The sequence below is a fragment of the Micrasema longulum genome, unplaced genomic scaffold, assembly GCF_059751315.1.
Source record: "Micrasema longulum isolate JH-2025_06_02 unplaced genomic scaffold, ASM5975131v1 h1tg000017l, whole genome shotgun sequence".
NCBI classification, from domain to species: domain Eukaryota; kingdom Metazoa; phylum Arthropoda; class Insecta; order Trichoptera; family Brachycentridae; genus Micrasema; species Micrasema longulum.
Window position 1 is genome coordinate 771,625 of NW_028277225.1, and position 126,945 is coordinate 898,569.

The 126,945-nt window shown below is 30.5% G+C and overlaps 1 protein-coding gene across 1 annotated transcript; it reads right to left on the minus strand.

Moving 5' to 3' along the window:
* Window positions 1-37,485: 37,485 nt before the first annotated feature.
* LOC148285651 (lachesin-like) lies at window positions 37,486-121,670 on the minus strand (the record flags this gene model as incomplete). Its single annotated transcript, XM_088242434.1, has 6 exons — window positions 37,486-37,619; window positions 40,434-40,496; window positions 42,296-42,444; window positions 78,202-78,340; window positions 85,323-85,451; window positions 121,497-121,670. Coding segments are annotated over 6 exons (788 nt in total), but the record flags the coding sequence as incomplete, so codon positions are not given.
* Window positions 121,671-126,945: the final 5,275 nt, after the last annotated feature.

A 126,945-nucleotide genomic window follows, 5' to 3' on the forward strand; every position in this document is an offset into this window, starting at 1 on the left:
AATGTTCCAGTCTAGGGAAGGTAGAGAGCTGTACGGAGGAAGAAAGTTTGTTCTGTTGGCACTGAACCGTTAGACCAAGGTGACATATTACCCACCACATGCCATTCCTTCTTCTTTCTACTTCCTGGTTTCCACCCCTCTACCTGCTTGCGGTGAGAAAGCGTAGAATCGTTACAAAAATTGCGAGTTCTCAATCACCCTTATGCCAATAAATATATTTGTCGCAGAGAAATAACACGGACCGATAATAACAACGGGACAGATGTTTCATATAAACAATACATATCGACATGTCACATAATATTACTTCTGGAACGTTTTATAATAAATAATAATAAATGTAATACATTATATTCTACTGAGCGTTTTGCTAAAAAATGTGAACTGATTTGAACCTGAGGTTCTATAAAAGAATCATAGTAGATTTAAACGACTATTGAAAAAATCAAGTACCGAAAAAAAAAAAAAAATATATTCTCCAGTAATAGTTGAGTATCATTAAAATACTTTATGATACTTTATTCATAAAAAAACAAATTAAGGGGAAAGAAAAAAATTGCCTACCAAAAAAAGGAAATTCATCTAAAATTACAAATGCCACAAATATAAATGGTTGAAAAAGTAATAAATAAAGTTAAGAAAAAGTAAAATATTGTATAACTGTATTATAAACTAACCAGTAGGTGGCCATGTTATTGTTTATTTTACATAAAAATGTCTACCTTGAAAGAGGTTATACTATGAATGAATACCTAATTATGAATGTCTAATTATATTTTTTTGTTAATAAATAATAATAATAATTATGGATAACTTATAAAGCGCCATTTTCGTAATAAAATACCTCAAGGGCGCTTTACATGGTGATTCTATTGTTAAGTTAATTTAATTGAAGCTTTTAAATTTGTAATTTAATTAAAATAAATTATTTTGTTGTCACGTGCTACGGATTTATTCAAATGATTTAGAGAACAAGTGGGTTTTAAGTTTTTTCCGAAACATCACTTCACTTTCACAGCCTCGCACTCGCAATAAACAATGATTATTATAATTATTATTATTATGCAAAGCTTTGCAGTTGTTTAGAAAGGCGTATTATTTTTATTTGATTTATTTATTACAATCAACAATACATACATAGAACAAAAAATAATTAGACCAATTACAAGTTTCAGATAAAAACAATATATAAAATAATAAATGGGAAAATCGGAAAGGAAGAGAGAATTACATTGCCATGCAAAATGCAAAGAAAATTGAATAATTTTATGCCAAAATGGTTTTTCAATTGCGGGGAAACAGCAATAATTTGTAAAATAATATAACCAAAACTGATTAAGCGCGGAAATTATAAAATATGACGGTGAAAATCAAATTGCCCGTATTACGGAAAAAAGACCATCAGGGTTATGTCGATGTTAAAAGAATTAAAAATATTTACTTACAGACAATTTTTTTTTACAATACCACGATATTTATGTGTAAAATTATTAACTCCTAAAAAAACACAGCATTTTAAAAATAAATTGATCAAAGCTAACAAGAACGTGATCATTATACCAGAGATAAAGAAAAAATCAGACCCATTTTAAAAAGTCACAAAATTCCATTTTATAAAACGTATTCAAAAATATTATGACTTAAGAAAAAACATTTACGCAGAAAATACAAAAAAAAATCGAACTCATGTTTAGTTAAAATGTACGAGTATGTATCAAACAATTAGTAATTAACAATATTTTGAGTTTATACAAATGTTTGTAGACAAAAGACTGGAATTAACCCCCTAAGGTGATTATTAAGATTAACAAACGACAACAGGGATAGAAAAAAATTTAGAGAAGGAAATGTGGATGTCAAGGCATTTACAGTATTCATTAAACAAGCCAATGACAAGTCATAAGCCTTGTGAATACCTAGCCTTCCATTTTGCCTTTTTTTATGTTATCTATCCGCGTTGTAATTTGTGAAGTTTACAAATTATTTATATAGATAAACAATATAATTATTAGAGCACTCATAAGAATACGTTTATGTTTGCTCTTTTTTAAGATTAAAAATAAAAGAAATGAAAAAAAAACATTATAAATGTTTTATGACGGCATGTCGGGAATCTCACCCGATATATCCGGCATTATAGACAAATACACAATCCAGTGTACCACCAGGCGGACTAAGCTTCACTCGATTGCCCTATTCGGGATTTTTATATAAGAGTAACTATCGAGTAATGAACACTCATCTAGGGTTTTCGATCCACTTTTAAAGGCTGTTTGTAAACACGTAACGTGTACGTAGACAATACGAAATAGTTTTGTCCTAGAACTCGACCATTGTCCGCGTGTAAACAGCCATTTGCAAGACGACAAAATGTCCTGAGATATCGCCACTGAGATAGACCGTAGAATAACAATTACCTCTTCCTCCACGCGCGCATTATCCACTTGTGAACATGTATGAACAAGACCTTGTGACAACAGCAATTTGCTTGACGTGAACGTGTCGCTCTAAAAACAAATCAAATTCAGTTAATTCTGTGAAATACGAGATCTTGCATTACATTAACATCGTCTCTACCATGGGGATATGAAAAACAAAGAAACGTGGCCTATAAAGAGACCACAAGACGTAGTCAACGCCCATTTTAGTCCAGTAAAGTTCAGTCAGTCAGTCACTCACTCTTTCCAGCATGTAGTTCAAGTGCAGTCTCTTCGACCCATCATCACCGCTACGCTCGTACCACACAACCGAGTGCTTCATTTTATTCGCCATGTAATAAATGCGCATTAAACAGCAACCTCGTGTCTTTTTTCAATCTCTAACTGGGGTAGAAGCTCTACCAACTCCCAGCAGCCTTATCCTACACATTAATCGAAAAAGAAACAAAAATCAGTTTTTAGTGGGCAACTTAAAAATGCTGGTTTTAAAGTTCCCTTGTTGTACTACTCGTAATTACCCCACGATGTAAAAACATGGTGAAGGTAATATTTAAACTGGTTTTTCAACATGCGTCCTTATCTTAAGAAAATAATAAATTTGAGCGTGTATATATTATTAGTTTCACTAGTAAAGATGGGCTTGTTCTCCTAAATTCACAAAGAAATAATTCAAAAAAACCTTAAAACTCCGTTCTGGGTAGAGCTAAGACCACCACTCACCTGTTTTCCACTTGTTTTCCAACCTATACTTACATATAATTTAATTTAAAAAAAAACACACTAAAAATATTTTTAATTCATGCTCTTTTTTTACTTTTCGGCTAATTAAAAGGTAACCAATAGAAAATTAAAGAAACTCGCGGAAATTCCATTTTAACCGGGAAATAAGGAAACAGTGGCGACAAAGTAAAGTTATTTATACTCAGTATGTAGCTACTGGAGAATGTTGCGGAACAGTCCGTAACAGTCCGTAGCATTTCGTAGCGCACTACCCCTAGGGACCCCAACCCTATAACTTTTATTTTAGTTTGATGACATTGAAGCATAAAAGAAGCATCTGCGGTGACTATTTAAACAACTTTATGTGAGAATCTGATACGATAGTAAAACGTTCCAGTATTTGAAGGCAGCTACAAACTGTTTACTGAATGTCTTCTAGAATTATAATGTCTAAGGATAAAAATACACGAAGTGTGGAATAACTAATTCATATTTCAATTACAACTTTAAGTAATACTTTGTCTTTATCGTAAGTATTCCCCTATCATCAAACAGTGGTGTATAGGGCATACAATAAAGTATTCCAGTCATCACACTCCCTCCACATATCTTAAAACCTTTACAAAGACCAAAGCTCTCCCTATTGTTTTTGTTCGTTACAAAAAATTTTTTTTTTTACCAATACTCGAGTAGCAAACCCAACTTTTATTTAAAATTTCAATTTCAAACCGAAAGTTCTACCAAGAAAAATCAGTAAAAAAATTAATGTTTTATAAGAGAACATTATTAAAAAATTTAATAGGTTAAGACAGGGGTCGTCATTAATATTTTCTTAATTAATAGGAACTAGCCTCAAAATTGGTCTACATATAAACATTTTTAAATAAGTAAATGAAATATGGCATATGACTTACTTTACTAACACAATAGTTTTTAGGTTTCATAATCATATTTTACTGAAGAAAACATATTGCATTTTCAATGTACTTTTAATTTTTTATAAGTAGGCTCATGACAATGGTCTTACTATAAATGAAAAAATAACTAAGTGCTTGTACATAAAGTCTCCTCATGCTAAAAAATATATGTGTCTAATATTTATTTATTAGTATAAATATTAAAAAAAAATAATAATTACGTATCTCTAACTCTATAAGGCCGAGAGCGTTGTGTTGTGTTGCATAAAATTTTGTATTAAATCGTAAGATTCAATATGTCCATGTACTTTTAATTTTCTCAAACTGAACGGTTTGGGTAAGTAGAAAGAAATTCCCTGAAGGCAATATGCCCGCCGTTATATGTATATATTATATTGTTTAGGAATACAAAGTGTTAAATAAATAAAATAAACATAATGGAAAGAAGTATTAGAGCACATTGCGCATTGTACAAACTGCTTACAAAATAAAATAATATCTAACCCATGTAATGAGAAAGTGCAACGGATTTTTAATTAAATTATATTTGTTAATAGACTATTAAACTAAGTCAATTTTTTTTATTTTTCAAAAACTTTGTATATATATATTTATGTTAAATTTTTCTCAATTTTAATTTGCCATATTTATATTTAGGACATAAGGTTTCCTCACTTTAATTTGTTATCTTTTATTTGTCATCTTATATTTGTATGTTTCTTTTTTACTTTTTTGCAGTTTTAAAAAAAAAATTTTTTTTACTAATTTGTTTAGTTTTAGTTATTTAGTTAAATTAAATAGTTATATTTCATTTTGTGTATTACATAATGAATTGTTCACTGTTGTGATTATTTTTGTAAAACTTTTTACTGTAAAAGGTTCCTTGAACCGTTGATATATAAATAAATAAATATCGTATTATCAGCGTTATCATTTTTTAATGTTTTGTTTGTCTGAAATTACTCCACGTGTGACGTCGCAAATTTACTTTCGCTTTATCTTGGTCAGTTCTGTCAATTGGTCCGTTGACATACCGTAAACCGGAAATCTTTCACAACTCTCTTCTCATTGGTTAATTCAAATAAACTAGTGACATCGTTCAAAGAAATACGTTTTTATTATTATACATAAAAATATATTTTGTACATTTTCAAGAAACTTTGCTGCACAATTTAATGCTCTAATTTTTACAGCGTTTAAGAATACATTTTTTATATCCAATTTCCCGTAAGAGTGAACTTCCTCACTGCGAACTTACAATGCATGTAGAGAAGCATAAGTATTAACCTTTTTATATTCATCATTATTTTTAATGGAATAGTAAAATCTTATAACTTTGTATTAGATTGTGGACTCTTGTGAGTACTTTTTATAAATTTAATAACTTAAGAAAAGATGCTATTTTAAAGATAGAGTTTATAATTTAAAAAATACTGAATATAGATTGTACCACATTTCAATGTTCAAAAACAAACTGCCAATGGTTATACCTGTTGGAAAGGTAACCTGTATGTTGAACAACATTACTTTGGACATTGATATTTTATTGACTTTTATTAGTATCTGAGATGTAATGTTTTGTAATGTACATTTATGTACATAAATGAAATTGAAACAATCACATCAATCTATAAAACGTATATATGTCAGAATAAATCTGAAAAAAAAGTAAGTTTCCAACCTTTTTCCATCTTTTTTGTTTTTGGCACTTTACCAATACTCGGTAGTGAAGATTTAAAGTGCAATTGTATCAATACTGGAAGTGTTCTTTTTTCCCTTCCCCCTTTTCAGGTTTAGAAGGGGACAAGTATATTTTGGCAAAGTTATCTGCGGTCACGGCGCGCAGTGTCTTGCTATCAAGTCGTATTTTATATATTGGCACTTGGCACCTTCTTTGTGTCACTCATTTATGAACTCTTCCTTGGTTCTTTTTATGAACACCGCCGAAAATATTTTTAAAAATAAATACAAACCATTTAACCCTCCCGGGCCAAAGGTAAGTTTTCAAGGTATTTTAACAGCAACTTTTTCGTTAATCTTAAAATTGCTTTCATTTTTTGCGTAATCCAACCCCATAATGTTAAAAATATATAAAAATTATCAAAATATTTTTTTGACGATTTTTTCAACATTTATGCACATTAGATTTTTCTAAGAGCAAATATTATAATAATTCATAGCTCCACAAATTAAGAATCTTTGATATACTGGTCAGTGTGCGCGTGTGCTTTTATCTATAAGGTCGCTTTTTTTCTAGCCATAACCACAAAAATCCGGATTTCATGCCATAGATTTTACATGTTTTCCCCTACTAATTCCTTGCTTTACCACTACGCCAACGGGTGGCACTGCATTAAATCAGTGCTGCTCAACATATTTACACATTATTTTATTTCAAACTATTTATTTTAATTCAGTGCAGTAGATAAACATAAAAAATATCAAAAATTATAAGTTTGTCAAAATGTTTATAGACAGGGGTTGGATCATACCTTTTAGAGAATTATAAGATAAATATATAATAGCAGATATGGATAACATTTAGAAGAAGGGAATATGAAAGTTAAGGCATTTACGGGGCTCATGAACTATCATTAGTTGGTCAAAGCTGCTGCTCAATAAATTGCTGCTCTTACTATATGTCATTAATTTTGAAGAAATTGTTTTTTAAATTGACATAAATTTATTTTCTTATTTAAAGATTCTTTGAAGATTTTTCTCATCGTTTCTTTGAATCCCTTAAAATATGTGTGTGTATATTCATGTTTTTCCTTTTTAAAAAAATGTTATTATTTTATTTTATTTTTACATCTAAGCATGTTTTTATTCTTTATTTCAATTCTGAACTTTAAATTACTTTTACAAATTTTCTTAATTTTTTTACTTTAATAAAAAATTTTAAACAACTTCTATTTATGTTTATTTTCCTTCTCTTTATTGTACTTAAATTAATAACCTTACATATAATTATAATATAATATGGAAACTTCACTGGTCTATTATAGTAAAGTCTAACTGTGTAAAATATAAAACAATGTAACTGTACTGTATGTTTCCTAAATAAAAGAAAAAAAAAAAAATAAAGTGGCTTTTTGTTTGGATTTAGTTGGATTTTTCTTTCCAGGTGGATTTTGAATACAGTTGCGTATGTAAAATAGAACCAGAACCTTTAAGATGTATTTTCAAATTTATGGCAACTTCCAGGTAAAAATCCTCTTAAAGAAAACCTAGTGAAGATTAATCCGCTTCGATGTATGGAGGTTGGCGCGTTTACCTACCATGATTTTGGTCAAACGTGAAACTAAAAAAAATATCACTGAACATTTTACTTCGACGTACCAAAAGTATTTTAGATGTACTACAATAAACAGTGCTCTATGTACCACGGAGTGTGGATACGGAACAAATCTTCATTTGATGGAATTTTTTTGATTAAATCACGTAAATTGGTTATATGAGTTTCCTTCCGAGCTCATTATGAGATCTCACTTTTGTCATCACTTGCTACTCAATAGATGTCGCTACGTGCCAGTCATAAAGATACGTAAGACTGAGCGGAGCTACGTGGAACGCGGCGACTGGCAACAGGCCGAAGGTAAATCACTCAGATAGCACTCAGATTCAGTGCTCCCTAGCGATAGGACGTATTTCTTTACTAAAACTCCATCTCTACAATCACCATCATTGTAAATCTGGCTCACTTTATAAAGAATGTTGGCTCAACCAAGTTTCAAGAATACGTAATTTTAATTATTTAATAATTTATTTATGTATAAGTATAAAAATTATCGAGTAAATCATGCTTTGCAAAGTAGGCGAGCGTGGTATATGGCCCATCCAATCGCATCGCCTCCGCTTAGTGACAGTTGTCACCGGAGTTATCTGCGCCCATGTTCTTATTACTCCATTCCTTACAAAGTTAAACCATCGCACACCCAAGATTATTCTGAGACACCTATTTAGAAAATCAGTATTTTGCTGATTTGGTCCTAGTGAGGTGCCACGATTTGCATCGGTAGAGGAGAATAGGTGTTATGCAGGCATTATACTAATTGTGTTAAAAAAGTAACAGAGTTTTTTATTTTTTTTAAATATATTTATTTATTCATCTACATCAATGTTATAGCCTTCAAAATAGTGCCCATTAGACATTATGCACTTTTGCCGGCGCTTCTTCTAATCCTCGAAATACTTCTTAAACTTGATCTTTGGAAAAGCCTGTAGGTCTTTCCGTGATGCGCTTTAATGTCATCATTAATGTAAAGTTATCTTTATTTTTGGAAGCAGAAAAAAGTCACATGGAGCCATGTTTGACAAATAAGGAGGCTGGAGTTACAGTATTGTTTTTAGCCAAAAATTCACGTACTAGCAATATAGTGTGAGCAGTTACATTATCATGGTGCAAAAGCCATGAATTTTTTTGCCACAAATCCGGACATTTTTTCGAATTGCTTCAATTGAACTCATGATGCACTAGCACTATACCACAACAAAAACCGCCGAGCGCATAAAAACACGTCTAACTTTAGCGTCTGCCAGAGACAAAGTAAACAATAAATGCAGCTGGAAATTTTAGCATACTTCAGGGGTGTGGCATAAATACCAACATAATAAAACAAATTTTGACGATCGGACTTTTCAAACCCGCGAAATTGAAAAATTTCTGTTATTTTCTGAACACACGTTGTATATAGGTGGCATTGGTTTTTACTGAGTATATTCAATCTTCAGAGACACATATATTTACATCCAGGTATCTGAAACTCTTAACCCTTTTGACGATTTGGTTTGACAGAGTCAGAAGATTTAATGCATCAAGACACGAAGTATTACACAGCACGTGGGTTTTTGCAATATTGATTTTTAAACCCATGTATGTGGAGTTTTTATTTAGACCGCCGACTGAATAGTCATTTACAACCGCATCATTGGCATATTTTCAATCACTGTATTTTTGAGAAGAAGAGATAAATATTTTTCAATCTAGTGGAATTTACTTTCTTCAGATGAAGTCTAAAAGGATTATGAAAAAAAAACGGTGAAAAGAGCAACCTCGATGAATCCCGGTGGTGATCTTAACTCTTTAAAGACTGTGGTAAATAATCCCTTTACGCGCGGTGATGTAACATCGTTTTACCACTAGTAAAAGACGGAATATTTTAAAGTTCCGACAACTGATGAAAAAAAAAACACAGAGACGTACTATTAAATAATTATTTTTCCAAAACGTATGCGAATAAACGAATAATTTAGTTCTGTTGTAGCAAAATAAATTTAAAATCATCAATACACCGCTCATATTACGCGCGTGCGTCCCCCATCACCGTCCTCAACCGACTGAAGACTGAATCTGTTTTACCCAACACCCGCCACAGAACAGGTTCTCTGTCTTCCTTGTTATAAGTGTTATCTTTGTGCTCTCTCTTATACAGATGTGTTGCTGAATTAGCGGACGTTCATTCTTCGCGTAGCAAGGATAAATATGTTTTGTATTAACATCCAGCAAAGTTATACAAATTTTACTTTCCAAATCCGGTGTGAAAATGTCCATTTGAAGATTACGAAAAATACGAGTTTATCATTCTAAAAAATAAGAGAGATATATCAAATCTTGTGTCCTGTGTCGACTAGTGTGACATCACAGCCACACAAGAGTTAAACCAATATGTGAAAAGATCGTTAATTCTGATTTGACATTCGGTATTTGAGAAAAGGCTTTGAAAAAAATCGGTTAGTTTAATAGGCATCATAAATGCTTCTAGTAGTTTTCAGAACGTATGTCTATGTGGAATATTAAACGCTTTTTTGTAATTTACGTAGCACATATTCAAGGAGTTATGAAGATTTTTATTCTCCTGTAGAATACAGCCTATCTCTACATCCCATCTCTACAAATGATATTTTTTTATAGAAAAGCGCACAATTAATTTGGTTCAAAGTAACAGTAATGATGTCTAAAAATACCGCTGCATTAGATTAACTCGTATTTGAATTTTAAACATCTTTAAAATTATTTAACTTGAACAAATGTTTACGCGAGCACAAATACACGGGGCACAGAAATAAAAACTTCCAGGGCAGAAAAAATAATATAAAGGGTTATTACAGCGAAATGAATTCAAGTCCGAAGCAGTGGCAGTAGAGGGTAAAGGCTCGAGGTAGTAGCGTAATGAAAGATAAAATAAAAATAAATTACAGACCTTTTATGTTTAACATTTTGACGGGTAAAGACAAAGGGCAGAGTACTGATGGTTTTAATTAATAAAAAAATACACAATAAAATCTACTGCAACGCTTTTTAAATGAAACAAAGCGGAATTAATTCCATATAATATATTTTAAACAAAGAAAGAGAAACAACGTCAATAGTTTTTTATTTTAATAAAGTTTTTTGCTAGCTTCAAAATTAAAATCAATTTTATGAGAAATAAAAACATTATATATATAGGATACAATACACATAACAAGGAATAAAAAAACGTAAAAAGGCATGGCATTCAACTAGAGTTTAATATGTACTATAATTATGATGGAATGATTTAAGAAATTAAAAAAAAACCGGTATAAGTTTTTTTTAAAATATTTATTTATTTATTTAACTTTTTGTACATAATGTTATTTGTACATTGGCGGGCTTATTGCCAAATGGCAATTTCTTCCAACCAAATAATATATAAAAGTTTTATTTTTATAATTCAAGTCTTAAAAATTCTGAATAAAAAAAAGAATAATCAAGAAACACCCACACAATGAGGAGGTATAGGGATGGAAAAATAAGGAAAATGACAAGGATCGGTAGAAGATGGATGAATGTGGCAGTGTCTATTTCTTCAATCATTATTTTCTTATCACAACGAGCGCATATGGCACTGCATTGGTGCTCCAAGCAGAGTTTCTTGATTAGGTTTACTTAATGAAATATAAATCTTACGCTTAAGTGATGAGGGAGAGGTACCTGAACTTTTTAAAAAGCAAAAGTGCCTGTCCGTAAATGCTATTTTATGGCTCACATTTGTTTCTAGGTATCGATTTGAAAGTACCCACAAAAAAAGGTATAAATTTAATAATCTGTAAGGGTTTATAAATACATTTTCAAATAAAAATTTTAAAAAAAAACATATCCATAATACAAGACTAATACAACGTCAAAGCTTGTCAGTACCGAGGGTTTTAAACAAGCATGGCCAAAGCACACTTCATTTTACAATTCCTGATTTTTCAATAAGATTCCTAAGTAAATCTCAAAAGAAAATATTGACAAAACTTTCAAGAAAAAAAAAATCAATGTTTAATTAAATGAATGAATGAGCTTATTATTATTTTATGTTACTAACTATAAAGATTTTTGTAAATATTTTTATTTTATTTATTTATTTTCACTTAATATACATATACAATAAATATACATACAAGGGCGGGCATATTGCCTTAAGGCAATTTCTTCCTACCTACCCAAACTGTTCAGTTTGAGAAAATTATAAATACATGGACAATTGACATATTGAATCTTACAATTTTATACAAAAATTAAGAGCAAAGATTAACAAAAATAAAAATATATAAAAAAAAAAAAATAACACTATACTTGAAGAGAGGAGAGGGGATGGGAAGGAAAGAAGAAGGATAAAAGAACAATTTAAATATTTAGATAGTGACATTTCAATCTTGACTTAAATGTAAATAATGAAGGGGCGTCTCTAACATTAGTGGGTAGATTATTCCACAATCGAGCGGCTACTACTGTGAAAGACTAATAAAGAAATACATTTTGTCCGATGTATGCATATTTTTCTTAATGATATTTGCATTACTTTTTAAATTACCCTTTTTTAACTTTTTTCTTTAATAACTTGCTGACAAGTAGGTTTCGCGGTTTAGTATTTCGCTTCTTCTAGATTCATATATCTTCTCATGCACGCGCGCCGATTATTCCGACTTTAAACTTTATCCATCTTCAAGTATTTGTTAGATTTGGTCATGCCATGTCTTTTTCGGTCTTCCTCTATTTCTGCATACATCAACATCGAGTTGTGGTCCCGTGGCTAGTGTTGCGGACTCACGGATCAGAGGTCCGAGGTTTGAGCCCCACTCTACCCCAACTTGATTTCCATTTTCTAATAGTGAGTTATTTACAACTTGTTGAAAATGGCAGCTAAAATTGAAATATTTGGGTAGAGTAAGAACGCTAAAATATTATTTTTTTCAAGAAAAAAAAAAAAAACATTTGCATAGTAAATATTTTTAGTCGTTTGCTCTACATGTCCAAACTAACGCAGAGAGCTCCTTTCGTGATTTTGTCGATAATTCTTATCTCAGCCTTGCATAATGTACGGATCTCAAAATTTGTGCATCTATCGTACATAATTTTACCACACATTCGCCTGAGAGATCGCACTTCACGGTTTAGTGGGTTTCATAACTTTTCTTTTCATATTTTCTGTTCATGTTTACCTTCTTAAATAAAAAAGGTGCCAGTCCAGAAACAATGAAATACTGCGGTAAAAAAATATCTCATATAACAATATTTTACGTTTACTCCGCCAGGAAGCGAACCCATGTCCTCAAGTATTGTAGGCGAACTCACTAGTCACTACACTCTGAGGTGGATTTGTTTTCACTAAATAAGGCAATAAATAAAAAAAAAATGTTCTTAACGAGAATAATATCGACAATTTGTCATACTAAGCCGATTTAACTCGAAACGAATAGCAATTTCGTAACAATTTCACGTTTTGAAATAAACTATTTTCGTTCATTGAGTAAATTATAAACAGGAAAATGCTTTTATCTCTAAAGAGCGAAATGTGAACTCGTCCAAGTTTGATTATAACTGCTTTTGTTTCTCTTAATGAGTTAATTAATAATCACGCCACTCGCCTCTCCATAAGGGTAGACAGAAGGAATAGAACGCCTTCCTTGTTCAAATACTTTTCTTTTTCTATATTGATGTGACTTAAGGTTTTATAATTTTACTCAATTATTTTTTATAAAAGAAAGTCAACAGAAAATCATTATTTAATCCTAATATATTAAGTATTTGAATAAATTCTCGGTGTTTTTCGATCGACGTCTCTCGGTTTTGATTTGTACGGCACCCAATTTCCTTGTTTTCATATCATTTCTAATGCTTTTAAACATTTGGCAAATGTTATGCAATCGACTTCTAATGATTCTACAAACTTGTTTTGTGTCTGACATTGGTCTTCATCAAGTAATGCTCCGAATTTTTTCGGTGCACCAGAGGATTTTTCATTTTCAATACCAAAATCATTGTTTTCAAAGCGTCAAAACCAATCTCTAAATATAAATTCCGCGGGAGCATGATCACCGTAAGTCTCCACAAAAATTTTAACTGCTTTAATATTAGATTTAAAAAAAAAGTAATGCAGTAAAATTCAATACGCAAACACCCATTTTTGGGCATAAAATTCAACATGTTTAACGCTATGAAAAAAATAAATTGTTTTCATTTCGGCGGAATAACTTATATTTTAATTTCAAGTCTAATAGTGGAGCTTCACTATGAAGTTGTCCGTAGTATTGCCATATATTAAAAAGCTTATATAACACCACAATATGTCGGAAAACAACGTGAACTTATTTGAGTCAAATTGTCACATAAATATATTTTTTTTTATTTATAAAATTCTTCTGTACGTGTGATGTCACTGAACTTCCCCTAAACGGCTAAACCGATTTATGTGCGGTTTTTAGCGAAATGTAGATCTTTGCGCTGCGCGTGTTTGTAGGAATTAAAATTTTCAATTGAATCTCTAAAAATATGTAAGAAACATAAATATTTTTTTCATTAACCTACCAGGGCCGCGATTATAAACGACTATCTTTATCGGTATAAACTGATATGGTATGAACTAATATCGATATTTATATATGAAAATGTGTATATTTATACAAAACATTTAAGTGTCTTCGTCGGTAACCGGTAATTGAAAATGTTACGAAAAAGAAATTGTAAACATTTTCTATTTTTCATACAGAAAACTTAATTTGACTTTGTAGATAAAATTGATGAAGGATGTTTTTTTTTTGTTTTTAATAAAAGTTTGTTTTTGAATGTTTATAAACAATATTCACTTTTTTTTTTTATTCGTTTTAATTTCTTCCCATTTATTTCTTTTTACTGAATTTTTAGTATTACTAAAATAATATTACTGACATCAAATACATTTTTGAAAATCGTATTCATTAATTAAGTGCACTCCTCATGTTGAGAATAGCCAAGTTTGACATTTGCTAAATGAATTCTATATTTGAAAATAAATTATTTTATGTTTTGGAATTCAACCAAAAATAAGTACCAAGGTATCAACTTTAATTCAATTTTTTAATATAAAAAAAAACAGTTTTGGAATTCAATCATGAACAAGTACCCAGGTACCTACTTATCAATGAAAAGTACCTACTTATCAAGTCAACGTTCGGGCAGGACAACGTCTGTTGGGTCTGCTAGTAATCATATGTAATGAAAAAAAAAGTAACGGTACCTATTCAAATTATAATATTATTCATAATCACTGTTTCTGTATCCACACACAGTGGCGCATAAAGCACGGCATCGGTAGTTCAATTGCAGCGCATCTGAATCAATAAACTATTAAATGAATGATAAGGTGATCAGTCATACGCCTCAGGTTTCAGTCCATGGACAGTGAAATATAGAATCTACTTTTGAATCAATATTTCACGTTTTGCCAGGAAATCAGCACAGAACTATTACGAGGCGGACCTATCTCTAAAAGGTACCTTCTTTCAGGATTTTTACCCGTGAGTAGGCATCGAGGTGAAAACACTTGTCCGTGGTTCTGGTTTTGTTTAAAATAGAACTGTAATTTTCATCCACCCAGATACAGAAAAAAATGTACACCTGAATACCGAACACCAATGTCAACGTTTTGTGTGCTCAAATTTTTTTAAATCATTCTTTTAAAATTATTCTTAAAAAAGTTCTGCCATAAAATAGATTTTCTCACAATAACAGTGGTTTTAACGATTGAAATATTTGAAAAATGACAATTATTTACAACACGTTGTTTTGGAACGAAAATAAAATAAGATTTGGCTGTTTAAAAAAAAACAAATTTTGATTAAAAGCAATGCTTAAAATTTATACGATCGTGGGTGAGTGAGTTTTTTTATTAATGAAGAAATTGATTTATGAAAATAATAAAGCAAGGCAGCCTGAAAATTTAAATGATCTTATATTTATAACACAAGGAGAACAGAGAATAGGGGGAGGATTGGTTAATAAGTAATAAGCCTTAAAAACTAATCATCGGATAAAATAAACCTTCGGCTTGAGCTTGAATCCATTACGTGGCTTATTTTACAGCGCCAGGCGATTTTAATGAATTTTACATTATATGACTTGAGAAAATTCCTTAAATTAATTAAATGGAATAATCGATTATATTTCAGAAAACCGCATCGCAAAAATGGTCATTAAAGTATTTCTTAAGCGTATTAAAAATAGTTGGAGCATTAAACGTTTTGATATTCATTTCTGATTTTGAAAATGTATTTTTAAAAATAATATATGTTTTTAAATATAAATTGACTTAATCATGAGTCATTCTTGGTTATTTTGTTAAAAGCTGTGAGTCTGTAACATTTAATAAATGTACGTTTTATGTTGTTAAGTATCACTGAAAAAGACATATTACGTTTATGATATGATATTTTCTATGTTTATTCTCACGTGTAAAAAAAGCATATTGTAAAGTGTCCTCGGCATGGGTTACTCAAGCAGAAAAATATATTTTTAAATGTTTAATAGGTACCTACGGTATGTAATGAAATTTGAAAAAAATGTGATCTTTATTTATTTGTGATAAGGGTAGATACTTTGTTAACCGTAAAACGGGGACTGCCAAAAATACTTACAAACATAATTATTTACAAATGTCATAATTGTACCATAGTAACGTACTGGAGTAATAAAAGGTTTCTTTCGCCATGATGAAGCTAAGTTTACCATGTAAGGGTTATCGCTAAAGCTCTCACTGGGCACTGCAGATTCAATAAACAACTTGCTAGAATGAATCTTGTTTAAACTTCTACATGTGTAGGTGATGTAACACATATATACATTTTATGTGAGTGTGATGGCTTTTCTGTGTATGACGAAATAAGCCGCATGTTAAGGGGACCATTGATTTACCCTACAATGCCTAATGTAAACGATCTGCTGCATTTCAATAATCAGTGTATGAAAGTGATTTTAAACATGTTTATCACTCAGCAACTAGTTTATATTGTATACATGCTAGTAATTGTAATTTATTTTAGAAAATTACCACCAGGGTAAATTTTTTCGATAAAATTTGAAACTAAAAGTCAAAATTGCACGTATTCTGTCAAAAGTGCAAATAAAAACACGTATTTAGTTTTATTCCACTTCCGGTTTTTATTATGTACATTCAAATAAAACTTAAATTCATACAATGCTTATTACTTTATAATTAGATTATTTAATTTAAACTCTTTTATTTCCATAATTATTAAAAATCATGGTTTTCAAACCCCTGCTTGTACTTGCATATAACATAAAAAATTGTTTAGTCTAACACAACTCTAACGGTGTCGGTTACGACAAAACTCGGTCACTGGTAAAAATTTATAAATAAAAGTGGAATAAAATTATTTACATATTTTTATTGTTGTAATTAAAATGCAGTTCCACCAAAAAATGTCAGTAGAAAAACTCAAAGGAAATTTCTTTGTGTTTTTTGAGATTTGAAGTTAGAATCGTTTCCGCAACTTTCATTGTTACATAAAAAGATGTTCATAAGAATCGTTATTTATTTTTTTTCTCACATTTTTATGCCCAATGTAGCTTATTGTCGACATAAACTAAAATATGAAATTAAAACTGATTTTAAAATATTTTTTCCCAGTATTTGTATGAAAAATATACATAAAAATATGTTTTCAGTTAGAATTAGAAAAAAATGGCGTTGAAGGGTTAACCTCCCCTTTCCAGTGATGTGTAGCTAGTACACCTTTCATCTAATAACTTTTATATCTTTTTTTTTCTCGACAAAGCACCCAAATGTGAGTGACACATGCCTTAATTTAACTAATGGGTATTGGAACTGCAATTTTTCATTTTCAGGAATCAGATATGGTATAATTTTCAAAAATTAAATTATGCATGAACAGGATTAGAATATAAGTGACTTTGGAAATTGCTCAAAAACGAATATAAAATTGAGTAATGACCTAGAGATGATTCTCCAGTAGAATGAATAGCAGTCGTTAATTCATCGAGCAAAAATGGCGAAGAAAGATAGTTTAAACATTGAATAACTGGAGGATCTTTTGGGAGTTCAGATTTATCCGGAGCGTACATAAGATGGTGCTAGCTTCCCAACAAAATCATATATCTAGGCTATGCATTTGGAAGTAGTTTACTCTCGGTGAATACGAACCTATAATCCTTCGAATTGAATCCCACACAGCCGTAAGAGATGTTTCGGATGACAGAATTACAATAGTTTTGTCAGCCTTCTCTCTTCTTTTTTCTAAGATGTTTCTTGATCTGGGCCAACCTTAATATATATACAGATTGGCATATTACAAAAGATATAATAAACATTTTAGAGATTGTAATATAGAAGTCTAGAAATCTACAGGGCATATGACCTGTCACTGGCTGGTTTAAGTGGCCAATTTACACACTGTGTAACACTCACCATTTTGCCCATATTTGAACTTCTATATTTCTTCGATTCTTTTATCTGTTGATGTTTGTGAAGTTAAACAATTTATAAATGAAATATATTTGCAATGTTATTATTAGAACACACATAACAATATGTATATGCGTGCCCTACTTTAAGATATAAATAAATAAAAAAAAAATATAAAAAAAACAGCTGAAACCTTTTTTAATGCCGGTTAGATAAATGTAATTAAATTTTTTCACCTACATACTACGCAACGCCTAAAAATGTTATTTTTTTCAATTTCTATATTTCTTAATAGACCAGATGAAAAATGATATTAACGAAATATGAATCTAAATGAATGAATGAATGATAATGAATTATGAATGATATGATAATGAAATATAGAAATCTCTTAAATGTTCTTCATGTCTTTTGTAATACGTTAATATTAACAGCTCCCATAGGAGTTGAATCTAGTTCTTGTCTACAAATATTTGGACAAACTCAAAATATTGTTGTTATATTAAACATATGTTATAAATAATGTTTTCAAATTTTTGGTGTTTCTCCGTTCTACATTTGCGTATCGGTTAAAATATTTTTTAATTTAATAATAATTACTTATTGAGTACAAAAATGTGTTTTATTAGAAATAGAAGATAAAACACCAAAAAAGGTTTACCGATGTGTCGCACATTACGCCATATAATGAAGTAAAATAATACTGAATATACGATTGTCTAACATATTCTTTACGTCTTACTCTTGATACTACTCGTACAAGTGAGAAATTTGGAAGAGAGCAAGACTATTTCACGCGTCACATACCAAATAGAAAAGTTGCCAAAACTAAGTAGCTCCAGTAGCTCTCCGAACTTGGAACGAAGGGTCACTGAGTTACAGATTTTTTGTATTTTTCGTTTTCAGTCATCGCTTATTATATTAGTTTTATATTTATTTTAACACTTTGTATCCCGGAGCCGTGTAAACACGTGATTATATAACCACGCAATGTGTCCTGGTCCCGTGTTTTCACGTGGTTTACCAGCTATCTAAAAGAATGCATTTTATTGACATCTAGTGATTTTTATTAGTATTTTTTCACAGCTGGTAAAGCACGTGAAAATACGGGACCGGGACACAACGCGTGGTTATTACAATCATGTGTTTACATGGCTCCAGTATACAAAGCACAATAAAAAAGTGAGACCCTGTATATGTGCAAAAATTGCAATTGGCTCTCCATAAAGGCCAATGTTAGCTTAACTATCATACAAAAATGACCAATTAAATTGAGTCAAATAAATATGAGAAATTTCGATTGATTTAACTCAGTATTTTCATAATTATGACACTTTAAGAAAGAAGCATAAAATTTCACAAAAATGGGCCGGGCACAGGGTTAATTCTATGTGTATTCGACCGGTACTCAAAGTGTTAATAAATATTTATTCCATACAAACTAGTGGAAATAGGATATGAGATCTAATGCATAGTAGTAGCTAAAAACAGTACTATAAAACTAAAATAAATAAATACAGTGGTACAAATGAAAGAATCCGTAGAGAAACCGTTTTTGTGTCTAGAATGATTTTATGGATTTTTAACTCATTTATTTATTAATGAAATCATACAGTCTTTATATAAAACAAGGTACGAAAGAACAATTAAAAAAGGTAAGACCAATTACAGATTTCACACTAATTAATTATTAATGCAGGAGGAGAGGGGAAAAATAATTGAATTCTAAAAAAGTAAAAATAAAAATATTAGATAAAAAGTTCATAAAAAGGAGAAGACATTGTATAGCTACTCTACTTTCCTCCCTCTCACTCTGCTTCCATGGACATTTAAATTTAATTATAAAAAATCACAATCAACAATAAATTACTAGATGCAGGTAATAGATGTAAGTTAGCATAAATTAAGAGTTGAAATCAAATGTTTACAATTAAAAGTAAAAGTGAAAATTAAAATGAAAAGTTTATAGTAACATTAAGTTGAAAGTTAAAATCAAGAATAAAAATTAAAAAGTTTAAATTGAAAGATAAAACTAAAAATCAAATTAAAAGTTAAAAGTCAAGCAGGAGATAAATTTAAAATGTCTTTAACAGATCTGATAAAAATATGGTATGTATAATGTAGTATGTCGATGTCACTAAAACTGTCATTATAGGTAATCTGTATTCTTCGTAGTGTTATTTTTCAATAATTGGTCATTGAGTTAGGAATGTCGAAGAGTATAGATTGACGAGTTCTACGGACAGGGACTCGATATGAAATGCCTCTAACAATTTCTGGGCTATCAATTACGTTATTATTAATTTTGTATAGAAAACGCATATCCAACATGGTACGCCGAGTTGCGAGATTTTGAACCTTGTAAAAATTAACGGACTCAGTCCTGCTTGAGAATGAAACATTATTTTTGAATTCTAATTGTCTAAGAAAATAGTTTTGAATATGTTCAATACGATTTTTGTAAGTATTATATTGACTAAGTAACTCATCCAAAAGTTTTGTTGTATGGGATGAGCGTGTATAATTAAAGGATTTTACTTATAATAAAGAGGTTACTTTATTGACTATAACAAAGGAAAATACAATAAAATGACGTGTTGCGTTGCTGCGTTGGCAAGCCTGGCACCAGGTGTTGTAATCGCTGCCAGTGTGTCAAGTGCCCATAGATCCAACAATGTCAGGATAAAAAATAAAACAAGCAATTTTCCAGTTGTATTTATTTTTATCATTACAACGATAAAATGCGCATTTTCAAATTAATGATTACATGTCACAAATAGTGTACATATCTTAAAAAATAACAAGTTAAAAATATTGATAAATAAACGAGATAAAAATTTCTATAATCGAGATTAACTACGTTTGGAGGGTACATAATCATTTTATTCATCATAACGAAGATTCATTTCAAAAATGATTAATCTTTTTTTATTATAAGATATTTTTTATATTATAATACTTACAGTTTACATTTTGATAAATTTGACCTGAGTCTAAATATTCAATCGTTTATACTCGAGGATGTACATTATTTGAATTTTATGTTAAAATGCAAATTTATGAAAAAACTAAAACAATAAGGATAAAATAAAAAATATAAGAACTACAGATGTACATGGATATTTACTTACCCTTTCAGACTCAGATAAATTCCGATAAATAAAAAAAAGTATTTTGTTTTCAGTGTGTAATTGGACAAATTTAAGCATTTTTAAAAATATTTTTTTTTTATTTTAAAAATGATTTATTTTTGTGAAATATTTTTTTATGAACGCTAGGTCTCAAAATTTATTGAATGCATGTAATAATCGCACAATACATATTTATTCACACAAATCTGTAAAATTCTAGTGAAATATCTTATAAACATTAAAGCCTTAAATATAATTAAGATTGATGAAGGAAATTTTCTCCAAAGCAAACAAATCACCCAGAAGTCAAATGTTTAACTAAAAACGATTTTTTTTGACATGCCAACTACCAAAATAATCATCAAAAATAGATACCTACTTTGAGATACCAGTTATCAATAAATATACTGGCAGCTTTTTTGGTATGGAAGATACGTAAGTAAATAAATCTTAAATTTCGAACACCGAGACTGAAAGGGTTAAAAGCTTAATAATACATGTTTTACTATTTACATTGCACGTTTATATATTTCATATTTATTTGGCACCATCATATTAAACATTTTTTAATATTTTATTTAAACATATACTAAAATTAAGCAAGATATCTTTAATATAAACACACAAGATAAATAAATACAAATAAAAACTTGTTTTCAAAATAGCCTATATTCACATTAGTCAAAAAAGTAAAAATGTATTGTTTATTAGGAAACATTATTGCTAAAACTAATCTTAAAATACTTTTGCTTTTCAATAGTTTATATACAAAATTGTGATACGTGTTTTTACAAATTTACAGTGATTATTATGTATATTTGTATATATATAACTTACAACGTACTAGTAAACTCAAAGATTACATATTTCAGTTATTAGGCTTTGCAAATCCAATTGTCCAAAAGCAATTTTAAAAATCATGCAAAGATTTCAAAATAAATCAATGACTGATTTGAGTGTACTTATTTAATTTATTTATTTAAAAATACCCAATGGGACTGAATAATTGTCGTGTTTAAATAATATTTGACTGAAATCAGTGTTTGGATTAATATAAAGAATCTTATAGTAAATAACACGAAGAGTATTTTATTAAAATATATTAGTTAGGTTAGTCAAAAGTTCGTTGATAATTATATTTATCCATTATGCTTGAGCTTATAAAAATAAATAGATAAAACAGCATAATAAATTACATGCTAAAAAAAAAAGTTTTTTTGCTCTGTGTCAGGGCGCATAAAAAGCATAGTTCTGTGAGTTAAATCTTGGACAAGTGTTTTTGAAGTCTTGAGTTTGATTTCTGACAGTGTGAACGTAAATTTTTTTTAAGGTGATTCTTTACCGAAATAATATATTTTTTCTGGGTTGGTATTTGATACGTTTGACTAATCACCTTTTTTTCGATGTAACAAACATGATCCAGACGCGCTGCAATTTAAGTACTAATGCTGTGTTCTATGCATCACTGTATTTAGACAAAGAAAATGCTGATGCTCAGTAATAATAGTATTAAAAGAAAAAGAAACAATATATAAATTTATTTTACGAAAGGGAAGGAAATTTATTACTCTTCTTGTAATATTTTGATATCAATATATTTAAAATATTCTTAGATGTAACTTATCAAAGGAAAAAGCTCAAATATTCTGAAATTATTTAATTTAATATACCATCATAAACTACTCGTTTCATCTTTTTCTGGGTAAAATGTACTGGTCCTCTATCAGTTGCGATAGTAAGCTACATCTCCTGTTTGACATTCGCTCCTAAGTGGAGCACGTGGTCATCATCAGACACCTCCAGAAAACCTTATCGCTAGCCAGCATTTCCACCTCCCATGTCAGTCCCGCATCCCTTAGTTCCATTGAATATCGAGCCCGAAGGTATGAGAAAGAGGCACTTGGTGTTAAGGCTCTCCTGAGGCATCCGCAGCACGAGTTCAAGCCAGCTGCTTATGATGAAAACCTTTGTCGGTTTATGTTTTAAGCGCAAAATTTCAAAATACGTACTTTTATTGAAGTTAAAATGCATCAGCTATCGGTAAAGCATTCTAAAAGGGTTATACTTAAAATACAGTATTAGCAAGTATAAAGTTTGCCTTGCAAAATACGTGATTAAAAAATTACGTATGATGAAATAATATTTTTGTGTATACTAGCGTAAGCACCACAGGGAGACTACTAATAGTGTGTTCGTCTCACTAGAGCTTTGTACACTGAGAGAAGTTAAATTTTGATTAAAGCCGAGTGTCCACAAAGCTTGGGAGCTTATATGAAGCATTGGATGCTGAACACAGGGTGACACACCGCTACATATTAGGGACGTACAAATATCAAATTCGCTAATGCTAATTATACTGACAATGAACACAGTATTTTTTGATTAATGAAAAATTAAACATATTTTTTTACAATAAAATAAGTAAAACCACTTTGTTTTTAACCACTAATTTTTTGTTCTACCTACCGGTTTCAAAGCTATACAAGTTATACACGCTTCAGTATGGTGCCTATAAAACTAATAAATCAAAATATTACAACAGAGATGAAGAACATTTAAGAGAAGGCAACATAGAAGTCTAGGCATCTACAGGGCTTATGACCTGTCATATGTTAATGTTAACATCTCCCCGGATCAAGTTTTTTTTGTCTTGAAAGGATGGTAATGTGAGATGAATACGTTCGAAACTAGACAGGAATGGACTAAAATAAATATTGTTTATTTGGTTAGTTATAAGTTTTTTCTTAGTATGAATCCCTTTTTCGATTTCTAAAATTTCCAAGTTGTCTAATTTTAATATTTTATTTCAAACATGAAAAACCTTAAATCCTGTATTTTTATTGAAATAATAACTATTTATATCATATGGTTTTGCAAAATCACAAAATATATTACAATAAAGGCACCATAGGTGTTCTTTTACTCTAATATTAAAGTTTCTTTTGGTTTTTCCAATGTAGATTGAATCGCAATCATTACAATTTAATATGTTTATGCCAGATTTATTATATTTATGGACTTTGTATTTGTTTGTTTTTTTTAAATATTCCTAGCTTTCAAACCAGTCGGTGGAAAAAAACGTAAAATTAGTGGTTTAAAACAAAGTTGTTTTACTTATTTTATCATACCACACAGTCAGCGCTTTGAACATAAAGCTTATATTTTTATACGGTTAAACATTGTAAAATGCCCTAGTCCGTGGTGTGAAAGTTAATTTTATTTAAATAGAGATGACTATTTGTGTCTCGCTTATTATTTGTACGTACGAAGATCATATTTACTGCAAAAGGTATGTTCCTTTCAGTTGCTTCAACTATAGTGTGAGGGTCTGTTGAAATAGTCCGCAGCAGTATGTTTAAGGAACTTGAAAGTAAAAACGTTTGCCTGAAATGCTTAAGGTTCCAGATTTGATTATCTTTGATATCCTAATAATTAAATCATCATCACTATGACAGCATATTCTGCAAGGCATGTGATGTAAATGACTTTATCTCCCTTAGTGGATTCACTCTTTTTTTTATATTCTTAAAATTTATTCTGCTTGTGTAGGAAAAGGTTTTAGGCGTTTATATTGCTGTTGTATATTTAGTTATAAAGGTGCTAAACTTGCTTCGTTTTTTCGTTGTTCTCAATATGTGTTATTTTCAAAATGTTAATATTATTTATGTCCCGAATTGAGTTATTGTAACTCCTAGAAAGGTAGTTTAATGTATTATACTTTGTGTTATATGATTTATAAATAAAAATAAATAAAATAAAAAATGTTTTTTTTAAGTCTGAGGCTGTTCGGTCTCTCGTGGTAAAAAATAAATGAAAATCACCAAATCGTAAGACGATTTTATTTAAAATGTATGACATTTAACCTCATTATATTTTCGAAATTAAAGCATTCATATATTGTTTCCCGTACATGACAGGAATGAATAAAGACCCACAGTTCTACAATATTTGAATTCGAACTAGAGTCCTGGATGTACGAATAACGATGGCTTTTTATGTAAAAATATTCAAAATAAAATCAAAAAAATATTAGCCCGTTTCATGATGTACAAAACATGTTTGTTTACCATACCGGAGGTACAAGATCCGATTTCCGTCGCGATAGATAAATTTATTTTTTTTAAATTATGGAGTTTTTACAGAAAGTTTTCAGTCTCTGGACTGGTGACTGATGCATGAGTCTGATGGTTTTTTTTTCAAGCAAATTAAAAATGATTTCTGATGCACTGCAATTGGAGTACTAATGCAGTTTTACCATAGCGAGGTTGTAAATAAGGAAATGATATTTGAAACCTGAAATGAACTTTATAAATGCAAGACTTCGAAATTTTCTTCTTGTTAAAGTTTATCTCTGTCAAAATATATCTAGAAAAACAAAACCAAATAATTTATTATTCAATTTCTATTTTATTTCTTGAAATTTCAAAATAATTAATCTCTCTGCTATTATAAAAAATAAAAATTAGTTAACTTATTCATTTGTGTTTGATGTAAGAGACAAAATAGGTTGGAAACGAATTGTACTTTTTTCTCTGTAAATTTTTGTATATTAAATTGATTGACGTTTGAAGGAGATTTTATGTATCCTATAAGAAAAACAAATCTAAGTTGAAATTAAACAATTGTTGATTAATTTTGTAGAAAAGAAATGCCTGTTTGCCACCCGTCCCTGGTATGTTTTTACTTATTATGTTCAGTACAGTCGCTTACCAAAGTGACATATTATCCGAAATAACACGGAGAAATTTCTCCAAATTATTGTCCAGAATTCGCTACAACACACATACGTATTATGATTCTGGATAATTGCTCGCATGAATGTCCTAATGGCGCAATAGCTATTCGGTCATTGAGAAACAACCTGGAATTACCAAGAGAATAGGATTAATGTTCTGGGCGCTTAAATTGCGTACTGCTGATGCATACATTATACCACCATGAAATATTGTTTAATGTTGAAATTAAAAACTACAATTTTTCCAACCCACGGACGAAATACGATATTTAATAAAACCAATTACCCCGTTTAGCTTTAAAAGAGTGGTCTGCAAATGTAAAAGAGATGATAGAGAAGTTTTGAAAAATACACCACAATACTTGTTTTTTCTCGCAACCGGCCAGAATCGAACCCCGCGACACCGGTACCACAATTGGCTTTCTAACCAACTGCGCTACGGTGCGTGTTGCACGATTAAAAAGACTTACTGCAAAAAGTTAAAGTTCTGAAATTTTATAATAATATTTACTAATTTTAATAAATAAGCATTTCATAATGGAGTTCTGGTGGCGACCCTTATGTACCCTTGTATGTGAGCGAAGACGGAATTATAAAAACGAGTATAAAAATAGACTGAATGTAGTCGAAATGCTATCTCTCAGACAAATATGCGGTAAAAGTGTGTACAGTGGGTGCACACATGCATCGAGATTTGTGTGTTATATAAGGCATTATCGAGATTATCACAATCGAAGTAAAAAGATGAGTTCTGAGTTAGTTAAAATATGTAGAATAAATAGACAGCAATAGAACGGCTAAATGGATTTACGATGCTGATGTTGATGGACGCAGAGTTCTAGGAATACAGAAAAAGACATGGCAAGACCGAATTCAGTAAATCCTCGAAGAACAACATGTCAAAAGTAGAAAGATGTATAGGAAGCGAGGTCTGTATGCAAAGCCAGGGTGACGTTGCGTTCTATCCCATTTGCCAACTGCTTTAAGTAAACGGCGTGATGGTTTTATTTGTTTGTAAAAACTTTATCTTATACGTAAGTGGTTAGGAGGTCCTAATATGAAAAAAAGCTTTATCCGCCCCGCGGTCTAATGGAATGTGTGTTTGCCTACCATGCGAGAGGTCTCGGTTTTGATTTCCGACATAGTTGATATGAAATATTGATGAGGTGTTTTTAAATTATCTGGACGTTAATAGTAAAGTACTTGAAGTGTAAGACTGACCATGTTACCTCCGTACGAAAAAAAATGATCGAGATATGCTACATCGGTGTACCGATGCAATGGCCAATGCACTATTAGGTGCGGATAAAATAATGATGTTGATTATAAAAATGTTTATCGAATTTTATCGTTTTCGCTTTGACACAAAATTATATTTTTGAAGCTAGATACGCGTTGTTTTAAATTGCTGAAAAATAAAAATTGTAACCTTAGTAAAACAAAGTTAACATTATTAAGTAGTATGTGTTGATTACTGAATTGATAAATTGGCATGTTTAGATTTTTTTGGATACTTTAATGTTGAAAAATTGCACTGATATTGTTTATCGTAAAAAATATGAACATGTTATTTTATCCTTGCGCTTAGTTAAAATCGTCTTCTCAAATATTTTTAATTTATATATATATATACATGTGTATGAAAATATATTAAAAATATTTGAGAAGAGGACGATTTTAATCCAGCGTTCGTATATTTATATATGATGGAGTAATTAACAACATTATAGAATAATATATTTTCTACCTTTGTCATCCCCGAAAGACGAACCTTTTAACACCATTGACCATTTTAATAATTAACAAAGTATCTTTATTGCATAATGTGTAAATAGGGACTAAGCAATTGTTCCAGAGAATGTGACTTTTAGGGATTGAAGTGTAAATCTCACATGGCAAAAGTAATTCATTAAATATAAGGGTCGGCCGTGCAAATAAAAATATTTAATCCATTACCCGAGTAAGGGCACGAGAAGCTACGGGATTATCGCGGAAGCGATGATTAAACATAAATTATTTATTTATTTACTCTCAAGATTATCCCAAATAAATTTTAAGCCACCAAAGAGATGAAAAACTTGACCAATTCAGGGCGTAAAATGGCGAATACCCGAAATTATTGCTGCCGGCGTTATCATTTTATGGTCACATCATACCATTATGGTTAATATCATTTCTTAATGACCACTTTTATCCCTTTTAAGCCATTATTCTGTTTATTTAGTCTCAACGTTTGCAGGAGCCGCTATAATTCTTATATAAACAGACTTTTTATACCAGGCAAGAAATTAATAGTTTAAATTAAACATGTACTTTGTTTTTGTTAGCGGTAAATTCAATGAGGAAGTACAGTGAATAAACATGTATTTTTATCTGTTTATATTATAAAATCTAAGGAAAAAAAACATTGTAAAAGACTGCTGCGAGACATTGCAGATATTTTATGTTATTAATTGTATTGTCTAGATGTTGTTTAAAGTTGGTTTTTATATAATAACTGTTATTTTTATATTCTTGAATAAGGTATTATGTATGCTTCCATTTTCTACTTTGCTGTATTCCAACTCAACACAGGGCTTTTGGCCTCTTGGTGTTAGGGATACACTATTATTTATTTATAACATGTACCTTTCTGTAAATAAATACATTAAAAAAATGACTGACTATTTTTATTTTCGAGAAACTTACAGTTAAGTGTTCAAAAATACGTATATATTATTATAAAATTTACAAATAAAAAAAAATCTTCCAATTTTACTACTTTTCTAAAGCATTAATTAAAATTTTACTAATTAATTAATTTTTAATTTGATCAATAATCAGTAGGGGTTTAAGCTGACAATTTGATCATTTAAAAATAGTTTTAAATCAGTATGAGAACTTTGTACACATGTAGATTAAATTTCACAGTATTCATTTATTATTGATCAATTTTACAGAAACAAACAGTCAATAACGATATTTAAAATAAGATTAAAAAGATTCGATTTAAAGATAGACCAGCGAAGTTTCTAAATAAAAATCATACATTTTAAATTGTGGTGCAACAAAAGGATGTGTTTATGAGTATTTGAATGAGAGGAAGTGTAGAGGTGTGTATGTGTGTGGGAGTAAGTGTTAAGGTGTGTGTAAGCGTGAGTATTTACGGTCGCATGCCCTATGGCATGGAATGCTCTCCCACCAGAGGTGCGAGGCTGTGAAAGTGAAGTGATGTTTCGGAAAAAACTTAAAACCCACTTGTTCTCTAAATCATTTGAATAAATCCGTAGCATGTGACAACAAAATAAATTATTTTAATTAAATTACAAATTTAAAAGAATCACTATGTAAAGCGCCCTTGAGGTATTTTGTTACGAAAATGGCACTTTATAAGTTATCCATAATAATAATCAGGCTAGCATCCCGTTACCCGGAAATAGGAATATGGTATTTCCATAAGTTTTTTATGACGCAAATTTTCACTTTTAGAATTTTGGGTTCGATTTTAAAGAATCAGTCTAGAGCAGTAGTTCCCTATTCAAACGATAAAATACGGTTTCTTGAATAATAAGAAAGATTGAATCATCTTTTAATCAAAAAACAAAGTTATGGAAAACAATATTTTTATCACATCAAATTTGCGAAGTGGATTTTCCAAAATAGCGACATGAAAACAAATGCCACGAACCGATTGAATTTGCATCAAGAACTAAGATGTGCATTGGCCGAAACTGCAACGAATATTAAACAAATTGTAAGAACTTAGCAATATCAACGGTCCATTTCCTAATATTGCTTCTGGATTTAGTAAAAAAAAATACAAAAAAGGATGTATTTTCTCTAATTAAACTTAGCCTTTTTGGAAGTATTTGTTAATATCTGTATGAGTTACCCGGATATGTATTCTCAGTGTCACCATCTACTACCGTTTTAAGTACGTGCATAAATGAAATCACACATTTCTTATTTGTAAACAATTAGTTATCAAAACATTATATTGACTATTATAATATATTATACGAGACAATGTAAAATCGCTGAGAAACACGAAATAAGTAGACGACCTCCGATTTTCATTGTGAAGTAAAATGAACACTGGACAATATATAAGTGATAAAATCCTCAGTTACAATATATACTTACCATATGCGGTTCATACAGTGAGTTTTATCATCCAGTAACTCAAATATAACGATGCCGCAGTAACTCTCTCTGTTAACCCATTTATTTAACATGTAATAAATACACTTCAACGCACAATATCACTCTCTTTTGTCACCTCCAACTAGGTAGGAGCTCCCACCCGTTCACATGTATTCAAATTCTACATATCTAATCCGGCTGAATTGTAATATTCTAAAAAAGGTTGGAAACCACTGGTCCAATGTAACGTCGTAACTAAATTAAGCACAAAACTGAAGATCTTCCTTATTTTAGATAAAAATCATTCAATGCATATTAGTACTGGTTGCAGTGATTTTTTTACCAAAAATAATGAAATAATAATAAATGATGAAGCAAACAACACCATAACATGTTTTGGAATATTATTTAAAAGTATAGGTGATGGGCATGTATTTGGGTACGCATTATAAAATGCATCTAAAGCGCACTATAAACATGTCAGAGTATAATTTAAATCAAAAAACTTTTTTACTCGTAAACTAACATGAACATATAAAGCAATGCATTATGATATTATACCCCCGAAAGCTTCTAGTGAATTATATTTAAATACACAGTTTGGAGTGGAAAAATATGTTCCCACGTATTAAAAGAGAGACCTTTGAATATTTTTGTTTTCATACTGTAGATGTAGACTCACTAAATGGGTCAGGTATATGTATTCTCGGAGGAAACTGTGCCGGTGAACGAAATATAATATGTATTAGAATGTTGCATCATCATACGTGTTTCCTGTAGAGAAAAACAGTATGAAATATTTTAAGTATTTTTGTGGATAAACACTGAAATATAACAGCTCAATAAATTAATAAGCGAATAAAACATACGAATAATTGTTCACCTAACACATTTTGTGACTAAATCAATCCACGTCTTCTCTGCAGTGGATCATTTGGTATCGATAAATCTTCTTAAGGCTTCTCCGTCGTGTATAATTAAGTCAGGTTTGCGTCCTGTAATTCAGACAAACAGTCAACTGTAGAGATCCAGGAACGCAAAAACCTCATGGCTTGTAAAAACGGCATTCTGTGAAATGATAACATAAACCAACCAGACAAATATTAAGCCCTGAAAACGGCTTAAATGAAATATTCTGATCTGAAAAAATAATACCTCAATGTCTGGGTAAAAACTGAACAAACATATTGTGCTGCCCTTTCCCATCAAAAATAAGAAGTGTAGCTTTTCTAATCCTTGGTTTTGTATTTTTTTTCAGGGTATTAACAACCCTTTACTGTAGTTGAATCGTAGTTTATAATAATTTTGAAATAATCGGTGTTGATTGCATGATCATGCAAAGGTCGTTTGAGATAAGTTATTTTCCAAAACAACGATAGTCATAATTTTAACTGATGCTTCTAATTAAAAAAAAAACAGATCAGAAAATGTTTTTTGTAACTGAATTGAATAAAAAAATAATTATTTGTAAAAAATAATGTAACAGTTCGTGTATGTAATTACGAAAAATGGCAATATCCGACAGAAGCTTTCCATAAAATTTGCCAAACTTAAAGTTATAGGGGCAAATTAGAGTCAAATTCAATCAAAATAGCGGTTTTTGAAATTAAAAATTTTTATGAGTAACTTGTTTACTAACAAAAAAAGTATCTTTTTAGTAAAAAGGATGACTTGCGGTCTTTAAAACGGTTTTCAAGCATGTGATAGGAGTGCTTTCACTGTTCTTAAATAATGTTAGACACGTTACGTCAATTTGAAAAAAAAACGACATCCAATATGAGTATTTTTTAAATCGACCTACTCGTCGGTTGGAAAATTGGTCTAAACTTACGTCGAACTAATTAGTTATTTCAAATAAAATAAACCGCTAATCCTGCGTTAATTCCCAATCCCCCAATAATGCTTTTAAATTGAATACGAATTTCCCTTCGTCACAAATTGGTTGCAGTTAAACCCGAGTTAAACCTGGTTCAGTATTTAGTGTCCGACCATTCGGCTTATAGACTAGATGATAATTTGTCAGCTTGGAATTTGATTAAACTGGTAATAGCTTCATTCATATCACTTGAGTTCAACACAATAATGCAGGAGAACGCAAACGGACTATGAATGTCTAGTACGTCCATTTCTTATACAATGAAAGACAAAACACGTATGGCTACGTGGTTCGTAGCGGGTGATAAAAAACCGATCTAAGTGTTCGAAAATTTAACTATACGTGCTAATCGCTTGTGATAACTGACGCAACATGCGGTTTAATATGTCTGGACAAAAAACAAAATTATTAAAAAAAAAAAAGAATTCTCGTCCTATAATAACTGACTCGGAAGATCTTATAAATTCACTATGACCATTCAATATATTATTCCGCCCGCATATTACACTTACTATTTTTATAAAATACATATTGGTTGCAAATTATGTGGGTATGCATGGGTCAAGTATTGTCACAACTTATACATTATTTTATCCACAACCACTGTTCACTTCCTTCCTTAGTATCCTTCGGTCGCCCGCCACATAAATTCCACATTTATTTAGTTAAATATGTGCCGCATTAAAAACATTGTTTTTACCAACCACCGATTGAAATTGTGGGCATTATATATGGGCATTGCCCATATATGATCCGATAGATCAATACAAAAATTTGCTTTTCACTTCGTCAGTTTGACCCATTCTCGCCATAACATGATAATAAACAATTTTGTAAATTTATGTACATGTTTGTGTTTTTGAAATAAATAAATAAACGGTATTTTGCTTACTATAGCCCTAAGACTTTTGTTATAACCGTCTTTATCTAATAAAGATGTTCAGTTGTTTATTTTTATTTTTTATCTGTGACAGTCAAATACATTTTAATGTATCGTATTTTCAGCGCCTCAATTTTTTTTACGTTTTGTTTTTTTGAAATTACACTGCACGTGCCGTCACAAGTTCTCTTTGTTAAATTCTGCTAATTGGTGAATTGACTTCCCGAAAATTAAAAACACATCACAATATTTTACTGTTGGTTGATTCGGAAGAACCAGTGACATCCTTCAAAGCAGTTTTTTTTATTTAAATCATATTTATTATTTTTATTATACATTTTGTAAAAATAATGCCGTAAAATCAAATGGTTTAACTTTTACCGCGCGTAAAAAAACATTTTTATTTAAAATTATATACATTTTAGATAAAGCCAGTCCAGGTTAACCATAAAATAAAGTTTTTAAAAAAAATGTGTTTTTTACTTTTCGGAAATTAAACCTGTAAATGCCAAGACTACGATATTTTCTACTCTTAAATGTTATCCATCTCAGTTGTTATATGGTATTCAAATTTAAATATGTATATTAATTAAAACGTGTGTTTTTAAAAATGTTTTTCTCAAATGTTTGTAAACATCGCTGGATTTTTTTTCCGTGGAATTTGTGAAGAGAATATGGAATTATTGTGCATTTACAAGGCTAACAACCGGTCATCTTCCATCAGCTGTTTTTTTTGCACTACAATTGACCAGGAAGACCAATTACGGTGAATGTCACATTAAAGATGTTTTATTATTTTTCTACTGTTTTTCTGGAAAGTAATTGTCGTGAACGTTATGTTAGTCTGAGTACAAATTAATATAGAACAAACTTTTGTATGTGTATAAATTTTGATGTATGGGATTATTATTGCGTGGTGTGGGGAGATAGTAAAGTACCCTTAATATATGGACAGTACTTCATATCGTTATGGTTTATAACATGCTTGGTAATAAACGAACCAGCAGAATGCCATAAACAGAGACACGACGATCTGTTTTGGGTATTCATTAAAGATTCATTACATTATTATGTTATTTCAAACGGTTTCTTCCAGTTATTCGGAATTCATAAACAAAATAAATAAATTGTCGTACTATAAATTTGAGACATGTGAACAAATTATTTTAAGCGAATAGGTGAAAATAACAGATAACGATACGAAAATTAATTCTACACCAATAAATCTCAGAAATAAATTACAAGTTTGAAAGACATGTGAAGAAATGGCGACCATGAAGTTATGGTGTTCAAGTTTGACAGGCGCCGTGGCGCAGTCGGTTAGACGGCCAGAAACTAGCGTCGCGGGTTCGATTTTCGCCAGTTGCAAGAAAAGAATCCAAGAAATAATATTTGCTCTATCAGTCTGGGTATTGAGGTGTATTTTCATAACCTTCTTTCATATCCCCTCTTTCCCATCTGCAGACAAGTCTCTAAAATAGAGGCCTAGCGGGTTATTCCTTAAAAAACTGATCCTGAATTCTGGGTTGATTTCTAGCAAAATCTAAACAAATAAATGTAGTTTTTCTTACACCTGCGTATTTTGTGCTGTTTGCAACGCTTTTATGAGGAATTTCAGTGATATGGGATGTTGAGTATAAAGAATGTTTTCTTACACACGGTAAAAAAATATTGCATGTCATAGGAAAATATCACTATTTTGTTACAGTTTTAAATTAATAAGGGTCTATGAAATACTGCAGTGTTAAAAAATTTTTTCACACTTAGTAGAATTTTTTTTAAAATCGTAATTTTAAATTCCCGCGAAAATGTTGATTGCATTTGCCACGCCCCTAAAACGTCACGATTTGGTAAATTTTTAACATAGCTTAAGACCTTTTAAATTTAAATAAAAAAAACTATCCAATTCTGTCATAATTGCAAAGGCCAAAAATGTCGCGTACTTGTAACGACACTCGTTTTTACTGTTTCATTTTTATAATTATGTATGAAAACATTTCTCTACAGAATCTATATTGACTTTGAAAATAAAATATTTTTCATCTATGTAATATTATATCCTCATCCTCATAATTCCCTTTCTGCACCTATTGATGCATCGGGCGCTGCATTGGTACACAAGTTGCAGCGTATTTTGATCATACTTTTTGTTACGTGAAGGTAATATGATCAGTCTCACGCTTCAGTTACCAGTCCAGGGACAAAGAAATATTCTAGTTAGAAAAAAACCCTTTAAATAAATATTTCAAATCAACCATGCCAGGAATCGAGCCCGAGACCTCTTGCATCGTGAGCAATCGCGTTGACCATTACACCACGAGGCCGAGTATATGATATTTATATTATATAATACATTTTACATGTTTTGTCGGTATTTGTAATATGTGATATTTTCCTATTGCACTGTAAAGTTTTTCAAATATGCACGAAAAAAATAATGAAAATGAAGAACTTTGAACAACGTAACTAATTCCCAAAAGTCAACCAATGACAGAGTGTTGTGATAGATTTTCGGTAATACGATACATAAAAATGCTATCCGAAATGTTTGGCTTATTTTAATAGTCTATTAACAAATAAAAAATAGATAAAAAACCTCTATACTTCCTTATTTGGCATTCAGTCTGCTGTCGTGAAGAAAACAAACTAAAAAAATTTTAGTTAAAATGACGTTTAATACACGTTTTCAAATTTGTAAAATATACTATTTTTTTTATTTCCTTTCTGCACGTAATGACGCATGGCGTATACTGATTATTTTTGTTACTCAATTCCCGTGTAAATACACCATTTTGAAATTATATATTTATGTTGACCATGTCAGTTACCAAACCCGAAACCTTTTGCATAGTAGGCTAACACACTGATATTTTGAGTCGGACAACAGATACATAGTTTAATATCGCAATTTTAAGACGAAAACGATTAAACTAAAAAATGAGTTAAAATCATAAAACGCCTTTAATAAACACTATTCATCTTTCTGCATAAAAAAAAACGCAACGTTTGGGTGGAAATAGGACAAAACCGTTACATCGGTCTCTTTATTACTCAGAGAATAAAGATTCCGTGTCAGTACGGAAGCGACGCAATAAGTGTTGTGTTTACATTGCTGTGTGAAGGACGCGACGTAGACAAACATATAGTGACTGAAAGCCGGTTTAGTCGATTTTATTCCGAGACAAATGGCATGTTTACTTTATTTCAAAAAATATTAAAATGGCTAATTTAGCTTTGTGATTTTTTCGTTCCAACTTACCGACAATCGTAGTGACTTGTTTACGTTTATGTCATAACGTGAATAAATAAAAACTTGTGTTTGGTGACCTGATCTAACCTAATAAAAATTTTGTCATTATCTTATATATCAAAGTGCTTTTGTTTTTTTGTCAACAAATACGAGCACCTTAAAATGTTGTTTAAGAATTTAAATAGTTTTTCAAAAATCATGTATTATTACTTGCATTTATGTTTCAATAGAGGTTTAAAATTTGACGGAAATCGTATGTAGTTATGCAGAAAGCAGTCAGCCAAAGAATAGTGAACATGAGATAATAGCACTTTTGTAAAAAGACTGAATAATCAAATCTACACAACAGTTGGAATGTTTTTTACTTTGACAGATGATAAAAAAAGCCTAAATTATTTTTTTTACTATGCAAAAAAATATTTGAGCATGTATTTGACCAGTTTAAATGATTTTTGAAGTCTAGTTGATCACAGAACCAAAGATGTGCATTTTTCAGAATACAGCCAGCCCTAGTAAAACTCTGATGTATGTTGTGTCATTAATGTATTAAATATATTATTTTTCGTTTATATTTGGGTACTTAATTATAAAGAATCACTGAATTCATAAATAATAATAACTCTAAAAGTAATGTTACTTTCTTTATAGTATTTATATAATATTTTTTGTAAGTCTGGCTGGCCACATAACCAAAAATATGAATACTGCAGAAAACAGTCAGATCCAATATTCTTTAGTACTTTATTCAAACTTTGAATATATCAGGTGAAATTCCATATTATAACATATTATTTTGTTAAAGGTGTTATTAAGTAAATTAATTTTTAAAATAAAATACTCCACTTTAGATTAATTTAAAAGCACAAGATTTTATTAATCTTCCCATCGGCATGTATATCGTAAGATTTTCCTAGTGCTGTGAGTTTTTTTGTGCAAATTGAGAAATGCCGTTTTTGTGATCACCATTATTTTCAAAAGGCTATTATTACAGCTTTTTTGTATGAAAGTGGCGTGGCCGTTTTTAGCAGAACGGCACCCGATAGCACTTATATCTATTTTTTTCAAAATTGCTGTCTGGCTGCTTTCTGCATAGATACGTTCAATTTTGGAGCCATTTTCAACGAGTTATAAATTACTCAATATGAGAAAACGGGAATCCAGTTGGGGTCGTAACATTAGCCACAGGATCACAACCCGATTCACGTGTTTAATGAGCATAATATGTTGATGTGTTAGTACCTGTCGGTGAACCAAGTAAACTTACGAATTTTGTTTGTGTTTGTAGGCATTCAAGAATATTTTATTTAAGAATGTTTAGTAACGCACTAATTAGCAAAGTATATTAAAATTTCAATGGACTGTATGTTTTAAAATAAAATTCTGCCATAAACCTAACAGGTTTCTAAAATATTTATAAACATGTAATGAAGTCGTTATAATAATCAAATCGTTAGTTAATGTTCTACAACACGCTTATTTTACTAACTTTAATAAGTACAACTATATATTTCGTTTTATGACCTCGATTTAGGTAAATATTAGTATAAGTTTAGCTTCATTTATATATTTTAATTATAAAATAAACCACAGCACTAAGGTCCTTATCGCTTATACACGAGTAGTCAATATTATTAAAATAAATAACGTTGAATTACGATGGATGTCAATTTCTAATATTTGATAAATCTAGAACATAGTTTAAAATGGTCATCTGAAGATGACAATTAGAAATGTGGAAATGGTCGACGTTAAGATGCGAAGCGAGGTCCTTCTGGATGATGAATTACTTTCGGAAAGGTCCTTTGAGCGAGAATTGTGTCCTCTGGCAGCTTCCGCAAGACCTGTCAAAAACATTACAGAAAAAAATTAATAAAATAATTTTCTTTAAGAAAACTTACGCTTTAACCTTTCATATTATTTTATTTTTGATATATACATAGAAAAAAAGGCAAGCAAAATGAAAATGTTTTATAAAGTTATTAGGAAAATAATAAATTATTCATTATGAAATAAAACAAATATTTAAAGCACTAAATTTTTGATTTAAACGGCCTAAGCCAACAGTTACATGAAGAAACATAAATGCAAGAAACTGAACAAAAATAACATAAAACTTTTTAGCAAAGACAAACAAGGGCAAAACAATAATTGTATACAATATATTTAAAAAAACAAAAGACCTAAAACTTTGAGCTAAACCATGCCAATCCAACTTCATCCCACACTGTTTAGTCGCGAAGAGATCTATGAAAAGCCGGAAGATCTATCCCAAAAAATTCCAAGTCGTGTGATGAATTGACTAATCTACACATTCTGGACATTGGGGCATAAAAACCAAAGTTGCTTTTAGAAGATTTTATAAATAGCAGATTTTGACTTCTGGTGACACGGTTGGGAACATGAAAAGAAATTGATTGCAATAAAGATGGGACATCATTACAAGCAATAAGTATTTTGAAAATGCATATAAGGTCCATCTCAGTTCTACGTCTCTCAAATGAAGACAGATTAAGAGATTGCTCTATTTTAAAATAGGAATAATTACCCCTTTCTAATCCGAGCTACCATGCCACTTTTCTATGAAAACGGTGTTGGACAGACTCGATATGGTCAATATGAGTCCTGTAGAATAGAGACCAAATAGGAGAAGCGTATTCTAGATGGGGTCGAACTAGTGAGCAATAAAGAGTTTTGATGGTATTAATATTTTTGAAGTCCACCGTCACTCTATTGATAAAACCGAGAAGTTTGAGAAATTTGTTTACAATATTATCAATATGTTTACGATAGGAGAGTTTACTATTTAAAGTAATGCCAAGATTCTTTATTTATGGAACCATTGAAAGGAAAGTATTTTTTAGTTTGTAGTTGAATTGTAAAGGTTTTTTACTAATGTAAATTTAATACGCCGACCGGTTGGAGTACTAAAAATTTGAACAGAATTTTGTTTTTTCTGTTGATATTGTTTGTGTTTTATTGCTTAAATTTTTTTGGGTTAGAGCCACATTGAGTATTGATAAATTACGGAAATATAATTATTTATTGTCATTCAATTATAACACCCACTCACCCACCCTCTCACACACTTACACTTACACTCACACTAACATGTATTGTACGAGTATTTCATGTATTTCTGTGGATATCTGTCATTGGTTTTATTCTCTGAATATTTTTTTTACATGTATTACTGTTGATATATATTAATGTTGATAAAAAAAAAAAAAATAAAAAAAATAATATTCTAAATAAATAAAAAAACAGTTAAAAGTCAAGATACAAGGTAAGTAAGAACTGAAAAATAATTAGGTAGATAGGTAGTTGCAAAAAATAAGGGTTTATAAAAATAACAATAAAATTACCGCCCCTTTCGTAACAGGGATAAAAAAAACATTTGGAAAAAAGACGAAACAGCGTGAATACGGTAAAATAAAGAATATTAAAATAATAAAAGAGAGGTCGACTTACATTAACAAAAAGGTTTGGGAGTTTTATGACAAAGAGTTTAATTTTAGACTTTACGAGTTGAGATAAAAGTAAAAACACCTATGGGTACTTATGTATATGTAATGTTACATAGGAACTGTCTTTCCTGGTACAAAAAATAGACCCGTTAGACAAAATAAAATATAAGTAATCAATTATGAATGTTGAGTATATATTCTGTTCTAACATTGCCTGTAACAGGAAAATTTTAAACTTTAAAACAGTTTATGAAAATAAACTGAGAGTGCAAGATCGATTAAAAAAAAACAGACGGTCTTCCTGAGTGATTTCAAAATCACATACAAAAAACACCAAAAAATAAATAAGTTTGCAATTTTTAAATGAATATAACAAATAACTACTAAAATAATGTAATTGTTTAAAAAATTTCTTAAAAAAAAAAAAATAATCAATATTAATCGAGAACAAAATATTTCGGATTGTTTTTATGGGTATTTTTTTGGTAAAAATGTAATTTCATCTCAATAAGACTAATGTGTGAAAATATGTAAATTTACAAATTTGGAATAGCCAGTTACCACTTTAGTCACCTTTGTGACATCGTAGAGACGACATCTTCATTACAAAATTAGTAAGAATTACATCAAAGAAATTAGATTTTATAAAAAAAATAATATGTGTATTTCAATTTAAAATAAAAATACCAGTATCGAAAATGTTGTATTGGCAATAAATTCTGTTAAAAAAAATTAACTTCTATCAAGAATTTTCATTAAAAAACTCAAACGTTTGAGACGATTTTTTATTTTTTTTACTTTAAAAAGTACAAATATTTTCATGTAGTATTTTTTTTCAGTTGATTGATAAGGTCGCTTTTGTGCCGTGCGGTGTAATGGCTAAGACTTGGATTAAATATTTAGTGTATTAACATTAATAAACGAAACAGGGGTTTTTTCTCAAACTAAGGTATTAATAATGATTTTTTAAATCGAATTTCTTGCTCTGATCTTGGGCAAAGTAAATCATTGACCAAATAAAGTTATTTCCTTTGGATGTTTGAAAATCTTTGATCATTTTAAACAAAAATAAATGTAACCGATATATGCATCTAAATGATTTCTGAAAAAATTATATTATGCATAAAATATAAAATGAATAAATGTTTTATAAATAATAAATAAATATTATTAAATGAGTGTTAAACTCACCTCCAAAAATGTTGACATGATTATCGTTCGACCCGTGAGGAAGATTCGGGTATATTTTTATTTCTGCAATAAAAAAATACAGAAATTATGATGGCTTTAAGTAATTTTCATAAATGCGTTCAGTTAAATTGTATTCTCACTAAGGTTAGCAACATTTACGTTAAAACATTGACACATTTTTGTGAAATATAAAATTAAATGTGGATAAACCACGTGCCAAGGTGAACGTTAAACAAAATATTAAGTGCGTATAATAAAATGCATTCTAAAACATCGATTCTGTATTTACATAGGTAATAAAATACTGTTTTTTTGCGATTAAAAGTTTTATCACAAAAGTCTTTATTTGTATGGTAAGTGCTTGACTTAATAAAAAGATACGCCTTTGTGTCTCACAAGTCGAATGATAAAAATGTTTTTTTGATAATATTACAAAGTAATATGTTGCATACATATTATACAAACCAATATATAATAGAAAGAAAAACAATCTAAATACTTTCACAAATACAAATAATAAACTGGTACAAATATATTAACTTTTTAATTTAAATACGAATGAACAATGTTTCAATACCATATCCTCGATAAAAAATCAAAACCAATTACTTTTCATAATGTAATGTGTCATTATTTAAATTAATTTATTGATTGTCATTAATTTCGTATGTTGTTGCTTCTTATTTGTCTTTTTTTAATCTCCTCAAAATATACATATATAAAAATAAAACAAAATAAATGTTTGTTTGCATTTGAGCGTGTTTTTTATTCTAATTTATTGAAATTCTTCCTTTTAATTACTTTTAGTATATTTTTCAGTTTTTAATAGAAATTTCACATTTTTTAAAAGCCGACTGATACTTTTAACATAATTTTTTTACCGGTTGTTTTGGTGACATTAAATTTTGATTTTTCCTGTGATCACTTTAAGCATATTTTTAATGATTTCAATTTTAATTTAATCTTTTCAGTTGTGTTTTTTTCCCTTATAATATTATTGTACTTGAAAATTTAATAATTCAATCGATAAACATATCGTGCAATATAATATTGGAAACCCAGCTGGTCCATAAGAATTAAGTATAATTTTTAATAGTAGTATACTATATTATTGTACGGCATGTTTCGGTCAAATAAAAGAAAATAAAAAAAAATAAAAAAAATGTGCATTTAGTTTCTTGTACGTCCGTCCATAAATACACGATGGTTAGTCTAAATCGGCCATTTTAAAAAAACTCTGAAAAAAATATTAATACTCGTAATTTAAAGTATATAAATAAAATAATGCCTGGTTCTTTTTGTGGTACTTGCTCATTTGACTGTTGAAATATGATAATACTATAGCATCATAATAATTGTAGAGTTCTTCTCAATTTTTTTTTCAATTAATTTCATACAGTACTGAAGTTTACGGTATATCTAGTTTAAAATCTTAAAAATACATGTATGGTCATTCATAACTAAAAACAGCCAAATTTAGCGTTACGACAGTGTTCTTCTGGGGGTGCAATTTTTTTACGTATATGAGTAACATAAAAATTAAGTATGTAGGTTTTACTGTTTTTGATCCGGAGATAATAATAAATAAATAATAAACGACATTCTCAATATTCAGTTGCATTATTTTGTTTAAATTAATCTAATAATAAAATAATAAACTAGTTATTTTTTCAACTAATTTTATTTAATAATTGTGTGGGTGCATCGAACTATAAAAAAATCAATTTATAAACTATAAATACCTTAATTTACATAAGTATTTGTGTAAAATAAAATATATAAAAAAATAAATATGATATGTACACTTGCAATAAAAATAAAATTTAAGACACATAAAAGCAAATGAGTAAAAAGTATCTCACCGTAAAGGCGAAGAGTCCCCTCGGATTTCCCAAGGGAGTTAGTAGACACGCAGTTGTATGTGCCAATATCAGATCTGGAGAACTTTTTGATGACGAGCCACATGAACACCTTGTATGATGATCGTTCTTCCTTGATGGAATATTTCGGCCTGCAACAAAATAAAACTATTTTATAAAAAAATGTATTTATATCACCCTTTGAATTTTTAATACAGTTTTTGAAAAATATTCAAATGTTATTTTAACATAAATATACTAAACAATATTATTATTATTCTCATTTTAACCTTTAAAACATGTTTCTATCAAGTGAATACTCAAACACATGTTTCAATAATTTGTCTCACTCTGTTCCATTGAAATATTTCATATAATATTTTTTTCAACTTATTTTTAAATGTACCTACACTTAAGATTAAATTTAGTGTTATATAAATTACCCTTACACTGTATAATATTCACCAGTCTGAAGATGCCCATTAGAGGGTGAAAGCACTAATTGGTCAAAATAAATAAGTGGAAGTGTACCAAGTTTTTTAAAAATTAATAACTTGTATGTAAATATAAGTTATTGCATCATCAAGTGAACACTCAATTAAAACAGTCGGTAGTCAGATGACAGAAAGAACCATTAGTATTTTTTTCAGTTTTTAAGTTTTCAACAGTTTTAGTAAACATTCCTGTTAAAACGAATATAAAACAAAAACGAAAATATAAAAAAGGTATGTTTTTATTATAAACTGGATAAAACATTACATAATTTTAAAATTTAGATTAAATCAATGTGAAAATTCGGCTTTCCTGAATACTTTTTAAAACACATATGATCCCATCTGCATTTTGACTACTACAGTATCCTAAAAAAACATAGATGAACGCTTATTAAAATTTATTTTAAATTTATGAACCTTAAAAAGCACCCATAAATTGGAAATTGCGATAACATTATTACATACGTATATGTATGGAGAGGAGGGTTTGACTCAATTTGACAAAATAGAGATCTTCAAATCATGGTTGTACGAAAAAATACAGCGAATCTCATTCACTGACCGTATCTCCAGAAAAGCGGTTTAAAGAGCCGTGAATAAAAATATGAAGTTACTGACCACTGTCAAAAGAAGATAAACTTCATTCTTTGGCAACAAATTTCGCAATGAGAAGCATGCCTTTCCCAACTTATTGTTGAAGGAAAGATAAAATGCAGGCAAAGTATGGTTCGAAGCATCATGGCTCAAATAATCTAAGTCTGTAGTTTTGTGTGCCGGATGGAGCAGCGCTGATTAGACTGGCCCAGGATCGTGAGAGTTCACGACGATGATCGTCAACATCCAGTACATGCGGCAAATAAAGAAGAACAATGAACGTACAAAAATATTTATTTGCACCTGCTTAAATGCTGTTTTTGAAAAAAAAAAACAGTTTTAAATCGAATTCCAGAACGGCTCTATATTTTTATGGTCTGATTGTCAGGCAAAGTTTAAGCTGATTGAATAGAAGATTAATAATAGTAATATTAAATTTGCGTCAATTGGGAATTCAAAATTTGATTGACAGAATTGATTGAAAACTCTTCGCCAATTTAAAGTTCCAAACACACATTTCTAATGAAATAATTAGTTGATTATTCATTATTTATTGGACCCTAATAATTTTGTTTAAATTTAACCTTCGTAACCGAGCAAATTTTGAATATTCAACTTTTCCAATAAATTATTTCCTCAAATTTTGATTAAATATTTTTATTCCCTTTAAAGCGATATCTCAAATTCAGGCTTTAATTTTTGATTTGGCGTAAAACTTGGATATTAATTAGCAATCACATTTTCCATTTAACGAGTTGGATTACCCTTTAGAAAATGGCTTTCCACCGCAACCCCTTGGCGGATTACTCGACACAGGACGCTCGGCAGCTAAAGGGTTTTCAACAAGTGATTATCCTTTTTGTGTGTGGATATCGCGTGACTCCATCTAGCCTCACAAATCGACGGTTTTGCTGATATTAGGGCAGAAATACTAAAGGGTTGTTCAGTTTACATACGCACTACACATTCATTCAACGCCTAAAAAACATTTATTCTTATTTTACACGACTTTTTTTTATTACTTCAACAGAGATTGAGAATATTTATATGAAGGTCAAGGCATCTACAAGTATGTAGTTGGCTGAGTAAGTGGCCATTTTAGGCACTGCAACAATTCACCATTTCGTCTATATTCGAAAATCCATATTTCTTCAATTATTTTTCCGTCTGTTGATTTTAATGAAGTTAAAAAACTAAAACCTTTGTTGATAAGGTGAGATTGATCTGACTGAATCATTTATTTTTATATATTTTTTCCAATTTTTCAAACTTTTTTTTTACTACTTTACCAGTTTAATTAACAATATTTTACGTTTGTACAAATATCTGTTAATCTTAATTACTTTCTGGTGGGTGAAATCCAATCTTTAAATACAGACACTTTAACTGCATTTCATCATAATCATGCAATTTTTGCAACTAATGGTGAATAAAGCACTGTATTGAAATACAAATCGCGGCGTATTTTGATTATTTTGCAACGTGAAGCTAAGATGGTCAGTTTTACGTTTCGAATGGCAGTTTAGGGACCATGAAGTGTTTTATTGTAAAAACACCATTTATTCTTACATAAATAAAAACAGATTAAAAACAACAAAAAAATATTCACATTCTTTCGCGTGAAACCGCTAACTTACTTAAACCATGAATTATTGCAGATCTACATAGTAAATTCATATGTCTTGAATTTTCTTATTTAAGCTAAACCGTTTTTACACAGACACATTACATTTTGCGTCCAGAGTGCCACAAGTCTACATGCGTCAAACTGAGAAAAAACGATTTTATAGATTTTAAGTTTCGCATTTTCTGACCATAAATCAATATAAAACACCTATTTTTTTAATTTTAATTTTTTTTAGTTTTTTTAACAAACATTCAACAACAACGATTTAATGTATTTATACCAGAAAACAGCCAGCCTTAGAAAAGTGAAACTAAGATAAAAGCGCTAATGTGAAAATAGTAAATAATGAAATTTACGCAATAGTAAGAATGTTTTTTACTTTAACGAATGATAAATGGTTTATACATTCCATTTTTAATAATGCAAAAAAAAAATATTGTGTATCTGACTAGTTACATTGTTCTTTTTATTTTATGGTTCAGTTGACCATACAACCTAAGATGTGCATTTTGCAGAAAATTGCCAGTCCAAATAAAACTCTGTGTAATTTCATAATATTTCAAAGGAGTTATGGTAATATTTTTGAGTCTGTCTCCTCACAAAACCTAAAATATGCATTTTGCAGAAAACCAACAGATCTAATATTGAATGATACCTCGTTCAAACATTGAATGCATGAAATGACATTTTGTATTAAAACATATTGTTTTATTACAGATGTTTTTAATTGTTGACTTTATGAAATTAAAATGGTTATGTATTTATCTACTTTAATTTATTTAATTGAACAACATTTCTGGAAGCATGAATCTTGCCATTAGCATCAAAACCGTATGATTTTTCTAATGCTGTGGGTGTTTTCTGAAAATTGATAAATGCAGTATGATACAGTGTACAACATTACGAATGATTTGATTTATTTTATTTGATTTATTTTTGCACCACAACAGGCGAGGAGGCCTAATTACAGTGGTGAATTACATCACAGAATACCAAGGCTTGAGAAAAAATACATTTTAATTTTTGTGTTCTCACCGGGAATCGAACCCGGAACCTCCCGGGCGTGAGTCAAGCGTCTTGACCACTGCACTACGGAGGCCATTGATGATATCAAACCTCATACTCAAAACATGTTATTTTTACTTAGAGCAACCTTGACGGGGGCACGATTCATCATCAAGTTTTTCCACTTCATTCATCAAAATCAGGAGTTGTTTTCGCATGTCTGCGTTCTTTCTCACAATGCAAATGTCTTTACACTTCGAAACTAGCTTTTGGCGAATAAAATCCGAATGAGGCAAAAGAAGAGTAAACCGATTGATATTCAATGTGATGCAGGAGTCAACAGAAATTTGATTCGTATGTAGCCGAATTACGAGCAAATACGATTTTAATAGGACGATAGTGAGTTGTATGGCATTTCGACGAACTTGCGAATCGAATTTGTCGTGCTCCTGGGAATTCGCCACAAAAAAATGAGTTTCAGAAATAGAAAATAGAGATATGAGAAACATATGCGGTATACCTATTGAAACGAATGTCAAAGACATTTACAAACTTACTGATATTCTCCCTTTTTTGCTATACCGTATGATGAAATCGCAAAAACGGTGCTTAAAATCGTTAAAAAAACTCTTTCACTAATATTAGCATTATTTCAATCGTGACGTCCACTATATTCCTTAAAATGTAGCATAATTAGAATGACAGTTGTCAGAAAAAGTGACGACATAACTTTGTAGTAACGTCAGAGGAGTTATTTATATTGACACACGAAAAATCATTTGTATCTGGCGTGTTAATTTATTTTTTTATTACAATGCTTGAAATATAAAACAACATAATTTTATAAAATCAGCTTTGAAACTAAAAAAAACTAAAATAAACCTAATTATTAACGACGTTCTTACAAGGTTACATCATTTTGCAAAAAAGTTTGAGATGGGACAAATTGATCGAATAAAAAAATTATTCGTTTGATGTTGTTAGTAAAAAAAAAGTATAAATGTCTCATTTTTTGGTGAACAATTATGTTAAACACACTAAAGTAGAATTGTTAATTCGTTTTTTATATCAATTTTTGGAATCAGAGTTTTATGATTGCATAAAATAACTGATAAATCGATTTGATCGAAGTGATCAGTAATTTCCCATCACTAATGAAATTACCTTGACAGCTGTCATTCCAATCAAGCTATATTTTAAGGACTATAGTGTATTACGCGACTAAGTCATAATATTCTCAAACCTGGATCACGCATGACAAAATGTGGTCTAAGGCAGTGGTCCCTAACCTTTGTATCGCCGCGGACCGGTCAACGTTTATTAATTTTACCGTAGCCCGCTGAGGGGGGCGCGTTGGTTGTTTACATTTTCGACTGTTTTGATTTTAAAAAAATAATTTTACTCTGTTAAAACATGTCTTCAAAATAAAACAGTCACACAAAAAAAATAGGTGGTTTGACATTTTAACTCACTAAAACGCTAAAGCAATGAGAACCCTGAGCTTGTTTCTTAACAATAAAACCAATTTCCATCTGGGGGTAATAGATGACAATGACACCCGAAGTGCGTTGCTTGTGCCGGTTTATTCCTATGTTTTGTTTTGGTTGCTGTCACTACAGAAACCCTTCACATGGACAGGATGTCGGAAGTGACAATAAGGATTTAAGTGATGTGGTGGCAATATAAGGGCATTCCACTTCGACTTTAATTCAGAACACTGGAAGAATTGTTGTCTCAAACGTAGTTTTAATGCCGTTGTCATTTGCAATCTCCAGCAGTTGATCTTTTTCTTACCACAAATATGCCAAATTTGTCTGGTTTGTTAAAAAATGGATCGCAAATCTGTTCCTTACCACTATGTTGGTCTTTTGTGGTTGAGAATTAGCACTCGAACTCTTTTCAAAGTAAATCCAGGTGATCCTACACCAACTGGGACAATGAATGCTCAAGTTCTTGTTCTCTCTCTTTTTTTATTGTTTTCTGACAATAATTATTTATTTTTTAACTAATTGTGTTCAATTTTATTACGTTATTTTGATGTTTAAGCAGGGCCTTTGACGGCCCGGTATTATTTGATCCACGGACCAGTACCGGTCCACGGCCCGGAGGTTTGGGGCTACTGGTCTAATGGATCTGCTGTACCTTGCTTGTAGTGAGTACAACAGGCTACCGAAATTCTATAGAATATAAAAAAATGACAATGTATATTTTAAAAATTACTACTTGAGGAGGCACGCGGAAGGAAAAATTAAGTTATATTTTTTTATTGTTTATTTATTTATTCAGACTTTTCTTATAAAAACTACAATTTATGTTTTTCTTGTATATCAAATATTTTTTTTTATTATATGTAAAGGTTTATTATCATAATATTAGAAATAAAACAGTTATTTGATTCTGCTGAACACTTTATTTTATTTTTACAAATTTAAAAACTAAAATTTCGTGACAATTGTTTCGCCTTGTTAGGGCATTTTTAAACGAATGTGAAAATAAGAAGGATTGAATGTCCTTATATTGTTTTATAATTCAAGGTTATTAAGTAAAGAATAAAAATGATCATATGAACTATATCATGTACATTAATCATAATTGTGGGACGTATAGTTAAAAATTAAATGAGCGAGGTTGAAAGTTTAGGCGCCGATAAAAACGAATCCACATAGGTCAGACTGAAAGTACATAACATACAAAAGTTTTTATATTAAGATACGTTTCAACAATAATTTGAAATTTTTACCAAATAATACAAAATTGGTTTATCTCGTATACATACTCGTATTTTCACAACTTTATTCATAATACTCTTTATAATTGAATTAAATAAAGTTCAAAAAATACTCCAATGCCTTAGTTCATTGTAAATTAGTACATTTTATAATTTGCTCTCCAACAAAGAATTTAATTCTCGTGAATGCGGGAAAGACCAAATTTTCTGGCTGTTAATCGGAAAAGTTTTTGTGGAAGAAAATGAAATTATAATAAACATCTCTAAGTTTTCCTCGACATCGTAGAACATACTAACCGGGAATGTCCTCTATAACTCTATACAAAGAATAAAAACTAGAGACATTTAAAATCATCCACCTCGTATTAATGTATTTAACTATATTAAGATTTTCAATAGTGTTTCATTACTTAATCAATGTTCGCTCCCTAAGTGGAGCATATGGTATCTACAAAATCCCTTCGTCTCCATCAAAAGTCTGTCTGTTTGTCAGTTCACTCCCGTGTGTCTTTCCAAATCAGATCTGCGACCACTCCTCTATCTCCTATACACTAGAGATATGGAAAAAATCAAAGAATTTGGATTGTGGTCTCACTGCTATGCAGATGATACACAGATTTACTTTTATTGCACACCAGGCAAGAGATGTGAGCTTGTTAATTTGATTGATGGATTTATTGAAAAAATAGTTAACTGGATGGCTAAAAACAGATTAACGTTAAACCCAACAAAATCGGAACTATGGGTGGCTTCAGCCAGACGGCAGAATTTAATTCAACAACAGGCACTACCTAATGTAGGGAGTACAGCTTTAGCTTTTGTATTATAAGATGCGGCGTCTGCTAATCCTAGCCGCACTTTCATCTATTTTTTAAACTTGCCATTTTCCTGTACGTTGACTCATTTTCATCATGCATAATGTTTCATATGGTTTATATTGTACATATAGTTGGATTATTTACATAGCGCCGTTTTTGTGAAAATCATCCCAAGGTCGCTGTACAATAAATAAATATCCCAGCCCGCCTTGCAGCTGCAGAGCGCATGGACGGTTGGGATTCTAGTTCCTCGTTTCCAATTAAGATCAATTTATTTAAAGGAAATGAGAGCTTGATTACAGCACGTCTTGCAGCTACAAAGCTCATAGGCTTTAAGAAATCTAGCCCTTATAAATATGTTTTTAAAATTTACAAAAAAAAATTGCGTAGTAAGAAAATAATAAAAAAGTAAAAAGGAGTAAGATTACAATACGTCTTGCAGCTACTAAGCGCATGGATGGTTGAAATTCTAGACCCCATTTAAAAAAAATTAAGTATTTTATGGTTGATAACATTTAAATATAGAAGCTAGATTACCAATTGTTGGCGTCGTGCAGCTACAAAGTGCATGGACGAGTGGAATTCTAGCGAGTTAATTTAAAATTATTAAATTTACTAAAAATCAACATAAAGGTAGAGCAAAGTAGTATATTTGTCAAGGGCTCATGCCAAGAAGTAAGAGATAAAAAACTCAACAAATAAAACACTGTTTAACATTATGGTTAATAAAATAAAGATAGATGTCCGATTAACCTTTTGAGATAATAGATAGATACCGCCGGCATGTGGCCTACTGGTTGCTTGATAATTTCTGGAAGATGGTTGATACACAAAAAGATTATGTCTATTGTTACAACGACTTGGTGTTTATTTTGGTCCGTATTGTTTCGTTTTATAAGACGCAACATTCCTGTTCAATGAATTTTTTTACATTAATTTTAGACGAACGCGCGAACGAGTATGAGAGGTTTGATTTATCATTTTGTATGTTATTAGAGATGGTCGGTATTTAAAATATCATGTATTTATCAGCAAAGTTTACTTTTAGAAGCTTTGTTGTAATGACTTGTAAAACCTGGATTCTACCCCTTTGGGAGTTATCGGTATTAAAATTCTACAACAGATACGAAAAATATTTTATAGAAGGTTATATAAGTATTATTGGCATTGACACTATATATTTACCATTCTGCCTATTTTGAAAATTAATATTCCTTAAATTCTTCCATCTGTTTATTATTGTAAAGTTAGAGAACTGAACCTTTTATTGAAAGTGGTGACATTTTGACTGAATTATTTCACCTACATACTAGGCAAGGCGGTGAAAATATTTTTCAATTAGTATACTTCTTGGATCAGCTGGTTAAGAATCAATAATATCAAAAATATAATAACATCAATATAATAATAATTTCCAAGGGGGTTGAATACAGTTTAAGCTTACAGAAATTTTAGTAGACTCTAAATATTGTTGATTTAATAATTAAAACATTTTCAGGAGTTGCCTAGTATGAACAAAAAGTTCAGCTCTGAACTTTACAAAGATCAAGAGATGAAAACATTAAGGAAATATAAATCTTTAAACATGGACAGAATGGTGAATTTTTACAAAGCGTAAAGTAGCCGCTTAAACCAGCCAATGACAGGTCTTAAGCCCTGTCAATGTCTATACATCTGTATTATCTTTAATAAAAGCATTTGATACAGTAAATCATAGAATTTTAATAAGTAAATTACGTAAAATAGCCAGAAAAAATTTATGCTTGTGGTTTTTTGAAAGTTACTTAGCAAAAATACTGCAATGTACCAGGATCGGAATTAATATTAGTAATACTAAGACTGTTATACACGGAGTCCCATAAGGAACGGTTCTTGGCCCTTTGTTGTTTCTTATATTACTACTACTTTTAAAAAAACAAGCACTATCCTGGATTCAAACTAAATATATGAACTCTTTTTTCTATGATATATTTTGTTACCCTTTGATATTAAGGAATATTTTTATGTTTTTTAATTATTTTTTTTCCTTTTTTAATTACAAAAAAAATACCACATAATTTTTTACAAAATGTTTTTTTTTTCTTTCTTATGTTAACAAAAATATTATAACTGTCTATTTATTATAAGAGCAAAAATTTATCAACATATTCTTGTATACCTACGAACAGGCCATGCCTTTGTGGGATTTTTTGTTTACTATTTTTACTATTAATATGTATTTCATTGCTCTGTTATTATATTTTACTTTTTTAATACTCGGTTTTATCTCTTATGTATATTGTAAAAAAAAATAAAAAAAGGTTCCTCATGCTTTTTCTAAATATTTTTTTTTCAAACATTAATTTATAGAAATGTTATTTTTTTAACACCTAGCATACAACTTTTAACAATTTATTCCCATTAAAAACTCTGGACCCACGACATAAGCTCCGATTTAGTATAAAAAAAATATTTTTTGTTACCACAAAATTCCAAACAAAAACAATGCCGATGGTTGCAAAACAAATGCAGATAACGTTGCTTTTGAAAAATACTCTACTGGATTTTCATAATACTATGCGCACACTAAAATAAAAGTACTAAAAATATAAAATTATGAGTGTTAAGCGTGCTCTTTGAAGCAAAGCTTTTTATTTAAAAAAATATATAATGAATAACTTTTATTTCGATCAAAATTTGTTGCAACAAAGAGGGAAAACATTTAATCTGAGAATTTAATGTGAAAAAATTTAGATCTGAATAACTCCTTAGGGAGGAAATCCAGTTATCTGCAAACATTAGGACAAATTTTATTCATTGTTGAATTGACTAACCTGTAAAAGAAGAAATATGAACATTAGAGAATTGCTTTCAGGCGAAGCCTAGTAGGTGAATTGGTCCCACCGGATGAATCTCACGTACATGATAAAGGTTTCAGCTCTTTTACTTCACATAAGTGAACAAATAGAAGAAGTGAAGAAATGTGGATGTTGAAACATAGGCAAAAAGGTAAATGTTACTCAGTGTGCAAAACGGCCACTTAAACCAGCCAACGGCATGTCATAAACCCTGTAAATGTCTGGACATTCATATTTCCTTCTCTAAAATATTCTCCATTCCTGCCATAATTTGATAATGTTAATGACTTCCTAGAGAGAAAATTCAGCCTGTCTGTAAATATTTAGATACGCTCAAAACATTGTTAAGTTTTTATTTTTATCATTATTGATTGTGAAAAAAAAAAAAGAAAAGTTAAACGCTTTTCCAGGGGGTATAAATTTGACTACCACCAAGCCAGTAAGGAAGTTAACAACTTTTTGAATCAGTCAAAGACTAGCGACTTAAGTAAGCAAAAATGTAATATGTGTGTTTTATTATCCAATAAAATAAAATTAATAAGGGTCTTGGAAATTTTGTAAAGTAAAAAGAAAAAAATTCTAATTAGTAGCATAAAAAATATTTTTTAATTTTGAATTCCCGGGAAAACGGTTCGCCACTAATGCGTCACGATTCGATTAAATTTCAAACTTTGTGACCGTTTAAATTTAATTAAAATATCGTCCCAAATCTTGACGTCACAATTGTCATGGACAAACAAGTCGCGTTTTTGTAAAGACGTATTTAAAAAAAAATATGTATGAAAACATTTCTTCACAATGTCTAAATTAATTTTGGAAATACAATTATTTTTTCTTAATCTGTTTCACAAGTTTTTGTACTACCGAGCTTCAGGAAGTTAAGCACTTGATAAACTGCACGTATTAACTGATCTCAACTACAGATTAATCGGATCATATACAAAAGATGTAAAAGTGGGAGAAATTAAATTATTCAAGCGAATGAAATATGTACATACGTATACTGAGTATAAGCCATTAGCAAGGACGATTTCAGGAATCTATCTGCTTAAGGACATTCTTACGTTGATCCTCTCGGAAAAGTCTGACTGTGAATAATAGATTAAAGTTATAAGTTAAGCCGGATAATCGAGTTTGTCGCTTCCTAGATCATTGTTTTCTTAAGTGTATCCGCATTTTAGCATTATAAAAGAACAGCTTATATTTATGGGGCCTCCTTTCGTAGGAAATGTATGAAGACAAGAAAAACTTCTACTCCAATCGTATTTTTATTTAAATAAGGCAATAAAAATAAAAGAATTAAACGGAAAAAAAGCAAAATCAGAAATTAATTATGTACGAAGAAACTCAATTCGAATAAACTTATTAAAAGTTCCAAAGAAGACTTAATTAATAAGTTTTACCTTAAATATTTTTATAACTCTGTCAAAAGAATTTTAAAAGAAATATTAAGTTTGTGTTTTGCTCTTAGCTGGCTTCTGCCTTAAATCATGTTTTTAATGACTGATTTTGTTAAACTACAGAGACAAAAGTTGTGAATTAAAAAAATATTATTAAAATAATTCAATACATACTCGTATTTTTTCGTAAAGGTAATTAATAATGAAATGTAGAAATTTCTTAAAGCAAATGCGAGTTATGAATAATGTTAATTTAAATATATTCCCAACAATATAAATTATTTATTCTCAAAATCGAAACAATTGTATTATTGTTTGATGTTTTTTAAAAATATATCCTATGTTTTTATTTTTCTTTTTCACGTACTTGTATTTAAAATTATATAAACTCCTAAAAATAAAAACTAAAACAGTGTAAGTTACTCTCGAAGCACAAAAGTTAGTCTCTTTTTTAGGAGAATTACAGTGATAACATTTACTAGATGCGTAAAAGTAGAAATGTTTAGAATTTTACAAAAACATGTACTTTTTTCGAAATTGATTAATAATTAAACAATTTTTTTTTTTATTTATTTACAAATGGTGCATAGAAAACTTCATAAGTACAGCAAATGCAGAGTTTATGATCATCTGTAACGGGAAGGTAAACTGATCAGTTTTAAGATTCAGGAGCCAGTCTGAGGATAGTAAAATAGTGCAGTAAAAATTCATCAAACCATGGACCTTTAGCAAGGTAGACGAACACACCAACCACTGTACTACAAAGTTGACTTATCGAAAATTTTACGAAAGTCGTACAAGAGAGTTTCTAAACATAAAAGAAATTACATGCAATTTTCATGAGTGTCGACTCACACGACGCAACTTCAAATTCTGAAAAAAAGTTGCATATGCATATGAATAATTATAGGCTATAGTAGTAATTAGTCACCTGGCTTTTTTAATTTTGATATAATGTGATACATGAGTCCAAATTACAAAGTAAAATTAATTTTTCTGTTTGAAATATGGGATATGCATGTTTTTTTTTTAACATGATCATTTATAGGTTTTTGACGAAAATACGGTTTTTTTTTACACAAATACATACAATAAGGTTTCTTAAATTTCTTAAATTTTAGAAATTCAAAACAGCCCTGTGCGGCAAAAACATTTCATGACTTAGAGATTAAGGAAAAACTAAACAAAAAAAAAATATTTTTACCATAATATTTGCCGTGAGGCTGTTGAAGTTGAGGTTTGATAGCATTTTCATGGTAGTATTAAAAAAATTTTTTTTGGGTATGCAAATATTTTCATACGTTTTTTTAAGTATTCATTACAGAAATAAAACACGAGGAAAATGGTTACATTAAAAAAAAAAATAGATAATATATATCAGAATATTGTTTTTAATGCTAAAAAACATATCATTATTACAGTTGACGGTTATTACTAGTGTTAAACATTGGAATTAGTTTTCTTGATTTTTGGCGTTTTTTTTTATAAAACTGTTCCTTTTTTGGTTTCTGCAGACAGAAACTGACGCCTTTTTTACTGTTTTTACAGTTCGTGTGGCTTGACTGTGACAGGAAAACCGCTTGATGGAAGGTAGTATGGCCTTCTGAATAATTAATGTGTCTCTGATTTGCTTCTGAAATCATTTTATATGTAAATTGTTCAGTCATTTGTAGCTCTGTCAGATTGTCTCAGTTAATCAAATCCATATAATCTGTTTCACAAACATCACATTCCGATAATTAGAATATTTGGATATTTGTTGCAATTGCATTCTGTTTTATTTTGAAGTTCTCGGGATTCTCCTTAAAATCATTTTTTAAAACTTTTTTTCTCTCGTTGGCTAGTACTTATTGATGTCAAACAAAGTCAGTTTTTAGCCAGCCTTGCCAATTTTTCAGCTGCCTCGTCACCGTCAATGTTTGAGTGGTCAGGTACCCAAATAAATAACACGCTGTCACACTCACCGACAAAATAAAGCACCCGCAGACGTTGCAAGGTAAATTTAGAATAGATTTGATGAAGCTCAGTGCTTTTAGAGCAGTCTGACTATCTGAAATTATTTTGTTTTTGTATTGCATACGCGAATTTTAATGTGCATGCAAAGAGATGGCATAGAGTTCAGTTTGAAAGACAATGGGATAGAGCCCTAGGCTAATGAAACACATTTTAGAGAATCTAACTCCGTGTATCCCAGCATCCGATATTCTATCTTTCTTGGATCCATTGGTGTACCACAAAATGTCTCCTTTCATGTAAGGTAAGGAGCTATTGGGCAGCCATTGTTCCTTTTCAGGTATAAACACCGTAGAGTGCTTTTGGAATTCCATAGTCATTACATCCGATGGCATAACCAACATCAAATTATCGATGAGATATTGCTGTAAATTCTTCATAGTTCTAGACTTGCAGTTTTGCATTGCCCGACTTCATCGCACGTAGCATGGTCATGCCCGCGTCCATCTGCACATAAATGTGTAGAGAATTAAAACATAACATCGCTTCTATTGCTGTTGTTAGAGCAGAGGACATTGCTCGAGTGGCAATGCTACAGGCCACTCTCTGTAGGCTGGATAATGCACCGCTGCATACACTTTGTTGTGCCAAGCTATGCATTAATAGGTGACCACAGGTCTTATCATGGCTGCATATCTCCAAAGTGCTACCTTAGTTTTAGATCTAGGCATTTTTTGCCCACCATGCGGGAAATTTACCCTAAATACATTAACAAATTTAATTTTGAATATTTATCCTATGAACACTTACAACTCAAAACATTTTTTTTACCTATTCGGCTCGATACACTAATCAATTCGTTCGGGACCCACCTCTTATATCCACTTATTGATTGCAATTTACTAATTGTCCCAATGGCCAACGTAAGTAGATTAAACACTATAATTGAGAAGTAGACTCCTTCTCTGTGACAAAAGTCGTGTTCATTTTAAAAAGTCTTTTTGATTAAATAAATAATAAGTGGTTTTTAAAAAAATGTTTTTATTTTTATTAAATAATAAAAAACTTTCGTTTGTCTTCTTATGCATCTGCCGTATGGTCTGGTAGGGGGTGTTATATTATATAGTTGCATGCGACTTGTGCGGTGTATAGTTAATCTCCCTCGGGAAATTGCATCCTACGAAAACAGATGGATTGCAGCTATATTGAAGTTACTTTGTTGGAAAACCTAGGACTTTTCCTACCGTCCACCGGTAAACAGAAAGCCTTCCAAGGGACTGAAATTAAATTCAAATTGTCAATATACTTCTCCTAGCGTTGTAATAAGGAACCCATTACAGAAAATAAAAGATCTTCTGTGGTAGTGATTACAAATAACAGACTATGTAATGAACTCGGATTTCTGTAAATTATTATTTTACCGATCTTAACGACTGATAAAAATGCAAAACCTTTTAATCTGGCAATGTCAACATTTAAAAGAAATATCAATGCAAAATATGAATAAGAACTTTGTACTTATCTTAACTGGAAAATAATTTAATGGAAGCTGTAGTAAAAAAGTTTAACTTTTTACGGTCGCTTTCTGAATGAGGACATGGAGGTATTGTCAAACAGTCTCATAGATGTTACCAGACCAGTCAAGAATCCTGAATTAGTTAAAAAAAAAGAATTTCAGAATACTTACTCAGTTAATGTTAGTAAGTGTCGGCCTCATGGTGTAATGGTCAGCGCGTTTGCCTACCATGCAAGAGGTCTCGGGTTCAATTCCGGGCATGGTCGATATGAAATATTTTTTTAAAAGAGTGTTTTCACACGAGAATATTTCCCTAGACTGGTAGCTGAAGCATTAAACTGATCACCTTACCTTCATTTAACGAAATTGATCGAGATATGTTGCGATTGGTGTACTAATTTGAAGCCCTAGGTATCATTGGGTGCGGAAAGGCAATGGTGATGATGATGATGAAATATTAATATTTAACCACTTACCGTCTTTAACGTCTACCGGTTTAGAGACGAATCCGTCTCTTCGTCAGGATACTCACTACACCAACATGCAAATGCTCTCCTGAAGAACAAACGAGCACGTCTCGAAACCGGTAGACATAAACAGTCGGTAAGTGTTAAAATACTTATATTTACTAACATTAATTGAAATTCTTGACCAAAAAGTAAACGCTTTGAATATAAATAATGTCTACTCAAATGAACAAATTACAACGGAGATGGAAATTTGTTTGGAAAAGGGAATATGGAAGTCTAAGCATTTACAGGGCTTATGACCTGTTGTTCGTTAGTTTAAGTGGCCAATTTACACACTGTGTAAAATTAACCATTTCGCCTATGTTTGAAAATTGAACATCCATATTTCTTCAATTCCTCCACCTGTTGATTTAAGTGAAATAAAAGAGCTGAACTCTGTCTACAAACATTTGGATAAACTCAAAATATCGTAATATTTTCTCAGTTTGATAGCGTTAAGAAATGGTAGATTCCCAGGTGTCCCCATAATATGGGGTGACCGATATTTGCGAAATCCTCGTATTTGAGTCGTCGTCTCGTACTTTCCAATCAAATTATTTTTTGTAATAAAAATAGATATTTGCGTTATTTTGATTTATCCAATTGTTTAATTTTAATGGCCATTTTTAAGGAGGCGTAAATAACTTATTACTAGAAAATGAGTCCGTGATACTAGCCACAGGACCACAACCCGATTCTGAGGAATGTGGAATTCTGAGTAGTAATGCATTTCTCACCCTTGGTCATAGAATAAAAATAGTCCTTAAACCGCATACGCACATCAAACAGAAGGCGACTAAACTACTCATAAATGAGTAGGTTAACGTTTTGACCCATTAGTTTCTTTGTAGGCGTCGCTAAACGCAACTCCTGAACAACTTTTACAGTATTAAAATACTGCTAGGATCTTAAAGAAACAGGATGGTGTCACATTTCATGTGTAATTAGCAAACAAATGTTAAAGTAACAAATGCATTACTAAAAAAATGAATTGTTTTTCCATCTGTCAGAAACCCAGCGGAAATTTCGTAAGTATTGCCAGGGTGGCATTTTTTGTAACCTTATTTTGCTCATCTAATAAAAAATAGACCTCGGATTTAACAACGCCGTGGGGGACATTTAAACAATATTATCTTTGAAACATCAAATATTATTTTACATGATATAAAAAAATCCGTTTTATGTAAAATATATATTTTTTTAATATTTGAAATTCGAAGTTCATTAATTCAATTACTCTTATTAAATGACTCTTTACTGATCTACTCTGGTGTGTCAATCAATGTTTCTGCATCCATAATAACATTTTAGAGAAACTAACAGATTGCTTTTTTTAACCTGACATTTGTGTTATGATTATTTTTTTTCCCATTGTGCAACATTACGCGGCGACATTACGAATGCGCGCGGTGAAAGTCGGACATAGTAGAGGAATTATTGGACACAGTCCAATGTATTCAAATATGATTCTACGCTCCTTCTGGACTATTCTTTATTCTATGCCCTTGGTGTTGAAATTGACAACCGTAGTAAATACTAACAATCCATTCAGTGTGACTTGTGTAGTTAATAACATTTCAATTAGTAGTGCTACAAGCATGAAAATAAAATTTATCTTTTGTCGACTTTTAGATATTTAATTTATAATAATACTATAAAAGACAAAGACTTTTGTAATTGGATTTGAGACAAGCAAAGGCAGTTTTTGCTACCAATCGTGTTTGCAATATGGTCATGCTTCCGCATTCTTGTTCTTCCGAACAACAATATTCGATTAATGTCTTACAAATAATTTGCCAAACTCACAGTGAAATGGGCAGCATAAAGTAAAAGAGTAAATTAAATTGAAACCGCAATTTATGAAATATATAATTTAAAAGAATAACTCGTGCATGCTTTTTGTATGAGTGAAGCTGAAAGATCTACGGTCTTAAAAACGGTTTTTTGCGTTTGTGTAGGGAGTACTTTCAATGTCAAACTTTATTATATTTTTAGTCATAAAATTCAAATTTGGTAAAAAGAAAAATTTAGTAAAAATGATTTGTTTTTGTCGGCCTCGCGGTGTAGTGGTCAGTGGGTTTGGCCACCATTGAAGAGGTTTTGAGTTCGATCTCCGACGTGGTTGATGTGAAGTATTTATTTAAAATGGCTTTGTAACACTTTGATATTTCATAGTCCCTACACTGGCACCTGAAGCGTAAGATTGATCATCTTTTCTTTATGTAAAAAAAGTTAAGATACGTTGCAACCGGTTTACCAATCCACCTTATGCACTATGAAGATGGATGTTTTGTTCTTTGAAAATAAAAAAGAAACGTTGTGTCTTCGTACAGTTATTTTAAAAATATCTGTACAGATAAAATTATAAAATGGAAAATACTGCAGTGGGTGCTTCAATTGAAGTATTTAAGTGATGAAGTACCCCATTGTTACGTCATTGTAGTGGTTTGGAAGAAAATCGAAGGCATTGCACATAATGTCTTAAATTTGTAGCCTGGCTCGTATGGATTTTAAAATCAGTTCGAGTGGAAAATAAAGTAAAAAAGTACTCTAGCGTACCTAGTGTGAGAGAATTATTTTTCAACGATAGAAAAACGGTTCAAGTACTTCGTCTTAGAAAATACTCCGTAATAGTAATAAAATACTCAATAATAGTAGGAAAATACTTCATAATAGTAAGAAAATACTCCGTTATAATGGGAGAATTCTCAGTAATAGTAATAAAATATATCATTTTTATTTAATTTTTAATTTTACAATACGCCCAAGGGGCATTTACAAAATTTATACAGGTAAGTACAAACAAAGATAGTTATAATTAAAAAAATAAACATCGCTTTTTTGTATACACGTACAAACAATAAAAAGCATAGTGCAATGCAAAATAAAAAATAAAACTTGGCATAATAAAAAAAAAAACAATATGGAAATAAGAAAAGTGTTGACATTAAAAAGCAAATCGCAAATAACTTGTAAAGAATTTAAACAAAAAAAAACATACATATATAGGTTGAAAAAAATGGTCTTAAATAAATCAATGTTAAAAACAAATAATAAAAATTATTTTACCGTAATAGTATGAAAATACTCCGTAATAATTTTTTTTGTACATTTATTTTTTATTTTATTTATTAATAACATCGTAGATACATTTATAAGGAACAAAAATGCAAACTCCTGTGCGTCTTTCCAAGTCAGGTTTGCGTCCTATAGTTTTGCCACGGAATGCCGACAGTCAGCAGTAGATGTCTAGGACGTCGAGTACCTGATGCCCTGTAAAGTAGGCAAGCGTTGTTAAAACTCTCAGAAAACCTTCGCTTGATGAGAGTTGTCACCAGAGTTTATTCCGTCCGTTTTATTATTACTTCATTCCTCACAAAGTCAAACCACCGCACAACCAAGATTCTTATGAGACACCTATTTTCAAAACTATTTGGAATTTTTCTGTTTTGGGCCTTAGTGAGGTGCCTGTGATGTTATGCAGGCATTATAAAGGCATCATTTAGTTAAAGCTGAGTAAATATTCTTGCAATAAATAATTTTGCACTATTGTTTTTAAACTCATTCATGCGGAGTACCTATTTGGCGTATCTACAGTTACCTGAAGACTCTCGATTGAATCGTCAATTATAACCGCATCATGGGCATACTCTCGGTCGAGTTTTTGTGAGGGGGAGATGGATATTCCTTGATCAAGTGGACTTGACTTTCTAAGAATGTCCATAAGGATTATAAAAAAGAACGGTGCAAAGACGCAACCTTGGTGAACTCCGGTGGTGACCTCAAACCAATCTATGCCAAAATCGTTAATTCTGATTCGCAATTCGCTACTTGAATGAAGGGTTTTAATAAGTTCGATTTGTTTTATAGGCATCCCATATGCTCTTAGTATTTTCCAGAGTGCAGGTCTGTGCGGAATATCAAACGCTTTTTCGTAACCTACAAGGCACATAGCCAAGGAACTATTTAGTTCTTTGTTCTCCTGTAGAATACAGCGTGTGTTGTGGATATGATCCGCACATGACCTTCTTGATGGGAAACCCGCCTGGTTTTCTCCGAATACTCGCACCATGGGTGTTCGAGATCTTCGCACTATCATGTATGCAAGTACTTTTCCCGGTACACTAAGTATCGTAATGCTACGATGGTTATCACGGTTTAATGGATCATCCTTTTTATGCAATACGGTGATCTCTGCGTTGAATTTTTATAGGTAATGTTCATAAATTAACTCGATGAATATGCCAATTATGAATATTGTAAAAAAATATTGTATTATATAAGTGAACTTGGTTTTTTTCTGGAAAAGATAACATAAACTAAATTAAGATAAGAAATTATTATATTTAAGTGGACCATCATAAATACATCAATATCACAGTTCCACAACATTATTGAAAGTCATGATTCTAGGTTAGGTGTTGCAGTGTGCAATATTGCTATTAAATACTTTCATAGACGAAACATTAGATACACTAAATAAATTGGAGGTATACAAATGAAATGTTTGTCGAATGAACCAAAAATGTATTATTTTTAAGTAGTTCATATTATAGTCATCATCATGTCCTTATAAACATTATGTGGGGCATAGGGTACTGCATCGGCACATAAAATGCAGCGCGTATTGACAATCTCTTACATCAAGGTAAGGTGGTCAGTCTCACGCTTCCAGTGCTAGACCAGGAACAATGAATAATGCACCACTAAACAGCATTTTAATTCATCATTTTATCGCGAGGCGGATTTATCTCAACTCGATTTTCAAATTATTTTTTAAAATGCTACACTTGAGAGTAGCCATCTAGTTAAAAATACTAATCTACAGTCGAGTGAGTTCGTTTTTAAACCTTAAAAAAAAAACAGTCATGTTTTGAAACCGGGTGAAATGTATAATTTATTTGACTAATTTTGTACAGACTAAAAACGTAGTTATATTGGAAAACACTTTAAATACTGCGCGATGGTAGTAAAAAACGTCATAATATAGAAAAATTCTTATCAAACTTAGTTTTATTCTAAAATTGTTATTTGATTTCGTAAAAAATATGTATTCTTTAAAAGTTATCTAAGTCTGTTTCGCATTACAGACACCAGAGAATAGTTTCGTTTAATGGCCGTACTAATACGGTGGCGTTGCAAGGAATATTATTATCTCGTTTGTTTTTATACGTTTTTTAACCAAACTGCCTTATCCAATTTACTTAGAAACTAACTTAAAAGCCATTTGTATATTCTGCACATAAAATAAAATATCCCATACTTAACAAAATTGTCTTAAGCAAAATAATCTAGTTTTATTAAAGTCCGAACAAAACAATACATTTTCGTTTTATAAATCAGAATCGTTGAAAAAATAAGCTTTAATGATATCTACAAAATATAAAGTAATAAAAATGTGTTTTATAGATCTATTAGGGCGCTGCCGGTTTAAGGAATTCTGTGGGCCTTACTTATAAATCGGGTATAAGTTAAGCTTGAGAATAGTGGTAGAATAATGATGGTTAGCAAAAAGTATTACTTATAAACCTTGCGTAGAGTTAAACTCGGTTTAAATCTGGGATAGCGACCATAAAAACTTATACCTGCACGTTATGTGGTATAACGCTGGAATAAGCACGCGATCTGCCAAAAGTCATATTTTTCGGTAATCAAAATGGATAATTTTTTTTTCAATTTTAAACAATTTCAAAGTTCTGCAAAGTCCTCAGAAAAAGAAACACGAATAAACTATATCATTCGTTTTTAACTTCTCTTCTTCCTAATTTTGATTTCTTTTTCTAAGGGTTTTCCCCATGTTCTCGATTACACTGACAGTAGTCTCGATTTGACTTTGACGTTTGTTTGTGTTCTTTTAAAAGTTAGAGCGCACGCGCACATATCAGTGTTGACTGCTTAAAAAAATTAAACATGAATTAACCTGTGAATTGTTATTCTAGTAATTAATCTTTTCATAAGTAAGCTTTTTTTTACATCGGTTATAAATAGTCAAACCAGGTATAGTTATTTCTTAATATAAACCTGATATAAGGAAATCTAATAAATAAGACCCTCTATCATTTGGTAACAAAAAAAGCAATGAAATAAAAAATAAACAAGAACATTTTTTCAATATGAGATTAACACCTACTAAAGGTTTAGAGATTCCAAAGACATTTAACAAATATGGAAGGACACCTAAAATATCAAATTTCAGTTGTGTTCAATTTGTTGCCAAACGATCTTTGAAATAGCACTACCAAAAGAGATAAAGGCAAAATAAGAAAATGGGTATTTGATCGGAAAATTATATGGGAATAAATAGAACGTGTCATTAAAAATATTCTTTATTTATTTTTTTTTGTATTTTTTTTCATTTGGTAAAATTGTTTTAAAAAAAGCTTTATGCCTATTATGTACACGTTTCGATTTTACATTTTGGTAATCCTGTTTTTTTTTCTTTTTCATCTTTTTATTGCAATATCGTGTAATTGTAATTATAAATATCGTGTTTGTAATTTTTTTCTTTTCTAAATAGTATTTTTCACGCGCCTTATAAGTGAGCAGTAATTTGAAAAGTAAAAAAAGTGTAATTTTATGTAAAACATTTAAGTTTGTAAGTGAAAATTCTTGATGGAAGTTCATTGTAATTTATTATATAAATAAAACACGAGTGATACTTTAATCCACAAATTTGGAATATCCAGTGGATATTCCAAATTTGTGGATTAAAGTATCACTCGTGTTTTATTTATATAATACAAGTAATTTTATGTTTTAACGTAAAGAATCTTCACTGACAAGCTAAATAAATCGGCTTGGTGAGTCCTGTAACAAAAAAATAAATAAAATACGTATATATATAAAATATGTATATATTATGCGTAAATAAATAGTTGGCCTCGTGGTGTAATGGTCAGCGCGTTTGCTTACTATAAAAGAGGTTTCGGGTTCAATTCTCGGCACGGTTGATGTGAAATATTTATTTAAAATGGCTTTTTACACTAAAATATTTCATAATCTTTGGACTGGTACCTGGACTGGTACCTGTCTTAATCTAACCTTCATCTGAAGAAATATGATCAAGATACGCTGCGATTGATGTACCAATGCAGTGTCATATGCACCATTTAGTGTGAAAAGGGTTTAGTGAAATAAATCAATATAAAAAAAATAAATGAAGCAGATGAATTTGAGGGATTTTTTTCTTGAACTAGTTTTTGAACTCCCAATTAAAAAATACATCTTAAAAAGTTACTATAAAGAGGCAAAACATGTATATTTTTAATCCGTTAAACTTTTGTTTTGAAGGTAATCTCCAAGTGGAAATAATATTAATGTAGAGATTATTAAAAATATAACCAATCGAACCAAACTTTCACGAATGTTGAATTTTCGTACGTATAAAGTGTGCTTATAAATAAAAACAGAATTTCGTTTTATAACTAAAGATTCATTCTTTTTAAAATTTATTATCTTTTGTCAATATAAATTTATTGAAATAAATGAGTAAAATTGTCGATTTGTTTTGTTTTTCTACGTAAACCCTTGTAATCCTCTATCTCGAATGTGTAGGCGGTATAATAATGTTCACAAACATGATACGAAAGATATTGATATTTTTGGGAATTATTTAAGGGAAATCAAAAATGATTTATTACTTATCTGTAGATTTGCTTTTATAAATTATTATTTAATCATTTGTCCGTACGCTTTTATTGCCTTTTTATCAAATTTATATACTTTTGTATTACTCAAACTTAACCTAACTTCCTTCACTATTTTTAAAGTGGTTTTCCAAATTGATATTATTTATTCGTCTTTTAATAATATTAATGTTTGTTACACATTGCATGAAGTAAAAATTAAAAAGAATGACGAGTCTAGAAACATTTTTTATCTTGTATGTAATATATGCACGTATGGACGTCCCGTTGTCTGTCATTGTTCCATTATTATATTAATAATAAAAAATGAGACTTAACATATTACAACAGAGATGAAGAACATTTCAGAGAAGGGAATATAGAAGTCAAGGTATCTACAGGGCTTATGACCTATCATTGGCTTGTTTAAGTAGCTACTTTACACAGTGTAACATTGACCATTCTGCCTATATTTGAACATCTATATTTTGTTTTTACAATAAACATAAGAAGTAAAAATGAGTATTCAATAAAAAAAAAACATAATTACATAGCAATGAAATATTAAAAGTAAATATAGTAAACAAAAAAAAACCCACAAGGGCATGGCCTGTTCGTAGATAATGAATTTTAGCTCCTATAATAAATAATAAACAGTTATAAAATTTTTGTGTAACATAAGAAAGAGAAAATAAAATATTCTGTAAAAGATTATATGGGTTCTTTTTTTATAGTAATATTCCTTCAATTTTTTCATTTGTTGATGTTTGTGAAGTTAAAGAGCTTAAACCTTTGTTAATGCGGGTGAGAATTATCTAATTGAATTATTTCACCTACATACTAGGCAACGCCTGAAAATATTATTTTTTCAATTCCTATACTTTTTTATGGATCGGGTGAATTGATCAACAATATTTTGAGATTGTCCAAATTTTTGTAGACAAGGGCTGATTTAACTCCCTGGAGAGCTTGTAACATAAACATATAACAACGGAGATGAAGAATATTTTAGAGAAGGTAATAAAGAAGTCTAGGCATCTACAGGGCATACGACCTGTCATTAGTTGGTTCAAGTGGTAAAATATTTTTAGGCGTTTCTTAGTATGCAGGTGAAATAATGAAATTAGATAAACCTCACCCGCGAAAATAAAGGTTGTAGCTCTTTAACTTCGCAAACATCAACAGATGGAAGAATCGAAGGAATAATGGTGAACGTTACACTGTGCGTAAAGTGGCCACTTAAACTAGCCAATGACAGGTCATAAGCCCTCTGAATTCCTAGACTTCTATATTCCCTTTTCTTCAATGTTATTCATCTCAGTTTTAGTATGTTTATATAAACTGCTCCCTAGGTGGTTGAATCCAGTCCTTGTTTACAAAAAATGCACAAACTTGGAACATTCACCATTTTGCCCATAATCAATCATCTTCACTTGGTTTTTCCATTCATCCATCATTTGATTTTTAAATTTTTTAAATTTTTTATTTTTATTTTTGCACCACAACAGGCCAAGAGGCCCATTAACAGTAGTGAATAACATCACAAAACACTCGAGCTTGAGAAAAATCCCTTTTTAAATTTTGTGTTCTCACCTGGAATCGAACCCGGAACCTTCCGTGTATGAGTCAAGCGTCTTAACTACTGCACCACGGAGGCCACCAATTTGTGTAACGTAAAAGAGTAGAAATCCTTTATTATGCTTTAAAATGTAATTTAATTTTGTTTTCTTAGATACCTACGTATTTTTGTTTATTTTTTTCTATGTATATATAAATAAAACATTGGTTGATTTATTGCCAAATGGCAACTTCTTCCGACCAACTGATTAAATAAAGGTGTTATTTAGATTATTTCAGTTTTCATATTTCTCCAAAAAACTTATTGTTTGTAAAGTATTATTATACGAGCATTATTTTTCTTTTTCATTATTACCTAGCTAAATACTAGCCACTTTATGTTTATGTTAAATTATTCTCAACTTTTTTTTGCTAAATTTAAATTTAGAACATGAGATTATCTCACGTTTAATGTTATGTTTTATTTGTCATCTTGGATATGTTTTGTTTCTTTTATACTTTTTTTATTTTACTTTCACTAAGTTGTGTAATTTGTATTATTCTACTATATTTCATATTATATATTTCATAATTAATTGTTCACTGCTGTGATTATTTTTGTAAAACATTTTATAGTGAAAGGTTTTTGAACCGTTGTAATATAAATAAATTATATCGTTTTCAATGTTTGAAATATATATTTAAGAATAAAAATTAAAATAGATCAAGTCAAAGAAGGAATCGTGGGTTAGAAATACCACATTGTAAAACGAGGCTCTCACAGACACATGTGTATTCTAAAGGCCCAAAAAAATTTTTTTTTTTACTAATAATATTTAATTGATTCCAAACTTCCAAAATTTTCCTTCTTTTAAAAAACATACACTATCTTGGATTCAAACGAAAGATATGAACTCTTTTTTTCTATGATATATTTTGTTGCCCTTTAATAATAAGGAATATTTTTTTGTTTTCTAAAAATATTTTTTATTTTCTTTTTTAATTACTATAAAAAAAAATAACATAAAATCTTTTACGGAGTAATTTATTTTTTATTTCTTATGTTACACAAAAATATTATAACTGTCCATTATTTATTATAAGAGCAAAAAATCACAAACATTTTTTTGTATACCCACGAACAGGCAATGCCTTTGTGGGATTTTTTTGTTATTAATATGTATTTCATTGATATGTTTTTATGTTTTTTTTTTGAATACTATGTTTTATCTCGTATGTTTATTGTAAAAAAAACAAAAAATAAATAAAATTTTAAAAAATGTGAGTGAGATTTTACAAATTTATTTCACCGATTAGATAACGGCTTAGAAACTACAAGGTTACTAGGTTATTATATTCAATTATTATTATTATTTTGCACAACGAACCGGGAAGCGCAATGGCAGTGGTGAATTACATCACGTAATATCTAAATAAGTCCTCCGCATGCATGGGTTTAAAAATCAATATTGCAAAAACCCATGTACTGTGTTAAACCCATACCTTGATTCCCAAAATTCCACGACTCTATCAAACCAAATCATCAAAAGAACCGAGAGTTTCAAATACCTATATTATCCTTGTATATTTTACGGAAAACGGCAGCTTTCAAAAAGAGCTGGGAGTGCGGCTAGTAATAACAGGCGCCATATTCAACTTTAACAGTATGAAGGCTGTCTTAAGATTTAATATTTACTCGATGAAAACCAAATACTGCCTATATAACGCCTGCATGACACCTTTTCTCCTCTATGGATGCGAAGCGTGGCACCTCACTAGGGCCCAAAACGGCAAAATACTGAGTTTTGAGAATAGGTGTATGTAAATATAATGAAATAAGAATCCTTGGTGTGCAGTAGTTTCACTTTGTAAAGAATGAAGTAATAAGAGAACGGACGTAGCAAACTTTGGTGAAAACTGTCACCAAGCTGAGGCAATACGGTTGGCTTGGCCATGTACTGCAGATGCCTCCTAAAAGCCTTAACCTTGCTCGACTACTTTACAAGGTAACAGGTTCTCAAAGTCCTGGATGTCCACTGCTGACTGTTTGTCGGCGGTTCGTGTCAGAACTACGGGACGCGAACCAGACTTGGGAGGATTCGCAGGAGCTGGCAGCCGACAGAGATCTTGGAAGATCTAAGTGGACACCATATGGTCCAACTAGGGGGTGGACATGGAATTATGATGATGATGAATACCCAAGCTTAAGACCTATCACTTTTTTGAAATGTTTTTACAGGGAATCAAACCTTCCACGCGTTAGTTAAGCATCTTAACACATGAGAAGCCACCTAAACTAAATGAATTGTTTTTTTTGTTCACATTATTGAAATTGGTCTAAAACGTTATGAGTCATAAACAATATCATTTTTTATATGAAAAAAAACAAACAATTACAAAACATTGCAAAATTTCAAATTAGTTCCAAAAATGGGCCTCTGAATACATTTTATATATCAAGAAGCTACGCTTAGCTTTATTGTCTGTTTAATGTTATAATAAAATAAAGTGAACATAAAAGTCTACTCTCATTATGGTCCTTCCCGAGGCAGATTGTTCTTATACAAAACCTCTGACAAGGATTGATCATCTCCCGCTAATTTATAAAGAAGTGGTTGCTAATTATTTTTTGTATAAATGTTTCACGAGGATTAATATGTCTTTGCTAATCGTAAGATGTCGGAGCGATGAAAACACCGCTTCGTTGCGTATTGAAATAAGCAGATCATTTTGAAAACCTTTCGCCTGTTGCAAAAAAAAGGAAACGTTTCTAGTAATCTATTTGGTGATAGATAAATTTATTAAACTGTTTTATATAAATGTAAATTTATATTACTTACGTTAGTCATTTATTATAACACGTTTTTATTATATTCTAATCAAATGAAGTATTTTATTTAAATAGTTTTAAAATAATATTATATATTATTAAATGGAAATATTTCACATTAGGAAAGCTTTAAAAAATAATGTTCCTTTGATCAATAATCAAACAAACTTCCAATATAGTATTTTATACGATGTTCCTCTGTAATGGTCACCCTATAAAACCTATTAAGCTTATCCCCTCCCTCCATCTCCTCTACTTTTTTATTATTTCCTAAACAAGAGAATATTTTCATAATTTAATCAGTGCATGTTTGTCCTAATCAGTGCATGTGCTGATTAAAGTGCACGTCGTGTTGGTTTTATATTTTTGTGCAACAACTATGGTGAAGGTGTATAGTGGGTTTTGCATGTTGGTTTAATTATTGTCCCGACGAAGAGACGGGTACGTCTCGAAACAGGTTGACATAAAAAAGTCGATAAGTGGTTAAATACAAATATTTAATATCATTTAGATTTTAAATATTGACTATCAACAAACAAAGTATATGACAATCATAAAAAGTGAATGGCGGATTGATGATTGAGGGTAAACCCATCGAGTGGGTGTCAAGAATCAGATACCTGGAAATGGAAGTCTCTAATGAAAATGATCTGATTAATGAAGTTTGCAAACATAGCAATAAAGCGGCAGCTATATCAGAATGTTAAGAAGACTTTGGAAAAATAAACATATGCATGTGAAAAGCAAAATTCCAATTTGTAAAACATGTGTCTGGCCGATAATGACAAACGGAATTAAATCAAGAGTCGACGCAACCAAAACAAAAGCACCGCTTTGAATTGCTGAAATTAAGATATTGCGCACTATTTCGGGAAAGACGCTGAGAGACAGTATCAGAAATACTGTCATACATGAACCTTGCAACAAAGAAGATATCGTGAGATGCAGAAAGAAAAAGCGATGATTCTGGAGCAACCACGTTCAGAGAATGGATACTAATAGATTTTCACCCGCGATGGCATACAACATTTTGGAGGATAGTCGCCAACCTAGAAGACCTTTAAATAGGAAGCGGACAGTTGGAGTTTGGTGTTCCAGGAGATCCCCGAACCTACTACAAAATGAAGAAAAAGAAGACTTTACATAATAAAAAAACCAGGAACCACCGTCTGTGATATAGAAAAACAGCTTGAAACTTAACTGCACTCAATGATACGTGAAAAGATATGTCTAGGAGTATGAATAAGAAATGAAAAAAAAAGTACCAAACTGGGGTCATAGATATCATGAATCGTAAAACGGCTGTAAAAATGACGTAAGGCGAGAAAAAAATATAACAGGTGGACGGACACCTAGGATAATAAAGTGAAGACCAAAGGCAAACCAGAGGTGTTTGAGAGACACAAAAAGGATGAGCCGAAGGCATTATCTCAATATCTGGTAGAATATGGATGAAAAAAACGTAAAACAGAAAAAAATGAAAATGTTTGGAAGATGCCTTTATTCAGAAGTGAAGAAAACAAGGCTGAAGGGGAGAAAACGAAAAAAGAACCTGTATTATTTTTTCGATACATTATTGTTTCTGATATAACATCTATTTTCCCGTAATATAAAATGGTTTTTATAATAATTCCGTCTCTATTTCCTTCTCAAAGCATATAGTATCCACGAACAGTTCCAAGCATCGCTGATGGTTGCCAGCTCATCCTCGTGCATCCTCTAAAGACAGGTTTGCTTCCCTTAGTTCTGACATAAACTGCAGACAAAAAGTCAGCAGTGAACGTCCTGGACATCGAAGGCTCTGAATATAGGCAAACGCGGTTCAGGATTTCAGGAGGCATCTATCAATTTCGGACAATTTATTGCAAATTTATTACTTTTGATATTCTATCTTATCACCTATTCAATTTTAAATAATGTTGCTCGTTGTTGCTTTATTTCATAAATTTTTGAATCTCCTTTTTTAATTTTGGAATAAAAGTTAAGTTTTTTATTTCATTTCTTTGGCTATCTCCATACAAAAAACTCACGTCAATCAGAAACTCATACACAAACAATCAAACAAACACAAATTCACATTTATGATATTGAAAATTAAAAAATATTGCGTCGGAAAATTTACTTTTAAATTTACTGCTAGATCAATCAATGCTCTCGTATATAAAAGCTTTTTGAAAGTATCTTCTACTGATTAAATAAAAACATAATATAGACGGTATCACAGCATGGCGTCATTATGCGGGAAGAGGCTTCATTTCATAATATAAACCGGCGGTATTAAGTTCACCCTTTCTAAATTCCAGTCAGGAATATTTCACGACTTCCCATTATTTAATGGAATAAGTCCCGCCAAGGATCTTGCTCGAAAGATGAGCGTAATTATTGCGATGTTTTAATTTTCAGTATTCGTGACCGAAAACAAGCGCGCAACACCAAGATGGCGGCCACAAAGAAGCGGGAAAATAAACTAATTGTCAGAGTGAGAGACAAAAATGCTAAAGTATGCTTTTGTCCCGTGGACAATAAGGATTTTGGAAGACTTATTTTGTTTGGTCCACTTGATTAAGAGATTAGTGAGGACAAAGCTAGCAAATTCTCTGGCCTCGAATACTCATTTAAATGGACCGAATGTCCTCCAGGATAATGTCAATGTTTTTTTAAGCGAAATATTTCCTTTCACAGATGAACGCTAACTCTGTCTTCAGGGGCCAAGGCGGAACGAGGGGGGGGGGTCGTTTAAATTGTTTCCATAATAAGATTTCAGATGGCGTGTTTATTCTGTGCCGGAATATTTGAAGCAAACGGTCTTAGGTTCTTTTTTTAAAGTGAAGCAAATTGACGCTTCAAGAGCTTAGATTATATTAAGGGGAGTAAAATATTTACGGAAATGTCGAATTAAAAGGGATTTCATTCCCCTAAAAACACAGCCTGAAGAAATTCTAAAAATTAACGGTGGAAATATTTTTATTTCACCTTAGGGACATTTAACTTCAGATAAATAAAATATAATGTTTAGAATTTATAAACAAGAACCTTTTATGTTAAATATGACGTAATACACAAAACTTGTGCTTTATCATCATCGTCGTTCCCTTACGCACCTAATGGTGCATAAGGAACTACATTGGTACATAAATTGCAGCCTATCTTGATTATTTTTGTTACATGAACGTAAGGTGATCAGTCTTACGATTCAGGTACCAGTCTAGGGACTATGAAATATTCTAGTGTAAAAATAATTTTAAAAATATTTTTTCATATTAAACATGTCGGGAATCGAATCTGAGACCTCTTGCATGGTAGGCAAATGCGCTGACCGTTACACCACGAGGCCGACGATGACAAAATATGTGTTTACCCGTATATTTATAGTGTTTGTGACAGCACATACACCTATTACAGAAGAGGTGTAAGTTTATAATTGTATGTTTTTTAAATTGTAGTTTGTGTAAAAAGTGAACCAGAAACTGAAATTTTTGCCGTTGTCTATCGTGGAAATAAATTCAACATAAAGATTTCAAGTCTTTAAAAATAAAATCCTTTTCAACTTTAGATGCCACGAGATTTCTCCATACTTTTGTTCTCTATGGTAAACTAACACGTGTGCAAATGTAATATACAAAGCATAACGTCTGACTTACTTGCAAAACTCCAATCTCCACAAAAAAAAAGTATAATTTGTTTATAATTTGGTAACGACAAATTTAAAAAAATGAGATGTCTTCATAAATGACATTCTTATTCTTGGTTGGAGGGTCAGTGCTATGCAAGCCCCTGACGTCACTGCGACCTGTGAAGATCTATTGTGATGGGTTCCCGTCAATAGTTCTCGCAATCCAAGCCCAGCATAAATGGCATACAATAATCTTAATTTAAAAAGTAGAATTATAAAAAAAAATCTTAAAATATATAATTAAAAATTGATATTCTTTACTATTCAGCTTCCAGTTTTATAAGAATTGTTGATATTTGACGATCTTTTAACTTTCAAAATGTAATGTTAATGTAAATGTTATTTGAAATTAATAAATAAATTAATTAATAATAAAGAAATGTCTCAAAACTACTTAAATAAAGTTGCCCACATGTGACAGAAACCCGACAATATCATTGTCATCACTTCCTTCTCATAGGTATTGGTGTATAGGGTACTGCATTTTTATACAAACTGCAGCCTATTTTGATAGTTTTTAATAAACAAATGTGAGATAGTAAATCAGTCTTACGCTTTTCCAGTCCGGCAACTGTGAAATAATATTGTGAAAAAAAAAGTTTTTTGATTCATACATACATCATTCATCATGTTACCTGATTCAGGTTGCGGTTCCGTGGCTAGTGTTGCTGACTCACGGATGACAGGTCCGAGTTTCGAACCCCACTCTATTCCATCTTGATTCCCATTTTCCATTAGTGAGTTATTTACAACTCTTAGAAAATGCCCCCAAAATTTGAATGTTTGGATAAATCATAAAAACGTGAATATTAAAAAAAATAAAAATATGTAAACCATGTTGAGAATTGAACCCGAGGTCTAATGCATGGTAGGCAAATGCACAAAGCGTTAGAGACCACAAAGCCGACAGAAAATCGAAAAATGCCACACGTGAATGTTACAAAGTGATCACTTGATCCAGCAGACGACAGATCATTGGCTAAGTAAATTCTAGGAAAATCTAAATAATAGCTTGTAGACTTCTATATGGTCGACTGTTTCATCTCTTTTGAAAAAAAATGTATTTAATATTTTTTTAATAAGCAGAGTTATGTTATAACGTTATAAGTAAAACAAAGCAAAAAAATATAAATATTTACTAACAGTATTCACAAATAAAAAGTCGTAAAAAGATAAACAGAAAGCTTATTCTGTCACAATTTCGTTTCGTTAGCTCATTCGGTCATCATATATTCATCTCACTCTCACCCAATCAAAATAGTATTTTGCTCTAATTCCCTATCATACGAAACGAATGAATTTACACAACGAATTAGTTACAAAATAAGGCCACTGTATAAAAAAATACATAATTTTTAAACCGTTATAAAAATATTTTTATAAAAAATGGTAAAAAGACATATTTTTATGCAACAAATAAAATCGAGAGAAAAACATTTTTTTGTTATTTTTTAAACATTTATAAACAGATCATATTATGATATAATGTATGAGTCTAATGAAAGTTTTTCAGGACTATGTAATACTTTTTATAGACATACTAATGAAAAAAATTAAAGAAGAAAACAATTAAAAAAATAAAAAAAATAACGTCATTTAAAAAAACATGTGTTAAGCAGATAAGTTAGCTCTTAAAACGTAATTGTATTCGAGTTGGCTTTAAAGGAGTTTTTTTTTTAATGTACGTATATTGTTTAGAAATGATATTAATAAGTACATTAGGACATTCATGTATTACGTTTGTACTATTTTAAGACTAAATAAAAAAAAAAATTAATAAAACAGATTTAAAATATTTAAAAGTAGGTATATAAAAATGTTTCAAAAATATCATACGAGAGAGCTAAATGAAATAATAATGATTTCATTCCCGAAGCAATAGGAGGGATAAAAAATATTGGAGAATGAAAAAAAGGATAAGATTATGAAGAAATTAAAACAATTTTAAATAATAGTAAAAATATTTTTTTTTATCCAGAACTACTAGTGTATGTAATTAATCAAGTGTGACATCAGGTAAGGTGAATTTACTTCAAATTCATATTACCAAAGATAACATTAATGCACTTACTAACTATTCAGTGTGTAAATATCAATACCAAACCGAGAATTCGCTCAATGCAGTTAATTTCAGTAGAATTTCAAAAGATACATAATCACGAGAGCGCTTTTGCATTCTCAATCATCTAAAGCTCGGTGCTTTGCCCCTATATGCTTAAATAAAATGGTCTCTTCCATTATAACACTTCCTTCAAAGACCAGATGGAAAAAAAAATGTATTATCTCAAAATATCTAATTCACAGTTTTAATAAAAACAACTGCAGAACGAACAATGTTCAAAATTTATATTTTATGTTCAGCCTGATAAGAATCTTACCCTGGACCTCAAGAATGGTGGTTGAACGCATCAACCACTACACAATGAGGCAGACTTATCTTCACTTGATTTCAGCAGTCATTGAAAACACATGTCCTGGGTTTTGGTTCTATTTCATATGGTTCTATTTCACACACATAACTATATTCTTCACCGGTCTGGACATAGAGCATGCATAAGTTTACCTTTTTTATGACTGTTACCAAATTATTTACAGCTTGGCAGAAGATTCTTGGTTGTTTTGTTAAATTTGGATGATTTGCATAATATGGTTAATTTTTATTTATGAATTGTTGTTTGAATTTACTAATTATTAAATTAGATGACAGAGTTTTAAGTCATTGACGCTTGCAAAAGATTGAAGAAATCCAAAGTAAATAAATTTAAAAAAAGCAAACAACCTTACTAAAGCTTTAATAGAAACATAAAAAAATAACAAGCAGTTTTATGAAACTATCTGTGAATTCAAAATCGTCATCAACATTATTCCTTTTCTGCACGTAATGATGCATAGAGAATTGCATTGGTACACCGATTGCAGCGTATCTTGATCATTTTTGTTAAATGAAGGTAACATGATTAGTCTCACGCTTCAGGTACCAGTTCAGAGAGTATGAGATTCTAGTGCAAAAACCCCTTTAAAATAAATATTTAATGTCAACCATATCAGGAATCGAACCCGAGACTTCTTGCATGGTAAGCAAACGCGCTGACCATTACACCACGAGGCCGACGATGACGAAATATGTGTTTGCCCATGTATTTATAGTGTTTGTGCTGTAAAAGGTGTATTTTTATTAATGTACTTTAAATATTTTTTTGAAATAGTTTTGTAGTTTGTGTAAAAAGTGAACAAGGGTACTGAAATTTTTGCCGCTGTCTATCGTGGAAATAAATTAAATATAAATATTTTACCATGAGGTCGACAAAATCAAAATATTGACTTAAAAAGATATATTATTTCAAGAAGTATTCAATTTATAAAATGGTTTAAAAAATATAATTTTCCAGATTCGAAAATTCACCAAGAATCGTTGTTCGAAAATATTTTGAAATGAATAGCAGATACCATGAGATAGTCACACTTTAATGAAATGTTTGCATAGTTTAATTAAGTTTGAATTGGTTTTTAAAAAGCCAAATGCGTTTTTTTTAAATTTGTTATATTTAACAACAACAACAAATCATCAAACCGTTTCCTCGTGGAAGTAGGCAGAGAGAAAAGAACGCCATAAGTATCTCTCCTAAGTATCCTATCAATGAATCTCGTAAAACAATACTACAACGTTATGTACATTAATGCGCGTGCGTGGAAATTCGAACATTTGGTATAGAACTGGACTCAAAATGAAGAATAACATCCAAAATCCAGCGTATTTGTAATACTATCGAGGCAAAGGTACCTTGATATTTACTACGTCGATATGGAAAATACGCAAACGAAGAAAGGTAGATATACTGAAAAAAGTGTTTGAATTTGTAAATCGCGTGCGCTCGAACTCTGCTATAATTTTAACACTATTTAAAGATTTTTTCTCAAATTCATAATTTTTAATAATAAAATATATCTATCAATTTTCAAATATTCAAGGCGGAACGCGCCTGACGTAAGGTGGCTTACTGCAAAACTTGCGTCCTTGTTTGATTTCCGCCAAGATTTTTCGACAATTGGCCCTGGTGTTGTGGTGTATTTTTCATCTTTTTTTTTCCAAAATAACTCTTCTCGCTTACTGACAAGCCATAATAATAGAAGGTTAGCGCGTTATTTCATTAAAAAATATGTACAAAATGGCGTAAAAATGATCGAACGAATCACCCAACAATATTTTGTAAACACTCTGCGAGTGCCCAATTTCGATTTTTTTTCTCAAATTTTTATTTTCTTCTTAATGGATAACTAGATCAATTTGTTTGTTTTTTGGGTTATACCGTGTGTGTTGGATTTGTTCCGACGTTTCGGTTAAGAGTGAGTCACTCAGTTTACCTTGAAGATGGCTCCTGCAATGGTAGTCGAAGCGTCGGAACAAATCCAACAGACACGGTATCACCCAAAAAACAAACAAATTAATTACAGTGTCCGTGAAAACCTGCGTACCTGTTTGACTAGATGTTCAAAGTTTATTTGCATAACTATCTAAAATAAAAACAATACAATACAATACAAAATGTTTTCTTTATGATTCTCGCACGATAACATCTAATTTTCTTACACGGTCACTAAATAAAATTAGTTAAAAAGTAAAAACATAACACATTTTGAATAAATATGAATATGAAAAGTAAATAAAAGTAAACGAACAAAAAGTAAAAACATAACACATTTTGAATAAATATGAATATGAAAAGTAAATAAAAGTAAACGAACCCATCGAGAAGCATTTCTCCCCTGTTTTTGACCCAGTAGTTGATGGTATTAGGGAAGGCTTCCACATAGCACTCCAACTGAACATCCGTGTCTAGAGGAGCTCCTAAAAGCTGGTTTGGGACCTTTACTGTTGGCGCAACTGAAAAAAAACAACTTATTTTACAAAAGATCCTGTTTTTCTGCTATAGTTTTGTCCGTTTCCTGTGTTTTTAATATTATAATTTTGGACCATGCATAGTAGAAGAGATAAACGCGGTGTCCCATATTCAAGCCTAAATCCTGTAATCTTAAATTATATTTGAACCGGTAAACCAGATTCATCACCCTTACTACACTGACAAAATGGAAAGAAAAACAAATTCAATAAAATAAGTATAAAATAACTTTGTTATTAACCACTTATTTTTTCTACCAACTGGTTTCAAAGCTACACAAGAGTCTTTATCAAAAATGAAATAAATGTAAATATGTTTAAAATTAAATGTAAAAAGTATATATGTGAAAAATATAACGTAATATATGGTGTAAATAGTGAATATAATTAATAAAAATGTACATATGAAACAGTGAATATTATAAATTAGGATATTAAGTGTATAAAAGTGATAAATAATGTAAGAATAAATATAGATGTAAATATTGTGTTGTAAATATATATTAGACTATGTTAATCATAGAACTAAATAAAATAAATAATAATAAAAAAATAATGTACCAGCGTTTACCGGCAGCTTCTCTCATGTTGTTTAAGGGGAAAAATATTTAAGTAATTAATTAGTTATGTCGTTTATGAACAAAAAATTTTTTCATCACAAAGAATTTTCTAGACGGAATTATATATTTAACCGGAATTGAAAGTTACCAGGTTTTCCAACTATCCCCATGAAAGAAATACGATGATCCGTTAGACAATTGTAACGTAGCTTCGTTATTCTGTTCACAAATCTAAAATCCTACTACAAAACTAAAAAGAAAAGCAAACCAATCCAACCATGGATAAAGCAAGTCATTTTTAGAAATTTAAAGAGTTCATTTCAAATTGATTGTTTTTGACATCTCACAACTACTCATTTTCAAATAATGTTGCTTATTTTTGATAATTTTTTTTCATTCATTTTTTTGAATCAGCAAGAAAAAGAAGTCTTATTTTTACTTCTAATTTCTCCGGCTATTTATTTACAAAAAAAAATTTAATCTGTCACTCCGTTTAGACGTGAAGAAATACAAATAAACAAATACACTTTTGAATTTATAACATTAGTATGGATGGTTAACTAATGAATTCTATCATCTGCTATTTTAACAGTGATTATTAAATAATACATCAAAACATGTAGAGCTATTAAGTCAAGTTTTTTTTTACGTTGTTCATGAAAAGATGGAAAGTGTGAAGTGAGATAGATACGATCTTTAAAACTAGACACATAAAACAGTTTATTTAAAATAAAACACTTTGTTGTTTTAACCACACAAGAGTTCAATATATAAAACACTACTAGTTTCATGTATTCTGAATTTCCTATCTTCAGATGTAAATATAATCTTAACTAAAATATATACACAGATTAGTACTTAGGTACTGATAGGGTCAGGTGGAAGGGGTGAGGCAATGTGAGGTGGAGAGGGTGAGGTTTTCTTAACTCTTGTGTAGCTGTGATGTCACACTAGTCGACATAGGACACGAGACTTGATATATCTCTCTTATTTTTTTAAATGATGAATTCGTATTTTTTGTAATCTTCAAATGGACATTTTCACACCGGATTTGGAAAGTGAAGTTTGTATAACTATGCTGGATGTTAATACAAAAAAATATTTATCCTCGCTACGCGAAAAAAGAGTGTCCGCTAATTCAGCAACACGTATGTATAAGAAAGAGCACGAAGATAGAACTCATCACAAGGAAGACAGAAACGCTGTTCTATGGCAGGTGTAAGTGTGAAAGAGACAAAACAAAAGTAAGTAAAGTGTAAAATAGATTCAGATTTCAGCCGGTTGATAACAGTGATGGGAAACGCACGCGCGTAATCTGAGCGGTGTATTCATGATTATTAATTTATTTTACTATAACAGGGCTAAATTATGTTTATTTGCAAAAATAATGAAAAAGGGATTAATAAACAGTATGTCTCCATGTTTTTGTTTCTTTCAATTTTTGAACATTAAATTATTCCGTCTTTTACTAGTGGTAACACGATGTTACATCACCGCGTGCAAAGGGATTATTTACCATAGTCGTTTAAGAGTTAATTATGGTAAATATTGATAGCAGAGGTGAATAATTTTGGAATATAATATTATTAATTAAAGTTTTCTCTGAATTTGAACTGAATTTCTCTTGTATCGAACGAATCAATATTTTTTTAAAACCCGATTTCAAAATATTATTTTATAATAAATGATATTTACCCGTACAAAAAAACAGAATATGGATTGAACGTAGTTATGCAGAAAGCAGCCAGCCATAGAAAAGTGAAACTGAGATAATAGCAGTTTTGTGAAAAGTTTAAATAATCAAATCTTCACAACAGTTGGAATGTTTTTACTTTGGCAAATGATAAATAATGTACGTTTTCGTTTTTTATAAAACAAAAAACAATTTAATGATGTATACAACCCGATTCAATGATTTTAATGACAGTTAGATCTAATATTATTATTATTATTTTTATTATTTTATTAACATACACGGCATAATTGCCTTTTACAAATTTATAATATAAACATATAAGGTTTGATACTTTTTAAACTACATATTTGCACTCAAAACTAAGGAACAATAATCAAGCCTAAAAATTGGAAAACATAATATTTAAAAAAAAAAAAGTTTAAATAAAACAAAAGTTTGAAATAATAAGTATACGAGAACTTTAAAAATTAATATAAAAAGAAAATCAAATTTTAAACATAATAAGGTTTATAATAAAAATATATATAAAAACAGAAAATCATATATGAAGTAACTACATTAAATATGATTACTGCTCATCTTTGAAAAAGTTTATAAGGTTTGTTCTATAAGAACAATACCCCACATTAAATATATCCGATATGTGGGAACAACTATTGCCGAGTTCATGAAGTCGGCTTAATACGGCATTACAATTATACACTGTGCGTGAGTTGTTACTGCAAAACGGTGGCACCCGCCTAGTTATCCTTCCAGGCACCCTGAAGTTGACGAGTGACAAAAGTTCTGGGCAATCCCATATAGAATGCACAATTTTATACAAATTTAACAGGTCTATAATTTTTCTTCTATCGTTAAGTTTAAGCAAATTTAATGTTTTTAATAAAAAATCGTAATTTAAAAATTCATGACTAATTCCAAGTTTAAAATTTATGTATCTTAAGAATTTTTTTTGGACCCTTTCCAGAGAATTTTGATGACAATTGTAGTAAGGAGTCCAAATTGTCGAGTTGTACTAATATTGAATGAGACCTCAAATTAACTCTGAATGTATAAGGTGACATGAATTTTTATGGCATTTTGACATCATTAAATTTTCAAAAGGTAATTATTTTAGTTTTTTGTATGAAAACGGCCTAGATGTTTTAAGCAAAACGTACAATTGGCCTTCTTGAATTCGAGAACACCGATTTCAATTTTTTTCATAAATTGGCTGCTATCTGCATAACTACGTTGAAATATGCCACTGATACTTTTAATGAGAAAAAACTCATTGAATATATTAGATGCATTGCAGTCTTAAGAAATAATCGGAAAGAATTAATTAAGTAATTCAAAATATACTCTAATTAATTTATAACTGTGATATGAGTTTCAGAAGGTCTGTAACAATCAAATAATATTAAGTTAATTTACGAAATGTTTGATGGAAGTTGTAAGTAATTATTGTAAAAGTATTTCATCCATGGCAGGTACGGCTAGAAGGTAAGCCACAAAACTTGAGGAGAATGTTTCAAAATGGCTCGTATTTTAAAATAGATTTAGTTTTCTTGGTTCTTTACACGAAAGAGTAGAATTTCCGTTCCAAGTTCTTCATTGTCGGTTGCATTCATACTTTTTAAAACTGTACTCACTTTTTTTTTTAAATTGATAAAATGGAAAAAAAACGGCCCTAAATTCAGCCTTGTCTACAAACGTTTGCACTTACTCAAAATATTATTATTAAACAAACTGGTACAATTTGATAAGCATTTTCAGTCATTGCTTAATTGGTGAAATAATTTAGCCAGATAAATTTCACCCACACCGATAAAGCTTTCAGCTTATTGACTTCATAAGAGTCAAAGTTGAGGAAATTTGAATATTTAAACACAGACAGAATGGTGAATATTACAAAGCGTGTAAAGTGGCGATTTAAACCAGCTAATAGGAGGTCATTTTAAATTAAAATTCTTTATTCAGAATAGGGTTTTGATTCTTACTATAATTTTAAAAAATACAATCAAAACATAACATAACTTAAGAAAAATATTTTTTGAATGGTTTCGGAAATAGGTATACATAATTTATTTTTATTATGATTTTCTTTAAAGTCAAATATTTTACCTTGTTCTCTCCTATAGACGTTTTAGATTACTTTTTTTATTTACGCACCGACACAAACACATCCTCACACATTCATTCACACACATTCATATACACATACATCAATACAAACGTCGCACACATACAATTTTATAAACTCTTTTCTTACATATTATATATTATTAGATTAAGAGCGGATTTTTCTAATTGGCTCTAGTATTGTTAATATATTCTTACTTATATTTTTTAATGTAAATAGCTGTAAAAATCCAAAATAAATCAAATAAAATTAGTCGTAAATATTTTTAGATTTCCATATATCCTTCACAAAATTTTTATCCCTTTCTGTTGCATTAGAAAAAAAAGAAAAATTTAGTACTTTTTTTAATTTCGAGCATTTATATGTTTTATCAAAACATTTTTATCTAAAAAATATTATCTCAAAGAATCGTTAAAAACTCAATTTTTATTGATATAAAATACCTTTGCCTTTTATCCACCACCATGTTTTTGAATTTATAAACCGACTAGTAATGGCAACACTTTGACTTCTTTGTTGTTAATTCCAAATTAACATTATAATATGTCCATAAAATGTAGGAAATCCCCATATTTTTAGGATTCTCATGCTAATAATTTCATGCAGTGAACCCTGACAATAAAACAACGTTTTTAAAATTTCAACAAAAAAATACAAATAAGTTAAATAAATTGCAATTCATTGAACCCATTTTTCTACATCCACGGTGCGAACAAACTGCGCCCAGGGAACGTGCTTAAAGTAAAATTTCCCATCTAACTAAGTTTCTAGAAGGTATAATAACTATACTTGGTCTAGTCAGGCTGTTTATTCAGTGAGGCTAAACAAATATCCATCCGTTTGTTAATGAACAATGGATCCTTACAATGAAATTATTCCGTCAATTGATTTTGATAGCTCTCAAAGCATGCTTTATTTATATAACCTACCCGTAATGAAAACATCCGTTCGCCCAGATTATATGGCAAAAATACTTTGATTAACCCTTGAAAATATGCAAATTTTACACCTTTGGCTTTAATTAAATTAAATAATAAATGGAACAATTATTATAAGATTGAAAAATTTATTTTTGAACTAGTTAAAACTTTTAAAAAATTTCAACTAAATTTCTCATTCATTTAATCCATTTAAACTTATAATAATACTTGATATTTATTTATTAATTTAGAAAAAAATACTTTTTTAAATTGAAATATTATGATTTTATAAATTAACGGTTGGTTCAAAATGCACATCTTTATTTGGTAAAAAAGGCATAAATATTTATAGTTATTAATTTATTTTAATATCATTAATGACATCTACCTATTTTTTCAATTTTAATTTTATTTTTTAAATATTTTTCATTAATTTAAATTTAAAAAACACAGTTTTAAGAAATAAAAGATAGAACAGTGTTTATAAGTATAGTTGGCATAAAAAAAAGATGAGTGTATAAACAAAAAATATTTTTAAAAAAATACAATTTTAAGAAATAAACTATAAAACAGTGTTAAGAAGCACAGTTGGTTTATAAAAAAAAAGAATCTGTAAAAGAGAAAAAAAAATGTATGAGATTAAAAAAAAAAAAAATAGATAATCAAATAAAATATAAACATATTGAAGAAATACAGTTAAAAAGATTAAAGCAGCTAGATACATAATATTATAAAACAACAAAAACAGATATTAAGTTCTATTTGATATGGAACATATACATTGATTTTTGAAATTTTGTTGATATTTTTTGTTGATATTTCTTGTTAAAACTCCATAGTTAATGATTATGATAAAATTATAAATAAACTTATCAATGAAACTTCTTCGTTTAGTTTTACTTTTTATTATTTTGACCAACGAGTGCTTTTGCCTTAGTAGGCATCTTCAAGACTGGTGAACTTTTTACAACATGTAAAGTTTTTATACTATTCTGGAGCATATTTTGGAGATAAGATCAAATAAGTATTTTAATAGGGTACAGAAACATAAATATTTACAAGTAGTTTTCTAAACAGTTCATTTTTGGGAGTTTTTGGACCGAAATAATAAAAAGTAAAACTAAACCAAAAAGTTTCATTGATAAGTTTATTAATAATTTTATCATAATCATTTAGAAAATTTACGTTAAAGACACACATTTAAAATATGATTATGTTATTTTGGATAATTTTTAAGGAAAATATAACTCAAAATCGTTAAACAGAAAGAAATATGGATTGACATATTTAATGTATCAGGTTTTACAATAGTTTTGTCAGTTTTCTTACAAATTTAAAAATGAACAACAAAATCGTAATTGTCATTAAAAAGTTAATGATATAAAGAAAATTATCTTTTTAAATTAAAAAAAAAAAAAAACGGACACAACGAATGCTAACACCCAATATATATTATAAAATATTAACATTTTATAAAAACTCAGCTGAAATAAAACAGAAGATTTTATGCAAAAAAAAATAATATATGAATGGAAAAATATCATGGGCATCTCCGTACTAATATAACTAAATAATAATTATTATTCAGTTAAAAATTCAAAGTAATGTATGAAAAAACATTTATTTTGACGACTAAACCGTTTCGAAAATAGCTTTAATGACTTACAATTGACATTCAGGGTGATTCTCTTGCTCACTGCTGGAGGAACATCATTCGAAGCTATGCAAAGAAATGCTCCCATTTGTCTTCTGTCCAATCGCCAGAAGTGTAGAAGACTACCGTTGTATGTATCAACTGTAACAAAGCAAACAAATTCTAATGAGAAAAAAAAACATCGCATTGGATTGTGTGAGGAGTGTGATTGTGTTGTTGGTACCGACGACATATTTACTGTTATCTGCATACTCACGTATCCGAGCAAGATCATTCAAGATTTGTCGATCCTACTTAAAATTCCTAAGCTTAGAGCCACATTACTAGCAAGGATACGAGTATACGCATATTAAACAATACACAGGTCTGAGGCCAAACGCGCATTGCGATTTTAAAACGCGTGGAGGTTTACCCATATTAATAACATAGTAACTTATTTTAATATATTGAGTTTTTCCGCTGACATTTCTTGGTGGAACTGCATTTTTTATTATAATAATAAAAATACGCATAAAGTTTTTGTGCACTTTTATTTATAAATTTTTACCAGTGACCGGGTTTCGTCGTGACCGACATCGTCAGACTGGTGGGAGACTAAATTATACAATTTACACCAGTTTTTATTACATACATTTAAACAAAACTTATGTTCATATAATTGTTATTACTTTATACTTAAATAATTTTAATTAAAACTCTTTTATTTCCATAATTTTATAAAATCATGATTTATAACCCCTGATAGCCCTTGTATATAACATATACATTTGTTTAGTCTCCCACCAGTCTGACGATGTCGGTCACGACGAAATCCGGTCACTGGTAAAAATGTATAAATACAAGTGGAATAAAACTATATACGTATTTTTATTATTATAATTAACTAATTTTAGTTACGAGTGGGTGGACACGCGAGTAAAAAATCGCAGCGGCTTAAATATTTGGATCTGCTAAATTTTTGACGTGTTTCGGTACCTACAATTTTTTTTATTGACCATTTATTGACTCTTAAGTTATTTTTTTATATAATAAAAATAAATTTAATACAATCGTTTTGAGAAGATTGCTATTTTGTTGATTTAAATTCTTGGTGAAAATTTATTTATTTAATTGCAAATTATTTTTTTTTCGTATACCAACATTTGAATGTAACCTGGGCAGTACCCTTCAGTCTGATGATCAGCGCCTAGAACATTCTGGTCAAGATAAATTAGAATTTAGAAGGCAGATTTTAGACTTGAAGTATTGTTATAAAATAATTACTTGTAATGTTGATTCTACATTTTGTTAAGAGAATGAGCCTCTGTTTTTTGTTAAATTGTTAAAAAAATGTGATTATTTGATTTTAAAAATTGTAAAGCAATTTATAAAATCAAATAGTCACAAATGTTAGTTAGGTAAAATAATCAAAAATAACCTGTTAGTAATAATTTATTGTTTATTACTTTAAAAACAATCATAGAATGCAATTAAGCTAGCAAATTTAAATAAAATATATTTTATAAACTTTTTTTTGTTTATTTGTGCATCCTGTATTCACATATAATTGATGAACAATATCTATAATAACAATTTGTGATTGTTTTACCAATAGCATATGTATTGTTTGTGAACCAAAATAAAATAAATAAATAATTATAGAAATAAAAGATAAGTGATACTCAAAACAAAATTATTTGAAAAATTATAATGAAGATATTAGTCTTAATCTAAAACATGTCATTGAAGCGATAAAATCGATCATTGGTTATTCTGAATTTGTGGATTCACGTATTACTCGTCCTTTCCTTCAATGGCTCTTGTTTAAAATGTTATCTTAATTAACCTAAGTGGTTTTTTTAAATATTTGACCCCAATTACCAAACATTTAAACTTCCATCATTAAATGCAACTTCAATACTCATTATAGGAGTCAGAAAATATTCTTACATCCTTCGGATTCACATCTGCATAAACGCCGGAGAGATCTCAATGCAAGCGTTGTTGGACAGTATTCAAATCCTTTCATGAAATGTTTACTAGATATTTATCGGACTTTTGTGTTAGGGAAAGTCCAGATTAAAGAAAATCCACCCTTAGGTCAGCATTTGATTCGGGGAGAGAACAATTTGTTTCTTTCTGACAAACACAAAGTTTGGAGATTACGCTTTTGCTGTAGCCGAACCTTCTACCTTGAACCAATTATCTTTACCTAAAAATCATCAGTTTTAAACAGTTAACCCTTTGTTTCCTGACATGAGGTACATTTTTTTCCAAGTGTCAAACAATTCAAATATATATAACGCATTTGATATGATTGCTTTTAATTGGAAAAAATCTCTTATTGTTTTTATGTATATTTCATTTTTACTTTTTATGTTTATTTATTTACATATGTTTTATTTTTCTTTTTAATACTAGTATTTTACACGTATCTTAATTTTTAAAAATTATAAATGGTATATTCTGTAATTTATTTTTGTTCTTCAATTTTTAATTACTAACGATATATTTTCAAATTTGTATTTGTGCTTCAATTTTTATTACTATCGGTTTGTTTTCTAATTTATATTTTTTTTTAAATTTCTTAATTACTAATGTTATATTTTATAATGTGTATTTGTGGTTCAATTTTCATTATTATTGGTATGTTTTCTAATTTAAAATAATTATATCTCATTTATTTACTATTAATGGCATATTTTCTAATTTATTTTTATGATTCAATTATTATTATTATTACTTGCATGTTTTCTAATTTATATTTATATTGATTTTTTCTACTGTTATTATTATTCTTTGAATTTATTAACCATTATGTAATGAAAATTTAAAAAAAAACACGTGAAAAAAATAAGGTCCTTCCTAAACACAGGAATTTCCTAGCTAGTCGGGACCTGAAACAAATAAACTCTGTGCATTTTAAAACTGTGAAATACATAAATAAATAAATAAAATAAAAAAATAAATCACTGTCGGTACATACATTGTTAAATAGTCTCGGTTATTTTTAAGTAATTAGTTCATAAAACTGACTCATGGAGATTAGTCAGAGCTGTCACCCATTTGATTGTGTAAAATTACTACTACTTGAAAATAAATTATAAAAATTAAAAAAAAAGGATTTTTTGGATCGATTAATAATTTAATGCGGGTTTTTCATTTATTTTTTAGTATAATGTATATTGTATTGGAAAATATTAACAACTTTTAAAATTGCTATTTTCTGACTGTACAAATTAGTACATTATTTTTTTTTTTAATATTAAGAGTTTTAGAAGAAAACTGGGTAATCATTTTCAAGCTAAAAAATAACATAATTCGAAAATAAAAAATATTTTTTTTTTTTAAGAAAAAAAAATATTTGCGTTTTTATGATTTACCCAAATATTTCAATTTGGGGGGCATTTTCAACGAGTTATAAATAACTCACTATTAGAAAACGGAAAGCAAGTAATGCTAGAGCGAGGTGCGAACCTTGAACCTCTGATCCGTAAATCCGTGACACTAGCCACGGAACCACAGCCCGGTTTGAAGTTAAGTTGAAAACACTAGCCACGGAACCACAACCCGGTTCGAAGTTAAGTTGAAAAAAAAGTTTTAAAAAACTCTACTGAAACTATGGTCAGGGACAAAAGGCTTGAGGTTCTTAATGAAATGCCTTTTTTTACGTTTTTTATATCTTCAATTTACACATTGTTTTATATGTAATGTTTATAATACCAACAATTTGGCATATGTCTTTGTTTTTAGAATTTTGAGTTTAAAAAATTAACAACCATACTAAATTATCCAAATATAAAATGTATTGATAAACATAGAAATAAAATATAACAAAATACTTAGTTGTAACTTTTGTGAAGATTTATTCTCACTTAAAGGTATTAGGGAAATAAGTTTTGTTCTGCCCTAATCTTACAAGTCTCGAGACTAAATTAGCTTATTTTAACCCACAAGGTACCTGGAATAAGCAGCTAACTGGAAAGAAGAATGTTAACTTAACTTTTCTATAAGTCTTCTGAAGGTAAAAACATAAGCAAGATTATGGGATATTTAAAAGAATTCATGGAACACGCAGCATTAAATTATGTTACGAGCGAAACGAAACGTTGTTTTACACTGAACATAAGTTTGTTTTATTATGTAGGAGTAGGCAAAACGAAATCAAGGGTAGAATTGAACATATTTGGGTGTTTCGTAATTGTAAAATTTTATTGCTTTCTCTTTGCAGAACGTTTGTGGTCATTAAAACATCATACACATATCATTTCTTTGAAACAAAATACGAAAATCTAACTTAAAACACAAAAAAATATCAAGTGTCAACATTTAGAATAAGAATGCGAGAAAATATATTAAACAAAACAGTAAATATCTTTTATGGTAAGGATGTTTTTTATAACTGATAAAATTACAACTTAAAAAAAAAACAATAAGTTTTTATTATTAACTGAAATATTGAATTTTGAAGACCATTTCCTGAAAGTCGTAAATAACTTTTGCTGGAAAAACGGAAATCAAGTTGTGATAGAAAGGGATTTGAACTTCGAACCTTTGGTCGGTGAGTTCATAATACTACCATGGGACTACAATCCGGTTCATTTATTCAAATTGTTTTAAAATTATTTTTATACGTATTTGGGTTTTTTTCAAAAAAATAACCCGCTAAGCTTCTATTTCGTATCTCAAATTTAAAATTTCTCTCAAGCTTGTTACAAAACAGAAAATTAGTTTTGCATTTAAACTTAATCATGATAACAACAATACTTTGAATTTGTCCAAATTTTCGTAGACAAGGACTGGATTCAACTCCCTGGGGAGCTGTTTACATTAACATATTACAACAGAGATGAAGAACATTGTTGATAAATTACCTGGTCCATGAAGAAGTATAGAAATTGAAAAAATAACATTTTCAGGCATTGCCTAGTATGTAGGTGAAATAATCCAATTAGATGAATCTCACCTGCATAAATAAAGGTTTCACCTCTTTAACTTCACAAACATCAACAGATAGGAATATAGATGTTCAAATATAGGCAGAATGGTGAATGTTACACAGTGTGTAAAGTGGCCACTTAAACCAGCCATTGACAGGTAATATGCCTTGTAGATGCCTAGACTTCTATATTACCTTGTTTAAATGTTCTTCATCTCTGTTGTAATATGTTAATATAAACATGATAAATTTGCACTTATTTTAGTTTTACACTCATAGTGAGATTTTAAAGGCGTGTCAGTGAGGAAAGAGGGGATAGGAAGAAGATTATGAAAATACACCACAACACAAGAGCAACAAAAAAGGGACACCTTTTAGACCGATCTCCAATTTCAATCACAGGTTGTGAACTTACCCCCAGTATTAATGTTGAACTCCTGGATTTTCATTTCGATTCAGATTTTTCCCTTTATTTTCAGCTCTAAAGCAACTAAAGCTTTTGTAAATGCTTATGTCGTTTCGCGTCTAGATTACTGTAATAGAATAAACGCATCTCCAAAAATACCAAACTGATAAACTTCAATCTGTTTTCAATGCAGCAGCGAGGATTATTACGGGAAGAAACACATCTCACATCTTTGAGATTTGCACTGGTTAAAAAGCCCAGAGAGAATAAAATACAAGCTTTGCCGGACTTTATTCAAATTCATTCGTGAAATGGCTCCTAGATACCTTTTGGACCTTTGTATTAGGAAAATTACATGTCGAAGTAAATATACTCCTATATTTGATTCAGGCAGAGGAAAACTTGTCGAAATCCGGCGCTCCCCAAACACTGGATTTGGAGATCGCGCTTTTGCCGTTGCTGGCCCCTCTGCCTGGAATCGATTGCCTTCAAACTTACAAATCATCGACAACTAATATTTCACTTTTTTAGTTTATCATACCCTTAATTTTAAATCAGAAAATATAATATGTAACTATATCTGAGTTAGAATGTAAGTTTATGTTTACAATTTTAAGCCGCTCTTGAGTTAATTTTTCATAAAAATTGCGCTATTTCAATCAGCAAAATATTATTATTATTATGAACACTCAAACCAGTATAAAAAATAATTCATCTGATATTTTTTTATTGCAGCTAGCGAGAATTGAACACGAAACGCCAGTTTCACAGTTGGCTGTCTAACTAAATTTCTGCAATAAGAAAAATTACTTCGGTGATTTCACGGGGACTGGAAAACAAAACATTTGAACATAGTAAAAGTATCGTTGATGTAATTAATCAACTGTTTATTTTGTTCCATCTTGTGCCAGACATTCATAATGAGAAGTTAGATCGTAGAGCAAATTTAGCAAAGAATAGAGAGGATTCATTTGGAGTATTATTGGCTGCATCGTTTTGAATTGTCATGTGAAAGTTTCCTCATTCAGGGTATTAATACATTTCACAGCTGAGTGATTCCAGCAAACGGCTTGTATTGTTAGTAAGAAGGTATCGGGGAATCGTAAAATCAAAGATAAAGTGAAATTGCCTCTCCATTTTATTGTTTTCCCCGCAGAAACTGCCCGCGTTATTATTGGACTAGAACAAAATAAACAATAGGCAATTTTTCAAACTTATCCAAGTTATCGATATTTTTACGACCGGAATGAATTGTCATTTATTTGTTTTATTTTACTACTTCTCAAATAGTTTTTTTTTTACATTAAAATTATTGTTTTACGATGGAAGTGTTTATTCTCGCTTCGCTCGGACAACTTTTTATGAAGACAGAAAATTTTGTTAAATATAACAATAAACTCAAAGTATAATAAAAATACTAGTACCAAGTTTTTCCTATCCTTTTTACTAAAATACAACTAGAGAAGTGTAGGATTTTTTAATCAAAAAATTTATTGTAATATCTACACAAAAATACAATATGTTTTTAAACTTATTCTTTATTTGCACTTAATTGGCAGGCGCCGTGGCGCAGTTGGTTAGACGGCTAACTGTGAAACTGGCGTCGCGGGTTCGATTCCCGCCAGTTGCAAGAAAGAAATCCAAGAAAAATATGTTTTTCTTAATTGGTCTGGGTGTTGTAGTGTATTACTCGTTACCTCCTTCCATATCCCCTCTATTCCACCTGCTGACAAGCCTCAATATAGAGTCTTAGCGGGTTATTCCTTTAACAAAAAAAAAATCAATTACATCGGCATCTCAAAGAGGTTTGAAAACATCAAATATAAACACTGATAAGTTAACTTTTAAGAGTCAATTATAAGAGAGAGAGAAACGAGAAAGAGAGAGAGAAACTTAACTTTGTATGATTTCAATCGAAGAAATATTACTGATGATTGAACTGAAATTTTATACGAATACTTAGGTAAAGATCTAAGGTGTGCAGTGATTAAAGTTTCAAATTGAAGGTTTTAAAATCCTCACAAAAACTAAATGCAAGAACTTAAGTAAAACCACGTGAAAAAGCCCTTTCTGACATGCTCCGTGCGCCTGTTACAGACATTTTATTAAAAATCATTTTTTTAGTCCCAGATAAAAGAAGTGAATTCAAAATTTTCATGTATTTGTGGGGTGAAACACAATCGAATCAAATCCATGATAGATGACACACACATGTTTAATAATTTCACCTAATTAATGACCCCAAGAAGAAACTTGGCGTTTTCTATTGAATTCAATTCATTATATTCTGCGAAAACACGAGATCAACGTTCTGCAGTACATTAACACCGTCTTTACCATGGAGAAATGAAAAACAAAGAAATGTAGCCTATAAAAAACTACAGGGTGCAGTCAACGCCCAGTCCAGTTCAGTTAGTCAGTAAATAATTTAGTTCCAGTATGTAGTTTAAATGCAGTCTTTTCAACCCATCATCGCCGCTACGCTCCGCTACACAACCAAGTGTTGTATCTTATTCGCCATGTAATAAATACGCATTTAACAGCATACTCGTGTTTTCTGTTAATCTCTAATAGAGGCAGGAGCTCCAACGCTCAACCATTAAATCCTACACATAAAAATAACTTTAAATTAATCAAGTTTTGACTGTAATTCAATCAGAAGATGCGAATATTTCGAAACGCTCGAGTTGCCCGTCTCCGTAGAAATTTCTATCGATACGGCCAGCGCGGCGGCAACGCGTTGAAAACAATAGCAAATAACAATATATTAATTTATTTGTCAGCAGAGATTATATTTTGTGTGTCAGTTCGAAGAAACACTTTGAGATGGATGCACGTTGGTTTGTATTGTTAATTTTTTGGAAAATGCAGGGTGGGATGTGGGATTAAGTCAGTACATAAAATGTCAAGCATCGGTGTCGGCGACTTGCTAGATAGTGTCTTGGGCCTAAAACACGCGACTGAATATAGTGAAAGACGTTTTTGTTAAAGCTCTCAGGTAAACAATTGTTAAAACTATATCAGTATAATGAATTATTAAGTAAGAATGAGCCAATGACGTTAGTTTATATACGAGTGGTATTACTTTTAATCAAAGTATACGTATGTGCAAAATATAAATAATAATATGTTATATTAGTAGAAGTCTAAAGTGCATTCCCAAATGCAACGTGGATAGATCTTGATTCAATTAATTATAATTGGAATCAATTTCATGCTGCAATGATCGGCATGGTCTAATGATTCAAGTTGAATTTTGTCATTTTTCATTTATTTTTATTGTATGTTAAGCGACACGTGAAAATAATTATTTTAGTAGATTTCTGGCAAAAAGTACGTAGTTTAACTTCATTCATTATTAACAAATAAATGTAAATGTTTTTTTATCAAAAGAATGCCACATTTGTATATATTTAAGCTTTTTTAATTTCACTCGAGTGGTCAAAGATTCAAATATTTTTATATTACAACAGAGATGAACATTTATACGAACGAATATAAAGAAGTCTAAGCATTTACATGGCTTATGACCTTTCATCGGCTGGGTTAAGCGTAATATAGAAGTATCATTTCGGTGGATATTGACAAATCCCAGGGAGGCTGAAATCAGTTCTTGTGAAAAAAAACTTGTACAAACTCAAAATATTGTTGATAAAAATATTTGTCATTATTTCGTTATAGCGCACACATTTGGTCTATTCTCGCTATTTTTTCTGTATTTAAGTATTTCATAGATTAAACGTTATTTTTTTGTGTATAAAAATGAAAAGAGCCCATTAGAGGGTGAAAGCGCTAATTGATCAAATAAATAAGTGAAAGTGTACCAAGTATTTCAAATCAATAACGTATATGTAACTAAAAGTTTTTAAATCAGTACAGATTTGCATTTGATATAAAAAAAAACGGAAGTATTGACATTATAATGGTCTGAAGGAAGTAGTTATTTAATAAGAAATAGGGTGGAAGGCTTAATAATTTTATCCCCGGACTGCAGAACTGCCCTAGAGGTACTGTTAGTTCCACTATCGAGAATTTATTCCCACCACGTCTCGAATAATAATATTTCTCTACAGTCTTGTAGTTCACAGTTCGGGACGTGGAGTTCCTTGGAATTATTGGACCGTAATAGGAGCGCGGAATAAAATAATGAAGCGTTAAAACAGAGGAAAAGCTTAACAACTGCACTTAGATAATGTTCATTGGATTACATGACTAAATGCAACATTTAGAATTTTCCACGCTGTGGATTCCTCCATTTTTTTAAAAAGACTTTTTAATTTCATTTAAAATTTCTTGGCGGCTATGGTTCATGCAATAAGACGCTTGCCTCACGTACGTTTTCGATTCCCGATTAATTCAAATTTAATTTTTCCCAAGCATTAGGTGTTTTATGTTGTAATTCACCGGTACATTTTAACTGTCAGTGCTGCAAAACCGCGTTTATTATGTTATTGAGTAACATGTGTTACAGGCTATGCTCACACCTACACTTATAATAATATGACGTCAGATATAAGGAGTCATAATTAGTCAATAAAGGAACAAGCTACTTAACACAAGCTTTTATATTTTTTTGTATTTCACCTGACTCCAAAGTGGTGACCCCGATGTGATTATAATTTTTGTTACCCATAAAGTCATTATATTTATTTTTACGCTGAGGGCTTTTACAGGTCAGGTATAAAATTAAATTCCAGCGTTTGATGGTATAATATGTTACCAATTAAATACTTATTATATAGAAAGTTATTTAAGTCTAAATTTGTTGCAACAGAGAGGGAAAGAAAGAAAGAAAGAAGGAATGAAAGAAAGGAGAAAGTTTAGACATTTACAGGGCTCATAACCTGTCAAATGATCACTAGTGTAAAGTAAAAATAAATGAATACGGTGAATGTTATACAGTGTGTAACGAGGCCACTTAAACCTGCCAATGATACGTCATAAGCCATGTTTTTGCCAAGAACTCCATTTTCTCTTATCAAAAATATTTTTCATCTCGGTTCCAAAAACATTGTGTATTATTAAGTATAGGTAAACAAAGGAGAAAATTAAAAAGTGATTTTTACAGCATTAAAATAATGTTAGTTATTTTGATTTCAAGAGATTATGAGACATGGGCAAAATAAGAGAATAGCTATTTGTTCAGGAGTTAATATATTAATAAAATGAAATATTTGTAAATATGGAAATAAAGAAAACAGAAATATAAATGTGTAATATTCACATGGATATTTTTATAAACGTATTTATATATGTTCATGTATGTATGTATGTGTATGTGTCTATTGTGTATATATGTATGTATGGATATGTATGTGTGCATGTACGGGTAAAGATTTATATATGGATATTAAATCCACAGATATATTAAGTTTAATCGATAGTCGATCTGCGTAAAAAAAACAATTGTTGGACCCTTTCTGGCCTATTAATACTAACATTATATTAACATTTACAACAGAGATGAAGAACATTTAAGAAAAGGTAAAAAAGAAGTCTAGGAATCTACAGGGCTTATGACCTGTCAATGGCTGGTTTAAGTGGCCACTTTACACACTGTGTAACATTCACCATTCTGCCTATATTTGAACATTTATATTCCTTCAATTCCTTCATCTGTTGATGTTTGTGAAGTTAAAGAGCTGAAACCTTTATTTATGCGGGTGAGATTCATCTAATTGAATTATTTCACCTACATACTAGGCAACGCTTGAAAAACTTATTTTTTAAATTTCTATACTTCTTCATGGACCAGGTAATTTATCAACCATATTTTGAGTTTGTCCAAATTTTTGTAGACAAGGACTGGATTCAACTCCCTGGGGAGCTGTTTATATTAACATATTACAACAGAGATGAAGAACATATAAGAAAAGGTAAAAGAAAAGGATTTTAAAAAATATGTTAATATAAACAGCTCCCTAGGGAGTTGAATCCAGTCCTTGTCTACAAAAATTTGGACAAACTCAAAATATTGTACTTACTAATGTAAAAGTAAAATGACCAAATAGGAGTACAGTATTCTAGCTACGGATGAATAAATTAAACTTTAAATTAAATCCTAGCTAGGTATTATTTATTATTTTGGAAAGCATACTGTTTTTTAAATGAACACATACTATAAGAAAACAGTTTTAAAAAGTAAGTCTAATCACAGATTTTACTTAAATTTATTTTGAATAAAGGAGAAAAAAATTAAACACAGAAAAATATTTACTATTAAAATAAAATAAAAATTACATAAAAGGGAGAAGGCATGGTATAGTCCCAACGCAAATAGTATTAACCCAGAAATAAGATTACGTTGGGGTTACGAGGTATCGAATTAACAATTTCATGATAATCGGTATTGTGCAACGAGATAATAATCAAGGTAATGGAAATGGGTTTAAATATCATTAATTACATTGATATAACGATTATAGCACGTTATCTCATAATATAAAATTATAGGAACTTGGTTATTTTATTTAAGTAATTAAATAATTCAAAACGTGGTAGCGCAAATTCTAATCAACAAGTTACAACATTGTGAATTTATCAACAATGTTTTGAGTTTGTCCAAATTTTTGTAGACAAGGACTGGATTCAACCCCGTAGGGAGCTCGATTCGAAGGAATATAGATGTTCAAAAATAGGCAGAAGGGTGAATGTTACACAGTGTGTAAAATGGCCACTTTAACCAGCCAATGACAGTCGTAAGCCCTATGGATGCCTAGACTTCTATTTCCCTTTTCTAAACTGTTCTTCATCTCTGTTGTATTATTTTAATAAGTAAACTTTTTACTTCTCTATCCTTATTAACCCTTTAAAGACTTTGGCAAATAATCCCTTTGCGCGCGGAGATATAACATCGTGTTACCACTAATAAAAGGCGGAATATTCTAAAGTTCAGACATTTGAAAAAAAACGTCGCGACATACTGTTTAATGATTCCGCTTTTATATTTATGCAAATCAACAAATAATTCAGCTCTGTTATAGCAAAATAAATAAAAAATCATAAATAAGCCGCTCTTATTACGCGCGTGCGTCCTCCATCACTATCTTTAACCGACTGAATCTGTTTTACACAACACACGCCACAGAACAGCGTTTCTATCTTCCTTGTTATTATTTCTTTCTTCGTGCTCTCTCTTATATAGACGTTTTGCTAAATTAGCGGACATTTATTCTTCGCGTAGCAAGGATAAATATTTTTTGCATTAACATCCAGCACAGTTCTATGTATTAAAAATTTCAATTTTGATATGAATATGTCTATTTGAAGATTACAAAAAATACTACTTCATAACTCAAAAATATAAGAGAGATATATCAAGTCTTGAGTCCTATGTCAACTAGTGTGACGTCACAGCCACACAAGAGCTAAAATCATGATTTGATTTTATGAGATGATTGGCAAATTCTGAAAAATTATTATTATTTAAACATCTAATGTATTTTTTAATTCAAATATTAAAGCTACGTGACTTTCTCCCAATATGCCTTGATAAACACGTATTGCATTGTAATTGGTACAACCCTGAGCTGTTCAATATTTTATTTTTATCATTTTATTATAAAACGCAAGTCAAATATTTTTTTGGCTTGAATATTGAAATTTAACTTTAGGTATTATTTATATACACAATTCTTACTTTTATCTTTGTTGGTATTTACAGGAAAATATAAGAATTTATCGACCTATTTTTGTATCAGTTTTTTATTTAAAAACATATCAATATTTTTTTTAATTTAGCTCTTGTTTATTGCAATATCTTTAAGTGGAAGTTGAAATTGAATAATATGAAAACATATTTATATATTTGTATATGTGTTTTGAAACAAAACGACTTGAATTACCTGTTTATTAGATTGGTCCAATTGAGCTTGACGATTTTTTCTGTAAAGTAAAGTAGGTACACGTACGTCCAATTTTTATGCAATCCATCAATGATATTATGCTGAACAATATTTAATTATTTCTCAATAATGACTTAAAATCGTCACATCTTATTTACTTCAATAGAATATTTTGTGAGATCAAATGGATCTCGGGAATCAGGTCAGTAGACCAAAGCTCTGGTATTTAAGCTTACTTGACAAATATAATTTTTAATGGCAGGTTGAATTTTTCCGTTTTCTTATTTATAGGTAAATATATCCAGGTGTAATGTTAATCGTGATTTACTATATTCCTTAAAAATAAATATCATTTATTGATTTTTGTATGTATTAAATATTAAACGAGATTTTTTATTTTTTAAATTTTTTATTTATTGTTTTTTTTTTCTTTGCATAAGTTTACAGTAGATGTGAATAAAAAAATAACTAACTGTAAAAAAATAAAGGCATAACCCGTGCGTAGTTAAATCAGTTCAACGCGACACCACGAATTTATTAACAAAATTACACATACGTTATATATATATATATATAAATATACATATATTTATAAATATACATGCATGTTTGGATAATTTATATAGGGCCATTTTTGTTAAAATCACCTCAAAGGCGCTGTACAATAAATAAATATCCCAGCACGTCTTGCAGCTACAGAGCGCATGGACGGTTAGGATTCTAGTTCCTCGTCTCCAATTATGATATAAAACAATAATGATATAAAAGAACTAGATAACAGCACGTCTTGCAGCTACAAAGCACATGGACAGTAAGAAATCTGTGAAGACAGTGAAGTTTAAAGTTAAAGTGATATTTTAAAAACGAAATAAAAAGCAAATTTATAATAAAATAAGTAAGATAACAACAAGTCTTGCAGCTTCTGAGCGCATGGACGCTTAAAATTCTAGACCCAATTTTCTAAATTTAGATATTTGATAGTTGATAACATTTACAAAATATGATAAATATAATATGATCGCTAACATCACAAAAGTCTTGTTGCTTTAAAACGCATTGATAAGTGAAATTTCAACAACATAAGAATGATTTTAAAAAGTTAACAATAAAAGTAATTTAAAAAAAACACAATAATAATACATCAATCAAAGAACTAGTAAATATGGCAATTAAGTGAACATGTAACAGCACAAAAAGTAAACGATAACAAACTAAACAAAGATAGCATTCCTTAACTTATAATTAAGTTTAACAAGATGATAGACGCTACTGAAACTCGAAGGGTCCCAGTTTTATTTAGGTATGCAGTTTACATGATTTATTGTCCTTTTTCTAGTAAATAACTGTAAAAACATTTGGTTCACATTTGGCTGCTCCCTGGGAGATGATAGTAGAAACGCATCTGTGTGTGTAGTGTAGAGTGTAAGTACCAAGGAATCTATCCGCTTCTTGTCAATTTTGTTTGTTATTATGTATATATATTGTAATGATACATATATGCACACACACATACTTGCATACGAGTATGTACTCGTATATATAAGTTTGTGTATGGATATGTGAATGTGCATGTATGTATGATTTCCGTAATAAAATCTTGCCGTCACGTAAAACTGATTCAATAAGTATTCCCATGCATAAACTGTGCCGTGCCGAAGTGGGATATTTCTTTTGTTATCATTTGGTTATATTATAATTCAAATATACTTAAAATTTTTTTTTTTTTAGTAAATATCGTCCATCATATCCTTCATTATATTTTTCCGTATTTTTGTGGACGTTGATAATCGGTTAATTATTCGAAAATTTTTGGAGTATATGAAATTCTGTTATTCTTTCTGTCCATAATATTTTGAGTATTATTTTTAAGTATCGTGACACAAAAACGTCTATTTTCCTTCGATCTATTGACTTTTAAGTATGTTTTCTAATTTACTGCAGTCAAAATAACTGACACCTATCTAATAATAGGTATGATTTTTTGTAAAAGTTTGAACGAAGGTTCCAATGTTCCAAACACACTTTATTTGAAGACTTATAAACTTACGACAGTTGACAGTTGAATTATTTTTTAAACTTCCTAAATTCACTTAAATCGAATCTTTTTTTCCAATATTTCAAATCAAATAAGTCGAACTTTCCCAAAAGCAAAATATATTATTCCTTCAATCAAAACATTTAAATCGATGTGAAGTTATCAAAGGGGAAATAAGTGAATTTGTTTGAGAGTCAACTTTTTTCATTTTATAACGTTCTCGTTTGATCAATTGACCAAAGTTTCTCAAAGAAGAACTTCTATATTCCTCTTAAAGTGGTACGTACTATATACCTCCTTAGATGTACATACCTATAGAAGGATAGGGTATCTGGTCTTTATTAAAAAGAAAAACTTTTTACAATGCGAGTTAACCTAATAAAGTGACTTGGGATGGAGAAACTCTGATAAGAATTTTCAGACACGATCTCAAAATATTATCCAATAAGCTTCAAAGGACTCGAAAGATGCATACAAAAATCCACAATCAAAAATGCTTTTCGAAATTTGGTTATTCACAAAAACGTTTGTAATTCAAGATAACATTTATCAAAATTGAATTAATTTAAGAGGATATGGCGGTAGGTGAGAATTTTGACAAATATGGATTTTAACATTGTCTTTTCGTCACTCTCTCTCAGATACAGAGTGAAAAAGACAACTGTACGACGCCGAAGGATTGATTATGGCCAACTGAAATCAACAAAATTGATATTTCGCCGTGTCGTTTTCCGCACCTCAAAACCGAACAAATTTTTAATATATTATTTAGAAAGAGAAAATCAGAACAAAATTTTCTGCGTCGGTACCTTTTTTTGTTTTTTTTTTTTTAATATTTTCTTTATTTTTAATTACATTTGTGTACAAAACGTCCAAAACTGGGATCGTTTTTGGTTTTGAGATGGTCATAGGAGAATCAATTTAAAAAAAAAAAAACAAAACAATAGAGAAACGCTAATGGTCAATATCTATAATGTGTAAAAATTTCATTACTTTAATGTCATAATAATAAATGTTGTAATTGGCTTAGGCCGTATATATAAAAAATAAATAAATAAATAATCCAGGGAAAAAATACGAGTCCGTTTGTATGAAGAAAAATAAGTCCACGTTTACTCTTAAGCAGATAAACAAATATTAATTGATTTATTCACTACACATTGTCACATACATACAATACCCTATACCCATACACATATACACACACCCTTACAAAATATATATATTCTCACCCTCACCAACATGTACAATAATAATACTACTTCATTAAAACAAGTACTTAGCATAAATACCTATATTAAAACCATTGTATTCTTAAATTTGTTTTGTTTTTATGAGAACAAATAAATAAAATCCAATAAAATAAAACAAACATTTTTTTTGATTTTGGGAGTTGGTATTATGTCATCAGCACCATCATCATTTATTTTTCCAGAACCAGTGGTGCAAAAGAGACTGCATTTGTAAACCAAACGCAATGTATTTTAATCATCTGTTACGTGAAGGTAGTGTGATGACGCTCGAGGAGCTAATTCTGGAGATATGAAATATTGCAATTTGAACAGCGTTTAAAATTGATATTTCAACTCCACCCCGCTAGAAATCGAACCCAGGACCTCGAAAATGAGAGCCGAGAGCGCCAACTGCTACACTACGAAAAGAACTTATCTTGGCTTGATTTTATTATTTAAGATTTTTACCAGAGAGCAGCCATCGAGTCGAAAACTCTGCATGGTTCTGGGTTTATTTTTCATCTTCATTTCGCTTCCTAGTTGAAGCATAAAGTGTCCACGAAGATCTTTCAGGCATGTCTGTCGGCTGTCAGCTTCTGTGCATCCTCTCAAGTCAAGTTTGCGTCCCGTAGCTCTGACATGAACTGCCGACGAACAGTCAGCAGTGGACGTCTAGGACGTAGGAAACCCGATGCCTTGTTTAATAGGCAAGCGAGGTTAAGGCTCTCAGGAGGCATCCGCAATACATGGTCAAGCCAACCGTATTGCCTCAGCTTGATGACAGTTGTCACCAAATTTTGCTGCGTTCATTCTCTTATTACTTAATTCCGTATTAAGCCAAGCCACCGCACACCTAAGACTCATTTGAGACACGTATACTCAAAACTAAGTATTTAGCTGTTTTGGGCCCTAGTAAGGCGCCACGATTCGCATCCATAGAGGAAAATGGGTGTTATGCAGGCGTTACAAAGGCAGCATTTGGATTTCACTGAGTAAATATCTAATCTCCAGACAGCCTTTCTATTGTTGAATGTGGCGCCCGCTATTCCTAGCCGCACTCCCAGTTTTTTTTTAAAGCGGCCATTTCTATTTTACAAAACTGTATTTTTCATTCGCCTGCACGCAGAATTATACGACACAAAGGATAAAGCACAGAAGGTTACCTCGTAGTGTAATGGTCCGTGCGTTTGTCTACCATGCAAGAGGTTTAGGGTTCGATTCCTGACATGGTTGATATGAAATATTTATTTAAAAAGGTGTTATCACACTAGAATATGTCAGACTGGTACCTGAAGCGTAAAACTGATCATCTTACCTTCTTAAGGCTGCGATTGTCATACCAATGCAGTGCTCTATGCACTATTTTGTGCGGAAAGGGACTGATAATGATGAAGGTGTTATGTTAACATATTTTATGTTGAAACATAGAGTAAAAAAAAATGTACTTATTTTTATTGAAATTGGTTTATAAAAGAGAAAACGCGTTTAAGACGGATCTCCTTCTATAAGTTTTTAATTTGTTTTTTCTTAAAGGAACCAATCTTTAATAAAAATGATTTTGTATTTCAATCATCGTTACCAATTTAAGTTATAAAAAAAAACACAATATTTTAAACAAATTTAAATTTGTCATACGGCTAAGCTACAAATAAAAATAATTTGTTCACGAAGTTAAAAACATATAATAAATATTATTGCCTGCTTTTCAAAATCAGATTGTAATATTTATGTGTTAAAAAATTGTATATTGTATCACAAACATATTAAATTGAGTGAGTAGGTTTGAGGCACTTAGGCTTCCCTCGGCTAATAGTGTATTCTAGAACAAGTTTTGTAGTGTACCTAAAGGGTTATCTTGTTTCACCCTTAGTAATGCAGCAAAATGGTTATTTTGTCCTTGTTGAAACCCAATACGGTTTAAGAGGGTTAGCGGAAGATACATTGTATAAACTGTATACCTTCACGTAAAGTAAACTAAACATTCTGCATTTATTTTATTTTTTACAAAATGGTAACGGCAAGCAAAATAACAACAGGCAGACGAAAAATACAGTTCTGTCTGTAAAATTGAAACGGAACCTTTTACGAGTGTTTTCGACTTGATGGCTACTCCCAGGCGAACATATTGAGAAATCGAGTAGAGATCCGATTCTTAGTGCAGCAGTTGGCGCGCTCCCCTCTCTACGCTTGAAGTCCAGGGTTCGATTCCTGGCAGTGTAGACGCGTATTTATTTTATAGATTTACACAAAATAATACCTCACTAAATAGATGCCCATAATATCTTGCTTAGATTGACTTAAATGTATCTCACCGTAATTACGTACCAACGCTGTCTTTGCTGTGGAAAATTTTAGAACTAAAGCCGGATTCTTTTCCCCTTTGCCAAAGATCCTCAGAAAAGTAAACAAAATCTTACCAATCAGTACTGTTGATGTGATCCTACAGCAACGGCAAGCATTTAAGAAGCTAGCGGTGTTATCACTACTGATTTGATATGACACACTTACCATGTCCACCTAGATCATGCCACGATTAAATCTATTATATACTTAAATAGATTTTAAAATTGTTAAGGTTAGATTAATTCAATGTATTATGTGATATATCATTAATGCGAATCTATTAGAGCTAACTATCTTTTATCATATCATAAAAAAACTATTTTTTGTATCACCCGTCGACGGGAGGAGTGCTCTCCCAAAACTATTGTAGTGTTCTTTCAAAATATTACAATTGTGTAACACTAAAAACAAAGTTTTATTTTTATAATAATTTATAATGAAGTGTTACGAAGTGAATGCCAATTAAATTTTTAAAAAAAACTGTATTAGTTTGAATATTGTTTTTGAAGCATTTTTATACACCATTTGACGTTTAGTAATCAGTGTTGCTATTGTGTGAAGCACTTTAAAAAAATAAAAATCTTCAAAAAAATTACTATCTAGGGGGTAAAGAAGATTCAGAATACCACCACAGGTATGACAATTGTAAGATTAATCACCTTATCTTTTGGTTAGAAGTTTAGGGTATTCAAAAGTATTTGCCATATTTAAAAGTACTTTTGGTGCTCTTTTTAAATGTGTACCCAACTTATGGGATAAAAACAGACACAACTTATGGTAACACCTAATATTTACTTTTAGTAATACTAAGATTATATAAAATTAAGAGTTGTGACTAAAAGGAATAAAGTTAAGACGTTATTAACAAAGATTATTATGTAGAAACGTTTAAATGTCGGATGAGCATAAAACTTGATGAAAACTGTGTCCGTTCTTTTCTCACATATTATCCTCGCTCCTAAGATTTTGTTCGTCCCGGACTTCCCTTGTATAAATCCGTAGGGACGAATTTCCTTCAGTAAGGGGTTTCGTAACATGTTCTAAGCTTGTTACGTATTACAGGATGGACCATAAACCATCTCTCAACAATAGGTTTTAAAGAAAAAAAGTAGTCTATGTTGCGGAAACTTTAAAATTATTATTTGTTTTCCCTTAGTTTGATTTTTAAATATGTAAAAACATTAAAAATATATTATTTTTAGCCGATTGTACAGCAAATTCGAGTACACAATACAATATTAATTATTTTTAGTACGGTTATTTACTTGTACGACTCTTCATATTCCCGACTTGCAAAAAATAAATCAGTGTTATGTCGGGACTTTAGTCTCCAAAGCTTCTTTACAAGAATAATCGATTTATTCATTTTTTTTTTTATATATCTTCGATAGGTTTTTTAAAATAATTTGTTAAAAAAATAACCTTAACTTTTAGGACAATATTTTGAGTTTTTACATTTTTTTGTAGACAAGGACTGGATTCAACTCCCTGGGGAGCTGTTAAAATTAAAATATTACAACAGAGATGAGGAACATTTTGAAGAAAATATTGTTGATAAATCCAGCTGGTCTATGAAAAAGTATAGAAATTGAAAAAAAAGAATTTTTTTATGTTTTGCCTAGTATGCAGAAGAAATAATTCAATTAGATTGATTTCACCCGCATAAATAAAGGTTTCAGCTTTTAAACTTCACAAACATCAACATATGAAAGAATTAAAGGAATATAGATGTTCAAACATAGGCAGAATGATGAATAATATTTTGAGTTTGTCCAAATTTTTGTAGACAAGGACTGGATGCAACTCCCCGGGGAGCTGTTTATATTAACATATTACAACAGAAATGAAGAACATTTAAGAGAAGGTAATATAGAAGTCCAGGTATCTACAGGGCTTATGACCTGTCAATGGCTGGTTTAAGTGGCCACTTTACACACTGTACACAACGTGTAACGTTCTCTTCGGACTTCTATATTACCTTCTCTTAAATGTTCTCCATCCCTGTTGTAATATGTTAAGAATGATGAATGTTACACAGTGTGTAAAGTGGCCACTCAAACCAGCCAATGACATTCACAGGTAATAAAAATATTCGGTAGACCAGACCTATGGTAAAACATTTCGATAAATTTTTCATTAATTTATTATGTCGACACTCTTGACTTAGTTATGTTATTTTAATAAGCAAAAAATAGTTGGAGGTACTCGTGAAATCAACAAAAAAGTGTCTTAACAATTTCACATTTTGATTAAAATAATAATATAAGACATACTCGTATATATCTGTCACTTCAACCCAACTATTCATCTCCCGTCCAACATTAAAAACGAATAACTGAAATCACGTCTGCAGCAACTGAAATCACGTCTAAAGAAACATTTCCCGTCTCTTCATTAAACTTTCCTTCTTTCCTCTTATTTAAATCTTTTATCCCATTGAAGACTAGTATCGATATTATTTTACTTATATACACACATTACTTTTTCTATATGGCACAACCAAGAAAATTTATTTTCGTCTTGTACAAAAGCATTGGAACTAAATAGTGTTTTATTATTTATGCTTAAAGAATTAACTTTGTGGTCAAAAATTTTGACTAATATTAGTATGTTACTTCTCACCTATTTTTTATTTCAACAGGTTTAAAAAAGTATCCGTCTCTTCATTAGAACACTCACTAAACCTACGTGCAAATAATAAAATATTCTTTCACGTTTACTATGAAAATATAAAAAGTACATTGCTGTCTCACATTAAATAATCTTTGAAAAATAATATTCCCCGAATAAATAAATAATAAATATATTTTCAATACAGCCCCCTTTCTGATAAAAAAAATAATATTAACCAATCGTGTAAATTTAAAACACCTATCCTTCCCTTTCCGAAACCCATTCTCCAACATAATACTTAATATTCTCAACCTAATTTTTTGTGCATGTTTGGACATGGTCGTGTTTGTAGACTCTGTAAATCTGCACCTAATTAATGTATTTATTCGTTAATACTATGCATACTCCGGTGATGGTAAAGGTTGAGTGAATTTTATTGTAGAACGTTTGTGTAGTGAGTATTCTGACGAATAGATGAGTATGTCTCAAAACTGTTAAACATTAACCGTCGGTAAGTGGTCAAAAGTGTTTTTTTTTTTTTTTTGTTTTTTTTATTTCAAAATACAAAAATCTACAAAACATAATTTTATTCCCATGAGTTAGCAAACTCATTCTGCATTCTCATTCTCATTCTGGTTAAAAAATATTGGTCGGTGTACGCTAATGTGTAACCAATGTCAAACATGAAGTAAAATAAACAAACAAAATATCAACATAATATAAAGTTTTGACAAAGAAGCTTGTTTGCTTTGAAACCGGTCGGTGAAAAATAAAAAATATTGGTTAAAAACAAAGTTGTTTTATTTATTTTAATATCAGCATAATGTTTACTAAATCAAAATGGCGTTGAAGTCTGTTCGCATGTTGTTGTTTGCACACACACGTTTATAGAGCGTGTAAAGAGTTAATTCCATAAAATAGGCCCAAAACATTTTCAAACATTATCCTTGTCCATTTCTTTACTTTTTCGTCTTCTTCAAGCCATTACTCGGCATTATCTACCGCCGAGTTCTAACAGTATCTACGGAACATGGCTGGAACATTACCCAATAACTCTTTTTCGTGATAATATTTTAAGACCACCTATTTTTTCGTCGTTTTTTGCGGACGATGTGTTCTGAACGCTCACGGAAAACACAGGCTAATAACACCATCCAGAGACTTAGTTTCAGACTAAAGAGAAACTTAAGAAAATAACGAGGAACTGCAGAGATAAAAAATGAGTTTTTTCGTTCAAATAGCACGTTATAAAATTTTTAAATGATATTTATATTTTCCTAAACAAAAATAACTGTATTTTATTTTGCGTAGCACAAGAAACGATGTATGTGGGTGTTTTTATAAATAACACAATGTTTTAATAATAACACATAATTTCCAAAGGACTATTTTCATTTGATATTATACAGTGGAAAAATGACACCAGTTCTTTCATCCGCCTGTCTTAATGTTATGTTAGTGGCGCTTCGGTCGGTGCACGTGTCAATTTTTAGCATTATTAATTTTTAGAAGGAATCAAAGCGGATGGCGGCAGTCACGTGGCGGTGCTCAGTGTCAATATATTTTTTTTCAACCTTTAAATATATGTTTAGTATTAAAATAATAGAGAATACACTTACAAATTTGAAAAATTTGGTAATAATTATTTTTTTAAATAAGTGGGTATTTAGTCTTCTGTTCTCTCAGTTAAAGCGGAGAGGTGATGTTGTATTCACACAAAGCCACAGAAAAAAGGCGTTTGCATAACTTATGACTTATATGCCTGTAAACGAAGGTACAAATTATTTTTTAACATATAGCTTACCTATAAAAAAAAGTAAGCGTTCGCCACTGTCCCTTAGGGAGTTTTAAAAGTGCCTGAAGTTTCGTATTGCTTTCTTTAAAATGTTTTCCCTCTCTGCTGCAATATGTGTCTATACTTAATAGTAATATCAGAAAAAAAACTCTTTTATGTGTGTTTCAAGTATGGAATAGAAGAAAAACATGAAAGTAGGCTGAATGCTGTCGAAATACAATTAATGCCACGTACGATAGGTGAACAAAAGTCGAGATTCATGTATTTTGTACGGCTGAGATAAGCCTTATCGACAAAATCAAGAAAAGTGTTCGGCGTTTGTGTTAAGTAAATAAGAGCATTGATCGAAACTACTCCTGGCCGATTACCTTTCGTTCCCATCCTTCCTTTGACCCATTCTTATGGTACTTACCCAACATCAAGAAAGAAGATATTCAAAATTAGAAGATTCGGATTTAGAACAAAAACAAAACAACATTTTTGACTTCACATTAAATCGGATAAAAAGTGTTTGGAATCGTCGCGCGTCGAGAAAAACACTGTCATATTAAAGTTAATTTGCGATCCAGTGCCAGAAATTGAAGAACATTTAGATTGATTAAAGGTAGGTATTCACTCTGTGTACCTATTCCTTTCTCAAATATTTCCCAATTCACAAGACTGAATGAAATTCGCTTTTCATTTACAGTCCGCCTTTTTGTTAACAGTTTGTTAGATCATGTAAAGCGAATGCATGGAAAAAGAACGAGTAAAAATATTAGCAATGCGTAGGTTGATAGATGTTGAAAACGCAGAAGACATATCGTGAGCAAACCCAACAAATATTTGAAGATAGTCATGTCGAAAGTCGGAATAATCAGCGCATGTGCATGAGAAGATTAACGAATTCAGAAAAAAACCAGATCTGCATGAAAAGACACAGTGGTATGGCGTTTTATTCTCTCTGCCTTCCCCCACAAGAAAATGGCGTAATGTTTTGTTTCCCAAAAACACTTTCAACCCGATGTTCTATTATAAAATATCTCTTTCGGGTCTAAATTCATTATGTGTATCGCCAAATACTTTAATCGGGTGTGATTCCGTGGCTAGTTTCGCGGACTCGCATATCAGGGATCCGAGATTCAAACTCCACTCTACCTCAACTCAATTTCCATTTTCTAATAGTAAGTTATTTACAACTCGTTGAAAATAACAACAATTTTTTATTATATTTGGGACAATTATAAGGACGTCAATATTTATTTTTTATTTTCAAAAAAAATACCAACCTCCAAAAAATGAAAACTCCGAAAATAATACAAACATAATTTGATGTTTCTGCTTTGACAATCTTTCCATATGTTATATTATATTGAGCATTTGAATAAATAATAATATATAGAGAACCTTTTATATATATCTCACTTTTCAAATATATGACGGTATTACATTCTTTCCTAACACAGAAATTACCAATAATATTATTTTACCACAATAATATTTTACTACTCAAATACCGTCCGTATAAATTTTACTAAAATGAAAAAATATATACAACCCCAGAAACATCGTCCATTGTCTCTAGATAGTCAAGTCTTCATAAAAAAATTACAAGAATTTATAAGAAATAATGTTTTTTGAGAAACACCGATTTTTTGTTTGTCCTTACTGGGAATTGAATCCGGAAACTTCCGTTCGTGAGTCAACCGCCTTGGCCACTTCGCCACGGAGGCCGCCAATAAAAACATTAAAATATTTATACGGTGTATTTTTATTGTGTAGTGCAGTAAAGTAAAACGGATAAAATCATGTATACCCACGCACAGGCTGTATCTGTTCTTTTTTCTTGTAATTATTTTTTTCTGTTTTATGTTATATTTTTAAGCTTTGTTATATTTAAAAAAAATACAGTAGGTATATTATTTTAAAATTGAAAAAACGATAGGTAATATAAGATCTTCGAGAAAAACTTTTCAATGGATTTATTATGTTAATCTGTAAACTTATTAATATTCGGTATTTATGTGACGCTAAAACACGGTAGTTGTAACGATATTATTTTAAATAAAAAAGTATAATATACGTTTTAGCAACATAGGTATTGAAACTACTGAAAGGTTTGCATGTCCTTTCACATTTCCCAAACACGGGACGGACAATGGGTGGGGTTGGGGAGGGAACCCTAATATTTAGTAATAACGGGAATATTGTTTGGAAAATATTTATTATTGAAATAAACGAGAGCGGCGTATAGAGAAGCAAATAGAATAGTGCACGAAGAGGGGATTCGGAGGATAATAAGGGAGGGTACACTTAGTTTAAATCGGGTATTATATTCATAAATAATTTCATCCACGTAAAAATAAAACAAGAGAAAAATTTTAGAAAATAAATACTGTTGTTTTTAAGGCGGCGCGCGGCGTCGTATTAATTACAAATTTCACATATTAAACAGGGTTGTATTTTTTTAAATCGGTATAAAAAAGTCTAGAAATTATTTACAGGGTATATGACCTGCAATTTGACTTAACAAAAAACCACATATGAAATAATTTATATGAATGTTCAAATATGGGCCGAACGGGAAATGTTACACAGTGTGTAAAGTGGCAAATTATACACGTCAATGACAGCGTATTGGCGCTGTAAATATCTAGATGATATTCCTCTACTGTCATTATTGTTCCATTTTCTGCAAGTGTATGAAACACTGCATTTGTAGACCGAATACATCGTATATAGATCATTTGTTACATAAAAACATGGTGATTAGTTTTTCGCTTCAGGTGCCAGTCCTGGAAGAGTGAAATATTGCAGGATACCTTTTACACGGATATTTTAGGTCCATCCTGCTAGAAATCGAACCTAGAATGTTAAGAATGGTAGACAAACGCGTTAATCCCTGCACAGAGGTGGATTTATCTGTACTCGATTTCTCTATCCAGGATTTTTAGGTAAGAGCAGCCATTGAGTCTAAAACGCTCGTTCAGGGTACTAGTTTTATGCAGAAACATACAAAAACAAATTTTTAACCCTCCAGGACAAAAAATAGATTGTTCATATGTTTATTTTAATCATTCCCTAATAGGTAAGATCCAATCTTTGTCTGCAAACATTCAACTCAATAGGCGGATTTTAAACAGGCCGTGGTCTTACAAACCCAGACGATACGGTAAAGTTGGAATAGCGTGGATTGATTTTTATCGCTTAATTTTTTTTCTTATTAGTAGTGGCACACTGGTAACAATTCTGCATAAAAAAACCGAGTGTAAATTAGTCAGCCTCATTGTAAACTCGTTTGTGTATTTGCTTTCTTTTACACAAACGAAGAAATACTATGAGAGTAAAAATAAATCTACCCCCTGTAATTTTATCGTTTCTTGTTGATTTTCACGATGACCTGAAATGGTACATTCAATTTATACTAGCTAACAAATTGGATTAGTAAAGCGATTTGAACAAGGGCAAGGAATAAAATTATTTCTCTTAAACGAAATAAATATGAATACATTATTGTGTTCCAAGCCAAAAATACGAAGTTGTAACAGAAATTTTGTTACACGACTATTAATTCCAATTAATACAGAATATCACTGAACGTAAAACAGAAACATAAATTATTTCTCTATGACTACAATATTTCCATGTAAAATGTAACATTTGAATTCTGAGAGCTTAGCAGTAACAGTAAATCACTTCTTTCAGCATATTATGAGCGCTTGTGACCGTAAATAGTTTGCTGAAATGTGCATGCGATGGGAGGTGCATTCTGTGTAGAATCTACGCGTTAGTAACACGCATATTGCACTTCAGGAACAATACAATATTTCGAAGTGGTTGACAAACGATTTGGTTTGTTTGTTTTCCAAACCCATTTATTAAAACCTCGGTGTTTGTGCATGAGTTGTATGAATTCATTAACAAACTATAACCAACATTTTAAAAAATATCTCAGAGTTGCACTAAAAAAGTAACGTTGCAATTTTGTCAAAATCAATAAAATTAACAATTAATTTTAGTATGTTCAAATGTTTGAAGACAAGGCTGTTTTTCACTTCATTGGAAGTTGTTTAAATCTACAGCGACTAATAAGGAAAACAACTTAAGAGTGGAATACGGAAGTTTAGGCATTTATTTAGGCTATCATTGGCTGGTTTAAGTATCTACTTTACACGGTATGTAATATTTTACCACGTTTGAACACCCACATAACCTCACCTATACCATCTGATGACTTTTGTGATAGGCTGGTCTATATAGATTTAAAACTAAGGGCTCCCGGATCGTTCCGCGAATTACAAATTACTTCGGAGAGCGAACATTAAATTGCGTTATTCCAAGGTTGTTCAATAATCTCCCACAAACCATCATTTACATAAAAGATCTTTAAATGAAAAAAAAAAGAACTGAACAAATATCTTTTCGATTCTTTATAGTACCTGTTAGTAAATAAATTTATAAATTATAAATAAAATAATGTAAAATAAACCTGTTATTAAAAAAAGAACGTGTCCCACCGAAAAGTTTATAGACTTAGTGGGTAACAAATTGTTATACGTATTTTAAATAATTAAATAAATGCTGCCCTTGAGTGTTAATAAAAATAAAATAAATAAATAAACTACAAATTAAAAAAAAAAAATAACAATACTTAAACTCATTGAAATAGCATTACATCAACTCATTAGTTAACCCGAAGGGAAAAAATAAATTGATAATGATCCTTAAGATAAGAAAAACTTTATTTAATTTACTTTCATAAAACTTGTTTTGTATAAATACATTGAACTTTTTAAATAAAGATACCAGTCTCGAAGATGTCGCGAAAGCGATGAAACTGGTCACTGGATATTCCAAATTTGTTGATTAAAGTATCACTCGTATTTTATTTTTATAATAAATTAAAATACATAAAGGTATCTAACAAAAAAAACGTATTCCAAACTTTATGAGACCGAGAGCCCTGTGTTGAGTTGGGATACAACATAATGGAAAGTGGAAGCATGTACGTTATTATATAATTGCAAAAAAGTTAATTAGAAATTATAACATATACATGCACTTCAATAAACATCTGGACAACACGCATAATAGTATATGCATCTATGCAAGATCTCGCAGTCTCTTTCATTCTTATTGTTGGTTTCTTCTGTTAACTTAATGGATACATTCTTTTAACATACATCGTACGTCATAGTTGTTTGCTAAATAGTTTAAAAAATAAATTTTTAATTTAAAACAATAAAAAGCACATACTGTAAAGTAAAAACTTTCGAGGTAGGATTTACAATATTTTAAAATTGAACAAATCCTTTTAAACGAAAGATTGGATTCCATAACCTAGAAGGCTATAAAAATTACCAATTCCAACAGAGATGGAGAATATTTAGAAGGTAATATGGAAGTCTAGGTATTTGCAGGTCTTATGAGTGACATGTTATTGGCTGGTTTAAATAGCCATTTTTCACACTGTGTTCACTATTTGGCTGTAATTTGTTAGTTTAGAAACATGTTCAAAATGTAATAAAGCCATCACCTTTTGCATTAAAAAGATGAATAAAAGTTTTAAAAGCCAATTTATATCCCTGCACTAAAATGCAAAAGATTGATACTCTCATTTTACGGCTTTCCTCGCTAAAGGAGGGGGTATAATGGTGGGGGTAGTGGGGGGAGATTTGGGCATAAAGTGCACTACACACATCCCAAGGGCAATATTAAGTTAATTTTATCCTCGCTAACAAAACTCGGAGGCTTTTACTGCATCAGGCTGTTCTGATTTCGCAATCTTCAGTTTATACGAGACTCGGCAAGGCTTATCTTAGAAGCTGGGCTACCCACGGGATCTCTCGACTTTCTACAGAACGATTCACAACAAAAAGATATGGGAAATATCATCACTTTGTTCCTGCTAATGCCTGTTTTATCTCATATATGTGAAATAACGCTAATTGTATGGTACAAATAATAACCCATTTAAATGCTACCATACAAATAGATACATAGAATCCTTTTATTTAAGAATATAAAATTACGTTTAGAATTTCTTGTCACATTATAAAATGAAACGATTTCTTACTATGTATGTATAAATGATTAAAAACAGTAATGTTTTGGAAATCCAAAAAACAATTGAACCAATCTATATTACTAATGGGTATTTTCTTAAGCATTAAAAGTCAATTATTGCCAGAAAAATATTGTCTTTATTATTTTTACTATAAATAAATATATTTACAAGCAAGTTTTCTGTATCAAGTTTTTATTCTAAGACGAAGCAATCACTAGTTTCAATTTTTTTTATTCGTTTTCGCATTTCTAATGCAAAAGTTTTTCGTGTAATAAAATCTAATGTCCATGATAATTTATTTTTTTTTGCTTTTTACACTCAATTTTGCACCAGAAAAAAAACTCACATGAATATTACCTGTAAAAAGGCGTACATAAAAAATCATTTCAGGTTAAATACGATAGATACAAAACAAATCTAACATTAAAACAAACGTTACTGTAAGCCTGGGGCTTTGCCCCCGCTATTTTGCACCCCGCATCCGCGTGGGAATTTGTTTTCTCACCAGATATTATTATTGTTCTTTAACCCTTAAAAGACTGTGGTAAATAATCCCGTTGAGCGCGGTGATGTAACATCGTGTTACCACTAGTGAAAGACGGAATTTTCTAAAGTTCAGACATTTGAAGAAAATGAACAAGATATACTGTTTCATAATTCTTTTTCCAAAATTTATGCAATCAAACATATAATTTATCCCTATTATAGCAAAATAAATTGAAAATCACAAATGCACCGCTCATGTTACGCGCGTGCGTCCCCCATCACTGTCATCAACCGACTGAAGACTGAATCTGTTTTAGACGATACCCACCGCAGAACAGCGTCTCTGTCTTCTTTGTTATGACTTCTATCTTCGTGCTCTCTCTTGTATAAGGTATCCGTATAGATGTGTCGCGAATAAGCGGACATTCGTTCTTTTCGTCGCAAGGATAAATATTTTTTGTATGAACATTTAGCCAAGTTATACAATTTTAACTTTCCAAATCGGGTGTGAAAATGTCCATTTGAAGATTGCAAAAAATACGAATTAATCGTTTTAAAAAATAAGAGAGATATATCAAATATTGTGTCCTATGTTGACGAGTGTGACATCATAGCCACACAAGTGTTACGGATGCATTAAACAGTTTTGGAGCTTTGAAAAATAAATGTCTACACGTGTCCTAATTTACAATATTGTCGGTGATACTACAATACTGGGTTACCCGTTTTATTTAGGAAAATATTTTACAGTATGAAATTCATTATAGGGACTAAGAGCTGTTAGTTTGAAATAATTGCAATATATAAAATAAATAATTGTTTTTCAACAAAGAACAGTATTTTTAGTTAATTAAAATTGTAAGTAATGTATTAACAGAATGCTTTTCAGTTTCTCCTGCAAAAAAAAAATATCGATAGTTACGCGGTATTCCAGTATTTCAGACGATTTGGAACTTTCAGTAGAATATTTTTTGAACTTTTTTTACAACAGAGAGGGAAATCATTTTTTAGAAGAGAATATGGGAGTCTAGGCAAAAAGAGCTTATGACCTGTCATTGTCTGGTTTAAGTGGCCACTTTACACACTGCGTAACATTCACTATTCTGCCTGTGATTTTCAGAAAAAAATAAGATTTAAATAACTCCCTAGAGAGGAAATTCAGCCGGTCTACTAAAATTTGGACAAACTGAAAACCATTTCACAATTCTGCTCATGTTTAAACGTCAAAACCTCCTTGTCTTCCCTTTTGTTGACTTTTGTGAAGCAAAAGAGCTGAAATATTTATCATATGGGTGAGATTCATCCGGCTGAACCTATCCTATACTAGGCAAGGCCTGAAAACAAATTCCCAATTTTTCATACTTCTTCTTTTACTAGGTAGTTAATTCAACAATGTTTTGAGTATGTCCAAATGCTTGCAGACTGGCTAGCATTTGTAAATTTGTTGCAACAGAGAGGAAAAACATTTTTGAGACGGAAATATGGGGGTTCAGGTATTTATATTTTCTTTAGCCAGGTCTAAGATTTTTTTAAGAAATACATTTTGGCGTATAGAAACATATTTGGCACACTTTTGGCAATACATTTACCCTATTTCAAAAAGCTCAGCTTCCAGGAATAATTGATTAAAGGGAATGGAATATGATTTATTATAGGAAAAACTTAAGTAAGACAATTAGGTATAAACTAGAAAAATGAAAAGTTTTTCGTTGTTTCATTCAAGCCTTTTTAATTCGGCTAAAACTAGAGTTAACTTCATCGTGAAGCTCACCTTTAAGTTTGAAATGACAGTATATGTTTTTCTGCCAAAGTGTAATAATCAAATTATTTCATTGTGTTAAACATATCGAATTTCATGGCAAAAAAAAAAAATTGGTCACATGTTTCAAAGCCAGTCAAAATATACTTGGACATGCTAATATGGAAAGTCTTATCGCATCTGCTGTATTCATCGGACATTCTTTCTTCCAATTACCATTTAATCCGATCGATTCTCTATGCCCTGGCTGCGTAGTCCTTTTTTTTTCATGAAGTTGATAGACTATGTTTTTCCCTATATTTTTAAATAAAGCAATTATTTTTACGAACAAACAGCAAAAACTTATTCTAGTCCGTAATAAAATTACGTAATATGTACGTATGTATCATGCGCGATCCGATAATAAAACGCACGGAACCAATGGTTCCCCTTAATTAAGACAAATAATGTTAATAAAATAGCATGTTTAATAAATTAATTATCAATCATAAAATATAAACAAATAATGTAATAATAATTGTTTTTGTAGTCGCGATAAATTGCGGAGAAATTTTTGTATTGCTTTGTAGTAAAAATGTTAAAAAGAAATATAACCTCCCAGCGCATCCGTTTACCAGCGCTGTCATGCGCGAACTGATCACCTGATTGGCGAGTACTTGCTACTGGCTGACTAGGTATCAATTTAAAGAACGATCGCGATGGAAGCATATTCGAAATTCCGTTCCAGCACCATACTGACCGCGCAGTCCGGGTGCAGGCGCAGACATAAATTCTCACTAGGCAACGGAAGCAATCGAAACATACCAATACATTATTTTACATGTGTTTAAGGTTTATCTGTTTTTTTCTGTCTTGTCTGTAATAGTGTTAAGTTCCCATTTAACATTTGTAAACACTGTTTGTTGTTATTATCAAAAATAATAAAAGCCATAATAAAAGAAAAAAAAAAAAAGTTACATTCGATGCAAACGCAACTCCTCGCCGCGCAGCACAGATGCGATTTTGGTATTTTGGCGCTGAACATAATATCATAATTATTATTTTGTGGTGGAGTATGAATACAAAATAAAATGTGGAATTCAATTCAAACATTATATCAATATATTATTTAAGGCGGCCTCCGTGGCGTAGTGATCAAGACGCTTGACTCACGCACGGAAGGTTCCGAGTTCGATTCCCGGTGAGAACACGAAAATTAAAATGTGATTTTTCTCAAACCTGGGTATTCTGTAATGTAAGTCACCATTGTAATTGGGCCTCCTGGCCTGTTGTGGTGCAAAAAAAAAAACAAGAAAAAAGTGTATAATCCACTACATACGAGTATTATGTTGATTTTTTGGGTTCAAATTATGGCCAAATCTTTTTCGTTGAAGAGTCATGTTATTTAACAAGATAATGTTTATTTTGGTTTCATTGCATTTTAGTCAAATAAAATAAAATGCCACAAAATATTTCGCAGCTACTTATTAAAGTGAAGTTGGTTGATTTGTTATTTCAATTAATTACTAAATATGTAAAATTTTTGTTATTATTTCTAATCATTTGTATAAAGTATTTAGTTTGTCTTTTCTTAAGGGCAGTGTATTTTATTATGTACCAATTACTTATATATTAAATGCTTCCCTAATCAAAAACCCCACCCCACGCCCCTGGTAAGTATGTTAAGTATTTTCTTTACTAACCCAGTAGCGAACAAACTAGAGATTTTATTTATTTGTACTTTTACATTGTTTGTATTCTTTTTTTACAGAATAATGTTTCCTCACTAGGGTGTCCCGTGCCGAGGAAAACATTTTACAAAATGTAAAACATGTCTAAGATTAGCTATTTAACCAAGTTAACATAATAATAACAATAAAATAAACATATATAACCTAATTATCATTAACATAATAAGAAACTAAAATATTTATAAAATACAAAACCAATTTATAAAGTCTAATAGAACACATTTCATAAACAGTACACACATAACACTTATTTGGATTGATCCACTCATCGATCCGTGCGCAACCCACCTCAACTATCCATTTTTTAATAGCAATCTTATATTGTGAGAACTTATTTATTGTCCTTATGGATAATGGAAGTAGATTGTACACTTTAACCGAGTAGTAGGCCAATCCTCTTTTATCGAAGGTTGTATTTATTTTTTTATTTTTTTGCAGCATCAGCATCAGGCATCAGTATCTAGAAATTTTTATATTTTTAACGGAAATAAAATAATAATGTTAACGTGCGTATAGTAACAAAGCTTTTACATAAAGTTGTTTTATAGATTTGACATTAAAACACAGCTATACGAGTACTATGCAATTCTCTACGTAGGATGTAAATAATCAGATTTGTGGAAATCATTTCAATATTGGAGTTAGGTTTGACACATAATTTCGGGACTGCTATCATTTAAATAATATTGTGAACTTGATTTATCGGTAATCTCAAATAATATTTAAAATTTACACTAAACATGCATTATGTAACTTAGTAGACATTATAATTTTAAATATGTACATCTCCCTTCCCCTCCTTATCCTCTCTTCAAGCATTCTTGTCCTAATCCCGCCCAATTTACAGTAACTTAATGTTCTTAAAATAAATATAAAAAATTCTTTGATTATTGAGTACATGAAAATATCATTTTTACATGTATTTATTTGATATGTAATATATTTTCTTTACTAACTTTGTAAACTATGTGGAAATCTGTTATTAGTTCTGAGTTTATACACTATATCTGTTTGTTTACTATAAATATGTATGTAGAACTGTTGATTTCCCAAATAAAATAAAATTAAAATATTGAATGATAAAACATTACTCTATTGAGTATATTGAGTCAGTTGGATATATATATGCATTGTTATGATATTACACTTTTCGAGTAAAAATGCTTTCGATGTAATACTTTCGTATGTATACTTTTATTCAAAGCTAAATCCAATATGAAAAATGTATGGAGCTAAAGAACTTTATATTCTCCAGAGGAACTGGTGTGGCGTTGTGCCATAGAATTAAAACTTTTAGAAATGTACAATGCATATTTGTTTCTTTAGATACAAGTTTTACTATTGGAAGACATGAATTGGAAACAAATGATTAAAAATTTCTCATTAATTTTTGTATGTGTGATATATTTGTAAAAAAATTGTTTAAGCATAAAATGGTTGTTTGCATTTAAATGTAATTTTTTTGGCTTGAGTATAATCGTAAAAAGCGTATGACTTTCAATGAACATTACCTTACATTGAATTACGATGAGAAGAGAAAGACGTCATACCTTAACCTTGACGCTATAGTTGAAGAGAAATTCTCTCTAGTGATTACGAAGATATACTACTAACACCCTACTTTCAAGTTTAAGGTAGGTACATCGATATGAAACAAGGGGAAGCGTACGTCACGGTACACATAGCTACGCTTTAAAATTACATAGCTTCAGTTTGACGTCATAGTTAGAGTTAAAAGTCTCCCGACCGACTACAAAAATATACTACCGATCACCCCACCATCAAGTTTTGATGTAAGTACGTCAGTTTATACCAACGGGTCTAAAACTCCTCGATACGTTTATCTACGCATTAAAAGTGTCAAAAATTTTGTTCCACAGAGCAATTTATCACAATCAATTTAAACTTTTATGGTTTTGAGGTTGGCACTTTTTTTCTTAAAAGCCAATTCAAAATATCAGAGAAAAATAAGTAAATTTTGAAGACGAATTAAATTCCGATAAAACTGTCAGTTTAATAAAATGAACGCCTAGATGCGAAACATAGCTAGGTTCTGTCCTATTAATACATAAGAGTATCTAGGCGTTAGAAAGTTACCACTGTAAAAAATAAATTTGCTTACTATATTTTTTCCATCTGTTTGATCCAATCTTTCTGAGAGAACGTATTGAGAGTTGCCCTTGTAATCGCTCAGTACTTCTTCAGTAGATAAATGCAAACGGCTGTTAAGCATATCGCTTTGGCAATGGTTAAAAGTCATATCAAAATCATATTCAAGCGAACTTTTATGCTTCAATTGGGATTTATTGGAGTTTATAATCGCTTTGAAGTGGGCACTTTCTATCACAGAAGTCTATTTAAAATAAAAATGAAAACTATTCTTAATGTGAATGACGTAAGGAACGCGGACTTAACTGTTGCGGTCATTCATTAGTTTGTTTCAATCATATGATGTCAATTTGGCAAATAAGTGGAATATACCGAGGAAAGATATTGATAGTACAGTATACCGTCTCGATATATACAGATGAAGATAGCGTTCATAATTGAGGCCCTGGACTAGTACTTGAAGCGTGATACTAATCACTTTACCTTTATGTAACATATGACCAATGCAGCATCGTATGCATCACAGGATGTGATAGGGACACGATGCATATATTGACGACAAATTTACAGGAATATCCATCCCATCGTTGTAAAAATATTCCCAAAAGGGTTGATGTTTCTTCGTGAACGGCAATGAGCTGATTACACTTTGATAACGATTACATAATAACAGCATGTTGCGGACTTTAAAAACTAATTAATAACAATACGTAGTACTTAAACGCAACATAAATAAAAAAATGCATCATTAAGCGTCGGATTATTTGAAAATAAAAAAATCAAAGGATTAAAAATAATGTAAAGTTCAAAGATAAACGTGTAACAACAACGATACTAGGTGTGCAATATAAGAGCTAAATATTCACTTACGTTTGAAAATATCCCTAGTGCCAGGTTTCTTCACTAGGATTGGTTCACCATCTTCTCTTCTCCAGGTGATTCTTGGAGCTGGTCTTCCAGTTGCTCTGCAGCTGAGGGTGGCATTGTCATGCTCCTGGACCGCGAGGTCAGCAGAAGTATCGTCGTAGACGATGTCCGGTGGAACTATAAAAAATAAAATAAAAATCAGTATATCTGATCATGCTGATGAGAAAAAATATTTAAAATATGTTTTCATTTTAAAACATAGTTAACAATGTTTTGAGTTTGTCCAAATTTTTGTAGACAAGAACTGAATTCAACCTCCTAGAGAGCTGTAATTATTAACAGAGACGGATAAAATTTTAGAAAAAAATACAAGTCCAGGTATCTAAAGGGAATATGAATTGTCGTTGGCTGATTTAAGTGGCCACTTTACACACCGTGTGACATTTACCATTCTGCTTGTATTTAAACACCTATATTCTTTTGATTCCCCATCTGGTGATGTTTGTGAAATTAAACATTGTTGATAAGTCCAAGAAGATGTGTAAAAATTGATTTTTTTTCAGGCATTGCCTAGTATTTGGGTGAAATAATTTAATAACGTGAATATTACCCTCTTGAATAAAAGTTTCAGCTCTTTAACCTCACAAACATCAACAGATGGAAGAGTTGAAAGAATGATATTCAAATACAGGCAGAATGGTGAATAGTGTGTAAAGTGGCCACTTAAACCAGCCAGTGACAGGTCATGAGTCCTGTAGATGCCTGGACTTCAGTGGCGAACCATGATTTATTTCATAGTTAATCTACAAAAAAATATAATGTATTTGTACTTGCATATAAGAACATAATATGTAAGTGATATGATTAAAAATGACTATTTTTTCTGAAGTTCTATGAAAAACAACTCAAACAACAATAATGATTAACCACGCGATATTCGTAGCTTTATTTTATACTATTTTAATTCAAAAGTTTGTTAACAAATACCACAATGACATTCAGCAATATTCGTCAACACGGAGCACTGGCCAATTTCTTTAAAAATTAATAATACAAAAATGGCCACTGCAAATGTCACATGTCCTATGTGATACATAATATGTCAACGGTATTCTATTAAAGATAAACAGTCCTTCGGAAATAATGTTCGAAATACTAGTTTGCAAATAGAGAATCTGTGAATAATATTTGATATCTGCAAGTTTCTTTTAGTGCTTAAAAAACTTACCTGGATCGAAGATGTAAAATACAGTGTACTATGCTTTTTTATATGGATGAAAAAGCTGAGGTAATCGGCTAGTTTCATCGTTCACTGAGAACGGACTGGGCACGGGCCCACTTCATAGGTATTTTTTTGTAGGAAGATATAAACGGAGATAGTGATTTATAATAAATAAATAATATTTTATTTATTTTCCTATAAACGTATTTACTAAAAAAATATTATCGAAATTAAAATATATTGGCAAGATATTCATAATCGCTTATTTTGACGATTTGTCCCTGCTGGACTTCTATATTCATTTCTATAAAATGATCTCCGTCTCTGTTGTAATATGATAATTTAAATAAAGTTGTTACATTTATCGTTTTCAACATTTGAAACTTTATTAAATTTGGATGACCTCACACTTTTCCCAGTAGATTTCGTAAATAGGAACATATTTTTGTTGTCAAACTGTAACATCAATATGACTATGTACTTGTAATTTTCTCAAACTGAACAGTTTGGGCAGGAAGGGAGAAATTGCTTTAAGGCAATATGCCTGCGCTTGTGTGTATATAAATTGTATATGTATATAAAGTGTTAAATAAATAAACCTGGTATAACTAAAGTTTATTTCATCAGTTGAAATGCAGAGCTTAATAATAAATTAAACTATGTTAAACTTTGCCATCCCAATAGACAATGCAAAATTCTATTTCAATTCATTCACAATTATTACGGTTAGTTGAAATAACTTCTAAGAGTATTAAATTTCAGTAATTTGAAACTAGTAAACAAAACCTCTAGTGAATTTACACAAAATATATTTGTAAATGATATCGTGGAGCATTTGGTTCCAGAGCATTTAAACAAATCCAAGGTAATAATATACCCCACTGTGTAAAAAAAGAGATCGGTAAACTTTGATCTGTGAATCAACTGTAGAAGTATAAAAAATATTTTTTTTTTTAGACGTAGCTTAGTAAGTAAAATAATTCAATCAGGCTAATATGATCTTTTTTGAATGAAATTCTGTGTGTGAAAAAAATGATTTTGACTCGACGGCTATTTTAAGGTAAAAATCTGAAAAAAAAATCGATAATCGCAAAATCTACATCGTTGTGTAGTGCTAAGAAGGTGATAGAAAAGAATGGATACGTTTGGAAGACGCTTTTATCCAGCAATGGAAAGAATAAGGCTGAAAAAAAAAAAAAAGACGGAGAAGTGTAGTGCATGGCGTATTTGCGTACCATGCATTAGATTCCTGGAAGGGGTTAAAATAAAATATTTTTTTAAACGGTGGGTTTACACTTCAAAATTTCACTGTCGTTGGACTGGCGCCTGGAGAGAAGGATGGATCACTTAACCATTTGGTTTTTCATGTACCATGTTTCATGTCATTTCCAATACAGTGTCTTATGCACCAAACATATGCAGATTAGGATTTATTGGTGATGATGATGAATTTTACCCAAATAAATGAATGTTTCTGCTCTTTTAATTCACAAAAGTCAACAGATGGAAGAGTTGATAAAATTTAAACTTTGAATGGTGAATGATACACCAGTCAATGACAGGTCATCATCATAATTTTCGTATTCCCTTCCAACAGTTCATGAAGCACTGCATAGCTACTTTGATTACGGAGTATCTTGATCAATTTTGTAACATATAAGAAATATGATCAGTCTTAATCTTTATTTCCCAGTTGAGGATCAATTAAATATTGCAGTGTACAATCATTTATACGACTAACTTGACAGAAATCAAACCTAGGACCTCACGCATGGCAAACGCACAGATTACTGCACTACAAAATAGATTTATCTCTACTCGAATTCTTTTTCTAGGGTTTTTTTCCTGAGTGAAGCCGTAAGGTTCAAAACAGTTGTCTAGGGTTCTAGTACTAGGATAAATAAAAATGATTAGACTACAATTTTTTTTTCGAAAATGTTTTTTCTTTATTTTTCATCCCTATTATGCATTAATTAATACATTGACATTTTCGAAAAAAGTTCGCAACCCCTGGTTCAATAGGGTTGCAAAATGGACAGAGCTGTATTCTCTTGTGTCACAGTTTTGTCAATTTTGACACAAAGGGTCGAGTTGGTTCCTACTTATTGTTGTTTGCGCGCGATTTCCTTTAATTACTGCTACGGAGAACTTCGAAGGCTTTCATGGTTGTTTGACAATTTGAAAAACTTTCTAATGGGTAATGACGTAAGTTGTGTTTTCGTCCTCTGCCTAAGTTTGTGAAACTGAGTCTTTCTTTGATGTTTGACATATTAAAACTTTGGCATTCTGTCAACTTTCAGCTTCATATTCAAGTCTTCAAAGAAAATAAAAATTACTTTTAAAAGCTGAAATTTTAATATATGTTTTTTTGTTTCAATTCTTTACAAAATAATTTGCGTCGTATGATTGGCTCAAGTATTTTCATTTTAGGACTATTTTTAACAAGTTATGAGTAACTTCATCATCATCATTCCTATTCTAATGGTGCGTAGGGCACTGCATTGGTTCACAAATCACAGCGTATCTTGATCATTTTTGTTACATGAAAGTAAGATTATCAGTCTTATTAGACAAATATTGTTTTGCCCTTGTTTGTCTTTGCTAAATAGTTTTATGTTCTTTTTGTTCAGTTTCTTTAATTTATGTTTCTTCGTGTAACTGTTGTTTTTGGCTAAGGCCGTATATTTAATAAATAAATAAATATCTAAGATCTCAAATGCCTTAAATAACGTGACGCGGGGGTACCTGAAGGCCTAAATGCCTAGAGTTTTTTTATGCTGTTTATTTCATAAAACATTTTTGTTGCGCTTTGTTTTTAACTTTTTCTATTATTGACCCAATTCAACATATAACATTGATTCCATGGAATTGAAATATATGTTTTATGAATTAAATTTTCTCGGTCATCGCAATAACTTTACACAGGTTGCAGTAAAGTAAGAAGCTAATGTTGAACTAACGTCTTTAAAGTTATTATGATTATGTTTGCTTGTTATTTCAAAATAAATATCGAATATGCTTCACTCACATCAGAAACAAATATGAATAATTAAAATCAAATAAACCATAAATAATATTTATGTTAGCATGTTTCTATTTGAACATACTGTGTGTTGAACAAATTCTGCATTTAAAATAGTAAAGTGGCATAAGGACGCGCTTTCCTCTCTGTTTGCCTAAATTGACGTCACAAAATGTTTGCCTTATATTTCGGTAAATAAGGATGAAACAACAAATCATCGCACACCTTGAAATGTTTCAATCCTGCCATTCCTCGAGACTCGGTATTTATATTTATGAATAAATCCCTGTCAAACAATTTGAAGACTTCTCATTATTTGTCAGTCTAAAAGCAGCTTAGCTTTAAAGATTAAGAGTACATAATATTAGTTTTTGAATAAAATAAAATAAAAATAATACTAAATGTAATCAAATATTTGTAAATAACTACTTACCGACTTTTCTATGTCTACCAGTTTTAAGACGAACCCATCTCTTCGTCAGGACTATTTCTTAAACAACATCAAAATTTTTCATAATCTAATCAGTGCATGTTTGTCCTAATCAGTGCATGTGCTTATTAAAATGCATGTCACGATGGTTTTATAGCTTTGTGCAATAACTATGGTGAAGGTGTATAGTGTGTTTTGCATGTTGGTTTAATTAATATCCTTAAGAAGAGACGGGCTCGCTTCGAAGCCGATAGACATAGAAAAGGTTTGGGTAGGTAAGAAGAAATTGCCTCAAGGCAATATGCCCGCCTTTATATGTATGTATATAAATTGTATATGTATATAGAGTGTAAAATATATAAATAAAAGTCTGTAATAAAATTTAATAAAATATTTTGACTACAAAGTTAAAAAGTTAATGCTTTAAATATTAAAAAATATTAAAAAATAATTTTCACGCAGAAAGCAGCCTGTCCACAATTTTGAAAAAGTGATATTTTGGTGTTATCAGATGCTGTTAGGTAAATTCTATATTTTGCTAAATACAGCCAGGCTGTTTTTATAAAAAAACTGCAATAATCACCTTCTGAAAATAGTGTCGATCACAAAAAAAGAATTTTCAATTTGCAGAAAACACTCACGGCACTAAAAAAATATTACAGTATCTTAAAAATCATTAAAACTGGTCAAATATTATTAATTTTTACATACCGTATTATCAGCGCTGTGCAGTTTTGTATTTCTGAAATAACTCCGCGTTTAACGTCAGAGGTTCTTA